Source organism: Rhamphochromis longiceps, linkage group LG2 (assembly GCF_057381845.1).
Source record: "Rhamphochromis longiceps isolate RC_006_pf linkage group LG2, R_longiceps_female_GT1.1, whole genome shotgun sequence".
Taxonomy (NCBI): domain Eukaryota; kingdom Metazoa; phylum Chordata; class Actinopteri; order Cichliformes; family Cichlidae; genus Rhamphochromis; species Rhamphochromis longiceps.
This window is the reverse complement of record NC_140558.1, coordinates 28,241,428-28,385,606: the sequence shown is the minus strand read 5'-3', so window position 1 is coordinate 28,385,606 and position 144,179 is coordinate 28,241,428. Positions and strand designations below refer to the sequence as shown.

General features: G+C 42.0%; 3 protein-coding genes across 8 annotated transcripts; all 3 read right to left on the bottom strand.

Annotated features, from left to right (window-relative positions):
• Positions 1 to 17,551: 17,551 nt before the first annotated feature.
• Positions 17,552 to 18,510, bottom strand: LOC146677364 (uncharacterized). The gene has a single exon (XM_085381764.1). It carries the CDS (start codon positions 18,342 to 18,344, stop codon positions 17,649 to 17,651), a length of 696 nt encoding a protein of 231 aa, XP_085237890.1. The 5' UTR covers positions 18,345 to 18,510; the 3' UTR covers positions 17,552 to 17,648.
• A 13,667-nt stretch (positions 18,511 to 32,177) lies between these two features.
• Positions 32,178 to 89,837, bottom strand: LOC146677363 (transcription factor COE1-like). Of its 5 annotated transcripts, none has more exons than XM_085421257.1 (17): positions 89,706 to 89,837; positions 87,838 to 87,994; positions 86,538 to 86,601; positions 85,775 to 85,830; positions 84,376 to 84,449; positions 82,853 to 82,921; positions 60,069 to 60,150; positions 58,037 to 58,178; positions 55,538 to 55,668; positions 53,445 to 53,571; positions 46,203 to 46,291; positions 42,764 to 42,829; positions 42,022 to 42,184; positions 40,289 to 40,468; positions 38,506 to 38,703; positions 36,405 to 36,473; positions 32,178 to 35,202 (listed from the first exon to the last, which is right to left on the bottom strand). In XM_085421257.1, the coding sequence occupies exons 3-16, from the start codon at positions 86,596 to 86,598 to the stop codon at positions 36,406 to 36,408; spliced, it is 1,506 nt and encodes a 501-aa protein (XP_085277383.1). In that variant the 5' UTR covers positions 86,599 to 86,601; positions 87,838 to 87,994; positions 89,706 to 89,837; the 3' UTR covers positions 32,178 to 35,202; position 36,405. The 5 variants fall into 5 exon arrangements, with proteins under 5 accessions (XP_085277383.1, XP_085277357.1, XP_085277349.1 ...); XM_085421231.1 differs by having other exon boundaries at positions 32,178 to 35,205; positions 88,917 to 89,827; XM_085421223.1 differs by having other exon boundaries at positions 88,917 to 89,827.
• Positions 89,838 to 96,526: 6,689 nt separating this feature from the next.
• Positions 96,527 to 99,372, bottom strand: il12ba (interleukin 12Ba). Of its 2 annotated transcripts, XM_085421278.1 has the most exons (8): positions 99,082 to 99,372; positions 98,502 to 98,586; positions 98,125 to 98,412; positions 97,932 to 98,034; positions 97,430 to 97,659; positions 97,180 to 97,343; positions 96,908 to 97,029; positions 96,527 to 96,664 (listed from the first exon to the last, which is right to left on the bottom strand). In XM_085421278.1, the coding sequence occupies exons 2-8, from the start codon at positions 98,584 to 98,586 to the stop codon at positions 96,613 to 96,615; spliced, it is 1,044 nt and encodes a 347-aa protein (XP_085277404.1). In that variant the 5' UTR covers positions 99,082 to 99,372; the 3' UTR covers positions 96,527 to 96,612. The 2 variants fall into 2 exon arrangements, with proteins under 2 accessions (XP_085277404.1, XP_085277396.1); XM_085421270.1 differs by lacking the exon at positions 96,527 to 96,664 and having other exon boundaries at positions 96,751 to 97,029.
• Positions 99,373 to 144,179: the final 44,807 nt, after the last annotated feature.

Here is a 144,179-nt window from a genome sequence, read left to right as displayed (position 1 = left end):
TAAAACTGGATGTAAGAGATCTTTGAATATATTGTTCAGCATTAGATATTTTATGCTATCACACATCTCCAAAATACAATGTTATACTGTCTAGAGTTACCATTTCTATAACACGTTTTCCTCAGTTTGTTATTTCATAGCAAAATTCTTTGGCTTTGACTTCACACAGCTTCCTGCACTATTGGAATGGGTGCTCTTCTTTGTCCAGATGAACTCCAGCTTCCCCCAAACTATGGGCTGCATCACAGACAGCGGGTCACCACCCCATGTGTTCACCATCCCTCCTCATCTGGCATTCAGGCATGCTACAGTGACCCAGTGATGCTGTGTGACAGGCCAGGCAGGGCACTGGCTGTTTGTGTCAATCCAGATCAATCACTCCCTCTTCTGGACGGACAACGTCATCAACGTGCAGAAAGGTCACGGAGTGTACTCAAACCAGGCCTTATGTGGAGTGCAGGGAGGTCAGCATAGCAAGTGAACACCCTTGAAAGACTGTGTATTATATTTAATAGACACGGTTGGCTCATGAGTTACCCATATATGTATTCCAGAGGGTCATTTTTATTTGGGATGAATTAAATGATTGGCAGTAGTCATTTTATCTGAAACATCTTTTTTTTTCTTGATTCTCCAGTGACTGGGCGTGTGCAAAAAGTGTTAAGCCTCTTTGTCGTATTGATTGATATTCCACGGGGCAAGATAAACCCACTCATGCCCCGCAATCGACAGGGCTTCTATTCTCTAATGATACATGTAAATATGGCCCACTGCTTACACTTCTATAGGAAAGCAGAAAGAAACAACACAATAGCCAAAATACAACCCATTTGAGAAAAAAAAACAAGAAACAGCACTTAACGGCCCAGAATGCACTGCACCCAAGGGAAAAACCTCAATTACTGTTACACGTCCGAAAAAGGAGAACTCTAGGAGAAGTGATTGCTGAGATGGAAATGGCTGTGTGTATGTTTGTGCATGTGTTGAGTGTGTTTTTGTTTGTGTGTGTGTGACTGCGTGTAGGGTGTGGTGGGAAAGGGATGGCTAGAAAGGCACTCAGTAAAAAGATCTTTCAGAAACACTTTGCCTTGGTGACGTTGACACGAGCTGTTGATTGACGTGCACTTCTCGACAGAAACCAGGGCTATCAAACTATCTGGCTCGCATTAGGAATGGCACGGTCCTCGGGGAGGGGCCTAAGTGGTAAATGATGTTGCTCGAGACATTCTCTGTCAACAACTGGTGTGTATTTGCGTTTGTGCGAGTGCTGAGGATGGCAAAGTATTCAATCAAAGCTTTGATTGAAAAAGCCCTGTGTCCTTAAAGATCAGAATCCCGTATGAAGGGGTGAATGTGAGTGTTTGAGAATTTTGTTGTGAAAACAGTGCAATGCTGTGCGGCACAGGGAGGGGAAAAGGTGCTGGCAGAAGACTTAATTGTAAAAGTATAATCTTGAGCATTATTCATGGCTGAGAGGTGATGCCAAAGAAAGCTTTGCACAGTCTCAAAGTTCAAAAAAGAAAGGAAAAAAAACATATTTTGCAAGAATCTGTGTAGACATTCTTTCTTTGGATATGTTAAAAAAAAAAAGAAAAAAAGAAAAAAGAAAGGAAACCCTTTCTTGATATTTCATATTTTGTAACCATGTCTTCTATTCATCATCTTGCTCCTCAGTTGATCATCAATTTGGTCTACTGAGACCAAGTTGTCACTAACGACTTGTGAGTTTTAGGAGATGAAATACTGGGGAAGACAAACACATGGTAATGGTAAAGCAAGCAGCACTAGGGGGCACTCTGACTTTTCTGGTACTGGAGAATGCTTGTGTGTTGCACACGGGTGAGTGTGCTCAGCGCTGTTCAAGTGTGTGCGTGCATATGTGTGTGTGTCAGTCGGTGCAACCACTGGGAGTCAAGGCTGTGTGTTTACATGGCTGAAGTTCCCATGACAAATGTGGTCAGAGCATCATCTTGAACTGGGAATGCGCGCAGAAAAACTTGCACAGCTCTGCCATTATTCTTCCTTCTCAAACATGTGCTTCCAATCTGCCGAAACACTTGGCGCTCTTTTTCTTTTGCTGTTTTACAGTGTCATTATAAAACAATGTTCTTTGTTTTGCACATTAGCAATGAATTAGTGATCCTGCCCATCTCTGTGCCCCGTGGAAGAGTTTCTGATCTGTGGAGTCGCTTGGCTTGGGGCCCGGCTTTCCTCCTGTCACTGCGAGGGTTCTTTTGCTGCTGTTATATTTCAGGCTGTTATTGTTGGCCCTCTTGCAGCCCCGGTAAGATCTTTAGTCCTTTTTCCCAAGCGATATAACCCCCACACACATCACACAGTATCTGACCCCTGTCTGCATGACACATGACAGGTCCACAGTGGTGTTCATGTGTGTGTGTGTGTGTGTGTGTGGGTATGTGAGCAAGGAATGATGGGTATGCGCTTTTATGTGGGTCTTTGCTTTCATGTAAATGTGTTGTAAATATGTGTGCCCTTCATAGATATGTTATGCAAGTGCACAGAGCGTATCTGGCACAGTGTGTAGGTATTGAATATGCTTAAACAATGAGGCCGCTTGTCACATGTTCAAAGTCGTACAGACAACCCGCTGTGATCTCAAGCCACACTCGCAGATGTTCCTAATGGGACGAGAGTAGCATTCGCATTCCTGCGGATAACCAGTCTGTTTATTTTTCTCTCTAAACCGGAGTGGATTGCCACTTTCTCTGGTGAGAAAAAGGATAGAAGATGATAAAAAATAAATAAATACAAGGAGGCTGATGAGAAGGCTCCCACCGCAGTTTAGACCTCCAAAGCCAACTTGTCAGTCCTGCTAAACCAGCATAACCTCAGCAGTGGTGATTTAAGGGTGACAGTAATGCAGGGTGTAATGGAAGTTGATGCCAGTGTGCAATTGTGTGCGAGTTAAAACCGCTGTTGTCTTATTCTCTCTGCAAGAATAAGTGAGCTAGGCGTAATTGTGAGGGGGTTATGTTTATGAGTCAGGGGTGTTAGAGTCGATCGTGTTGCTTTAAACACGGGCAGGAAAGCATTCGCGCACACATACGCACGCAGACACACACAGAGTGAAACCCACACAGGTATGCTCGAGTCCTGAGAGCATCTGCTCCTTTACAGCCAGATTGAATTAGCAATTACAGAGAGTAAAAAACAGAACAAAACATCTGGAGCAGTAAGCAGCAGAGGTTATAAATCTGAGAGGGGAGGTGGGGTGGTGAGGTGTATGAAAATGAGCCAAAGTGAGAGTCTCAAGGACAGTGGCTCTGATTGGGCCATTAACATGCCAGTGGTGTCAAAAAGGACCCGAGGCAATGGGAGAAATGGGACAGAGCAGAGGGCTTTAGAGGGCATAAAGAACACCAGTGAAAGGAGAGGTAGAGCGTGCAGAGGAGAGCAAGAGGCAAGGCCTACTGTAGAGGATTGAGATACAGTAAAGACAGCATATCTGAGGTTGTTTTGCCTCTTGAACCTTTAACCAGGAATCGACTCGGACAAGGAGAGAGGAATCTGTGGAACTGATGGGGGAAGTTGTGGAAAAAACAGACCTAGGGGGAGTTTTGAAAGCTGTGTAAAAGTATAAAAGAATTAAGAAAAGGGGGCTGGAGATCACCCCCTTTTTGCCAAACCATAATTAGACATGTTTGGGCAATGAAAATGTTGGGTGGGTGTTCATAAATGTATTTTAACAATTATATGCAGTTTGGTTTAAGTCCATATAAATGTGGGGTTGGAAAACTGCAGTGCCATTACCACATCTGTTTTTGCTATTATTGGCACAATAAATTACGTAGGCAATTTGTTTGCGCTGTTGTTAGAGTAATAGAATCAAATTATCCCATGTTAGGGAAATGATTATGTACGAAGCGGAACCCATCAGGGATTCACAAGGCAATCAGTGAGGTAAGACAGAGCTGAAATGTTGGCGCTCTGCACATCAACTCTTCCAGGTCCAATACGTCATTTGAAAGCCACAGTACCTGTAGTGCTCGCAGTAAATCTCCTGCACAGCATCAGTCCAGCGGAGCTACGCGAATCAGCGAGATAGAAGGCCAAGTCATAATTGAAGGAGCTTGACACACGTGAAACGAGGAGTGTTTGGGATGAAGGACAATATCAAACGAGCCTTATCAATTCATATGCCGCGGGAGCAGTGTTTACATTCCCTCTCGGTTGGTGAAGCACTGGGTGGATGTTTCAAATAGGTCAAGGTTACAGCGAAAACAAAAGTTAGTCGATTAGCAGTCGAGGTGCAACATTCCTAATTTGTATGCTAATCTGGCGGATCATCATATCATGTAGGTACTGCCTGCGATTCTACATCTGCACGGACTCATTTAATTATCCAAACACAATTCACAAAAGTCATTGGAAACAAACCAAACCAAAATAAAATAATTTGCATATATTTAAAAGAGCAGATAAACTCCCTTGGGGTTGGTTAATATTTCAGAGGCATAATAATAATATGCAAAATCATTCACATTTCATCCAGCACCAAAACAAAGTGGCTTTGTCGATGTAATTAGGGTGTTTTAGAGTTGAATCACCCTGGCAAATGACCATGTTTTTCTCTCTGGGAGACCAGTGTGTGAATGTATCTAAGCCCCCCCCCCCCCCCCCCCCCCCCCTTCCCAAATATATGTGTTTGTGTGCGAGTGTGCGTTTGCACGTTGTATTGTCAACGCTCCTCTGTGCGCACGCAGTCTTAGAAAAGGATTGATTAAAGAGAGAGTGTCTGTCTCAGAGCAGTTAATGAGGTTTAGTCCCATGAGCTGCGAGGTTTGGGTGTGTTTGAGTGCACGCACATGTGTGTTTGCGTGTGCACATGTAGACCTAGTGGAAGACGTTGTTAATTGGCTAAGACTTACTTTCAGCAGGGGGATAGTCAAGGGCACAGTGCCTCCACCTTTGTGGAGTGCCATTTGTAGAACACAATGATACATTCTCTTTCTATATTCGCTTTTTTTTTTTTTTTTGAGGGAGTGATTAGTCAGGAGCATGAAAAATATGATTACAACGAAACCTGGAATTTTTTATGCTTGTATTTCGTTTAAATTTCCAGATTAAAAAAAATCTCTTTAAAAAAAGTAAAGAAAAGAAACTGACAGAAGAAATGATATTTGCTGTTTGATCTGAAGAAGGAAGAAGGAAATTCATTTACTTTACTCTCTGGGGACATGCAGAAGAAGAAGAAAAAGAAGAGGAGAGGAAGAAGGAGAAGAATAAAAGGAAGAAAAAAGAAGCAGAAGAGGACGAAAAAGAAGAAGGAAGAGGCAAATAAAAAATAAATAAAAAATATATAAAAAAGAAAAAAAAACAGACATGGAGAGAGGTAAAGGAAGAGAGATATTCCACAAAGCACAAGATGGATACAATCTCACCTGCTCTGGTCTCCACGCAGACCTGTCCATCTACATGTATATACAGACCTGTATGTTCTTTTGCAGTGCTACACACAGCTCGTCTCAAACAGCAGGAAGCATCTATGCTTTCATGTGGAGCACAGCCCAAAGTAGAGCAAGATCACAATGTGTGTGCATTTCTGTGTATATGTGTGTGCGCATGCATGCATGCACGCATGTGTGTGTGTGTGTGTGTGAAATCCAGGCTTTTCCCCTCTTGGGACCTGCACAAACACACTTCCCATCTTCCCTTTGAGTTCCACATTCAAAGGTTCCACTCGTTCAACTGTCAATCATTCTCTCAGCCAATCAAGGCCCTCGTTCTCAGTCTGTTTATAGATCAAGGGTGGTTTAAGCGTATGTATGTGATGTGACTGGAATTTTTACCATGACTAATACTAATACTGTAAATATTCATTTTTTTTCTGCACATCACCCGTGGTGTCAATCAAAATCAACGCTATTGTGCCTATACTGTGAGGGCACTGAAAGTCTACAACAATGTTTATGACTGCAAGGTCCTGGACCAGGTGTTGGTGCTAGAGTTAGTTTCGAAAATGCATAATGGGATCTGGACCAAAGAAGGAAAAGGTCCTAAAGTTGGATAAATGTAAGAAAATAAGTTCACTGATAGGTTTAGAAAGAAACAGACATTTCTTTTAAAAGTGTGTGTGCATATGCGTGTATTTGTGTTATCAAAAGAGATTCAGCATCGTATAGATGTGTTATAGGGTTATCGCAACCCAGATATGTCACGCCTAATTAAGTGGCTAAGAGTACAGGAAAAAAAGGGGTGAAAAAAACCTACAAATTGCTGTGAAATGTACATTTAGAATAGATCTGTAAGTGTGAGTAGACTGCATCACACAGCATCTGGTCCTCATGCTATAAGAAACTGAGAAGAAAAGAGGATGAGACAAGCAAACAGACGGAGCATCAGGTGACAGCAGGCGTTATCAGACCTCACCTCTGATTACTGTCTATTATGAGGCAACAATAGTTTCCTGTGGGGCATGCTAACGACCTGAGTGTATCAGCAACGTGGGAAATTAACCCAGAGTCTGCTTTATGTCAGGAGGGAAACGGACAAAAGCGGAGTGTGAGAACAAAGAGTCATTCCCATACCTGTTATTTATTGACAGGCAGCTGCCATATGTCCATCTTCACCTACACTGTGTGTGAATGAATGGTGGTTAGGATTGAGATTAAGCCGCCAACAGAGGGCAGCAGAGGGCTTCAGAGCCAACATATCCCTCAGAGGCCAGGCCAAAGAAGCTCTGCTTCATGGTGAATCAGACTGTTTAGATCTGCATGCCATCTCCAAAATGTCCACTAAACAGTCATTTTACATGAAATGCAAATGATTTAGTTAGTATTTGCATGTAAAGCAACGATAAAACCACCTCAGAGCTGCCACGGTGAGATACTTGTTTGTTTTTGTCAACTTTTTTATTTTTTTCCCCAGCTGAAATAAGGTGGGAGTGAGGTTTGAACTGCGGGGCACTGGTAATGGCGGAGCGAGTGTTCTACAGCACGTCTCAGCGAGAAACTAGCTCGATCTATTCACACTACATGCAGAGCCGTGGCCTCCAGGCTTGAGTTCCTGCTTCGGTAATGACTCTGTTCCCCTGTGGAATGTAGAACATTGTCTTTCCTCAAATGAGGGAAGCACACAGTCTCTTTGCACACATGCGCACACACAAACACGCACACAAGCATGCGCTTCAATATGCATGAAACACAAGCTTGTAAACATATACAGGCAAAACAGTGCACACTTGCATGTAAGTATACATAAAAATGCATACTTGCACCCACACATGGCCCCCACCCGCCTGTCTCCCTGTTTCCAGAAACATTGATTGGACCTCTTCTCTCAGGTTTGCTTGTCTCTTCCATGGTCAATCAGCGGGTTTATACACCACATTGTGTGGCAGCCTGTATTGCTCTTTCTCCCTCTTCGTTACCGATCAGAGAAAATCCCACTCTAAGCAGGCGCAATGCACATTCATACAATTTTAATGACTCTTAAATTAACCATCATATTTTTTTTGCTCCACTCCTTCACTGACTAAATCGCTTAATATGCATCAACGCTGGCCTCACTTGTGGGCTTGGCGTGACATTTTTATAATTCCTTAGCACAGGCATTGTGTTTATTTATGAGTGTGTAGGCTTTTTTGGCTGATAAATGGCACAATTAAACAGTGCTCAGACACTCGAGCAGGCGTTTCAGGCTGCTGACAGATTTTTAGTGTCCTCTTCTTTGGCTAACGATGAAAGTAAATAATGTCTTAACGAGGTTGCTGGAGCAGTTGTTTGAGGATTCATTTTATCTTTTACATTCGCTTTGAGCAGGAGTGGTTGAACACAACACAAAAGCAAGGTTCACAGCCTAGATTTTACGCTTTGAACATGATTTAGTAGCTTGTTAACAAATTCATTTACAATTATTACCAAGGTTACAAATGGGAATTGAAATCATTTTTGGATTTTTTAGGACTGTTTTTGGAGTAAGCAGACTGATGACATTATTCATGCCGTCTTCCAGTGACTACAGACCCAACTACTATTTTTGCTGTATTTTTCAGCTTTAAATATCACTTTTCATTTGCATAAATGATAGGACAGCAGGGTCAAATAAGACATACAACAGCAATGTTAAGCTGCAGTACGCCAGGCGCCATGGAACTTGAATCTTCCGACTTCCTGTATGCATTATTCAAGGGCTTCTATTGGCTGCTGTGGGTTTAGTGATGAAAGCAGCCTGACGCAATAGTCGGCAACAGTGTTTTACAGTATTGTTTTACAAACTATTGTAAGGCAGGGTTAGAACAAGGGAGAATATTAGCCAGGCCCTGGGAGGAGGGAAGCTTTATGAGCCCTCTGAGGCTGGTTGGGGAGCGCCTGGGCTCCTGTGCAGTTAAGCAGTAGGCTACAGCTCTACAAGCTGCCCCTACATTTACAGAATGCCCTTGGACGGAGGATGTGTGCGAAAGGAAAAAAGTGTGGGGCATGCATGCTCATGGGCTAATGAGTGCATGTGTTAATGCCTGTGTGTGTTTGTGTGCACATGTGAATGTGCACGGACGAGATGTTGTTGGGTTGAGTCAGTCTCCAGAGGGAAAGAGAAGGACAAATGCTCCTTAAAAATAGCCCCTGGGCAGCTGGTGTACACAGTCTATCAGCAGTCCGTCCCTGGGGCCAAGGAGGGAGGGAGGGGGAGATGGAGAGAGAGAGAGTGAGAAAAAGAGAGAGAGATGGGATAGATGTAAGAGAGAGAGAAGAAATGTGGAAAATAGGGTTGAATATGAGTGGAATGCAAAAAGAGAAAGAAATATTTTTTTATTATATATATATATATAATGGTAAAAAAAATAAACTCTCCACTCAAAAAGGGAAGAAGATAGTAACCCCCCCCCCCCCCCCCAAAAAAAAAAAAACAAAAACAAGAAGTAAAAGTCAAGAAGAAAGAGGAAACACACTGATAGTCAGCAGAAAAGAGAAGGTAAAAGATGAAGAGTGGCTCCCAGTCCTAGTTGTGAATGCTCTAGAGGTCACAGTGGAGGGATAGGGTTTTAGAGAGAGCAGATTTGTCCCCAGACGTCTTTAGTTACTAATATACCAGAGAGTGGTGCGCTAAATCGCTCCCAGTCGGCAGGAATAGAGATCTTTGAGACCCACTGAGACCCTTTATGGAAATAACTCTACCCCATTTGCTCTCAATAACTCGCCGTAGCAGTGTACGTGTGCACGCCGGTAGGTGTGGGTGGTGTGTATTTGAATCGAAGGTGCTCATTGAGCATTTGCGTGCATAATTTTAATGGACATGCACATAATGGATAGATGGTTTTTACAACTGTTCAATCTACTGGGAGCAACAAAGTCATCAAGCCATTAGATATTTATGGCATTGGAATGGATTCTTTTGGCTGCACTGTGTGTGTTTTTTTGTGATCGCAGATATGGCATTAGTGCATACCAGAAAAATTAGATTTAAACCCAGCAATAAGAAAAAGATTCTCAGAAGGAATTTTTGGGAGAATATAGTTTGCAGCATGTAACTGGAAGGGTTCGTGGGTGTATTTTTAACTTTAAATGAGAAATAAAGAGCTGGAAGTCATTCTATAGATGCCTGAAGGATCTCACACTCTCACAGTATCATCAACACACCAATTAGAGCCACAGACTGGGAAAGGATCAATGCGATTCCGAGTGTGTGTGTGTGTGTGTGTGTGGGTGGATGGTGTGTGTGTGTGTGCACAGATAGATGTGTTTCGTTAGTTCCTTCACTGAGCTAATTGAGCTGTTTCTCCTCAACAGTTGGGAGCTCTTAGGCTGCGGACAGATGCCCTTGGGCACAAGGTGTGTGTGTGTGTTTGTATGGGTTTGTGTGGATCTGTGTATTTGCCACAGTGAGCATGTGTTCCATCCTGCCATAGTGATTGCAAAAGTTTGTTGCTGCATGCCAAAATGAAAACTTGTGTGTGATATGTGTGTGTGTGGCATGCAGGCTGTTGGTCTGTCAGTGGCGTATTTAGCGGTCTCCAGGCGTCATTAGTACTCTGACTGTCACATCAGCCAGTCTTAGTTGAGCTCTTTATAAACCTTTGTTTGGAATACTCCGGCCACATGTGCGCCACTGCGACTGATGAGCCCTGAGCGGGTGCTGATGGAGGGTGCATGTGTGTGTGCGTGGAAGCGGGGTGGTGATGGAGCAAAGCCGTCCTGACAGAGATGTTACCCAGCAGTGGGATCCTGTGGCCCCCGCCCCCTCTCTTTGTACACATATACACACAGGAATTCTCACACACACTACCATCACCTACTCAAAAAACCTGGCTTCCAATGCCACCATTAGGGTCATGTTTAACTTGAAAGATAAGGATATACTTTGTTTATTCCAGGAAAAGGACAGTTGACCATTCCTCACATACAGGAAATACGGCTAATATGCAATCCGCACGGGGCAGCAATATTCAGGTTATGCCACAGCAGTGCTGGAAAAGTAATTTTATTTATATGTAATGGGCAAATTAATTTGGTATTTTTTCTATGTTTTTCTGAATATAGACATTTCAAGTTGCAGCACACTTTTAAATGCACTTTTAGATATAATCATAAAAGCATTACATTGAGGCTAACAATCTATTTGAAAATGTTAAAATTCACAAGTCAAAAGCCATCAGCTTCTGCAGGTGGTGCCAGATCCAGCAATTTGAACAACTTTCTGAAACAGACGAGCCCACATCCGTTCTCATGTTACGGAGCAATTGACAGGGTATGAGGAGGCATGAAAGTAAAAGCAAGCATAGTATTTCTCTCTCATTCTTATTTTTCACAACTTACTTTTTGTGTGTGTGTGTGTGTGTGTGTGTCTGCAACTTCGTAAATTGCAGACACAGAGAGAGAGAGACTTCTTCACATCACCCATAACGAGCCACACAAAGTCCCATCTTTGAATGTGGCTGCACGAAATAGGTACATTTTTGGCTCTGAGTGTTGTTGGAAAATACATTATAGTACATCTGAATTAGTTTCAAGAAAACCACATCGTTATTGTTGGCATTATTTTATATATTTTTTTTCTTTTCCATGAAAAGACTTTAATCTGTCTCTCAATACTTTCCATCACAACTTCTCTGCTTTGCCTATGGTTTTCAAAGCAAATTTCTTTCTTTCTAAGAGTTAAGATATTAATTTTTACTGTCATACAGCTGACTAATATATTTTCTTATAAAGCAAACATGGCCACTGTAGCGTTTGCACGAGTTGTCTAAAATGGAGTTAAACAGTGCATTTGTTGAAGACTATTTTCATCTTTGGATAAGGCATCTTTGATCTTTTGTGTTGAGGTGGCTTCTTCTTTGACATATATGGATATGGATAGAGGTTCTTATCCAGAAATATCACCTTTTATTTGTGCCAAGCAGATCCTCTGTTAGTGTGACCAAAAATCTTTGACCTTTATTCATAAATGTCTGTTCTTAGCCTGGATTCTTCATCTCATGTTCTTTTTCAGACAGTAAAAGTTTTCTCCTGGCTTTTGTGCTATGTAAAATAGATTAGTGTAATCTCTGTCTGACTGTAGCCACCTTCACAGTTGCAAAAGTTATCTCCTGTGGCTCCTGTGATGACATGCAGGCTCATTGGGCTTGAAATCTGTGTAGCTTTTTTCCCCATCATTTGATTGTGTATGCCAACTGCATACACATATGTAATAGAATAAATTTTAAAAATCAGCAGAATTGATTGATTGATTGAATCTTTATTTTGAACATGTTGAAAAAGTATAAAAAAAATAGAATTAAAAGAGACAAATGAACAAAGCAAACAAAAGGAAAACGAGCAACCACAACTCCAAATAACGTCCATGTTCAAAAAGGAGCAGGAAGAAGCATAAGCTTATTTAATCCCACCCCTTTTCCACTATCTAGTATCAATAGACTACAGAAATACCTCCTTGCAATCACATTATATGTTATGTGTAATTTTTTTTTTTTTTTTTAAATATATACACATATATGTTTCTATCTATCCATACATACGTATATACACACATACGCACATATACACATTTTCAATAACCCCATTAACACCTCAAGGATACACAGCCTACAATTATATATATATATATATATATATATATATATATATATATATATATATATATATATATATATATATATATATATACTGGAAGAGCATATGGGAGAAGGATGCAACCCATAACGGCAATGCTCAGTGGCTAGAGGATCTGAGGGCAGACCACAGCGACCTCCCTGAACAGGGTCCAGTAACCATCACAGCGGCAGATATCCAAGAAAGGGTCTCCAGTATGAAGAGTTGGACAGCACCAGGGCCCGACATGGTTCACGCCTACTGGCTGAAGAAGCTGACTGCACTCCACGAGCGTCTGGCAGCACAAATGAACCAGCTGCTAGTTAACGAGAGACACCCGGAATGGCTAACCGAAGGTCGGACGGTCCTGATCCCCAAGGACCCCAAGAAGGGACCGGTCCCCTCCAACTACCGACCAATAACCTGCCTCAGTACTACATGGAAGCTCCTGTCAGGCATCATATCGGCTAAGATGAACAGGCACATGGGTCAATACATGAGCGGGACACAGAAAGGAATTGGCAAGAATACCAGAGGCGCAAAACACCAGCTACTGGTAGACAGAACAATCAGCCGAGACTGCAAGACCAGACTGACCAACCTGTGCACTGCCTGGATTGATTACAAGAAGGCCTATGACTCAATGCCCCACAGCTGGATACTGGAATGCCTAGAATTGTACAAGATCAATGGGACCCTAAGAGCCTTCATCAGGAACTCAATGGGGATGTGGCGTACAACACTAGAGGCCAACTCCAAGCCCATAGCACAAGTCACCATCAAGTGCGGGATCTACCAAGGAGATGCTCTGTCCCCACTGCTGTTCTGCATAGGCCTGAACCCCCTCAGTGAGATCATTAACAAGACTGGCTACGGATACCGACTACGGAACGGAGCAGTTGTCAGCCACCTCCTGTACATGGATGACATCAAGCTGTATGCCAAGAGTGAACGAGACATCGATTCACTGATCCACACTACCAGGCTATACAGCAATGACATTGGAATGTCGTTCGGACTGGAGAAGTGTAGCCGGATGGTAACAAAGAGAGGGAAGGTAGTCAGAACTGAGGGGATTGAACTACCAGAAGGCAACATTGCAGACATAGAGGACAGTTACAAGTACATGGGGATCCCGCAGGCGAATGGGAACCATGAAGAGGCCGCTAGAAAAGCTGCAACCACCAAGTACCTGCAGAGGGTCAGGCAAGTCCTGAGGAGTCAGCTGAATGGTAAGAACAAGATCCGGGCCATCAACACGTACGCCCTACCCGTGATCAGGTACCCTGCTGGGGTAATAGGCTGGCCAAAGGAGGAGATAGAAGCCTCTGACATAAAGACAAGAAAGCTCCTTACCATGCATGGAGGGTTTCACCCCAAGTCCAGCACCCTGAGGCTGTACGCTAAGCGGAAGGAAGGGGGCCGGGGACTGGTGAGTGTCAGCACCACAGTCCAGGATGAGACAACGAACATCCAAGAATACATTGGGAAGATGGCCCCAACTGACCGAGTGCTCAGTGAATACCTCAGGCAGCAGAAACCCAAGAAAGAGGAGGGAGACGAGGAACCATCATGGAAGGACAGGCCCCTGCACGGTATGTACCACCGGCAGATAGAGGAGGTGGCTGATATCCAGAAATCCTACCAGTGGCTGGACAAAGCTGGACTGAAAGACAGCACAGAGGCACTAATCATGGCAGCACAAGAACAAGCTCTGAGCACAAGATCCATAGAGGCTGGGGTCTATCACACCAGGCAAGACCCCAGGTGCAGGCTGTGTAAAGATGCCCCAGAGACAATCCAGCACATAACAGCAGGGTGCAAGATGCTAGCAGGCAAGGCATACATGGAACGCCATAACCAAGTGGCCGGCATAGTGTACAGGAACATCTGTGCCGAGTATAACCTGGAAGTCCCGAGGTCAAAATGGGAGATGCCCCCAAGGGTTGTGGAGAATGACCGAGCTAAGATCCTGTGGGACTTCCAGATACAGACGGACAAAATGGTGGTGGCTAACCAACCGGACATAGTGGTGGTAGACAAACAGAAGAAGACGGCTGTAGTGATCGATGTAGCGGTTCCGAATGACAGCAATATCAGGAAGAAGGAACACGAGAAGCTGGAGAAATACCAAGGGCTCAGAGAAGAGCTCGAGAGGATGTGGAGGGTGAAGGTAACGGTGGTCCCCGTGGTAATCGGAGCACTAGGTGCGGTGACTCCCAAGCTAGGCGAGTGGCTCCAGCAGATCCCGGGAATAACATCGGAGATCTCTGTCCAGAAGAGCGCAGTCCTGGGAACAGCTAAGATACTGCGCAGGACCCTCAAGCTCCCAGGCCTCTGGTAGAGGACCCGAGCTTGAAGGATAAACCGCCCGCAGGGGCGTGCTGGGTGTTTATATATACCCATACCAACAAACCCGTGCATGCGCACACACATGAAAATATTAGACAAGAACACCCTATCAAATCTCTACCATTTCCCTGTACCCTGTAAAAACCATATCCTTAAACCGCTTTTTAAACTGCGCCATGCTTGGACATTGCTTCATATCTTTACTTAGTCTGTTCCACAGCTTCACTCCACACACAGAGATGCAAAAACTTTTTAATGTTGTACGGATACGAGGATGTTTTAAATTTAATTCCCCCCTCAAATTGTATCCCCGTTCCCTTTTAGAAAACATTTTTAAAATATTGTCAGGAAGCAGGTTATTTATTGCTTTATATATAATTTGTGCTGTGAGAAAATGAACCAGATCTGTGAATTTTAGAATTTTTGATTTTAAGAATAGTGGATTTGTATGATCTCTGTAACCAGTTTTATGGATTATCCTTATGGCCCTTTTTTGTAATATAAAGATTGATGATAGCGAACATTTGTAAGTATTGCCCCAAACCTCTGCACAGTAATTCAAATACGGTGCAATCAGGGAACAATAGAGAATGTGGAGTGATTTGTGGTCCAGAATGTGTTTTACTTTACTCAAGATTGAGACACTTCTTGAAATTTTGTTATGTATATGATTTATATGAGACTTCCAGTTTAATTTATCATCTATAATCACACCAAGAAACTTATGTTCAAGTACTCTTTCAATTTCCACACCATCTACATGAATCTGCACTTGTGCATTTCTAAGGGAATTCCCAAATAAGATAATTTTAGTTTTACTTAGATTTAGCGATAGTTTGTTCCTGTTAAACCATTTTTTAATTTTGCACATTTCTGAAGTAATTGTATCCAGCAGCTCCTTTAGATTCCCCCCAGAACAAAAAATATTTGTGTCATCTGCAAATAATACTAATTTTAATATATCAGATGCCTTACAAATATCATTTATATAAATAATAAATAATTTTGGACCCAGTACAGAGCCTTGTGGAACACCACAAGCAATGTCCAAGCATGATGAGGAATGGACACCCAGCTTCACAAATTGTTTCCGGTCACTTAAATAATTTTTCACCCATTGCAGTACAACCCCCCTAATCCCATACCGTTCCAGTTTATTAATTAATATGTCATGATTGATTGTGTCAAATGCTTTCTTGAGATCCAGAAATACTCCAGCTGCATACTGTTTCTGATCTATAGCATTCGTAATCTCCTCAATTGATTCGATTAATGCCAGAGATGTTGATCTTTTTGATCTGAATCCATATTGACTGTCAGAGAGTAATTTATATTTATCTAAGAATTTGTCTAATCGTTTATTAAACAGGTTTTCTAGGATTTTGGAGAATTGTGGTAGTAAAGAAACAGGCCTGTAATTTGTGAAGTGGCGTCTATCCCCGGTTTTATACAGCGGCACAACTTTAGCTATTTTCATTTTGTTTGGCACTTTTCCCGTCTGAAATGATAAGTTGCAAATATATGTTAGAGGTCCTACAATTCCTTCAATGACCTTCTTGACGATTTTCATGTCAATATCATTACAATCAGTAGATGTTTTATATTTACACATGTGTACAATGTCAATTATTTCTTTTTCCTCCACTGATGTGAGGAACATTGAGTTAGGGTTCCTATCAATCAGGTTTTCACTACAGTCTACTGATGGCAGTGACTCAGGAATTTGTTCTGCCAGTTTTGGTCCAATATTTACAAAATAATGATTAAAGCTGTTGACCTTATCAGCAGTGTTTTCCATAATATTGCCATTATCGATAAAGTATTGTGGATAACTTTGTTGTCCAGAATTATTTTTAATGATACCGTTTAAAACATCCCATATTCCTTTCATATTATGTTTATTGTTGTTCAATATTTTACTATAATACTCCTTTCTACATACACGTATAATATTGGTCAACTTATTTTTGTATTTTTTATATTTATTTTCAGCATCTTTTGTTCTTTGTTTTAGGTATTCCCTATAGAGTGTATTTTTCTTTTTACATGCATTTTGTAAACCCTTAGTGAGCCATGGTCTATCTGAATATTTGTGCTTTCTGTTGTATTTTATTGTTGGACAGTTTTTATCGTACAACTCCATGAATATTCTTAAAAATATGCCATATGCAATATCAATATCAGCTTCTTTGTACACATTGTCCCAGTCCTGATTTAATAGATCGTTCTTAAATGCAGTCATAGTTTCTTCCGTCCTTACACGTCTGTATCTCAGTTGTTCTTCATGCTGATTTTTCTTATAATTAGTGTCATAAACTGCAAAAACTGGTAGGTGATCACTGATGTCATTAATTAATAATCCGCTCACAATGTTGTTTTCCATATTGTTAGTGAAAATATTGTCAAGTAAGGTGGCACAATGTGGTGTAATTCTGCTAGGCCTGGTTATTTTAGGATGTAAACTCAAACTGTACATAGTGTTTAGGAATTCGTCGGTCATTTTATGCTTTTTTGGATTCAACAGGTCAATATTAAAATCACCACAGATAAACATAACTTTTTGATTTGTTTTAGAGAATATTTCCTCTATGAAGTCATTAAATACTTGAATACTAGAGCCAGGTGTTCTATATATACAGCTAATTATTACATTTTTTTCTTTTTCCTTATAAATTTCAATTGTTATACATTCTAGTAAATTGTCAATTACAGTTGTCATACTTTCTACCACCTTGTAGTTTAGGTTTTTATCCACATACACAGCTACTCCCCCTCCACTCTTGTTCCTTCTATTTACAAAATTCACTTCATATCCCTCCAGTCCAAAGTCCATTCCTTTCTCCGCATTGATCCATGTTTCAGAAATGGCAATAATTCCAAATGGATTTGTCAACTCATTTAGATATTCCTTTATATTGTTGAAGTTGGCATACAGACTTCTGCTATTAAAATGGATTATTGATAATTTATTTTCCGTGTTGATGGTGTGCTTAAACTGTTCATCAGTGAAGTAGCAGCAGTTACAGCTGATGTTGTAGAAGAAATTATTTTCCGGGTCTATATCCTTTTCTAAGTCTAGAACATTATGGTCTGTGTATCGAAATGTTCTCAGTTCCAGATTATCATAAAGAGAATTCCAATGAGTTATGTTGATATTGTTGCCGGATGCAGATGAAGTTCTTTTGGACTGTGCCATGTGTTGTGTTGTGTGTCACGTCACATGTGTATTCATACCTCCAGAGTAAGTTGACCTCAGTATTTGTCCAGCTCTTCCATATTTCTGATGACCAACACTTTGGCTTGTTCCGGTGTTCCATTGAGTTTAATGAATACTTTGCAGTTGGTGGTCCATGTATTTTGAATTTTTCCCTGTTTCTTCAAGTAACGTGCTTTCCTGGCAATGTCCGCATTTCTTTTTATCAGATGTTCGTTCATGAAGACATCGGATCCTTTCAGTTTCTTTCCTTGTTTTAACAGTGCTGTTTTCTGTTTTCTGTTTGCAAATCTCACAATGATGGCTGGTTTGTCACTGTCATTTTTTCGGGGTAGAGGGTGGCAAGCCTCAATGTTGTTATAATCCACTTCCACACCTTTGGACCGTAGAAAGGTAACTACTTGATGCTCCGTGGAGTTGACATCTTCCTCTCCTGGCCCTCCTACATTGTCAGTGGCGACCGCCCGGGCGTATGACCGGGGTTTGATGCGAAGCCCCGTGATGATAACATCGTTCATCCGGGTGTACTGCTCCAAATCCGCCACTCTGTTCTCCAGGTACGCCAGCCGCCGATCCTTCTCGGCGTTCTGGATGCGGAGAGCCTTAACTTCCTCGACCAGGTCCAGGATGGCTTTCTGCTGCAGTTTGACAGTAGAAATCTCCTCTGTCATAAACTCCAGCGACTTCTTAATATCGTCTCCTTCCTCGGCTGACAGAACTTTTTTCGGGCCCATGCTGAGAGACGCTCTTGTAGCTTTGCCGTGACGACCGGCTAGCTAGTTGATGCTAGCGTCCTTCCTCTCACTCACCGCTACGGTTCAAAAACATCAACTTATGAGTTTTCGAGAGGTCGCAAATGACGAGCCACCACAGGTTTAGTGCGCTGATCTTCAAAAAAGTCTCGAAAGTTAGAAAGACGTCCTTTAACCCATTCACCCAGTGAAGCAGTGGGTGAATTTTCGACTTAAATGACACTTTGTACACTTCTTTTGTTCTGACACGAAAACATAGTTCCTTATTTTACCAGTGAAACTGACTAGTCAGAATTAAATCAAAGAAATGTCTGTATTCGTCACAATAAAGAAAAAATGCCACCCAGTCCAACAGTGTGGCCCATTATTGTCTTATTGATCATTTCTGTTTGCGTGGGACAGCGGAATAAACAGTGTTGATTACACAGACCAATACTGTTACTACAGTTCATTGCAATGTGGAATTCAGTAGTGCATCACTTCAGTGTGAAAAGGACTTTAATGAGTGCTTTATTTTTAATACTCAATTGCATTTTGCTGCAACCACTTCTGCACTTTTATCAGCATGCTTTGAAAATGCAGGACTTTAAATTGTGTAGAGCAGAGCATTAAACTGTAGTGCTGCGAGCAATTAAAGGATCTGCCTTCTTGCGATAAAAATGTACGAGACATGTAAGCAGCCGTGGAATCAACAAGTAGCCGATGTTATTTCCACGGAAACTTCTCTGCCGCATAGCTGGTGCTAGTCGTCTCTCCTCACTGCGGCAGCTGCCTGTGATGGTTATCTCTCATTCATTTTTAAACAAACACAAACGCGCACACACGCACACACACGCGTACACGCCCACACCCAACGCACGTTTGCACGGTTGCACACGTTCGCGCACACGAACGCGATTGTTCTTCTTCTCCCTCTTTCTTTTTTCGAGAACACAACTTCCAGCTTAACTTCCAGCAGAAGTGTGCCACTCCCTAGTCCTTCAGCACAAGTCATCACTTTGAGCTGCTCGGGAATACAGTCTAACTTTCTAGTACAAGACTAGTCGTTGAGTTTTTCTCCAGGGAGCACTGCTATATACCTTATACTCACTTTACAGGACTTCCATATCAGTGGAAGGCATCTCTCTGTGAAAGAACTGAGGTAGGAGTTGGGATAAAGCTATTTGATGTTTTGTAGCAAACGTATCTGAGGTAATGGATACTGTGTGAAAGGGTACGGCTGCGTGAGTGAAGTGACAAAGTTAGTTTGGGCCTTACAGATTTTTTTAAAATCCCCCCGGATCGCTCAAACTGCCCTCTTGTACACTCACCGCTCTACTGATTGTGTGTGTTTATGTGTCAGATGATCGGTACCTGGGCTAACAGAGAGGAGTCCCTCCGGTCCTTCTGTGGAGCTTCTTGGGTCTGGTCAGTTAACCTCCATCTCTCTCTTTGATCGCTATGGCTCAGACGACCCTCAGGGAAAACACAGCACACTCAAACCTGGATCAGACTTGTGTTAGCAGAGACGCACACACACACACATATCCACAGCAGACAAGCAGATTGACAGAAGAAAAACTTGTGCATATGCCAATGCATACACCCCCCCTCAACCAAACACACACACATACACTTTGCCGCACAGTCAGACCAAGGGGTAATGCTATACAGCCAGTGTCAGTGAGAGCAGGGTACTTAAGGTGCTATTACACTCCCATTACCTCTACTCTCATGTGCAATCAGAGAGAGGTGATGGCCTGTATTCTGGCAACACACACCCTGTTTCTCCTTCTGACAGCTGTGTGGACAGAAGCCGGAGGCGCTGGGCTGCAGGATCCTAAGTAAGGTAAAGTGAGAAGATTTAATCTGATGGGTGGGTGTCGAATCTAGTAGGTAGGAGAGAAGGAACGCACCGGGTAGCAGCGGGGCTAAAGTGGATAAAGCTGATACTCCGGTTTGCAGATGATCATGACGGATATGCAGAGTTTCATGTGTTTGTGAGTCTCTTGTAATGAAAGGCATGAAAAGAAAACATCTTCAACCCCACCACCCCCACCCGCCCCCATTTTATACCTGTTTTTTGTGCCCTCTCTCTCTATCTTTCTCACACACACACACACACACACACACACACACACACACACACACACACACACACTCACTCACTCACTCACTCACTCACTCACTCACTCACTCACTCACTCACTCTCTCTCTCTCTCTCTCTCTCTCTCTCTCTCAGCTGGCCCCAGATAGTTTTGCTCTTCCCCCAACTCCTCTGGGACCTCTTCTCTGTGTCGTTAATCAGAGCTCCTCAGCTCAGCTTCTCTCTCTCTTTCCCTCTCCTTTTTTCTTTCTTTCCAACCAACACACACACTTGTTCGTGCACAGAGACACACACACATACACGCAGCCTTACAGTCTATCCCCCCACCCCTTCCCCCGTGCATCCTCAGCCCCATCCATCATAAAGCAGCAGTGGGAAGGTGGGGTTGTGTGTAAGTGCAAGTGTGTGAAAGTATGCGCTTCAGGTTGTGCGTGCGTGTGTGTTGGCTCATACGTGTGCACACTATAGGCACACATCTCAGCAAAAATGAATTGAGACTTTACAAGAAGAAAAGCAATTAGGCCAGGGCTTTGCCCTATCATTCACTGGCTAATGTATCAGAAGCTGAGTGAATATTATTAACGGACGGGGAGGGTTAGGCTGTGTGGGTTTTACAGCCAGAAGGTAGGACAAGAAAAGACTAATGATTGTGATGAAGTAACCCTGAGTTGAAGGGTTTTAATCACTCGCAGGCTTTGTGGCTTCACAGTTGACATGCTCTTTATGATAACTGCACAGCTCCCAGCTCCCAGTCTCTGCCATCCACCAAACGCTAGTGGGAAAGAATCAAATGAGCCATTATCGAACACGGGCAAGGCATGGCTGAGTACAATGAAACAAGATTACTCATTCATCAGGACGTGTGACTGAGAGCCGTTGAGATGAGGGAGCATAGAGAAAACAATTCATGAGTTGGAAAAATGGCAAAAAGAAAAAAGTACCATGAACAGAGGACAAAGAGACAAGAGGAGGAAGAGGGCACGGGAGACAAAAAGTGCATATGAAGAGAGAGGGGTGAGTGAGGTGGAGCACTGATGGACAGAGTCAAGAAGGAGCAGGCAGAGGAGTGAGAGTAGGTGAAGGAGCAGCGTTGGGTCAATGATGCATAGAGGCAAACCATTTGCACCTCAGCAGCAACTGAGCAGAGTGCTCTTGACTTCTCTGTGTGTGTGTGTGTGTGTGTGTGTGTGTGTGTGTGTGTGTGTGTGTGTGTGTGTGTGTGTGTGTGTGTGTGTGTGTGTGTGTGTGTGTGTGTGTGTGTGACATGGGTCGGGGGAAACTGGGTTCAGATCTAGGATAGGTCATGCTGTAATGGTGCCTTTTTTAACAGCATTTCTGTTTCACATCTCCACCAACGCTCTTAAATGTCATGCATTTTAAAAAGTCGGGTCTCCGCGGGTCACGCTGACATTGATGTGTGTGCTTTCTTCAAACAGGAACCTTCCTCTCTGTGATTTAAAGCAACATCTTGCGCTCTCTAGTTACGTTTGTTGACATCACTCAGCTCTTAACAGCAAATGTGATATGATAACTCAATCAGGCAAGTCGCTAAATATTGAGATAAGCCCATAGTGACCCTGAAGAAAAAATATGAGGCCAATCTGTTCCAGCTTGTTTCTGTGTTACAGTCACAATTACTGGAGATTACAGCCAAATCACTTCCACATGGACTCGATGAAAACTTTACAATCTCTCCCACAATACACGATGAGGTGACTTTGTTTGGACTTAAACCAATAGAGGAAAGCAGAGAAGGGCTGCAGGAAGTAAAGTGGAGAGAGCCTTAGAGCGCTGATGAGAGGGGGGTGGGGGTGGAGATTTGAGGAATAGGTGGAGGACTTTTGCAAAGAGCTTATTTTTGAACCATCATGCAACCATCAGTTTCTCTCCCAAGAATTTCTGTTCCAAAATCTGTCAAATTGGAAACAAATGTTGCGGGTGAGACCACACGAAGATAAAAAACATTCTTGTTGTTTCACAATCCACCACCAGAAAAAGAGCTGGCTCAGAGGATGAATAAAAGAATGAGCAAGCAAAGTAAAAAAAAAAAAAAAAAAAAATCAAAATCAGCTTCAACATCACAGCAAGCAGAAGAGTGCTCCAAGACATACCCTTTAAAAATATATTTGTATTTAAAAAGAAAACAGAGAGGCACAATGAGGGACTGCACAGAAATTACAGGGGGTCGGATAAGTATCTTTTTGTACTTTGATGGAGACCAAGAGTCATAACTCTAAGGGATGTATGGGATCGTTTTTTTTCTCATTCTACTTACATTTACTGTTTATTTTATCCTTGTCTTGGGAGAGTCTTCAAGAAGATACACATTAAATGGCCCTTGAGTGTATTTAGCCATATGCCATGACTAATCATAATTGTAACAGACATTTTTCATTGCACTCCTAGAACAATATGAGATCCATGATGGTTCAGTATGGAGTGCTAATTGTTTCCAAATATGCAGTGCTCCATATGCTGCATGATCACCATTTTGATTATGTAGCACAAGGGAAGTAGCTGTCAACTAATTTTCAGCCAGTGATGACAAGCAGGGTGCACCCAAATGCACAATTCTACAGACTAGGTTAGAATTTGCAATTTGTATGAAGTAAAAGCACATGGAAAGGGACATGGCTGATCAGTTTCATTTGGCAAGCAAAACCAAAAAGAGCAAGCAGAGGCAAAAACCAGGAGACAAAACAGGGGCAAGTACATGGAAAGATTAGATGATCTCACAGAGGACATGGGGGGAAAAACTTATATACACGGAGAAGACAATTAGATGAAGGTAAAGAACATCAGATGGATGCAAGTACTCCTGGTACTAGAATAAGAGACAAGAATGAGTAACCAAATAAATATAAACAAAATATGCAAGGACAATACACAAAGCAAGCCTTAACTTAAGAATTCTGATGGGTTCTCTCTTATGCCCTTTCCAATAGATACTTACCAGTTTTCAATTTTTTTTGTAGCACTGAGATCAACAAGTTTTTCTACTGCCTGCTTGAGTTTTTCTTTAAAAAACTTCACACATCCTTCTCCGTCATGATTCCTTCCACCTTGTTGAGATTTCCAGTTCCAGATGGACAGAAGCATCCCCACAGCATAATACTCCCACCACCGTGTTCCACGGTGGGGATGGTGTTTTTGGGTTGTACGTCACTCCCTTCTTTTTCCAAACATAAGCAGCAACTCTGTGGCACAAAAAGTTGTAGTTTTGTCTCATCTGACCAGAGGACACAATTCCAGCATCCATAATGATTCTCCGGGTTGTCCTTAGCATACTTCAATCGGCCTGAAAGTGTCTTTTCTGCAAAAGTTAAACTATTTATTAGGGTGCAACCTCTCAGTGCATTGGTGTGCACGCTTCTAGTAATTGCCTTCTTTGAGACAGTTCCCAGCTTGGCTAAGTCATTCACTAGTGCCTTGGCACTTGTTATGGAGTCTTTAGATATATCCTTCACTAGCTTTTGTTCCACAGTCTTTGAAATCTTTCACTTCCTACCTCAGGTTTGAGTGAGGAGTGAGAAGCCACACAGTACAGAATACTGTGTGGCTTCTAACTCCAGTTCTTGACACTCGCTGCGATAACTTTGTACATCCATCTCCTGCTTGGAGAGCATCAACAATTCTTTTTCTGAAGTCTAATCTGATTTCTTGCTTTCTCATGTTACAGCTCAAACTCTTGCTGGAATTTTTACACTGTGTGTAAATTGGAAGATAAACCTCTGTTTTAACATGATTTTACAAGGTATGAGCATTACAAAGTTAAAGCACATCACTGCTCATAGTATGTTTAGGAGTGTTATGTTGAAATTCCCTTGTGCTGTTAAAAAAGCATTTGGAAAGATTTTTGACAGAAACTTTAAATTACATAAGGGGTCTAATAATTCTGTCCCTCTCTATACCTACGAAGAATTCAACCACCAACGGTTTAGTGTTTGATTTAGCTGTGTTAAGGCTAGGAACACCTAATTTAAGACATACGTGAAACGATTTTGGTGAAATATTGTGATAGTGACTTTTCCGGTGTGAAAAAGCCCCCCCCCCAAAAAAAATAAAAATCTACAAGGTGTAATCAAGGGGATCAGTGATGTGTGAAGAGATTTAACTGATAAAGTTACACTACCCAGACAGCAGAGTGATGTAATGCTGAAATATAACTGCTGTGTGGGTAGTGGTAGCCGCTATGAGCAGAAATATGTGCTTACCAATTGAGAAGAGGTCGTTTCTTGTTTGCTTAGCAGTGCTCTATGTTCCAACTGTCTCTGGGTGACCCACACACACAGCGACTCTAGCATTAATGTAGCGTTCTCAGCAGTAAGACATCAGGGTAACGTCACTAATCACTGGTTGTTCTCTGTCTTAATGATCTGACATTAAGTAGCATGAACTTTGTTTTCTCGCTGAAAAGATGTAGCATCGATGTAGCTTACCGCTGCTTTAGCCACGTCCTACTGCACTCCAAGCAATGTTCGTAAGACGCACTTGTATCTCGCCCAAACCGTGGTCTATTGTATGTTTTAAAATGTATCAAGCATTTCTATTTCCTACTAAATAGAATAAAGTGACCCACCAGTGACCACCCGGTCAGCTGGTGGGTAACAGGCATCTCTGAAAACGTTAGAGCACTTATGTGATGTCTTGATGAATCAAGCAGATATTAGAAGTTTACACAGCACCACTCTCGCATGAAAATATCTGAAAAGTTTATTTTGTGACCCAGAAAGAGTAATATTTCAAACTCTGCCACTCTGTGTTCCTCCGCCACTGCCTTGTTTGAGTTTTGGACGAAATGGATTCTGGGATATTGCATTTCGTCATTTCGAGCTGATTGGAGACCAAAACAGCCAATCAGATTTTTCAGTCAGTCTGTGATTGGCTGGTTTTGTGGCACAAATATAACGGTATACATAAAGAGTTGAGCGCGCATGGGCAGAAATGTTGAGAGCGCGAGCAACACATTGCGGGCGAGCGCAAATATAAAAACTGAGCGAGAGGGGCTGCTATTGTGTGTGTGTATGGATAATAGCAAACACTGAAAAACATTTTCTGCATGCAGCAATGAATTTTGTTCACTCATATTCAGCTTTTCTTTGCTCAAAATAAATTTCTCCTCAAAATGCAACACTTACACCTGCAAACTTTTTTTTACGCGCGCTCAGAATAGTGGCACAAAAATAACGCCATAGTTTTTGGCATTACGTTATCCACCTACACTACTCATGCCCCAAACAATCTCCAAGCTACCCCATTGCATCCTGGGTGGGGTCAGAAAAGCGGAGGCAAGCAACGCAGCCTTGACTTCTTGCCAACAAGCAAGCTACATTAGCACTACCGAATCTCTCGCTATGTGGGTCACACAAAGAGGTAGAACATAGGCAAAGCTAAATGACCTCTTCCCAGTGAACAAACACACGTCTCCGCTACATAGTGGCTACCTCAACCCACACAGTATATATATACAGCAAGTTGCTGCGCTGTGCTTTATTCTGTAACGCTGACATTATGGTGATGGAGGGTGCAGTCTGGGTAAGTAAAATACATTTTCTATCTTAAAAAAACAAGTTTTAAAGTTGGTCGTAGTACCTGATACCAGTGCTGTTTGTCCATGTCTCAGGATAACTGTTTGTTTTAATATTTTAGTGGTAGCTGCATTTTTTTCTTTCTTTAAAAAAAGTTTTTATTTTAGAAAACTCTTTCCAACTTTACCAAAGACTGCAACTCCCTGTTTCAAACATTAGACAACTCCATTATTTATTTTGGTGTTTTAAAATCTTGCTCTTTAATCTTTGCTGTCTTTGCTGCAAGGAGAGAAAGTGGTGAAAATAAAAGCTAAGATTGCAAGCTATTTTGTTTTGAATCTAAACGGTCTGTTCATAATAGAGTTTGAGGGGTCATGCAAACTGAGCGAGTTTTCCAGAAGAAAGAGCAAAATGAAAGGGCACTGGGAGATGTTCCCAAAACACGGAAGAAACCAGAGACGACGAGTGAGTGTTAACCGATCTGAATGTAGCCTCAAGGTGCTAGCTAAATCTGGTAAGCAGCCTTCTTTCTACACATCCCCTGATTTTTGATGTTGTCATTTTCACATTTGAGAAGCTTGGGAATTTATCAAAGTTTAAGCAGCTCTGTCAAAAAATACCAAATTATATATATATATATATATATATATATATATATATATATATATATTTTTTTTTTTTTTCCCAACCAATATGTAGAAGTATTCCACAAGACCTCTGAACACACATTAAAAATGGAAAAGCACCATTTTAACTTTTACATATACCTGTTGTAATCATTGCAAATAATGTTGCTATACAATTTCGAGATATTAGAAATAGTTAAGCATTTTTCTCTTACTTGAGAGGAGGATCCAAAAGAAAATTAAAAGTAGCAGCAACAGTGGTGGGCCTGGGCTTTTCACAAAGTGAAACATAAAGATCACCCCTCTCCTGACTCGAGTCGTTTTTGAATTGTCTCAAAGTCAGTGAAAGGAAGGGGGCAATTGTTTAAGTCATTTCTCGTATTCCTCTTTTCCTCCATAACGTGATCTTGTTGAAATGTCCTCTTTGTCCACAGCAGCTCCTTGGTAAAACAATCCACGGTAAAGTCAGAGCGTGTGGTCGTTAACTTCCCCTGGCATAGCAGCCTTGCTTTTATAGGTGGCAAAAGCTACTAATCCTTCAGTCCAGTATTTACTTAGTCCAAGTTATGCTTTCCTGGACCCTAGCTATGCATCTCTCCTGCTCCCTGCTTATATATTCTTGGCCCTTGATGTATTCCTGGCTCAGGAAACAACTTTTAGTGCCCCGCAAGGGCTGAGTGAGAATTGACAGTGTGTGCCAGAGTGAGAGCGAGAGGTAGGGGGCCTGTTTTAGTTCCACTGTGTTTGTAAGGTCACTCAGAGTACATCTGTATGGAGTGGGAACTCACTCGCTTTCACTGTCACAACCACTCACAACAGCCATCTGTAATGCTGTTATGTGGAGCACTGTGTCCCTTTGTCCCTTAAACACGCGCACGCACACACATGCGGCACGCAATCGCGCAAGAGGGCACGCGCGTGTAAGCAGGCACACATTCGAACCCGAGCTCGCACTCTGGCGACGTAGCCTTTCACACGACAACAAATGAACCAGTGCAAACACACATTAACATAATGCTAAGCTGTAATTGCGAGAGCATGTGTTTCTAATGAATAAGTTGTTTTAGGGGTTTTATTCCGCTCAGGCTGTCAAACAATTCGCCCGTGTTTTGAAATATAATTGTGGGGACTGTAAGAGTTTCGAAACCAAACCAAAACATTGCCGCGATCCCGGTTTCTAATGTTTCTAATTTGTTAAAATATGCTGAGTGAATGACAAAAGTAGAAGTCGGACCTGCCAAGAAAAACATATCAGAGGCTGGGCCATGTGGAAATACAGAGACTCTTTTAGAAACATGATCAATGTAACCTTTGTTACAGGAAGGGGAGGGAGAGAGAGAGAGAAGACGTGGAGAGGAGTGTGGGAGGCGAGGAGACAACATACAGAAACAGTAGGTTCACGCTTGTGTACATGTTTATTTATCACCATTGCCACAGTACTGTGCATATAGTTGGGACAAGCTCAGAAATTAAAGTGGACAGTCTCGTTGTGCGTATGTGCCACATACTGATGCGAGCGCTTTCCTGTGGTGAACAGATGATTTTCCGTGTGGACAGGATATGTTAGAAGGTCGTTTTCACAATGCAGAGAGGAAGAAGAGAGAGGAATTTGAGTGTTTACAGATGGAAAGTATATCTTCTACTTCTCATTTATGCTTCTTCAGTTCCAGTCCGAGGAGGAGGAGGGGGAAAGGATGTGTATCCCTCCCTCCTCATCCCACACTTCTTACCCAAAACTAACATACAGCCTGGAAGTGGGCTGAAGAGTGGATGTATAAGTGTGTGTGTTGGTAAAGTGGGGAGAGCAAATTTCATATGGCTGCAGAGCATCTTTTTTTTTCTCTTTTTCCCCCCCTGCTGCTCCCTGCTTCTCTTTCGCTCTCCTCTCCTCCTCACGTATCTGTTCCTCCGAAGAATAACATACAAACCCTCTGTGAAAGGATTCATGGTTTATTAAACCAGAGGTCCTTTTCCTGTTTCAACACTGAGAAGAAAAAATAAATACCACAGTTTGTTTTCTCTCCCTCTAGCTTAGTCCTCTATCTATCTCTCTATCTATTTTCATGCATTTTTCCCCTTCTACCTTCCTGGTTGTGTCCATCAATCTTTAAACTTTGCTTTGAGAATATTTTACCCTGAACTTTCCGTGCTCTGGTGACGTGTCTACTTCTTGTTTCGAGTCTTTTTCATCTCCTGGGCACCAATCAGCCACACGGACCATTAAAGTGGAGTGTGTGACCGCTGAATGGGTCCCACTAGTTTACACCCCGTGTCTGCTCAGTCACTGTGGGTGTGTTACAATGAGGACAGACTAGGATAACTCAGGGTAATGTATTGTCCTGGCCGTGCACCCTGACAGTTCCCCCTGCCAGTGCCTGGTCATTCATTACTGCTAATTTGACATGTTTACGGACCCCCCTCCTAACATTACATACTTAAGGCAATCGACTGACCTTAAATGGAAACACCTACAGCCGCGCGGCGTATCAATACCAGATGAGGATGTTTGTATCTGTGTGCTGGGTGTGTGTGTGTGTGTACCTGTGATGCAGCCAGTGCATCAATACTGAGTTAGCGGTTAATCTCAAGGAGCAGGTAAGTTATGTTTGCAGAGACAGGCTCCAGCATTACCTGAGTAAGTGTCCTTAATGCAGCTAAGAGGTGAACAATTCAGAATAATGCAGGAAGTTTGTGTGTGTTTAAGGTAGGAGGGAAGGGAGGGAGGTGTGTGTTTGAGTGTGTGTGAAGGGAAAGGTGAGAGATTAGACCTCTAAGAGGCCATATCTGTTTTGATTTCAATCACACTCTCTCTAATTTCCCCTCTCTGTTTGTGTTTTTTTACACATTCAGCACTTAAATACAGTGTTTTGTCATTAAACGGCCAATCTTGCGTTCGTCTCTCACTGATACACAACATTAATCACCAATTAGCTTGTCCTGTGACTGGCCACCTCTCTCATTACAATATGATAGAATATAATGGTACTTAATGATGCTTAGGAAACATAATTAAATGAGTGAGCTGTAGAACATGTGGAAGAACCGCGGTGCATCAATCAAAGACGACCCTGTCAATCCAGCGCTCGCCGAATGTGTGCGCCTGGAAAAACAGAGGGGTGTGTGCGGCGTGCCGAAACCGCTGGCCTCTATCATGACCTCATTAGGGAGAAATGAAGGGTGGACGTGTCCCCATCACAAGATACCATTGGTGCTTCAAAGTGTGAATGACATTAACGTGTGACTGTCTATGCGTGTGGGTGAATGTCAGCTGGTCTATCTATCTGACTGCACCGGAACAGATGAGGGGGGTGTACAAAAAAAAAAGGGCCATCTCTCTGAGGTATCTGTTTCTAGCTCTAATTAGCATGTGAATAAATGGAATAAATAATCTATATTATTTATGGATTTGCTTTTATCATTAATCAACATAACAAAAAGCTCGTCTAATGCGCTCGCTGTAGTCGCCACTGTACTGTCAGCTGGAGGGGGGAGAAAGAGGGAGAGGGAAAGCAGGAGGAGGAGGGTGGTGGTGGTGTTGGAGGGGCAAATAGCTTATCTTTTGTTTTGGTTTTTTGGTTTTTTTTTTTTTTTTTCATTTTAGTAGAACAATAAAGATAAGTGTTCTACATGCTTGCTTAACACACACAGTTCGCCGGCCTCCTCCCCTCTTCCCTCTCTGTGTGCCGCCAGTGGTGAAATCCATCTCTCTATCTCTATCTCTCTAACATCCATTACATACCCCAGCCCCTCACCTCCCTACTCATTAGGCCAACGCACAGTAAATTAGCAGCAGCAATTACAGGGAATATAAAGCACGGGCTCTGCTGGGCTCCCTCTGACAGGTACCACACAGATCATAGACAGACACCCACAGTCATCGGGATAATTACTGTGGGAAACGACCACACACCCTCGCAAGCGGGCGCGCAAAACCCGACTGTGAGTACACACTTGTTCGAGGTGTGCTCAAATATGGCAGGCGTGTTCGTGCGCATGCAGGAAGGTGTGCACACGCTCAGTAAGTAAGGCCGGGGATGGCTCTCGCTTCCCGTTGCCTCTCTGCGTCTTTCAATGATGTCCATTGTGACTATTTTCCAACACAGAATATTATTAATATTCATCCCTCCTCTCCTTGTGTTTTGTTCGCTGTCTAAGCCTCGCCTCCATTCTGAATATCCCCCTACACACACACTCACATCCTCTCTCCTTTCCATTTCTTTCCTTTCCTCTTCTTTATCCGAGATCCCCATGGGGACTCCTGTTTTTCTTTCAAATACATCTCTCCGCTCTTCCTCCCTTCATGTGTCCATGCAGGGAGGAGAATGAGAAAAAAGAAGGAGGTGGAGTAGGAGAGCGAGGAATGTGTGCATTAATATATTTCATTAGGGTACTAGTAGCACAGAAGCTCCTGAACAGCACCTCTCTTGATGTGCGAGGGCTCTGCCAGCTCTATCGAGTAGTTCTCCAGGAATAGCGTCTTTAATGTTACGTCTCCAGAGGGCTGAGGTCTGCTGGCTCCACGCTGCCCTCGGCCTCCCACTCCTATTGTCCTCCTCCCACACTGACCAGTCTATCTGGGGCCTGAAAAGCAGCTGGAAATAAAGAGCAAAATGCGTTCACCTTTTGTCTATGTGTATTTATGATTTATGAGTGTGTGCGTGTTTCAGTGTGTGTAGGTGTGTATATGTGCTGCACTGCAAGCTACATTTAGGGGAAGCCGAATCCCTCGGTGCAACGCGGCATTGGTGCTCGGCTTGCTAATCAAAAACATTAGGCTCCAGGATTCATTTTCCTCGGGACTAAGTGTGCAACCTCCATAATTCAATATCCCACCTCTTACTGCTAAATCATGCACGCCGCCACCCACTTTACTGTTTGTCAGCAAACTATCAACTCTGTTATTAGACTTAGTAGAGAGAGGGAAAAAAGACTGTGTGTTGTTATGAACCTTTAGGCAATTAGGGAGGCAAACACACACAAGCGCACGCAGTGTTTACGAGCCCTTATTTCATCAGTACTTCCAGGTTGTCTTGCTTTCCCCCCTCACCGCCCCTTGGTGTTGCGGAAGCCTCCAGTTACCGAGGAGACCCTGGAATACTTTGAGGTCAGCAGAATCCTGGGATCCGCTGTTTTCACGAGCTAATCCAATCGCAGCCTTCTAAATTAGATATGCAAAAAATAAAAAAGAAATTAATTTTCTGCTGATGACCGGGTATGCAAATGATGACTCAATTATGGTGGGCTGGTGCCTTTGCAATTAATAACCTTGGAATCATCATTAACTAATATGTTTAGGAGGAAACTTGTCAGGCTAACCATGTTCACCATGCCATCAGTAATGCATTAATGAATTAGATTCATTAGAGAAAGGAGCCGAGCAGGGGAAAGGATGCAGGCCTGTTTCTGACCTGTGGAATAAGCCGTAGCCGTTCCTCCTCTATTCTTAGTCAGCTGCCTGTCAGCTAATTGGAGAAGGCATTTTCAGTGAAAAAAAAAAAAAGCCCAGAGAAAACCGGTAACATAAAATAAATCAGGAATGAGGCATATTTTGAAATAAAAGGACACCTGACAAAGTCACAGACAAGAGGTAACTTTAATTCAACATTGTGAGATTCCAAAAGTTATCTTACAGCTCAATTTTCATCAAAAACAATAACAATCTATACAGTAGATTTTTTTTCTTCCCTTATATCATAGAGCTGTTCAGTGTATTTGCAGTCAAAGACAAACAGAGGAAAAAATAGACACCAGCTATTTGGTTTGCATCTTCTTCTTTTTTTGTTGTTTGTTACCTAAATACAAAAACTTTGTCACCCATTACTGATACTCATATTTGGGATGGAACTTTTGCTTACAAAGATGCCATTGTATGACAACAGACCTCTGTAGTTCATTTGAAACAGATATGCTGCGGCCCCTCCCGCCCTGGCCCAGACCGGCACAGGCACACAAGTGCCTGAAAAACACTCGTCTGTCAGCAGGCGCCTCTGTTAAAACGGTCCTTTCTACCCCCTTAACAAAACCAGGCTCTAGAAAAGAAAAAGCAGAGAGAGAAAAAGCCCTATTCTCTGTCCAGCAACAGCTTGAAGACACACGGCAGACACGAAAAAAAAGAAAAAAAAAAAGACTACAGAAATGTCTGATGGGCCAAGGAGCTCCCTTTTGTGGTTCATCACATGTTCTTTTTAGTCTTGTTTAGCTTGAAATGAAGCTGTATTGTCCAAAGGCCAATACAGACGGTGAAGGACTGGGGGCTGGGTTGACTGTCGGATACTGGAGTCAGACCTACGACTCTGTGTAGAGATTAAAATTGTGCTGTGGCAGCGCTTGTCTTCACTGTGCGCCCCTCTGTACTACAATAAAAACAGCCATGTGTTGTCGTACTGTTGTGATCCTGTGGTTGATGAGAAATGTCACTATCATGCTGCCAAAATCATTAAAAAAAAGCTACATAATTGCTACAAAAAGTGTTTCTCCGAACGTGCAGGAAGCACAGCTGAGAAAGGCCGCTCCGACTTGTCCTTCAAAGCGTGCCATTGCTGCAGTATTATAGTACATCGGGGTGTGTGTGTGATTGTTGAATTATGGCTCTTTGTATTCTAGTCTGGCTTTACCACCAAACAGAGTGGGTTTGTGCTTTGTCCCCAAGTTCTCATGAATTCCTCTGTGGCAACAGACAATTGTGGTGAGGGTAGAAAAACTGTACACATGATTGAATGAAGAATGGGTTTGCATTGTTAAGGCATCTAGACTGCTGGTAAAGATTACAGTGACAGAAATAAAAGAAAGAGTATATAGATACAGTATGTAAGCAGGCATAAATAACATAGGGAAGAACAGAGGAGGAGGAGGAAGAGGAGGGAGGCAAAAAAGAGGAACACAAAGAAAGAAAAACAGAGCAATTTGTTTGTTCTCTTGGTTTTCCACACACATAAAGAAAGAGTCACTCAAGAGAAGAACCCATGCATATTATCAGTTCAAGAACAGTATCAATCTGAAAGCCTCAGAGTTCAAACAAAAAGATATAGATTTACAGTATATATTAATGTGTGTTTATATTCTTAAAAAATCTACTTCAACGAAATACTCTGAATAGGATGCTACTTTTTTTGCCGTACAATAAACATTTTCATAAGGAAAAAAAAAAGATTTTTTTATTAACTTACAAATAATACAAAAATAGACAATGGCATGTTTTGAATCAACAAACAGAAGCATGGCATACTGATGCAAAACAACATACAAAAAACAAAAAGGAACAAAGATTTTAAAAAAAAGTCACATTTAAATAGTGAGAGACAACAGCAAATAATGAAACGAAACACTGCGAAAAGTGTTCACTTACTGTATTAAACTTACACAACACAACTAAACGAGGGTGAGAGTCAATGTACAAATACAAGGGATAAATACATTATTTATAGGGTATTTTACAGGGATCCCCTTTTTGTATCCAAACCCATGTTTCTCATGTTTAGCAAATGAGATATTGACAAGACGCAGTAAATCTATCTTCTGTACTGAGAAGCTGCCTTAAGACATTTAATGTTTACATTTCAAACTAGAGCTATCGCAAAAAAAAGAGTAAAGAAGTGAAAAAAACCCCAAAATGAACATTTTTTTTATATATACAAAAATATATCACATATATCACGCATTTATTCTAATTTGATATTTGCTAGGCTCCTTCAGTTACAGTGCTGGCTGGACGCACACACATCCTCTGGCTTTTCAAGTCTTCACTAAAAACCTCGTCAGTTTTGGCTAAATTCTCATCGTCACCTTGTCTTCACATGTCAAGCAGAAAAAGCATATTGCAAACAGCTCTATCCTCACAGTTTTATTAAAATTCAAACAAACCAACCAAAATGAGAGAGAGAGAGATTTAAAAAAATAAAATAAAATAAAAGCAAGGCGTGATGTTTAAACAGCTTGGGGCAGTTTTGCTAGACAATTTTTAAGATTTATTGGAAAATTAGCAGCAAAATCAATGGTTGATTTTCTATTTTTTTCTGTGTTGCTGAACTTTTTTTTTCCTTCTCCATTTGGCCACTGTGTCGCTCTGCGGTTTTAGAGAGGCGGAAACGGTAAGGAAAGCTCCTTTGTTTGTGACTGAAGTTATTGTAAACTTCATGGCCAAACCAACACTTCGCTGTTGTTTGTGCGAGTTATGGATTGCAAGGCGGCGTGGGGGCCTCCAGTAATCAAACCCAAACCTTACAGGCATAAACACAAAGATAAATAAATGCTCTTTTCATGAGGTCAGTGTCACACTGTGGGCAAACTATCAGTCTCTATACACTCCATCCAACATGGTGTCAGAGAAGCTACACTATTTCAACCAAGAGGGAAATAACATCACAAAAGGTTCATATTGTCCCCTTTTTCTTTCTCTCCTATCGCCTTCAGATGAAATCCCAATGGAAAGGCCTGAGTTTAACAGAGTCCTGCGTCTTTATCTTGACTTCCTTCACTTTAGCTCTGCAGCATAACAGAGACTCACCAGACTCCGCTACTGTCTTTTTTTCCCTCTCAACATTCCCAAATCTCCAGCTATCCCAGATCCTCTACATGGGTGGAACGATCATCCCGGGAATCGCTGCTTTGTGGGAAAAGAGGGGGAGGTAGAAGGAGTGAATGGGAGATTGAGGGGTAAAGAAAGAGAGAGAAAGGTCAGTCATGTGATTGCTGGGTTTCATCTGTCATCACAACAGTCACATAACAGCAATGTGCTCCAGCATCTGGCGAACAAAGACGACTCTCCCTCATTATCTCTTCATTCCGAGGCCCCAGGAATCAAAACATTTCCCTCCGCCGCTGCCGCTGACTTGGCCGCGCATCGACAACATTGTTCAGCTTCTCACAGGCCTCCTAAACAGCTTCATGCAAGAGCTGCCGCTGTTAATTGTTAACAGCTACATGGTGCAAGCCTATTATGTGCATTATGGAGAATGACTCAAACGAGAGGGTGGGGAGAGTATGAACTGATGTGGAATGACAGAGGTGATGAAAATTAGGCTCAAACATGGAAATGAAATCCATGAGATATACTCACATCTTTACCTCCGTATAGCACCAACTATTGCACCTCCGCCTCCCCACAAGCCACCTCCCCCCATCACTCCTTCCCTCTATCCTGTTTTTTTTTCTTACACAGAAACCATCACAGATATAAATTTTTCATATAACATATTGGCTCCTTATTGATTTCCCCCACTCTTCAATCCACTAATTCCCAGGTTATTTCCTAAGTGTCTCCTACTTGTTGGGATTAACAGAATGGTGTGTGCATGTGTGTGTGTGTGTGTGTGTGTGTGCGCGTGTCAGTGTGATCAGAGCATAGTGGCCATTGGCCCTTAGGTCACAGTGGTCAGAGCTCATCAACGCCGACGAAGGAAGTGAGGAAGTGCTTAGCTTGGGGCTCTGATAAAGATTCCCATCCATCATTTCTCTCTCTCAGGATCTCAGCACCATACAACATCCTGCCCAGACGAACAGACCCCGTGCCGCATTCGATGGAAATGAGAGAACAGAGTGACCCGTGGTGGCATAACGACCTCCCTTCACACCCTCCCCCCGCAGACGCACCAACTAGAGGACGGGCAGGAAGCAGGAAGTGAAAACAGGAAATATAACACATATGGGGTAGCATGATGACTATCTGACAAGTCAAGAGTGACAAATAAAAACAGAAACGAGAAGGAAGGGCAGGGCAGGATGGTGCAAATGAGCGGTCTGGGATAGCGTGGAGTGGAAAGCCAAAACAGAGAAAGAGAAAAATGAAAGCGAGGAGTAACATACTTCAGGAGAAGGCCAGGCCCTGCAGAGAGCTGGCTGATGAGTACTTGCTAGAGTCCACAAAAGACTGATCTACGGTGAGGAAGGAGAGTGGAGGGAGGGCCAAGAAAGGGGGGGAAAAAAGGAGTGGAGGAAGAAAAAGGAAAATCGAAGGAGTAAAAGTGAGACGTTATCATAGGAGGTGAGGAAAAGCAGGATTAAAGCTTGAGGGTGAACAATTCCTAGCAAATATTTTTACTAAAACTTTTTACTGTGCTTAGGGTTGCCAACTCCCTGAAAAATAAATAAGGGACACCTCGTGGCCAGGGCCGGGCGACCCAGTTGTCTTCACCCTTCCCAGTGTGGTGAATTTTCTAGCTCTTTTTTTGTGTGTGAAATTATTTTTTTTAACCATTTGACTTGAAGTTGATTTAAGTAGATGCATATTCTATTCTTTGTGATATGAACACATGTGAAACAAATGATCATTTAGCCATTTATTTTTAGCTCAAAATGACAACATTAACACATAAAACAGGTCTCTTTCTTAAACAGAAGCCTGTCATGCTTAACTTTTGAGAATATAAGTAAATCTTTCTTTAAAAGAACTCTGTCCTGCTTAACTTAAAATAATAGAAAACAATAGAAAGAAAAATATTCTTGTAACAGTGCACATTTAGTGCATTTAGTACAATTGGCTTCAGCTGAGGTATTATTTCAGCTTTTCTAATGCTAATCAGCTGCTCCTGTTTGTAAACCCGCTTGTTCCCATGATTATGCATCATAACTCATCATCATTATTCATCTATGTATTACTTTTATATATTAGTCATCTATTTGTTGTAATCATCTATCCTTGCAGTCGTTTATTACACAAAATAAATTATATTATCACACTTCTGGCCACATAGCGCTGATATTCACTGCACATGCCCATATTAACTTTTTCCAGCCAGGTGTTTTCCTTTTCCCATTCTTCCCTTTCTCTGAGGGGAACAAACATTGCTGCTCTAATGCTGGGCTTACACTGTGCGGTTTTTGGCCCATTTTGAGCCGATTTTTGAGTGATCGGACCGATTTTGGCCTTCATCGTGCGTCGTGTAGTATACGTGGGGTAAAGAGAAGTGATTAACACCTCATGACCAGCTCCCGATCATCAATCGCTCGTGAGGGTCTCACCACAGGCGCTCACACTGCTCACGCGCAAACACGTAAACGTCGGTGAAAAAGACGGAGCAGCACGGCAGTGCAGCGTGTGATCTGGACACAAGCGATGGAGGCACAACTTGTAGAACTTTGGCAAGCTCATCCGAGCCTTTTCGATGTGGCATCACAAAATTATCACGACCACAACAACCGTGAAAATAGTTGGATCTACACTGCTGCTCAATCACAGCTGCCTGATCAATGTTTTTCATTAGCAATTTAGCAAAGTTGATGGTGGTGGTGTGTCTGTGTGAGTGAAAGACAGAGAGAGAGCGCGAGCGACAGATTTTCTGTTATAAACTTCATTTTATGGAGGCACAGTGTGCGCACTCAGGTCCCATCAGAGCATCGGTGAGAGTGTGAGACCCTGCATCGTGACCTACCAACTTCTAACCTCTGCGAGTCAATCGTGCAGTTTGAGCAGGAGCTGAATAACGTGACTGAAAAAAATCGCACAGTGTCTGCCCAGCTTTAGGTGTACTGTCGTCCGAGACTTGCACCGCAGTGTCGGCGTTTGTTTCCCTGTTGGCCATGCTTCTTGTTGTGGTCATCTGTTGTCTTCCGGTATTTTCTCCGCAAGCGACCTTTCCTCGACCAATGAGATGAGCGGTAATCTGAATTGTCATACTCGAATTGTCATAAGTGTGCTGTCAGCTCATTGGTCACAAAGCAGGAGAGGGGCTGGGAATTATGTTTTCAAACAAAGCGTTAATTCCATTAAAAGTTATAGACTACTTTTGATTCTCACTGTATTACGGGACAAAGTGCGTCCCTTATTAGCTCAATACGGGACGTGTACTTTTGTTTCGAAATACGGGACGATTCCGTATTTTAAGGGACGGTTGGCAACCCTAACTGTGCTCATACTGCAAATTTCAAATTCATCAGCAAGTTAGCGTGAGGCTACTTAGCGGCTTACCTTGCAGGCTGTTAGCATTAGCGCTGGTGCACGTGGGAGGAGGGGAATTCTGGGGTCGGACAACGGGGGCAAATGCGCTCTTCTGCTTGACGGCTGCAGACACCATGTTAGCTGGAGAGAAGGAGAAGATGCCAGAGGAGCTGCTGCAGTTGGAGGGCAGGCTGGTCGACGACGCCATCGTCGGGCTGGACGGGACGACTGAGGGAAAGAGAGAGAGATGGGCAGGAGAGGGTGTTTTAGGAAGGGGCGTCATAGGTGTATGTCAGGGAAGAAGGACAGGAAGGGACGACGATGGCAGAAAGGGGGTTAGAGAGAGGGCCGAGGGCAGAGGACAGGCAGATGGGACGAACAGAAGGGGACTGGTCAATGGATGATGGCAGGAGGGGTGACATGTTGTTTTCAGATCAACTGGCTCAGACTTGTTTTGCTACCTGTTGTGCTGTTAAGCAATTATTTGGCAAAGAGATTTTCCATATCTTACACAAAAATGTGTTTAGTTGGAAAATGCTGAAAATGGCCTGAGGTCGTTTTTCCCCCCTTCTGATCAATCTGTTTTGATGACTCATCCTGTGCTCAGGGGATGATAAACATCTCCTCAGCAACTTTAGGTACTGTAACCTGTAATGTGTTTTCAGGGCAACTTACAAACAAAGCTCCCACACATCTACTTTATCACAGATATTTATGCTAGAGGTTTTAACCAACAAGGTTTAAAAAATTAGAATACATAAGCAATATGCTTGCCCACTGGCTCTTTGCATTTTAACTGCACATTAGGCATCATTCACCACCTTAAAAGCACTCTAAACAGTTGTTAACCATATGTCATGTAATTTAAGGGCTAGATGTGGATTTGTACTTTTGGGACATCCCCTCTGGAACGGTGGATTGAAGATTTCAAATGCAAGATAGAGAAACTTTTTGAACATATTCATATCTAAAAGAGCTTCTCAGTGCTTCTGAAATGAAATCAAAAGCTTTGTACAAGATAGCCGTTAGCTGGATTTACTGTGGCCACTGTAATTCACCCTCATGAGAGGCACACACAGCCAAATGACCCAACTCTTCACAATCCAAATCATGTCCTCTGACATCATCCCATCCATCCACTTCTCTCGGGTTTGTCTTTTGTCTGCTAATACACTAAGAGCATTTCCCCCTTCAGTGATTTTACAATCAGCTGAGCCGTATTTCACCTGCCCTGTGATATCTGCCTCTGCCTTTATTGTTGTTATTATCCAACACTTAGCTTTTATGGCTCTTCCTGACAAATCCTTGCAATAAAGTCATAATCCATTTATGAAGGGGCCTAACTAATCAATTAATGAAAATTGGACCTACAAAGGCAGGCCGAGGGGCCATTGATTGAAAGTGTCTGTGTGGGGCCGATGAGCCTGTTAAAATACTTGTTAACACCCAGGAATCAAAGAGCTGAAATGGAATTGCTTCTCTAGCAATTAGTTTATTGATTTAATCAAGAGTCTTTAATGTAGAGGGTGAGTGTGTGTGAGCAGAGGTGGTGTGTGTGTGTGTGTGTGCACGTGTGTGTCGAGGAGGTGTTGGGACGTGCTAGGTGATCTCCTCCCCTGGCCAATAAAGCGGGGATTTGTGTTTGACTCTGCTCTTAAAGAAACAGATGAGCCAGCTGAACTGAAATACTTTCTCCTGTCGTGTCGATTCTTGTTTCCTGCCGTGCTTCTCAGTTCCTCTCAGAGATGTCTTCTGTACAAAATGCTGATCCCCACCCAAACTTTCAGCTCTAGTATGCACTGTATTTACTCACTAGCATAGGGCGAGTTGCCTGCAGATCCATTGAGGAAGTTGGGTGAGGTGCCCAAGGTTGCCATGCCAGAGTTAGCGTAGCCATTCATGCTAGTGGAGACAGAGCTGTAGCTACTCTGCTGGGGAGTAGAGCTGGGGACATAACCATGAGGGGACACACTGCTTGTACTCCTACTGAAACCTAAAGACAGAGAAAGAAAGGGGGATGGAGAGTGTTAGAGGTATAGCAGATGGCAGGCATACCAAAACAAGAAAGCCTACATGCAGCTGCTGCCAAATGCTCCTTTTTTCATACTAATGGACATAGCATTACAAGCCAGAAGAAATGTTTTGCTTTTTCTTAGAAAAATCTTAGACAGCATATGGGAGAGAAAAAAAGCAATGAACAGAGTGGAGGAAGAATGATATGAGAGGGATATAGCCGCACCCCCCCTCCAACGCCTGAAACAAGAGGACTATCACCCTGCTGGCTCCTCTTCAGAATTAGATATATTGATAAGGCAATTAACGGTAAAAGGCCTTGGCGGCTCTCTTGTAATTTACAAAGAATGAAGCTAGTATTTCTGACAGGACCTTTCATGCTTTACAGGGGCAGTGAACAGAAGGAGAACAATGTAAAATGGAAGACTATAAATACACACTGATCAGCTACAACACTAAAACCGCTGACGGGCAAAGTGAAAATCATTGTTTCACTGCAGTGTTTTGCTGTGAAGCCTCGGGTACTGCCATTCATGTGACGTGGTAACGCCCACCTGCACATTGCCCTGCACGACGGTGTGCCCTGCCTGCACATGAATGGTGCCCAATCTGTTCACCCGGCCTTCAAACTCTACAGGATTCAGGAACATCCCTCATACACGGATGCATCACTCCACATCACAAACTGCCAACATCCCAGTACCAGACACTACAGGGCACCCATGGGTCAGAGCTGCTTTGAAGACACAAAGTGAGCCTACACAATATCTATACAATATACAACATGATAACATAGGTGGGGGAAAAATGGCTGGAACTGAACATCTGAAATTTCCACTCTCTAGTGTGGGGATGTCAAAACGGATTTTACTGAGGTGATTCTGGCTCCCGGGCTTTATGTTTGACACCCCTGCTCTAGTGTAACAAAGGCTACTCATCACAAGTATTGTCTCACTTCTTCATCACTCTGCTCCTCCCTGATTAAGTTTACATTTTCATCTAATATGAGGGTGAAACAAACGATAGGTTAAAAATGTTTCCGGATGAAAATGAAGGGCAGAGGAAGCTCATTGGAATTATTGAGATGCATCCAGAGGCTGGTCCATCCACTCTCCTCTGGTTCCCCCGATACATGTGATGAATCACCACTGACTGCACCCACATCTCTCTCTGTCAGACAGGGGCCGACCCCAGTCTAATATACACACCCCTAGGACCCACTCATATTTCTCCATCGTACTCCATCCACGGCTTTCTTTTTCTCCATTCTTCACTCTCTCACCATCTTTCTTTCAAGTTTTCCCCGTTTCTTACTGTCACCTCTCCTCCTCCTGTCCTCCTTTTTCACACTTTCTTATTTGCTCCATGCTCTTAAATCACTATCTCTAAATTTCCCACATGAAAAATAAAATGCCAGTTGCCCCCCCCCCCCCCCCCACCCTGCTGTCATCCCTAAATGGACAACAGCAAATAAACATTTTTTCCTTTTCCCATGACAATAGGCCAGAATTGTTTCCTGGTGTGTTTGCTCACCCTGATTGGCTGTTTGTGCCACCTCTGACCCGGTGAAAGAGTTTACTGCCATCATGCCAGCATGAACAGAGCTGCTGCCAAGACTGGCTAGCTGGTTGTGCCCTCTTGGGACTGTTGTATAGAGGGCCTCCGCGATATCCGCTGCTCGTTTCAGAATCATCTCCTGACGATGAGGAAGGAACAAAAAAAAAAAAAAAGAGTGGTGGTCAGTAACAGAGAAGAAAAGAGAAGAGAAGAGGGAAAATATACCCTTGATGTTGGCTTTGTAGCCTGATAAGAATGCTAGATCTCCACTCAAGATACTGCACATGTAAATCTAGCAGAGCTGAGTGGTTTTTATCAGTTGTCGCTGGGAGTGGTGGGATTGGTTCAGTAAATGGAGGAAAGGCTCATTAAACAGACACATGAGATCTTTAGCCTGCCTCTTCCTCCCTGTTTTGGGTTTCCATTCTTCCTCCTTCAGACTCAAGCCTTAATGCCACTCCTCCTCTTCAACTGCCTTCTGCATTCCCTCTAATCTCATCTCCACCCTCTGCATTGATAAAAAGCTCTAACATAGTCTAGCGTGCATGTTTGTGGGTCCCAGATCTTGCGCGAACACGGCAGGGTGCTACATCGCCAGCAGAGATAAGCGCCTTTGATGCTGCCACTTGGCCCGAACCACAAACAAATAATAATGTCTAATAAGAGATATTGCTGTTTGTGTTTTTGTCTGTGTGTGTGTGTGTAAGAGAGAGTTTACCTGGTTATTGTGAGGCATCCCGTACAAGGCCTCCACCAGATCTGCCGCTCTCTTTAAAATCACCTCCTGCAATCAAGCGCAGACAGAGGAAGGGGGATTGATCACAAGTGTGGCGGCTCAAAGAGTTCAGTCACTTTTATTACATTTCACTCCTTGCATTATGCTGTGAATGCAGAACAGAGAGAGTGTGAGGGAGAGGAAAGGGGTAGACAGAGGAAGGGAGAGGAAGAGAAATGGGCCCATCCCAGCACTTTGTTACTAGCTGGGCAGTTTGGGAGAGCAGAGGGAAGATACTGTTATCTGTGAATAAAACATGAGCCTATATCTCTCTATCAGTCAACTATCTTCCACATCTTCTCACTCTCTCTCTCTCCTCTGTCGCTGATGGATCACGAACCCGCCGCACATGATCACACATCAATCTCATTTAACACAACATATCATCAGGTTGACGGCTATACAACTCTCCTCGTCAGCCGGGACACACCCGTCTCCTGCCCTGTATTAACCCTGGTAATGATCCGAGTGAATAGCCCTGTATCCACTTTGTGTGATAAATGTAGAACATCATTGCTCAGGTGAAAACCGCCGAGTGGAATTTCCCACATCAAACATTTATCCTAACGCAGCTTCTCCGCACTCATTTTCCACCGCTTACAACCCTTTCCCTCCTCTCTCTGTCTCTATTCTTTTTTCCTCCCTGAGTGTGTGAGTGTGTGACTCCAGGCAGTCTTTATATATATATGTGTGTGTGTGTGTGTGTGTGTGTGTGTGTGTGTGTGTGTGTGTGTGTGTGTGTGTGTGTGTGTGTGTGTGTGATGTCGACACCTACAGTCCTACAAAACCCTTTTTAAAAGTTAATGTGCCGGGGCCAGGATATATGCTGGAGGCGCGACAACCAGAAAATTGCAGCCCCCTCCCCTCCAACCTTCTCCTCGTTTCTTTCTCTTCCACTCGCGCACACTCACGCTGTGCGTTATACTCTCCTGAGTGTATCCCTCGCTGTGAACAAGCCCCGGAGCATGTGTGCTCTCTGTTCCGTGACACGCCGCCTTTCAATCAGACCTCATATTGCACACACACGCAAACACACACGAGTGTAACCGCACACGCAGCCATGCACATGTGGAGGCTGTCGAGCACGCCCAGGACATGACGAGAGGGTCAGCAAAGCAATAAAGATTGTAGAGCGCTGTCCGAGGTGCTAAATTCACTCAATAATGGGAGCGCTGCCTCTGTGTTAACCTCCCATTACTAGCACTATCTGGGGGAGGCAGAAAAGGAGGCGAGGGGAGGAGGAGGGTGAGAGCTGGGAAGAGGGGAGACCAGAAAGGAGGCCTGTTTGAGGTGATTGAGAGATGTAGAGGCCCTAGGAAGGTAAGTGGTTCTTTAGTATGTATGCACTGCTCCTCGCTTCCTTCTCTCTGCTTTTCCTCGACGCCCCATGCCTCCCAGGGATTGCTAGATAGTTAGATGGATGGATGAAGGAAAAAGAGAGGAGGAGGAGGAAAAGAAAGCGGGGGAGGAGGGGAAATGAAGGAAGTGCGAGGCATTAGGACATGAACAGATCTGCAGTTGGAGTGTAACGGTGTTCCGGGAGCACTCGTGCAACATCAGTCTCTTTATTTAATTTTTTTTTTGCCCCTCTCTGCACCAGCCATTCTGCTCGTTCTCCTTAGGTCTATTATGTGCGTGCATCTCCTCATTTATAATTCACTCTCCCCTCACCTGAGCCTCCGAACTACTTTCACTTGCCCCCCCCCTTTAATCACTCTCTCATGCTCCTGTGCCCTGTCTGTACCTATCAGTCTCTCGTTAGCGAAGGGATCTGTCCAGTAGCTAAACGCGATTAGGCAGCGCTCCAGAGTCATTCTGATAAACAGATAAATGTGGTTAGCGCCATGCTGCCTCCCTAGCCCTGCTGCTGTAAGGGGAGACCATTTCCTGGGCGCAGGGTCTCTTCCCGTAAAGTCAGGCCCACAGAGACGTCAACAGGAAGGGGAACCTGATCCAGAGCAGAGCCTGGCCTCGTCTGGCAGGGCGGTCACTCATTAGCCAGCCCCAGACCCCCAGCCACACCGCAGCCTTAGCTAAACACCCTGCAGTCTGGCTACCCAGCAGTCCCCGCTCAGTCTGACTGCCTGACTATTCTACAGCACAGTATGGGGCTGTTTTCAGCTGGATCACTGGATCATTATCGCAACATACAGAGATAGAACAGGGGATGGTATATATCCTGCCTATTCTCTGCACGCTGTATGTGTATTGGGGGTGGGGCGGGTTCGTCAAAGTGCCAATATATTGGAATATATTATAGTCCCAGTCAGTTGAATCTAGTTTAAAGACCCACCAAAGAACAGCCACACAGAGGCTTGTGCCAAGGTAGCTTTGAATGGACATTTGTAGCTCAAGAAGTTGCCAGCATATGCCCCTCTCCTGCCCCTCTCTAATGATTGAGGCCAACAGTTGAGAGAGAAGCGTGGTCAACAAACTGTTATTACCTCAATAAAGGCACAAATCAATAGAGCTGAAATGAACAACCAGGCCTGCCAGCTACCGCTGTTCATTTAGAAGTGAAAGAGACACCGCCAAGCGAGGGAGAAAGAGGAGGAGAGGAAAAGAGATGGATGGATACAAAGATATTTGGAGAGATACGGGGGGTTGATAGGCTAAAGACCAGAACTCACCGGGACAACTCTTGTATCCACCAGACATGACACACAGTGAGGACAAGTGATTTCTCTATCTTCCTTCTGCATCTACCTGTGCTCTCCATCTCTGCCTGGTGGTGACTTCCCTCCACTGAGTGTGTGTGTGCGTGCACATGAAGGCATAGAGAAGTCTGTGTGCATTTCTGTGTGTGTGTGTGTGCTGCATTGTGGATAAGTGTGTGTGTTGGAAGTAATAAAGTCCACCCGGGGTTGACTTCGATCCACTGACCCAGCAGGAGGTAAGACTGGACAGCTATGATGGATCACCTAACCTGCTTCTGCCTCTCTCTTCCTCTCTCTCTCCCCTCAACCTCCTTTCCTCTCTCTCTCTCTCTCCCTCTCTTTTCCTCTCTCCATCTATCCCCTTTCCTCTTCCCACTTTGCCAGTCCAAATGACCTTATACTCAGTGGAAGGATGAATAGAGTCGCTTGTGCATTCATTGCACAAATAAAGTGTTTGTTTGAACAGAAAATGACCATGAACATGTGGTTAAATGTTTATGTGCATAGTGCATAGTGTCATGTATGGCCTACTGTCTATAGCGCATGGTTTGTTCCTCTGTCTAAGAGGTCATGCTGTCCTTGTGCCATGTATATCCTACGTACTATGAAACTCAAGAGGTTTTCAATACATCTTTGTACCAGTGTTACCAAGACAGATTCTTGTGAATTTATTGTGCTTGGCAACTAGTGTGAGCAGACACATGAGAGGAGCAGAGGCACTGTACCTTAGGTAATCTCTCTTGATCTCCAGGGTGTCTGGGAATGACCTTCTGTAACCTCTGGAAGCCGTAGTCTATGGTTGGCTCGTTCAGCGCTGAGCAGGAAGTGGAGGGAAGCAGGCAGAGAGAGAAAAAAAACATTTACAGCTTGATCCTTAATGATGAAAACACCTAATGTTCAAAAGCACCAGAGAAGGTACGGCGGGAGAAGCAAGTGACAGCAGACATAACTGAATCCATGAATATTTCAACATTAAACTAACCACGCTGAAAAATGTGGGTTTTCTCTATTAGGTCTGGTGTGTGTCTTTGTTTGCCTGTGATGTAATGAATCTCTCTCTGTCGCCCGCTTTGGTGGTTAATAAAAAGACTGTCAGGAATCAGGGAAAGTGAATGTGTGTGTGTGTCCTGTGGTCTTGCGTTGATCAGCGACTAATATAAGCAATTACAGAGCTTGGTTCCAATATAACAAAGGCTTGATCGCTCCAGGGAACAAGCTAAACACACACATGCGCGCACGCACACACACACACACACACACACACACACACACACACACACACACACACACACACACACACACACACACACAGTCAGATCATCCAGGCAGCAGGGAGAAAGCACTCTCTGCATGCTGTGGTCGTGCTTCGGTAATTGAATATGAGAAGGTTTACCATGAATATTTAAACATTAGAATAAATACAATGAAGATCTGAGGCTTATAGTACAAACACTTCAGAGGAGGATTGTTGGATAAGTGCTCTCTCCACATAATTCATTCCTAATGTACTGTCTCTCCCTCTCCTGTCTTTGCGGGCTGCCTCGGGGAGTCAGGGCACAGTCTTGACAACTTTCCTGCGCTACAGCCTTTAAGACGCTGCTTCCGGACAGAGTTTGAAACAGTAAATGTGCGCTTGTATGGAAGAAAAAGAAAAGGCGCCATTGCACGTGAGAATCGCCTGTATGCGTCTGTGCCGTCCGTCTGTTTCCCCTGTGGGTCGCAGCTTGGACGTTTCCTGGGGGCTGATGCCCTGCTCGCCTCACATCTGAGCAGCCAGGCTGACTAGGCGGCCCCCAGAAAAAAGGCCCCTAGAGGCTATGAGTACAAGCTGTCCTGCTGGACCTCCAGTGACTTCACCACGGCTCCTCCTGAGCCCGCCCGCTCAAACACACGGACCGAAAAAAACAGCGTGCGGGAGCGAGAATGGGTGATGCTCTGTTTTGGCAACACAAATGTATTTGGACAGCTCTCCCAGTGGAGTGTTCCAGCGATCCATAAGAGTGAATGAAAGGAAAGGTGAATAGCTAGAAGCAAAGACAGCAAAGAGATGGAAAAGTCGAAGTAGAGATGCCAGAGGCTGGCTCAGCTTACAGAGAATGACACACATTACAGGGCCAGCTGGTTTGCTGATAAAATAAGCCAAAACAATGAGGCGATCACATGCAACAAATAAAGTATGAATTATTTCCGAGGACAAATATTTGACATTACTTCCCTATTCTCTGATCTCTCTAAAGCTTTAAGGAGGATTTGCCCTGGATTAGGCCTTCAGTCTGAGGAAGGGATTGTTCCGACAACATCCTCTCTTTCGTCTCAGAGGCTTTTGTTTTTATGATGAATTTTTTATCAGTTCCCCACAATGTGCCAAATGAGCCTCGAGTGAACAATAGCATAAAAACCCAAGACATACATAGATACCCCTATTACAAATAAAGAGACAATTTTGGTAATTGAGAGAGGAAGTGATATTGTCTCTGCTCGTTTTCAAGGACCATAAACCAGAAGACGAGTATGTGGGGGACAAAGCCCATCACTAACTATCTGCCTGTGCCTCTTTGGGGATTGTCTTATTTTTTTTATGCCCTTATATCCATGCTCAATATCTCACATTTTACACCAAGAATTAATGCTAGAAGAAGAAAAAAAAAGAAAAAACAACTTTCCAAGTTGGAAAGAGGAGTGGTGCGCTGCTGCCCTCCAGGATTCCAAGCACACTCTCCTATTCAGGTATATTTATAATCCTTAGCTGTCGCTCTCCAGAAGAGCAAATCAAAGCCAGTAAAACATAACTGCCATAAATAAATGAATAGATGAGCAACAGCTCTGGACTGGAGGGATTCACCTAGCAATCACCCACATCAGATCAGATCAATGCTCATGGAAATTTCATGAAGCCTAGAATCCACATCGCTTCATATTTCACTATAATAACCCACAGAGCCGCAGGGGGAGTGTGTACGAAGGGGTGGGTGGGTGGGGGTTTCGGATGGATGTTTGGGGTGCAAAGAGTAGAAGGTCGAGTGGGGAGGGGGGGGGGGGATCAGGGATAATTGAGAGGTCAGAAGAGTGGAGTTGTCCTGGAAACACAGAGCAGGAGGAGGGGAGAACAACAGCCAGCGTCCAGTTGCCCTGTCTTCTTCTCCTTCTGTGTCACAACACTGTGAGTGTGAGGAGGTGAGTGGGTAGTGTACTTGCAGGGTTAGGTAATTGGCTCTGAGGCTTGATGTTAACACCTTAACAGGCCCTCAGACAGCGGGTAAGGAGCTGATCATATCACAACCTTCTGTTTCTCTCTCTCTCCTCCTCGCTCCTTACTCCTTCGTCTCCCCCTTCCCTCGTCTCCCCCCACCCCTGCCCGCACAGCTCCCCCCCGTCCTTCCCTCCCCTCTGCAGTCTCCAGTGCTCAGGTGTGATCTCATAACCGCTGCCTGGCGATCGATGCCGCCAGTGGCAGGGGGTTCAATAGCCCTGAATTACGGCTTCATTTCTGCTCACCCCCACCACGCCCCACCCTCTTCACACACACACACACACACACACACACACACACATGAGAGCTCCCCGTCCCCCCACCTCCAACACCACCTCTCTCAAACATACACGCACAGCACCCCCACCAACTACTCACAATCCAGATCAATACCTTACAATCTAATTTTTATCCATTTTTCCATAAACCCTGAGATTGCGTTTATTTGCAGAATCCGACAAGCTAAATAAAGCAACGCTTGAACATGTCAGGGAGACTAATGCATGGCTGGAAATTCATACACAGAAAACAGATGAGTAGAGCTTTTTGCTCCTAAAGGAGAGGAGAGGCTGAGCCTGAGAGAGGGCTGGAAGGAGGGAAAGAATGTGTGTGTGTGTGTGTGCAGAGAGATTCTACAAATCAATGGAGGTGTGGATACTACTACAACCTAAGCTCTAATTATCTGTTGCAAAAAAAAAAAAGAAGTGCATGTCGACAGTTAACAATACCTGACAGCATGGCTTCTCGCTGGGAGAATGCAAATTCTGAAAAATCCAGATGAAAAGTGTGCGCTTGAATTAAGATATAAGAAAACACGAGAAATCATTTCCTCCGGTGAGCGCCGCTCATTTCGGCGGGGAACAAAATAATCTACATTCGAAATTCATTTACATCATCATCATGGAGCAGATGCTCCCGTAATAAGAACGGAGCATGCTAAAGAGGCAAGACAAGCCACATGGTGCAGAAAATTAATCTCAATCTCAAATAGAGGTGTGAATTTCCTCGCAGTTAAGACTGCGTGCCGTAAACGGGAATGTATGCAGCTATCTCAGCTGGCCTTGTCTCCAGCTGTAGACCAGCCGTTTTAATCAACAGCAGGCATCCCGCCCAGGCTCAATAAAAGACAGCATTCACAAACAGGAGCAAGACAAGTAATTGACCAGCTCGTGGCTGCACCCCACTTTTATTGCCAGATGACTTCGTGCCACATTCGTGCATCTGTGTGATGTGCGAACGTGCTCATGCGTGCGGCGATCCACGTGTGTATATGAATGTAGACTACGTCTGTCTATGTTAATGTTAAGTTTGTTTATGCAGCAACATGTGCGGGAGATTTTCCCGCTGATTATCATGCACGCGTCTCCAAAATTATGATATCAACACAACCAGGATCACATATACTTAGGAATTTAAAGCACTCTGGTGATTTGTAATTAAAGCAGTGCTTCTCAGTGTGCATCACCAGCAGATTTCACCACAGTTCGGGACAGTTTAATTAGAGCTAGCACTAACTTTAAACTGCAGACTCTTGTTTGCAGCACTTACCTGTGTCACACTTTTACAATACAGTGTCTGCACTGTATAAAATGAGAGACAACTGACAGTCCTAAAACTAATTTGGAACACACAGGCAGGCGTGCAGAGACGGAGAGAGATGTCAGCAGCAGCTGGTTTAAATTCTGCTCTTGACTTTTGTCTTTTCTCCCCCCCTCACTGTTCCCGTGCCTCTTTGCCGCAACTGAGTGATGTTTCCTACACACCTAATCTGCACTGAGCGCTGAAAAACTACCCCTAATGTTTGTGCGTGCGCGGATGCGTGTCACCGTGCGCGGTGCCAGCCTTAATGTGAGCCAGCAGAGCCTTTTAATATCAGCAGAAGCTGTAGTGGAAGCACTAAGCAGACAAGGCTGCATACTGAGGAGGGAGGGATTGCCTTTTGAACGACAAGGGTGATTCATCAACTCCCCCAATCTATGGCCGGCATCCTTGTGTCGCACAAACACACACACATGAGTACAGGTACACACACATAGGCCGCACTGGTTGGGTATTATCATTTTATGTTGCATGGCAAAAAGAAAAGAGAGAGCTTCCTTGATGAATGTTACAAAGACAGCAATCTAGTAAAAGGTGATACACAACCAAACATGGAGATGCATTTGTACAGGGGGGGTGGGGGGGTTGACCTGATAATGAGAGAGAGGGAGAGAGAGCAGAGGAAAGTGAGGGAGATTAGGGAAAGCTCTCAGCCCCAAAGGTGGGTAAGGCAGAGGGCAGAGAGAGGAACAGAAGGGGGATAAGGGGATAAAAAGACAGAGGAAGAGCAGGGAATTAAAAAAAAACATTCTTCTATTCTTATCAGTGGATAGCTTAATTGCCTTTGATGAGTCTAATTGGAGCTTTCTGAAGTCTAATGGCACAGGAGTCCTCAGAGACGGCAGAGGACACATTACTGTAATAGCTTCTCTTCGAATTTTCTCTGCACCAAAAGTTCTCGTCTCTTCTTTTTTTTTCATTTTGGTGGTGGCTGGTTCTAGAGTATCGATAATGATGCAGAGAAGGGCGGAGGGGATAAACCTATAGGTAGGGCTATGTGGGTAGGTTTGTGTGTGTGTGTCGGGTATGTTTGCAAAGCAGCAGTAGCAGCAGTATCGGGTATGTGTTGACTTAATTAGGTCTGTGAGCTGCTCGCTTTCCTCTCCTCAGCAGAAGTTGATTAGCAATGCCAGCTGTCCCCAATGTAATTCAGAGCGTGCATGTGTGTGTGATCGCGCATGCACATGTAATATAGGAGTATATGCATGTCTGTGAGTGTGGGGATGTGTTGATGTGTGTGTATGTGCCGGCTGCCAGCTGCCACGCAGCGCTGCCAATCCTCCATGATTAGTACCCACTGGCAACTGGGCTCAAACTGGTGCCAAACAGACCCAGGAGGGCAACATGGCCCATGGTAATCCTCCATCCCTCGCTCCCATCTTTCTCCTCTCTCCTCTTTCTCATCCACCTCTCTCTCTCTCCACTCACATCGATTGCTTTTCTGCTCCAAATGCCCTGCTCATCCTCCCCTTCTTTTTTTTTCTTTTTTCCCGCCGCTAAATGTGAGCAGGTTTCCTCCTCACTGGGAGAAAGTAAAATGACAAAAACCTATATTTGAGACGTACAATTGCCCACGGGGGTGGCTGGAATGAAGTGTGTGAAAAGTAGAACTGGGGTCTGTGCCTCGACACACTTGACTCTGTCACCGCCAGCTCTTGGCACGCGGCACCGTGGCGCATGCGCTCGGCACCCAGCGGATGACCTCTTGCTACCTCTCACCTGTTGAGATTCTTCTATGCGCCTCCACGGAAGCCGAGCATGGAGGGACAGAAAGCGGGGAAAGAATGAATTTGTTCAAAGAAGCCGAGTTTTGAATAAGTGAATGTGACAAGGTGAAAGATTGGAGGACTAGGAAGCGATAGGGCGTTTATGCAAGCGGTTGCCACATGTCTGGCACATTAAAAGGCTGCGTATACACATATGCACACCTACACACACTTATACAAACACACACACGCATAGCTCTATGGGTTTGGCAGAGTGTGGGCTGTTGGACAGCTCTGGCATGGCAAAGGCTGCCCACCCATCTGCCCTGTGTCTTAGTAATGCAGTTACTTGTCAGCGTGCATGTGTGCGCTTGGACTATGTTCACACTTACGTGCAAACAAACACAGGCATCCTATTGCAGTCTTCCCCACAAGAACACAAAACACAGTCATAGCTGTGACGCATAGGAACACACAAGATGCAGGAAACGCTAGCAATGTGACGCACGCGCGCTTTCTCTCAATTGTGATTTTGTCAAATGTTGGTAATTCCAGCCGGGGCTTACGGCCTAAGTCTATCAGTGGTTGAGATTACAGACAGATTTATGTGATTCACAGTCTCCCAGAGGACCTGTGGCCTTGCATTGGTTAATCACAGCTTCACATTCACTCTCTCTGTGCCGCTCTTCTCGCAGCGCCTTTTTCACTCTGCACCAGCGTGCTCTGATGTAACACTCGAGCTATTCATGCCCCTGTGCTGACCATCAAAAAAATAAAGTAAATAAATAAATAAATATCACACACTCCACACGGACCTCTTCCTTTCTGAATCGCGTCTTCGACAGGGTCAATTCTCAATAATCCCACCAATCAAAAGGTTAATCCTCCTCCTGACCTTCACCTGCTTCATAAAAGAGGGCAAATGCTTTTCCTCCTCTGATCAGCAGGCTTTTTCCACTGAATTATTGAGTTCTGTTATTGAATTTTAAGTTGCTTAGCATGCACATTTTTCACCAGAAACAAAACTTTAGGAATACAGATATATATATATATATATATATATATATATATATATATATATATATATATATATATATATATATATATATATGTATATATATATATATATATACATATATGTATATATATATATATAGATATATATATATATACATATATGTATATATATATATATATATATATATATATATATATATATATATATATATATATATATATATATATATATATATGTATATAACAATAAAGTGAGATTTTTATAAAACTTAAAGTCAGCGTGTGAAGATTTTGATGTGCTTATAGCTGTCAATTTCTTCTACATGAGTTGTATGTAGAATTGAGAGAAACTGGGAGAAAAGCCAGCAGATTGGTAAATGTTAGTGTAAAGGTACCTGTGTAGATGAAGCGTCCAGGTGTGCCTTTGCAGAACTGTTTGGATTTGTAGGAGAGTGTGACTTCCACCACCCCGGGGATGTGTCTGGGTGGAGTCTGGACGCGGATGGCATGGGGGGTGATGAGCTACAGGAAAAGTAGAAAGGCCAGGCAGATTAATGTGATGATACTTCATATCTAAACATGTGCACCGGTGGGGGTGGGGGTATTCTCGGCTCATCTCGGACCTTTCCTCTGCAGCTTTGACTTTTTTTCTTTGTATAATCGGCCTGAAAATGATGCGCTTGGCTACGAGCCCTCAGGTGGCCTTGTAGCCTAAGGCAATGTCACTGTGAGGCTTGGGATGGTTATCGGTGCTGACATGGACTCTGTAAGAGGGGTTCAAAAGCAGTTATCTGTTTATGAATAAAACACACTTTTCCTCTGCGTACGCCTATTGAACAATGCGAGTTAATGTATAATGCGCCTGCCCCTGTCTCCGTGTCTGTCAGCTGAAGCTGCCGTTAGTCACATTAAAGCACAATTGTGTCTTAAACAGGCTCACTTAGTGCAGCTGATGAGCCCGCTCGCCACGCACGTGTGTTCACGCTGAAGGGTCTTTGAAGGAAAACGGTAACAAGACAAAACACAGATGAGACCTCGCTGAGTGCTTGTTTCCTGCACGCTGTAGTGAACGAGCACTCAAAACTAGCAGTGCTCAAAAGCTATCACTGCTGCTGCCAGCGCTTTGTGTATGTGCGCATGTATGTGTGCATCTGTGTGTGTGTTGTTCTAGCTGTCCTTTTCATTGCTCACTTAGCTAGGCTTTCATTCTAGCATTGTTTGGCCCCACTCACCTCTCAGCGAGATAATATAGGAGCTTTTTATAGAATTATTCCTTTACTAAAGAGAAAGCTGTTTAGCTGCACTGCTCACTGACCTTCAATTTCACACATAGACTCCATTTACATTTTAGTCATGTAGCAGATGCTCCTTACAAAGGGATTCATACTGTACGATGTGAATATATTTCAAGACGGAAGATAGCAACGTATTAAAAGACAGGAAGAGAGGTGAATAGCAATATGACAGAAGTGAGAGCTGACAGAGAGAAATGCAACAATAGGCTTCTATTGAGATTGTTAAGTATTTCTAATATGCATTTATAGCCCTGCAAACAGTTATTTCTTATAGTATCATTTATTAATCATGACTGCGATTTCAATTAAAAAGCATTTCCAAAAATGCTGGTACTTTGTGTGAAATGCAAACAAAAACAGAATGCTGTGCTTTCCCATTCATTTAAACCCTATAATAATGTAGGAATTGCATAAACATGTGATATGATTTGTTGGAACTAAAAGGATTTACTTTGCTTTGTTGAAAAAAATCTCAAATTTTAGATTTTTTTAACACCAGCAACACGTTTTAGAAAAGTTGGGATAGGGACATGTTTACCAATGTGTTGCATCACCTTTTCTTTTAACAACACGATGCAAGTGTTTGGGAACCGAGTAGTTGTGAAAGCCAAATGTTGTCCTGTTCTCGCTTGATGCAGGACTTCAGATGATCAGCACTGCTGAACATGACTCAACAACGACATATGCTTTGTTCTGTTCAAATAAAGGAAAATCGTTTTTTAAGGGTTCTGGTTTTTATCCGACAACAGCGTCACACACTGATCCATGTTTTCCTCCAGGTGATTTTTATTTATGTATTTGCCCAGCTTTTCCATATGCTGGAAACAACTTAACATGCCTCATTTTCAACATTTGATGTAGTTTTGGTGGAATTTAAATAAGGCTATTTGCAGATGGTTGCTCTCTGTTTAGTAATAGTGATTTCATGCAGTGTGGGTAACAAGGGTTTATCTGATTATATTATTTGTCCATAAAATAATTACAACATTATCAAAAGTGTGATGCTACAGTGTTACAAGTTTTTTTTTGGCACTTTTAAATCACAATTATGTATTTAATCTAATGTAAAAATAATGGTTCCCAAATGAAGCATTTAAAAGACTGTTTGCCCACACTGGCTATATAAGAAGTGTAACAAGCCAATAAAAATAAAACAAACAAAACAACACAAATATGACTAAATTGTGACTAACCTCACTCCAGACCAGCATTGTCCCAAAGATGACCTGTAGGCCGTCAAAGAAGTTGTCCCCGATGATGATGACTGTTGCGCCCCCTGTGGTCCAGCCTTCACTAGGGCTGATGGCTTTGATGCTGGGGGTTGCTGGAAAAAAAAGAAAAAATATATATAACAGATTAACTGCTATCCTAATGAAAGCCTAGAAGGTCTTTTGCTATTGGCAGCATGCATAGTCCTCTCTACTTTCCATCTCTCCCTCTCTTTAACACACATGCGCACACACATACACATATATCACCTATCGCCTCTCTCCCAGGGGTCGGGGGGCGAGTGAGGAATACTAATCAGAGTGATTATATTCGCCCTGTTATTAAACATCACCCCTGCCCCGCGTGTGAGGGTAGCGGCAGTGCACTTGTTTTATGACACGTGGCAAAGCGTGCGGGCGTGTAAATGTCAGGTGTGCTCAGTGTCTGATCAAAGGCCATGCGACCGGGGAACACAGCAGAGCCAACAGTAGCTCTGCCCTCTGAATACACTGCCTTCATTAGCCAAACACTTAGCTCTTGCTCAGCTGCCTGTTTCATATATCTGTGTAGTAGCCAGTGTCTCAGAGCACGACCACATGGACTCCTTCCAGCTTCTGCCCGGTACATTTGTAATGGGTTTTTCTAAGCTCCCAGTGTTTTCCTTCTAAGCATATTCTTCGCATCTTATGGGACAAAGTACGTGGGACCACAACAATAAACAGCATTTTCAATAACTGCCATTCAGTGTGCTTTTTGACCTTATCTCTTGGTGTTATGATTGCTGGGTGTGATTGAAGAAAAGAACAGCATTGGGAAAATACATGTTTATACAAGCTAAATCTCCTCTCCTTAACAGATATGCAGCTTGTCAGACATGCTGTAATTCTGTAAAGCGGCATAATCCACTTTAGACTAGGCTGACTTTTTTCCCTGCAGCCTAGCCTTTGCTCTTTGCCTGACTCCCTGTTCTGTTGATCCTCCCCAACAAGCTGGAATGATATTTAGCCCCCCGATACGCCTGCAGAGATCAGCGTTCACCAAGCAGCAATCTGTGGCCGTAATCATGGCCTAAGATGCCTCCTTTTCACAGCCGCTGATATTATGTGCGCTCGATGTGCATGTGTGTGTTTATGTGTGTATCTGTGTGTGTGTGGATTAACCAGATGGTGGAACGTGAATCCATGTGATAGGATTATACTTTGGGGTGTTCCTCGGTGCCATCTGTTCAACTCTATGCACTGCTCATCTATTACCGCCTGAAATGGGCCCCAAAGTTGCGCATCCTGCACACAAACTGAACCCACACCAGAAAGGGGGTGGGGGGGTGGGGGGAATGGGAAACTACTGTCCTCTTTTTAATGAAAAAAATTATTTCTCTATTCTTTACACTGTTGGGCACTTTCCCCCCATTCTTTCATCACATTTACATTTCTCCCTGTAACCTGTTCTGTTCCTTTTACTCCTCTTGTTCCTCCTTTTTAACTCCCATCACCGGGAAAACTGAAAATCAGAGGGGAAGAAATTCCCAAACAAATCTCTATAACACAAGAAACATCTGTTGGTGTCCTGTGTGGACTCTTCTTTATGTGCAAGATCCAAGCCTCGCTGACGTCTCCAATATGTCTCATCTTTGTGAACTTTTCTAATCATCTGTGAGACCAGTCGCAGGGACAAGTGGTCCACCTTGCCTCTGGAGAATAGTCATTAGAAAGACTTAACCATAACATTCAATCTTAATGCAATCTACTATAGGCCATCATGTAAATCCCCGCTTATTTTTTTGTCATTATCATCCCTGAGGTTGACTTTCCTCAAAGAAAAAAAAATATGTTTCTCTTATTCAATGTCTGGGAAATCGAAATGAGAAAATAACTGGATTAGGGACTTGGGAATCAGTGCAGGCTCCTAAATCATGTGCACATGTCATTATGAAGTATTAAAGGTTTGGGTTTGACTGTGCATGCGGGGGTGTGTATGTATGTGTGTGCAAGGGGCTTTTCAGTATGTGTATGGGTGTGTTTGAAAACCTGAGGGATGGGGAGTGATGGAGGGCTGGAGGATAAAAGCAGGTCTCCGAGGAAATAAAGCCAGTGTTGGCTTTAAGCAGAACAGACCTCATAAGACACATAGTGCTTATGCGAGGCAGAGTAGAAGGCCCAGAGGCAGAGACCTGAGGGGAGCAAGCCACAAGGGAGAGACAAGAGACTCACTAGCTACCACTCACTCCTCTCTTAGCTCGAGTTAGAAACCCTACAAGAGAGGAAAGTGAGAATCCAGGAGGAAACAGGAGAGAGATAAGAAAGAAAGGAGGTTGGAGGGGAGTGGAGTGGGAGACAGAGGAAGGGTTGAGTGTGGAGCCAGACAGGGGGGAAGGGGTTGAGAGAGGGAGGGAGAGGAGTGGAGTCATAGAGAGAGAAATAAAGTGAAGGAGACAAAGAAAGATGGGGAAGAGAGCCGAGGTGTTTTGTTCTCGCTTTAAATACCGTGTTCCAGGTAGGATGGCGTTCCTTCTGACGGGTCCAGCCTCCGAGCTCGGCGCCCGTGTTTTGAGTTATTGTGCACAAACATGTTGTCGGAGACGGCCAGAACGTGACCCTCCACGCTCACCGTAGTCGACACAACCACCTGAGAAAAAGGAAAACCAAAAGAAAGTGAGAAACAAGGTGTTAAAAACAACAACCAGCACCCTGTTGTGGCTGCTTACAAATCTTCAGTAATTGAACGCTGTCGTGATTACGCCGGACAAGCATTAGGAGTTCTTGCAAAATGCTATGTGGATTAACTTACTTTCACACTGAAGTAAACATGTTTATACTTCTTTTGTTATATCTACAATTTACCAAACACTTCATGAAGACTGGTTGATATATTTTCTAGGAATAAATGGGTTTTAACATATGAATCACTATTTTTGTAAAGTATATACATTTATTTTAAACATGTAAAAGAATAAAGCACAACTGACATGTATGAATATTAAAAAACCCAAATATATTAATCATCTGTATATAAGTAAGTCAAGTTTTATGCTTGAACGTGAGTAGGAAGAAGTATAAACTTATATGACCCTACTGCTCCTTCCTGTCTAATGAATGACAGCAATATCTTACTTTCACATGACCTGCCAGTCACCTGCGCTATACATACGTGTACCCTGAGATTCACTCCCACCCACACGCACACACGCTTACACACATTACATAATCTTTAACCTACGTTTAACAAATACTCCTATTTACATTATAATATTTATTCGTATAGTCTCACACGTTCATGGCTTTTAGGACTTGTTTTTTTTATGAACAGTATGTTTTACACTTTTTAAGTTTTACTTCTATTATTTGTTGTCCCAGAGGGGTTAATTTGACATTATTTTGCTTGCTTTACCATATCTGTGGTGCTTGTTTAGTAAAAAAAAAACCCCACTTTGGTCACTTAAGAAAATAGCTGGGAACACACAGTATGTGTTGGTGATGTATTAGCAAACCATAGCCTACATTTGCCTACTTACACATCCTGTAGATGTGGAGCACTCTCCTTTTAGCTATGGTTTGGTCTCCACCAACCTCTGAGAGAAATGGCGTGCTCTTTAGCTGCTAAATACCTCTCTACCTTTGCCAGCAGCTCTCTGCACTGGACACATGACACCAATGATCCGTAATAGAAATTCATAGGAGAATTCCTTGAATGCATATATGGGGGTTGTTCACATCTGGACATCTATTAGCCAGTTTAGATGCACAAATGCACGTGCAAAGTATTTTGTATTTTTATTATAACATGAAGAGTTAAAGTGTAACTTGTTAGGAAAACTTTTAAAAATCGATTCTGATTCACTGGTGATTCTACACATGCAACACTTATGTCCCTTTGCAATTAAAGTTATTGCTATTTCCTCATTCACTTAGAGAGGGGCTTCAAAATAACCACCAAATTTGTTGCCAAGATGGCTGCCAGTGGCGAGCCTTTCTTCCAGAAGGAACAGGAAGTGTGTGCACAGTGGATTCTCAGAGCTTTTTCCCTTAAAGGAGCCAGTGGCTGCCACCAAAAACAAAGCTGTGAGAGCAGTAGGAGTCATCCAAACCTGTAGAGTTGTCAAAGCAAAGAGCAGAAAGATGCTTTGAAGAGCTTTCAAATAGAAAGCTGGGTTTATCATTCCTAACGGGTTCACATCTACTTATCATTTCATGAGGCATTTTGCAGCTTTGTTTGTGGCGTTTTCATATGTGGGTTTAGAACTGAACGTTCTTTTGTTGTGATGCTTTTCTCTGAGTCCTCAGGACATTTGTTTATTAATTCTTTTGTAACTTTCGAACATTTATGCTCTGTGGCTTCTGGACATTTTTACTAGAAAGAGATCTTTTGAATTCTTTCTGTTATTCTTTGAAGGGAAGGAGATTCTGCTGTGGTTGTGTGTGTAGCCTTAAAAGAAAGAAGAAGAAGAAGAAACAGACAGAAGTGTTACTCCTGTCCACTATAAACACTGAGCTAGGCATTCAGACAGTTATGTATCACCTGAAAACGCCTCATGTCTCGAGGGTTCCCTGCATTCTTCAGGCAGTTCTGGTTACACTTCAGGAAGAACTTGAGGAAGAACCTGCACGTGCAAGAGAAACAAACAGCAAGAGAACCGAATGAGCTGTTGCAACAGCACCTGTGAGTCACTGAAACAGTGCGAGCTCCCTTCAATAAAACACACAACACAAATAAAACAAATAAAAGAGCAGTGGCAGACAAGGCTCATACACTATCCCACCATCATCCATCAGTTGTTTATGACAAAGGCACTTTTCTATGTAAAAACAGCTCCGGGATATTGAGTAAGATGCTACCTTGTATATCCATCTCTTGGAGCTGCTGTCACAGCTTGCCATAAACTCACCAGGGCAGACGCAGAACCCCCCCCCCCCCCACCCCCACCCCCCACAGCTGCACAGCCGTGTGACGGAGGTTGTGCTGTAGCTACTCTGCAGCATAGTGTTGTCATTCCTGCCTCTCTCAATCTCAGTGTGAGAGACCACATCAACAGCACCTGCCATGCATTATTAATAGGCTGAGATGGCAAGTATGGCTACCCGCATCAATACTTAATGAAGGAGGGAGGGAGGGGAAGGAGAACGGGGGAGAGAGGGAGGGTCGGAGGAGTAAAGGGGAGAGTTGTGGGGGTGGGCTGAAAAGCAGGAAGGGGGACGGCTGACAATTTATTCCCTAGCCCCACCTCAAGGCTCGAAGCCTGACAACTTCTTCTTTAACTGAACCTACACCACTGTACGTCTCGTCACTCTCCCTTCTGCGCTGTCTGTCTGTCTTAAAAAACAACAACAACAACGAAAACACACAAAAAACACCAAAATCAAATGATCCGCGAAAATAAACAGCGCCGTGTACAAATAAACAGGAACCCTCAAAAGGGGAAAATGAAACTACAACACACGCCACCACCACCACCGACCCCCCCCCCCCCCCCGCCCCCAATCCCCCCCCCCCCCCCCCCCCCGCCTCCCACTTCCCTTTGAGGTAGCTCAAAGAAGTGCTGACAGCTGAAACTGCTTACAATACAGATCTCGACCAGCCAGTGAGAGAATCACTCCTTTGCTCAGCTTTTCTTTCATATGTCTTATTTTCTCCCCTCTGTTCATTTGTTATGGCTAGGATTCTGCACTGGGCAGCGCGTTTGGAGCCAACCGCCTCAGATATAATCATGCACTAGTGAGCGCATCACACACACACGTGCGGGCACACACAGACACACATACAGAAACATGTCAAGAGAAACACTGTAAGTAGCAGCGTGCCTTGGACAATTGCTTCATCTAGGGATACGAAAAAAAAAGAGAGAGAGAAAGGAGCAAAGAAGATAAATGGACAAGCTGGAGTTATGTCTCATTCCAAGGGCCAGCCTACTGCTGTGTGCATTATAAGCATCTGATGTAACACAAGAACTCGTGAATTTATCCCTGACAACTTTTAAATGCGTGACAGCTGGTTAGTGGTAGATGCTCCTTTTGAAGCAAAAGAAGAAGAAGAAAAAAAGACTCTTATATGCTCTCAATAACAAACTGTCTTTCTCTGATGCTCTGTTTTATTCTTTGGCTTTGTTTGTGCTCTGATTTACAGTCTCGCTGGCTCGAGCGGCCAAATCGAAATGAGAAGGGGATGGGAGAAAAAGAGGGGAAAAAACAGAGGAGGCAGAAAGTGAGAGGAGAAACTGATAGAAACATAGACAGAGAGACGAGTAGACAGTATGTGAAATCTGAAAGGAGAGACAGACCACCCTCCTGTATATTTTAGAAGCTGTAGGCCAATATCTCAATAATTCATGAAGCAGAGAGATGGAGTCCCCCCCCCCCTTTTTTTTTACAGTGGCTGTTAGACCCCACAGACTGAGGGTCTCCCAACTTTCTTGTCTCCTCGAGGTCAGGGAGCAGCCTCACAGACAGCTGTGGCCTACCTCCACTTGTCCAACATACTCCACCTTCCTAGCTGCGCCTCCTGTTTAATTCATCGATTCTACGCTTTCTTCAACTGCCCTCCTCCTCCTCCTCTTGCTCCGCTATTCATGACAGATAGATGATGGATAAGTGGAAGGAGAAAAGTTAGGGTCAGCCGAGTCAGAGGTGACCAAATCAGAGGGTTAAATATTAGAGTTTGGAGGAGGGGGTTGGGTTGCTCCTGAAACACAGCGAGAGAAAGTCAGCACGCCTCATATGCTGCTCTATATGTCAGCATGCGGATCTCCCACAACCGCGCATCATCTGATTCATTATTTACATGACTTAAGGTGTCTCGAGTCAGCCGTGTGGAAACATTACAAAACTGCAGCGAGCTGGTTCCTCTGTGCTCCATCTCGTCTCCCAGGGAGAGCCGAGGGGACTGGAATCACCACTGGCACACATTTACATGGATCAACAGAGTGTGGGTGTGTGCTGTAGGAGTGGGGGGTGGATATGCATTAGCAAGGAGATTACCATACGGATTTATGGATAATCTGATTGACAGCTGACCGGTAAATATGGACAGATAGCCTGTAATTCTCTCATTTGCTCGATTCAGCTCCCTATTATACTGTTTTCTTTGCTTTTGATCAATAGGGGACCCATTTGATGTTTAACAATTGTTGCTTCTCACTCTCTCCATGCACATGGCGGCGTGTGAGAGTAGTTTGGTCCAAGAAAATGGGAACACCAAGCAAAATAATCATGGTCACATTACATCTTATCAGGCTCAGGACCTACAGAGTCAGTCCTACCAAAGTCAGTATCTTTAATTCTTTACTTTTTTTTACTATAGGGAGACGTAGGGGAATGTAGTTGTATAAGATTTATAGAAAATAATGAAACGAATAAGCTGAACGCCGAAAAGCACTTGGATAACCTGACAACTTATTTGTGTGTGTGTTTGGGGATTTTGCCTCCTTACTTCTGTATTTATATTCCTCAGGCCAGCATATGATGTTTTTTAAGTCTTACACATAGTAAATGTAAAAATAAAACAGCATCTTCTCTGAAGACATCAATTTTCAGTTGCTTTACACGCACCCTTGTCTCCCGCGCACGGTCGTGCTTCGATTACAGCCTCCCTCTACCTTGTTTGTATTTGAAACTCTTGTGGTTTTCAGCTGTTTTACTGTGCAGACTCCACAGCTACAAATATTACCAGTGCAAATTGCTGCGCCGGCTGGATTAAATGAAATAAAACCATTTTGCTTTCACGTAATTACCCCCCCTCCAAATCTAGAAATGGCTGTGGAAGTGAATTTGTGAAAATAACTGCTTGGCCTCTTGAAGCCTCATGGCATAAATTTGTAAAAGCAGAAAAAAAAAACCCTGAACGAATAAACACACGCAGCCAGTCGGCGTAGTAATTTAATGATCTCACACTTTCATCATATCATAAGGGGCATTATTTGTCACTTTGGAGCAATTAAACACAAACTCACCCTCTGCCCATAAAAAACAAAACAAGGAAAAGCAATTATAACACAACTTTTAAGTAATCCCTGTAGCATCTAAATATTATTACTGTGGTGATAAAGATTGTCTAAGTGATTAGCTAACAGCAATGAAGCCTCCGAGGGACAATGCTGTTATATTTTCTAATAATTTTGCCACATTAGCCACAAATGAGGTAAAGAGTTGTTTTCCTTGTCAAATCTAACACAGATAACTTTGGAACTCTGGGTTTTTTATCTTCCTCCGCAGCTTTGGTTTATTTATCTTTTCCACCTTTTGTTGGACATCTCTCTGCCATTTCTTTCTCCCTCACCCCTCCTCATGCTGCTCTCTCGCTCTCTCTCTCTGTTTTGTTCTGATGCTGATGCGCTGTAAAAATGGCTGCGGGTGATACCATAACTCAGCCCTCTCCTCTCCCTCCATCCATTTCTGCTGTACAGATCATCTCCAGAAGAAAAGCCCCTGTGTCTGGCTCCTAATATGCTTCATGAGGTGTGTAATTCACTGTGCTCCGGAGGGGAGCCATTTGTCTCCGGGGTTAACTAAGTGACACAACAGCACTTCCCCATGCCTGTTACCACCGTGGGACATGTTGAACTAATCTAGGCAGGTAGAAGGATGGAAGTTCCTGCACTTCAGCAATTAAGCATTAAGATTTGCTCAGGAAATCAATCCTAATGAAGTCAGAGGCAGATTCAAATTAAGTGTAAATATTTGTAAGCAAATATAATGTTACAGCACAAAAAAACAAGAAAAAAATATTAAAGGAGCAATAAATAGGCGACCAAACTAAAAGCGAAGTCCGGCGCTCTCACGGAATCAAATATCTTCTTCAACTCCTGTTTTGTATATTTTCTTTTCCTCCCCTCGTGTTTCATTTCTCATTTTCTTTCTTTCCTCTGCAACTCTTTCTTGCACTCTTTCCGCCATGCATCACTGACACTTCAACCGAGAGCCTGACTGGCTTGTTTTTGTGGTGACCTGTCTCCCTGCCTGCAGTATATGTTTAAGCATGGAGGCACACACACGCACGCGCGTGCACACATACACACACTAATTTAGGGAGATTTATGAGGGGGGCCTTGCACCAGGAGCCATGCAGGCTGACCCCAGGGGTGTAGTGCAGAGGAAGGGGGGGTGGCACTGGGTGGAGGAGGCGGCCTGGCTCCACGGGGTTGGGGGGACATTAATAATCCAGAACCAGGTCTGTCTCTGGGCCTGGCCCTCAGTCTCGGACACCAGCCTGTAATAGTCTGCAATGGCCCACTTTAGATAGACAGTGACAGAAACACCTGGTGCAAGATAAAGTGATGTGACTTGACTAAAAAGAGAAAATATTTAACTAAATATGTAAAAAAAATAATACTGAACACAAAAACTTTGAAGTAAATGGACAAAGAGAGGCCATTTTTCTCTGTCTCGTTCCCAAACACGCACACGCACTTCATTCCTTTGGAGTGCTACTCCTCAAAGTAGTGGTGGGCACCTCTATACTGCCCTCATGTCTATCTTAAGTGTCATGATTTATTCAAATAGAACATCTCACTGCGCTGAAAAATTCATTTCGAGCTCACTCCACGCATCGTCCCATCCTCCTCTTTATCTGCTCGATGTGTGTGCACGTCATGCCGGTTGAATTTGCCCTGTCGTTAAATATTTCTCAGAACAAATGGACCCAGGAGGAGGGAGACGACGGGTCAGGGAGCGTGGGGGGATCCACGCTGTGCCTTTGCCGCTTGGGGAGAGGCTCTGCTTGGGGAAAGATCTCTCCTCGCTTCCCCCTGGATCCGGAGCTCAAGTCCCAGCTTGGGGACAGAAGTCCCAGAGACACTTAACCAATTGTGTTTCATCCATTTCATCTGAAAAAGATCATTCAAAATTCAGCTGAGAAGTTGTGCGCCGAGCGCTTTGACACAAGGAAATGAGAGCCTTCCTGATGACGGAGAAAAGAGCGCCCGGTTCGACAACTTGTAGCCGGATAAGATCGCTACCTGTGGGCTGGCTTTACGCCACAACCACCCACAGAAAAATGCAACCAAATAAACATCTGTGCATGTGTGTGTGTATGTGCGTCTGTGTATCAAAGCCATGATGAATAGCAGGCTGTCTAGGTGATGGACAATCTTGGCAGGCGGCACTGATTGAAACACTTCCTCTGTCGGGCCTGGCCCATTAATCTGATGGAGACAGAGACAAAGAGAGAAAGAGAGGCTCCAGGCCCCCAACCACGGGAGTAATGAAGGGTCCTGGTCCCTCTCACCTCACCGCTGTCCTGCCATGCTGGGACGCGTTGCTACGCTGTCCAGCCCAAACCTTGCCCTCGTGGGACTGACCAGTGAATAATGGCCCTGTCATCAGCCTGGGTTGACACCGCCACACAGCCGAAGGGTGTGTGTGACCGCATGCATGCATGCGCACACGTGTGTGTGTGTGCGTGTGTGTGAGACCGGGCCCTTCAGCCTGCTTTGTGTACCTCCCCGTGCAGTCATTTACCTTAACTGTTCTCCCCTCTGCCTTACTTAAAGACTGATGCATTCATATTGAATACTGTTGATTTAAGCACATGTTAAACTTAATGCATAATGCATCGACTATATATAGCTTGATAAAGAGCACTGTGTCAACCCTGGACCGGCCCCATACATTGTGGGGATGAATGTGCTGCTCGCAAAAGTTCTTTCTTTTTGTTCCATTTAAACACCACATTAAATCATAACTGTGACTGTGACTGTACACAGGCTCAAGGTTATGTTTCTAAATGCAGCAGGATCAGAAATCAGAAACATAATTAGTGTGCCGTGTTTGTTCTCGGGTGAAAAGTTGTTTCCTCCAATGGGTCTTGAGGGAGGAATGTGGAAACAGGGAGCGGGGTGAGACCGAGAAAATGCAAGACAGAGAAAGAGTGTGTGACGGAGGGAGACTGATACTGAACACAGATGTGTGTGTGTGTGTGTGTGTGTGTGTGTGTGTGTGTGTGTGCAAATACGTGTGCACGTGTATGTTTTGGCCTTGCATCCTTCTGTGTTTATCAAACATATTACAGCTCCTTCTAGACTCCTCACCTGCACACCCCCAGCCTGCTACATATGGCCCACCAATCACAAAATAAGGAATCATGCATACATTAGCATAGCTAATCGCCTACCCTCTCCATTTAATATGCAAATTTCCTGAAACATTACTGAATGCCGTCTGTTCTAAATGAATAAATTTGAATCGCAATTAGAATAATCCTTTATAATTAATGAAAACTGTCAATTTTGGTTCATAAGTAATTTGATTAAAGTGGTGATGGGACACTTATGAAGTTCACCGGGCTGCAAGGGGTGCGAGCATACATTCACACGTGCGCTCAAACACACGTACATACACACATGCGAAGTATAAGATGACCAATGTTAGGGCTGTGTTATTGATGAAGATGATTAATAAAGTTTTAAGAAGGTGGATGCCACACACAAACACACACACTGAAAGAAGAGCAACTTCTTTCTTTTATCATGGTGGTGATGAAACAACAGATCAATCACGTCTTTCTGCTGCCTGACAGAGAAGGAAAAGTGAGGGAGTGATTGAAGAGGTTTCCTGGCCTTGTGGTGCTGTGTCAGTGGCCTGTCTGTCCGGTGGGAGACACTGATGGACTGTCGAAGCAGAGAGAGAGAGAGAGAGAGAGCTGCACACACACTCTCTCTCACACACACATACATGCCAAGTCATTACAGAGGGCTGAAAAGCTTTCCTTATGTTTCTAACAGTAGGATGGGCTTTTGCCAGTATCAGTACCATGTTACGAAGACCATATAGCTAACGATGAGGGCAATGTGCGTGTTTGTGTGTGTGTGTGTGTGTGTGTGTCTGTCTTCATCAAACCATTCTTCAGCTGAAACTCTTTCATGCTGTCCCGCAAGCAAATAATGATGCCACTTAAATTAGTCTCGACTGTGCTTCCAGTTGTAAGGTACATGGTGAGTACGCTCGTGTTTGTGCACCAACTTGAACGCGGGCGTGCACGCGAGCGTGCTTGCATGGCTTCAGCCCAATAATAATGGTCCAGATAGTGTAGAGCCTCGCAGACTAATTAGCCAAATCACTGAGAAAATAGCAGCCTGCTAATTAATGGGTATTATGGCATTTCAGAAGTCACTACTCTAATTGGGAGGGGAACTGAGCCTCAGATTTCCATACTGCAGTAATACCGACTTTATCCATCGATCTATCTGTCCGTCTGTCTACCTACTTGGCATGCTTGCTTTTAAACACAATCCTCCACGTGCATACAGGAAAAATAATTATCCTGCACGGGCTCAGATTTTCAGATGTACATGTGCACATCATGTGTGTGCACACAGTTGAGTTTTTTCAGTTCTGCTATAACATCAAGGAGGCGATGATGACTACATGGCCCATTTGTGTGACCTCTGACCTTTTTACCTTTTGAATTTATTCTATTAAATATCTGTATATCACTTTGAGAGCAGACGGGGGATTGCTTGATGCAGGCAAAATGGTCAGTAATATAATCCATCTGAATAATTCTCTTTTTTATATTGTGCATGTGAATGTCTCCAGCCGGCCCTCTGATACACATGCACGCATGCATATCCCCTATAGATTCCTTTTAACCCTATCAGACGGTGAGACAATCAAAATAGATTTGCATTCAAATGCCACATGCTCGGTATCAAATATCAAATCAAGCTTGAGTCACTGAGACAGGCAGACAGTCACCTCCTCCCTGCTGCCTCCGCCCTCCCTCCAGCACCTGCTCCTTTCTCCTCTCGGGGTCCCAGGGACTCCCATTCTCCCCCGGATGAGCTCTATCGAGGAGTGACAAGCTGTGGCTAGGGCTTGATTGACAGTCTGTTGATGCTTCTTTTTTTTTCCATCACACACCCTTCTTTCTCTACACACACACACACACACACACACACACACACACACACACACACACACACACACACAATCTCGATTCGCCTCCATCACCTCCCCCTGCTGGTGTACTGGTCTGGGTGTCTGTGATAGCCCCTGGGCTAGTGCCCTGCAGGCTGCACACCACTATACATACAAATCACAGCATGTCAGCCTTGTGAATGGGCCCATTTTGACTTTGTCCTTGTAAAGTCAGGCCCCCCTTGAAGCAGGCTGTATCTGTATCCTGCCTCTTTCTTTACTTTCTCTCTCACTCTTACACGCACACAGGCAGATGCATGATGGAAGTTGCACAAAAAGGAGCGAGCGGGAGCTTAGTGCATGCACGCATAAGCACAGGCATGCACAGAAATGCGCACAGAGTCGGGGAAAGGCACATCTAAATGCGGTGGTAATGGGCGGCACCGCACAGGAGTAGGATATAAATACATCAACAACAACACAACCTCACAGACAGGCCAACACTCCATAACAGCCAAGTCCCGGGGCCTAATCTCACACACTCAGCTAGTACACCTGGTTAATGTTAAGAGGGCAGTTATAGTCAATTACATTCCCATATAATGCATAAACCTCCACCCTGCCAGTGCCAGGAGAATAATTGAAAACAGGCGCAGAATGCAACTGGGCCCAGTCAAAAAGTCAACTTCCCACCCCCCTGACTTTGCTGACTTTGACTAGTGCTATATGTGCTGTCTTCCTATGCCATATTTTGGGGTCCTAGGGGGGCAAATAAGGGGAATAAAGGGGTGGGGTTGCCATTTGGATATGTACAATGAAAGACCAAGAGGATATGGAGTCATATGAGGTAGTGGAGAAGAGGACAAAAGGAGCAGGAAAAGGAAGATGGTGAGGGCTTTGTACCCCAGGTGAGGTCCAGGGAAGGGGCAGTTAGGGTCGCAGTGAGAAGGTGGTGTACGGGTGGTGAAGTTCCATGCGGATGGAGTGGGGGGAGAGTTGAGGAGGGGTGGGGGACAGCGGTTGTAAGTAGGAGTTTGAGACTGACAGGTGACATTACCCTGCGTCATGGCTGGACGGACAGAGGGACAGAGGGCGCGATGGTTATCCAAGCAGAGAAATGTCACTGTCCAGACACCGCTGTGACACGCAGACACACACACACATACACACACACACGAGCACACAAAGATCCAGGACAAAGCAGTCTGGAGTCTTTGAGAGTGAAAAAAAGGCTGGCTACAGTGGGCAAAGATGAAGAGATTACATCCTCTCCATTTAAAAAAGGAGATTAGAAAAAAAAGAGACAAAACGGGAGAAAAGGCTAAGAGTTACTGACTATAATATTACAACGATCATGCATTTATTCCAGTTGTTTGCTTTCTAACACAAACTTCCCTTCCTTTTGTGAAGCTGGTTCTTCACATTTTTTTGTCCCTTTTCAATCTGTTCTCTCTTGTTTTTCATTAAAGCCTAACCTAATTTTTTGGCAAAGCTTATAAAGTGTCCATATTGCTGCTCATTCGACCTCATTGATTTAGTGTTTGGTTAAATATTCACGACTGTGGATGCAATTAACATGCTGTTAATGAATAATTGATCGCATCTTAAGCGGCCATAAAACTCATGCATATTAATTATTGAAACAGGAAATATGGAAAAAAAACAGCCTTTCTTGTTTTGCCTCAATCAAGCTTCTTTCATTTTTTTTAAAGTCAGGAAGGCGTATTGAGAGTGTTTGTGGTAGAGAAGTGCCTCTTAGGAGTGTGTGCTTGCGCCTGTGTGTGTATGGGAAACAGAACGCGCTGTGAACACTATGCAAATGCCTCCCATAAACACAGCTTTAACAGCCCTTATATGCATTTAAGCTGCCTCTGAGTACATCTATTTCGCTCATACATACAGTACATCTCGCATGCATGTGTGTGTGTGTATCTGTATGCTGTGCAGCTCAGTGTGATGTGGATTACGGTGCAGGTTGAATGTTGTGTTGACAGCCTCGGTGTGACAGAGGCAGTAGCTGCCTGTTACAAGAGGTGAGTGTTTACCACGAGCAAACAGAACAAATAAAACCCCAATAAAACAAATCTAGTGAACATGTGAGGCCTTGTCAATGAAACGCCGGAGATCAGTCGACCAGCAGTGAGCTTCCCGCACCCTCAATGTCTCTGATAGTTTGCCATTACAGCCTGATGTTACCCCTGGCGCCTCCCCTTGGATCCCGGTGGGTGGAGAACAGTTGTGTGGAGAGGAAGACGTGGGTGGCAATCAGCCGCCTGGTACGTGGCTCACCTGTGGTCAGGTAAATGGTTGACTCCCTTCCCAGTGAGCATGTGCGCATGAGAGCGAAACTGTGCATTTGTGTGAATTTACACTCAGTTTCGGGGGGTTAAATTCATTAGTTGTACATGCTGCGCTCCGAAACCACTCTAAAATGCCTCGACATGAAAAATACACAGCCGCACACTACAGGAAACACCAATTTACATCAGTGGTTGTTATTTATTTAGCACACAAAAAGCTCTTGGAGGTGTATATGTGAGTGTATGTGTGTGTTACCCCCTCTCTATCTTACGCTCTCTAACTAACTACTTGGCGATGTTGGTGCCTGGGAGCTAAAAAGTGACAAGCCATCAATTGTGTTCCAATATTAACCCCCCTCTCAATGTCTTTATGCCCATCTCCTTCTCTGTGATGTCGGCTTGATCAAAGCAGCAGCACTTTGGTAAAAATAACTGGGGAGAGTGAGATGGAGGACACCACACTGCTCGCAGACTGATGAACGACGGCCAGTCTTGCAGCAAAACAATGTCACGTCCTCTTTTTCTTTGTCTCTCCTCCCCAGTCTACCTCATTATCCCATTCGCTCTCTGTTTCTGTAAGACAAACATGAGGCTCTTCAGTCCCCCTCTTTATGCAGCTGAGCGGCTTGGCGGTATTTCGCGTGTTGTGGAGAGGGTGAAGCGCATGATAAAGCTTTTTATATGACGAGGAACGGGCGGCAGTCACTGACGTTCTTGCTATTCGAAAAGAGAGATTGAAAGACGGGTTGGGTGCAGGATACAAGAAAGAGGCAGACCACCGGTGAGACAGAATGTGATCGAAAGATGCTCCGCGTCTGCGTTTCATCTCATCTTAGCAGGTTCAGCTAGCGGTGAGATTCCTCAAACGTACCTTCACTCATCAGCAATGGGGAATGGGGGAGGGGGTGGAGGGGAGGGGAGGGGAGGGGTGGGGTGGGGTTGGTAGGGAAAGGGACGGAGACAGAAAGAAGAAGAAAAGGGAAAAAGTATAAGCATACACACACACATGCATACAAAGAGAGAGAGTGAGTGAGAAGGAGAAATACGAGGTGGATCTCTGTGTGGCTAATTCTCTGGGTGTGGGAAAGCAGAGCACCTAACACAGGTTGGCCTGGTTTCAGTAATGAGTTTGATTCTTCTCTCTGCCTCCTCAGTCTCACTAGGGACCAAGACTGCATAATAACATCCTTCACACACACACACACACACACACACACACACACACACACACACACACACACACACACACACACACACACACACACACACAGACTCCCTCCCTCTCTCTCTCACTCTCTCTCTCTCTCTCTCACACACACACGCAGCCACAAACAGGTCTATGGGGAGCTAATTATTCTCACCTGTGTTAATTATTGCTGTAAGCCAATCAGTGGACTCTGTGCTAATTAGGCAGTGTTAGGTCTGATTAGTGTTTTGCAGAAGGCCCACTCAAACTGTTATCTACCACACTAGTCCCCTCAGGCGAGACAGGGGAGAGGAGAACAGGTGGATGCTTGCCCTATGTGTATACGAGAGTGTGTGTGTGTCTGTGTGTGCTCATCCTTAATGATAAATAACTGAAGGACATCTTAAATTCACAATAAAAGAAAGTCTTATCAGTTTCTTTTCTTTTTCAAAACCAAACTTCTGTTAAACAAAACAAGGCGTGCCATCAATTCAACTAGTCTCAGCATTCTCGGTTAATTGGCCTTGGTTTGGGTGGGGGTGTCATTTCTTTTATCTGGACAAACAGTTTGCGTACCCTTTTAGTTAATGAGGGCTGATCCAGGATCAGTTCTCTCACTAATGGCTCAGTTTTAGCTAGGTTAACCTCTTGAATTGATCCGTATGTCACACATGCATGACACGGGGAGTGCTGTGTATGAGCGTGTGGTAGAAAAACAGTCTCCAAAAAAAAAAAAAAAAAAGTGAGAGAGAGAGAAAAAAGGGTGTGATAAAGGTATAAATGGAGCAGTGGGTGGATGACCTCTCAGATGAGGAGAATGAAAAGGAGAAAAAGGGAGAAAAGAGGAGAAAGGATGAGAAGAGGAGAGAGAAAAAAGAGGAGGAGGGAAGAAAGAGGGAGAAGGAGGCTGGAGGAAACCTTCCTCTTATGACACGATTGATTTTCTTTCAGAGGCTTGAGCCTGTCACTACTGAACACTTGGTCCCCCAGTCCTCCATGCACACACACACACACACACACACACACACACACACACACACACACACACACACACACACACACACACACACACAGACATGCACTTATGCACAAACTCTGTGCCCTGACCTCCACGTGTGCCTGCTGGTCCATACTGGGTCTAATGACACCGTGGCCTCCCACAGATCAATAGTAAGCTGTCACTCAGCTGGCAAGCACACACATACACGCACACACATGCACGCACACACAACGACGCACACACCTATACACACACACAAAAGCAGCCGGACAGATGCAGACGCACATACACTCATGCAGCTTGGGGTGTGCGTTTGCACATTTGTGTATGCTGGAAGCCATGTTTTCTACAACCTCAGCAAATGCCCTCCTTCCCCCCTTTACCAACACCCCCAAGCCCACCATACACACACACACACACACACACACACACACACACACACACACACTGGACCAAAGCCATATTCTCTCTCCTCAGCTGTTTTCTCACCCTCCTACTCCCTAACACAGAGAGTCTGAGTCCTGATGTAATATTGATGAATGAGTATGGAGGCTGTATAAAAACTGATAGTCCCTGTGATTGTTAAATTATAAATTGTCATCGATTTCCCGTCCCTGCCCACATATGCACACATGCATATGTGTCCACGCAAAAACACACGTATTAAAACAGTCACACAATTGCATTTGCCCATGCAGGGAGGGAAGAAAGAAAGTGCCCCCCACCTCCTCTTGACTTACTACACGTCATTCAACACGATCTCTTCCTGTTTCTTTTCTCCATTCCACCCCCTCCACCACCCCCCTTCATTCTCTCTCTCTTCTCCTCCTCAACAATCTCAAGCACCCATCCGCCTCTCTCCATACACATCTCAAGTGCCACTTAGAAAACCAGACTGGGGTTTGAGCCAAACTCTCCTCTTGGTGGTTCAGTGTTTGTATGGCTCTGTGTGTGCGCATGTATGTGTGTGTGTGTGTGTGAGACTTTTAGTGTCTTGGAGTCAAGAGGAGCGCAGAATAAAGACCTTCATTTCCCTTTAATTTCAGCACAAACTCGATAATTTATGCCTGACTAAAAATCTGTTAAAGCTGCGACGAACTCTGGTTAAAAAACATTTGTTTGTCTCTGTTAAATCACTAATTATAGCCTGGCACAACACGGGGCAGATGCGGGCTAATTCACCATTAGGCCGTTTGGTGTTTATTAAACTTTTATAATGTGATCACTCTGATAACGGCACAATTGTTTCCCTGGGCGTGTGTGATTATAGTGTACCCCTCTGTCCCCTTGTAATGTCTCCCATTGAGCGTGCGTGTGTCCGTGTATATGTGTGAATGAGTGTGTGTGTGTGTACGTGTCTTGGAGCTCGCGGAGCGGTGTTTTCCATTTCTCATTAGAGTGGCACAGACTCCTGCTGCAGGGTCAATGGAGAGGGGGGAGAGAATGGTGTGTGGATGTGTGTGTGTGTATCTGTTTGAAGGGGAGTGGGGTGGTAATGAGTGCAGGAACATAATACTACGGCGTCCATTAATGCTCTGAGGCAGTGACATTAGGCATACTTAACTAATAGAGCCAGTCTCTGCAATTACCCACTGTTATCTCTGCAGCTTTAGAGGGGAACCGGCTTTAATAAATGTTTGTAGTAATGTGATAAATGCCAGGTTTGCTCATTTGTAATCTACACTGCGGGACAAGGGGAAGCGGGTGGATCTAATTGTTTTCCTCCAGATTTGAGAATGAGGTTGAGTTCAGAGAAGTCCTCTGCAGTGGAAGAAGAAGAAGAAGAAAAGTCTTCCCTTTTTCAGAATATATTTCTCCAGGTATACGTCTCCCTCTCTGTTGTCTGTCTATCTGTCTCACTCTCAGCCTCTCAGTGGGGTACTATTACAACCGTCCTCCTGTCAAACAGAGAAAAGCATCCCATACCTGACGCTCACCGTCGCGTCCCTGCCTCTTCTTTTCTCTCTCCTCTTATCTCTCTTTGATCCGGGCCCACATCAGAGGTGCTGGCGTGATCGTGTGTGTAAACATCTTGTCATGCTAACATGGGCGTCATGACAGAAGAGAGATGCGCTTCATTAACGGCACGCTTGTAAGTTTGTCTTTGTGTTTGAACGTGCCTGTGTAGGCTATACGTCTCTTCATAGGTGTGTGCGTGTGAGGGAGCGTGTGTCATATTTACTCAGGTCAATGGAGGAAATACAGACGAATCTGATAAAGTGCTTTTATTTTATCTTTTTCTTTCTTTTTGTAAAAACGTGACCTAATTTAAGTCCTCTTCAGCTCTACAAAACTAAACTTGGCGCCTTATCTGTTTCTCTCGAAGGCTCCTCCAAACTCCTCTCTGAAAAGCTACCTCGACAGAATAACTGTAAATTAACAAGCAAGTAATTGCCTGCTAAGACAAAAAAATATAAAAAATTTTTGCCAGTCACACCTCACACACCCCTTCATTCTTTTGGCAGTAAATCTTGTCTGTTTGTGCGAAGACAATAGCCAGAGGAAGAGGGAGGCAGGGAGGGAGCGGTGTCGCGCGAGGGGAAAAAAGAGAAGGTACAGCAAAGAGAGAGAGAGAGGCAGAAGAGAAAGCGGCACTGTTAATTGTTTTCCAGAGAAAAAGGTTGCAAAGGTCTGTGTGTTTGAACTGAATGTCACCTCATGTAAATCACAGCTCCTGTGTTTGGGGAAGCCAATAACTGGGGGGATAATTAGCGCGCAGTCTCTCCTGCAGCCGAGGAGCAGATCGAGGAGGAACGCGTTTGCCGAGGAAGAAGCGTTCAAAAAGCGAGGAAAATTCCAAGTGTGATTAACCGAAAAGCTTCCAGAGTTAAATCTGGAGTTCTGAGTGGGAGGACCAAAGAGAAAAAGACACATAGGCAGAGGGGCAGACAGACAGGGAGAGAGATGGAAGATAGGGGAGACACATGGATGGAGAAGAGCAGAGGGAGCAACACAGATTGCAGAAGGAGACGCAGAAGCAAAGGAAACAAGTGAACATTTCTCCGAGTGAGGTCAAGCCACTCAGTAAACAAGCAAACAACGATAGAGGCGCGCACATAAGAGAGGGGGGGTGAAGGCGGTGTAAAACAACAAAGTGCCTCAGTCGATTGCCTACGCCTTACTTTGTCTCCCCACATGAGTTACATAAACACAAACAAAGGCCTTTAAATCCAGCTCTGCTTTTTGAGGTGGAACAGTGACATGTGCTTAGGTCTCATTTGTTGTTGATTAATGCAAAGTTAAAAAGAAAAGAATATATTAGGAATGTTAGAATATATCATCCCTTTGATCGAACTGAGCTGTTGACCATAATTGTCTGCACACTGACGTCCACTGCTTTACATTTAATTATGGCAGAGATGCTACTTTGAAGATTTCCTTTTGTCTCTTAACATCGCAGCTCAAATTAGTCAAGCTCAGTGTCACAGAACTCATATATAAGAGCAGATATGAAGAGGTTTAACTGGGAGAGGATGACATAGTAACTAAATAGCCTTTGGTTGCTTTTTCTTCTTCTTCTTTTTATGGTTTTGAAAACGCTGGACCTAAAAGCAAATCTTGCGCAGAATAATCAGAAGATGACTTTTAATATTGTAACTTTGTCGCAGGATCCCAAGGCCGATATCACAGAGCACATCTCCCCCCACCCCCCAATCTCCCACATGGCGTGCAGGTTTTCCTTCCATTGTGACATGTGAAACTGAGAGCACCGCTCGCAGCGCCTGGCCAGCGATCCATTCTTCCTGGACAGATTGATGGAAAACAATCAACAGAATATACATCTTGCTCGGGCACAGCGTGTCACAAGCGCTCATCCTGGACACCTGGACTTACATCCTGGGCAACGGCGCTGAGGTAAAACACCAGAGGAGGGACTACTGGCTGATAGGAAGTGAAACATCAGGAGGGTTGGGGAGGTGTATGGAGCTGGCATGAGACATACTGTCTGTGTCCTCACTTAGCATAAACAATCAGTAAACAATGAATCATCAGTGAGGGCTGCGATCGGGGCAGCTTGAAGCTACACTGCTTGATGACACACTGGCTCAGCCTGCTACGAAAGGATGCCCGAGTATCCTTCACTGAGAGGAGCTGGTGTGTCTATTCAATTAAGAGCAGCAACACGGGCAGCTGTGTATCACATTGGCTGTGAGAGAGCACTTAGTGGGTTGCGCACATCAGAGCACGGGGAAAACAAAGCCTCTCACACACTAACACACACAGCTTTGCACGTCCAAATGTATAGCATCACACTTGGAGGGGCACGCGCACACACATGCTCTTCACGCCTCATTTGAAAAGCAAATTGAGCGCATCTTCTAGGGCGAATCATGGACTAAATCCTGGAAAACGTTACTCTTTCCTCACTTGCAGTACACCACACACACACTCGCACATGAGGTCCTTTGCATGTGCAAATATATCTTCCTTCTATTTCACTCCCGTTCTATCCCTATCTCTCTAACCTGCAATTTCCAACACCAAAAAATGTCTTAAATAGCTCTCAGAGAAGTAGGACGCTACTCATTTGGGTCAGTTCTGGCCAGCCAAACCCCTCCATTCTGGGACAGAACAAACACTGACACAAAGGCAGAGGGAACAGCCAAGGAGAGCAGCCAGGTCAAGCGGGGAATGTCAAGCAGTAATGACAAAGCAGTTTGGAGAGAAAATAGAGCTTACAACGGTGCTATGTGGCTCCGGCCAAAAATCAAACAAAAAAATCCCAAAACCCTGGTGTTGTGAAACTATGAACTTTTCACTGTTATGACATTTGTAAATTATGTTTTATATGGACTAATAAACTGGCTGTTACCTTCATTCAGCAGGGGGGAGAGAATCAGCTTAAATACCTATAAAGTGGGATTGCAGCTCAGTTTTATTTTATTGGGGGAAAGAATTAAGCAAACAAAAACACACAAACACACACATGCCCACAAAAAGCATTAATAAAATAATGTGTTCAACATGTACCTAATTGTTTCCTTTCCACAAAACGAACTTATCCAGGGTTAATTTGATACGAAGTAACTCACCCCCCCAGAACAATTCCCAGGCATAAACTCTGAGAATTGCGTGGTAATTTATCGCAAATAAAAGTGAGACAGCTTTTGGGGGGAGGTTGTAGGTTTGTATGAGAGAGAAAGTGGCAGCGCTGTTTTAGAGGCTCCTCGACCTCCAAACTCCCTGCTGTCAATCAGCGTAGCTGCCCGTACCCTGGGGACATGCTTTCCTCCAATGCAAGGGGGGGGGGGGGGGGGGGGGGGGGGGGGGGGGAAGAACACAAGCAAACAGATGCAAAAAGCTGCAGGTCAGTGTACATCTGTGCATGCTATATTTCTGAACGCCTGTGGATTCCTTGCAACTGGGCATGCGCATGCCTGCATGTGCACTTGGGCTGGAGGCAGCTCAGGCAGCTCTGCAAGGCCGTTAGCACCTGAGGTAGGGGAGTTCTGCTTGCATATCGATGAGCCGGCAACTTCGCCTCTTTGCCCCCGAGCCCCGTTCAAACAACCAGATCCAGCTAAGGGCCAGTACTTTTCAAAGCCTCCCATAGCATCCTGCTTAAGACTGCACAAAAAAGAAAATGCACATTACCCCCCCCCCCCCCCCCCAAAAAATAAAAAATAAAGAAAGAAAGGCAACAAATCAAGCCAAGGCGAGATCATAAAAGTTATGACGGAAACAAAAAAAGTCGCTGGGGAGACAGTGCAAGACAACTTGAACGTGCAAGTGTCACTCCCAGGGTGTTTCTAGTTTCTCTTTCCCTCCTAGAGAAATGCCAAACTACTGATAGGTGGTCAGATGGACAACAGAAAACCAGCTGTGAGAAAAAAAAGGGAAAGAAAAAAAGAATCACAATCTTGCATAAAATAAAACTGACCCAAGATGTGGAAAAGAAAAGCAAATGATAAAGACCTTCAGGTGTCAGCGAGTACAGTGAGAGGATCACTGCGGTGCAAGTGTGAGCCTTCACCTTCTCACTAACACAGTCATGGATATGAAAATGAAACTAAGCTACGGGGACGGAAGGCACTGCCAGTAAACCGCATTAGCATCAAATGCAAATGAGAAGGGGGCTAATGGCTGGACAGGTGCAGACTGGGCCTCTAAATGACACACACACACACACACACACACACACACACACACACACACACACACACACATTTGCAGGCACACGCACACACACACACACAAATGAGATGGATGAATTAAACATGGGTGGGCTCTGCTTGGGGGGCTGGCAGGGCTGACATAAAGTCAATGACATACATTATTCACTAGTGCACGTTAGCCCAGCCAAGGCAACACATGACCTCTCACCCCAGGAAGTGCATCCAAACATAACAACCAAAACAATAAGGGGGTTCCCTGCTTGCAAGAGAGGGACCTGAGATAAACTAGCCATACATGAGCCTGGAAAAATGATGTGTTTAAAAAAACGCTGACCCGATGTTTATTTGTGTTTTATTTTAAGCAAAGGTGTAGACCCGACACAGCTGATAGGTGAACCAAAACCTGGTTCACAAGTGCTAACTACCCACCGTGAAGCTGAGGAGTCAGCCTGTTCCACTGGCTCAGAGAACAGGAAGCTGTCGGCCATGACATCACCCTCCCCGGGAGGAGCACTTCCTGCCCGACATTCTTCACTCAAGACACACACACACTTGTCAGGAAATGGCCTCTATCAAAACACACACTTGCTCCTGGGGAAATAACCAACACTGATGCGGATACACAAGCACAGACACGCATGCGAGGAAATGGGCCACATCAACAGCGGGCTGCAGGAGTGTGTGCAAAGGCAAACACACCAACACACCCTCAAAAAAAGAAAAGAAAAAACAGCAATAAACCTGAAATAACATTGTCTGTACATGTAAACTTGACACCGCTTTGTGCCCGTCCTGGCATTGCAAACGGAAGAGGGATTGCGGGCTACGCATGATAACCAGTGGATTCTTATCGCTGGTCACAGAGTGTTTCTATCCCACCCCTCCAGAGAGGCTCTCCCAGCCTCGGGGACACCCTGCAGCAGGCCTATGGGAGCTGGATGAGCAGGAAAGGGCTACAGGACACAGGTGGTAAGAGGCAGGAGAGGACACATGGTGCTGGAGGGATTGCCATACCCCCTCCACTGCAAATAGGGCTGACACATTTGTCCACAATTATACCAAGTGCATATACTAAAATAGTTCAGTGAGAAGACAAACATAAGACTCAGAGAGAGGGAGGGAGAGAAAAAAAGCTTTACATGGGTGAGAGGGAAATGTGTTTGTGATTTGGGGCCCATCAGGGCACGTGATAGAGCGATCATACACTGTGGCTGAATAAGATTAACCCCATGCTAACCGAGAGTGATGGGGAGAAGTGGAAGTGGAGGTTTAGGGGTTAAGGGCTCCCCCTCATATTATCCTGCTTCTGTAAGAGGCTAAAGTGGACCACACATGTTTCCCTGGGGAGCAGAAGCACAGGAGCATCACACCTTTCAGATGCTTCTCCCGCCCAGTGTCAAGCACAGACTCAATGTGTCATGTCAAGGTCTGACTGAATTTCCAAGAACTCGCTGCTACTGAGGTTAAATACATAAAATATGGCACGAGTTGCTTTCTTCTTCTTCTTCTTCTCCTTCCTCAGCGCTGATCCACATCAGACAGCAGAGAGAGAGATGACAACGCGAGCCACGATAGTCCTAAATCAAAACAGCCAAGAAAGCGGTACAGATTGGCGTCGCGTTAAAGCGACTCCTGCCTAAACAAATACGCTTCTTAACAAAGCATCTGAAGCATATTGCTCCTCGTAGATGCTTTAAAGCCCAAACAAATTCTCTTTTCAACAGAGGGGGTGGGTGGGGATGAGATAAAGAAAGGGCTGAGACTCTCCCGGTGAGCGAGTACAGTACCCAAAAGCGTTGCCAATCCACACTGTACCAGATTTGTTCTCCTAACAATCAAATAAGTTTCTCATTAGCTGACTTTATTTTTCCTCATTCCCGTGGTTTTGCTGCAGTGGCCTGTTTCTCCAATCTTAACGAGAGAGAGCTAATTAGGCAATCAGACCCATTACTCTTCCAGAAGAGTTAGAGCTAGCCCAGCTAATTAGGGCTGTAAAATCTAATCATCTCTGAGAAACAGCAGAGGGCTAACGAGCCCTTATTTAACGAACTAAATAACTTCAAGGGTGGAGAGGGGCTGCTGATGGTATTTCTTTATGAATTTGAAGGAGGGGAGCTCATGGTAATTGAGTCAGTTTCAGCCTCACAGTTGTTTGTTTGTTTATGAATCCCTGATTATTACAATTGCCAAGAATATATTGGTACTAAATGAGCAAACGTATAAACCCTCCTCTGCTTAATCCCCTTTGCCCCCCCCCCCCCCCTCTTTTAAAAACTAGCTACCCCCCCAACCTTTCCTAACTGCTCTCCTCTCACCTGACCTATTTTGCTGTCCAGAAAGAGTGCTCGCTGGAGAGGAAAACAGAGATATTGCTGTTGTTTTCTCTCCCCCTGTTCTAATTTGTTGTTCGTTAATGCTGCCCTCACACCTGAGCCATCAGGCGTCGGGGGAATACCGCCAGCGAGCGACCACAACACATGCTCAGTGTTGGAAAAGCTGTTGGCAGGAGGATCAGGCCGCTTCACTTAAGGCTGGTCGTGCTCAAACCGCGGCAAACCCAAAGAAAAAGTTTTCACATGGCGTCCGTGAAGACGGAGCAACGGAGCGTGCAGATGAGAAATTCAACAAGTATGCACACATGAAAAACAAAAATCAGAAATATGGCACAGAGTGATGGGCAGGCGTGTTGTCTGAGGCCACGTGGTGGGGTGCAGCTGTCTCAGGGAGCGCTGAGGTGAGGCCTTCTGCTTCAGTGGAGCGGAACAAGGGTGGCGCATGCACACACACAAACTTGAACACACATAAATATATATATTTATATATATATATATATGTACACACACACTCGCACAGGTAAAAAAGTAGCTTTCCACAGAGCAGCAGTGAGAACGGGACAGCTGTGTTCATCAGATAGCACAGGTCACTGCCTCATTAACACTCACACAAATACACTCAAATGTGACAAATTCAAATCAGACATCAGATAGACTACAATCTGCCTCATTTTACCCAATGACGCAGTGGCTAGGACATAGTTGAATATCAGAAAATACATTCCAAATTCCTTCATGGAAAGTCTCTTCAGCTCTCTTTAAGTCCTGATCAGAACCGCCTTAAATCTGCACGAACGAGAACAGCTCGAGTACGAGCAAAATACCTTCCCTCGTCCTCCCGCGTGCCACACGCACACACATGGCAGAGGCCGGACAGTAAATCTCTCTGACTATAAATCCTGCAAGCTGCTGCATCAGTCAGAGGTAGTTTATGACAGCAGAAGAAAGGCAAAAGACTGTGAGTGTGTAAAAAAAACAACCCAGCTAACAATAGCCATCCACGAGTGAGATTTATACACAGAAATACACACACCAGAGCGTAGTAGCTGTAACCCTAACTGCTCATCAGCTAAGTCATCAGCACGACCACACAAACGCTGTTTGACCACACTTGAAGCAGAGCTCGACTGCTCCGTGATTGCTCCTCCACTTCACGCACGCAAACACACTAACACAAACATACAGCTGGAATATAATTTACTGCCGTTTCACACTTTCTGCTTACACAGAAAATTATGGCTGCTCAAAAAACCCCAGAAAACAACCTGTGGCTGCTTTATTAGGCCTGCAGGTTGCAATTTCTCAGCCAAATCACATGTCAAAGACTCCTTCCAACTGCTTTCTTTCGCTAAAAATTGAAATGGCTTCTCGTCATGCTTTGTATGTTCTGCCATTATTTACTGCTCCTGTACTTGGCCCACAGCGCTTGTTTCACACACCCCTCCACAGTTATACCTGCTGCACTTGTGTTTGCGGTGACAGCGCATCATCGTGCCGGGGTCAAAGGGCAAAGTTTGCTTACCTGTCGATGATGACAGGGTCTGATGGGGTCTCGTTCCTGTTGCCACAACTCTTCTTATCGCAGCATCGACTGCAGGGGATGGGGATGAGACAAAAAAAAGGATGGGGGGTTAGTCACCTGGATGCAAACAGCAGCGAGAGCAAGATAAGGTGCAGCATTAAGGGGAGAAGAAAGCAGATGAGCATATAGGAGAGGGATGTGGGAGTAAAGGGGGCGTGAGACTTTTGTGGAGTTCAAGAGGAAGCATGGGTTGGATTTCTGTTTAGCTTGTCAAGGTAAGACTGGGGCTTTTGCACTACAGTAGGCGAGATCAGCCGGGCGATTTTTAGGCAAAGTTTGGAGGAGAACGGGAAAAGCGGCGAGCTTGAATGGGACTGGATAAAAACTTGAATTAGCCTCCAGGGCTCAGGTTAGCTCCATTTCTGTCAGACATCACAAAACCAGACATCTTATGTTCTCTATTTTTCCTCAGTGCTCGTCCCCTCCCTCTATCCCGCCTCTCTCCCTCTCTCTCTCGCTTGTTCTTTCTCTCTCTCAGAAGTGGGTCACAGAGTGGTCCCACTGGACCTGGAGAGTAGTGCATGCCGGGTAGAAGGGGGTTGCATACTGATGTGACGAGTCCTTTCTGAATCATTTGACTGCACCGCTATGTAACAGCGTGTTGTGTGTCGTCGACACCCCCCCTTCTGTATTCCCCCCCAAAAAGTATCATTGCGTCTACCTTTCTCTCTCTTGTCTGCTCACCTGAGCCTTTGCATGTCTGTGTGTACCTGTGTCTGACTACATGTGTGCATCTACTGTATCTGTGTGTGTGTGTGGGAGGAGATGAAGAAAGACATCGAAGCAAGTGAGAGAAGGCTGGAGAGAGACTGACCCTCCCCCTGCTTTCTCAAGTCCCCCAGGACAAGAGGACTGGAGAGCCAGATCAGATTTCTGATCTCGACCGTTTCCTGCAGCATATGAAAACAAGTGGTCTAAATTGCCTTGTGTGATAACCAGGAAGTGTCTACACTTTGCCACTAGCCATTTTTCTCCATGCAACTCTTACATGTTCTTCTAGATGGCTGGTTTTGTAAGAGACAATCGCACGCTGTGTGATGCCTTTATTGATTGTGAATGCATGCAACGAGACTGTGAGAGTCCTCCCAGCTTACTACTTTTGACTGAGTGTGTGTGTGTCTTTATTTTATGTGTAATTTGAGTCTGTCTCCCTCTGCACATAGCTCACTGTCAGGACACAGCAAACTGCATGTATTACACAAACTGAGGAGGATGGGTTTGAGTAATGAGCTTTTCCTTGTCCTAATTAGCTGAACATGAGAGGGATGCACACGCGCACATACACACCGACACATACACGCACAACAGAAATAGGCCAGGGCCCGTCTCCCCAACCCACTTTGAGGAAAATGATAAGATTTCTATTGCAATTTAGCAGCGCTCCTCATGTCCTTGCCCCCTCTTTACACCAACAAAGACATCTTCGGAGTGAGAAATGTGGTATAAAATGCTTTGCGTTTTACCTGCACATGATCTCATGGGTCAGCAGCACCCGACACATCTCTGGATTTTTGTCCTGGCCCTCATAAACAATGGCCTAAAGAAAGGGGAGGGGGAAAGATAACAGAAAGTTAAAATGATTGTAGTTTACATTTTTTCAGTGGTGTATTAAGAGAAAAAAAAAAGTCAAACTACGATGCAGGGGGCAAGTAAAAAACAGAAAGATGTGTGTGCATGTGTGTGTGTCTTTCATCTGGGAGTAGTGTTTGTCTATCTGGCAAATCTGTGTATCGTGGGAATCCAGTCCTCCTGAACAGGAACTCTCTGTTCTGACAGAGACAGTAAGAGCAAAATTGTTGGTGTGTGTGTACTACTGCTCGTGCATATGTGTTTGTGCATGCACGTATGTTTATACGTGGTGTACAGTGAGCAGTTGGACTGCCAGACTGGAGTATAGTGCACCATCTGGTCCATACAGCACAGCGTCCAAAAATCTAGTCTGGTTACCCCTCCAACCCCACTCAACATGCTCTCCAGGGCTGTGATCGCCCTGCACACACACACACAAACACAATCTCACACACACTCACACACGCGTGCGGGCGCCGATAAACATGCAAACACACACGCTCTCGCACAAACAACATCTCCTCCTACTCTTTTCAATCTCAGACAAACTCTCTTCAAGCCTAATGGCACCAGAGGAAGAATTGGCAAAACAAAAGACCTGATATCAAAACAGCGCTGAAGAGGCTCACTTTCTTCGTTGTCTAATTCATCCGAGCGGTGAAATCCCTCAGTAGTGCGCCAGCCCACATGAGCTGCTCTGTATTTCTTTGTGCGATTGAATTGGCAATAACACACTCTGGGATAGTTTGTTCTGTTTCACATTGAGGAAATGAGGGTCAAGGTCCTCAAAGAGTGAGCTGGCATGCATCACTGTCTCTCTCAAACACTAACACATCGCCACGACCGAGAGATTCACACACTCACAATCACACACACACACACACACACACACACACACACACACATTCATGTGAACACACACTTATATATTGCCTGTTAAAAACACACACACACACACACACACACACACACACACACACACACACACACACACACACACACACACACTAGCTGCTGTGCAGAGGTAGAATATGAGGACACATGTCCTCTACTTTTCTGGGCCTCTGTAAATGTATTCCACAGGTAAGACAGGTCGTTTATCAAGCAGGCTGTGCTGTGCTGAAGTTGAGGGTCCCAGACACAGGCATGCATTGGGGGGGGGGGGGGCAAGAGGAGGGGGTTGGTGGCTGGGTTTGGGTGGCTGGGTGGGGGCAACAGTCAGATCAACAGAGCCAGCAAACCATTGTAGAGTTCATTTTTTGTTGTTTTTTAGTCTAAGGAAGCACGTCTTACCTGTTTAGTCATAGAGTCAATGAGACGAACATACAAGTCCTGCTCCGTCCTGATCCCTGCACACACACACGTTAAAAAGTCAAAGCGTTTACGGGCTGGGGAATCTCTCTGAGCACAAAATGTATTCTTTCTGGTTTCCCCTGCGAGCCACTTCATGGAAACGATGAGTCTAAACTGTTAATAATGACTTTCAGTATTTGTTGCACGCTGTCAGTTTGGTTGGAACTTGAAAATTCAATTTGCTGTCTTTACTGTGTTGATTTTATCTGCATAAATATTTAGTATCAACTTAAGACTGAAAATAAGCACAGCAGGAGTCTACTAAAACATAATCAATACAACTTAATTGTTCAACGAAGGAAGGAAGACTTTTAAAAAAAAAAAAGTTTAAAAGGAAGACGTTTTATTTTGCAGCTTGGAGTTTTTTACTCCTAAAGAGAAATACACTGCGTTTATTGGTAGAAGCAAATGAAACAGCAATAAATAAATACATAAATAATACAAATAATAATTAAAAAACATGCTTTTGTTTTTTCATTTATGAGTAATAATGCAATAATTTAAAAATATCTGAAGTTATCATCTTTCATGTTGCCTGAAAGCTAATAAATCCATAGAAGAAAACTATAAAACCTCTAAACCGAAGCTCAACCAAGTGACCACCTAAAACATTTATTTCCAGAGTTTTCTCACTTGCGTTTGACGTTTCATTGACACGCTGCTTCTGTTATTGCTCCATAAAAATTATGGAAACCAAACTCACCGTTACTGTAGAGGAGCTGAAGTCTATAATGGATCCCATTGTTGGTCTTTTCCCCCGTCATTTCCTATGAAAATTAAACCAGACCCGGTAAAAGCAAGCAGACAAGCGAGCCACCTCGTCCTGGTACTTCGACTGCATGTCTACAACTTGATATATCTATATATATATATATATATATATATATATATATATATATATATATATATATATATATATATATATATATATATATATATATATATAACTTCATATCTACAGTGAAATTAAGTTTTCATTTCTCTCTCACCTCTTCGTATCGAGTTTGCAGAGAAGAGTTAGAAAAAGAAAAAAAAAAGGAATCCGTAACTTTTAATGAGGCTATTTGACAAAGAATAAGAGACCCAACTTCTTCATAATTAATTGTTTTTTTGTTTTTTGTTTTTTTAAAACACTGTTTTTTAAATTTGTTTTTAAGCTTTGTAACCTAAACTATTCTACCGTTCTCCCACAGCTTCATTTTATTTTATTTCCTATTTTTAAAATGATACAACTTCCTACACATTTATTATCTCCCCCCAACACGACAACGCGCAATGTGTAACGTCTTCTTATTGGGCAGCACAAAAACATTTGACTATAATTAATTATAAAGAAGTCGTTGTTAAATGCTAATAAATGCAGCACTTATTAATAAGTAAAACATTTTCCTATATCGATGTGACTTCAAAGACTAATATTGAAAGTTCCCTTTTTAAAGAAAATTTAAAAAAACATGTGAAAATGAAGAAGCTTGTCAGGAGAGCACCTGCAGGAATGGGCTGCATGCTGTGCTGAGCTGTCACAGAATATAAAAGTCAATATGGTTCTCGGTAGATGAGCGCAAAAGTTGCTGTAAATATGTGTAATATTCATTATTTTGCAGCTATGAAGAAAGTCAGAGTAATGACAAATATAATCAGAAGTCTGAAAGTATTATATTTTTTTAGGAACCCACGTCTAAAAATCACATCAGGAAAGCCTTCGGGAGTAATAATCCCTGCTGTGTGCGTTTGGTAATTTATCACTTTGACTATATTGTCAGGCGTCAGTCGATGCTTCGCTGCAATTTAAACATTGTACTCTTTCCTTTGAATATTTTATTACAGGCAGTGAGACGATGAAAATAAATAATAAGGCATATATATATATATATATATATATATATATATATATATATATATATATATATATATATATATATATATATATATATATATATATATATATGTGTGTGTGTGTGTGTGTGTGTGTGTGTGTTTGTATATTTAATTTGCAAACTCACCTTTTCCTTCTCTACAAAGTCGACGAAAGTGGTTCTCTCTATTTCCACAGGCTGACCCTGTCTGTCGTACAAAGCCAGGACGAAGTGGAAGAAGTTGGACTTGCGGAGGTTGGAGGGCGGCTGTTTCTCGAAGTGTGCCCGAGCGAGACCCACTCCGCTGCGGACACAAGCACAGACCAACTAGCATCCAAAACGACGGGCATTGAAAAAATATATATACATAAAAATAAAAAAAAAGAATAAAATGAAGAAAATAGAATCACAGCACGACAGAAACCTGCCCTCAGATTCAACCTCATCGCTGGCAAAATTCGTCTCTGTGCAGTTGAATAAAAAAGCTGCAGTTTCATCAACAATAATTACAGAAATATGGCTAAATGTTAAAGCGTAAAGTTAAATTGCTTCGACGTACTATTTAATATTAACGTCATAATTTGGACACATCAGTTGCTCTCTCGATGGTAGGCCTGTCGTCCATGTTAGCGTCATTACTTTCTACTGCAGCTTTAATGAAATCAAATTCACTTTCTTTTATTTTGTGGGAAAACTGCGAAATTGTAGACCTGAAAAATATAATTCTATATGCACATAAGCTACTCGGTTTTATCACAACAAAATCACAACTACTACTAATAATATGAATAATAAAGGAGGAGTAAACAACAAAGTGAGCTGAAAAGTCTAAGCAAAACTCAGCGCTCACTTTTTCAAACTAAAGTTATGCTGAGGGAACATTTAAACCCCGCTCGCCCTGGAGTTTTAGTCACTGTTACAGCCCCTTCTTCCTGAAATCCGTTAAATAAAAAACTTCGAGGCACATACAATATTTTAGTAAGTCGGACTTTGAGCTAAAAAAAAGAAAAAAGAAAGAGAAAAATGAGGGGAAAAGGGCTTGAAATGCCTGGAGGGGGAGCGGTGATTATCCCACAACTGCGTCCTCTGGGGACTCGTGCTGCCCCAAGTGATGCAGCCGCTCTCCCGTCTTTAACACCGCAGATCTGAGCGGCTTTTCTCCCCCCCCATATCCCCGGTCTCCACGCCCCGCAGTCAGCGCACCGCCAAGGCCGCCTTGGGCTCACCTCTGGGCGGCTGTGTTGGCGTCCAGCACCCCGGCGCCCTGCATCCATGTCCGAACCGCGTTCATCCCGGCCACCATGGGCTCTTCTTTCATACTACTCCCACTCCTCTGGATGCTCTCGTGGATGCCAAACATCAAAACGCACCTTCACACTGTCTCTATCTCTCACTCACTCTCTCCCCCCTCTCTCTCTCCTCCTCTCCTCGGCTCCCTCCTTTCACTCTCTCTCTTCTTCTTCTTCTTTTCCCCTCCTGCCTCCCCCCCTCTTGCTTGTCTGTTTGATCGCGCTGTCAGAACGAGCAAAGTAGCGTGGTCTGTTTCACTCGGCGTTTAGTTGCGGCGTGTTTCTCAAAGTAAACAAAAGATGCGACATGTGGAAGGGAAAAAAAGAAAGAAAGAATAAAGGGAGGCCGGGAGCTGTCAGCATCCGAGGTTAGCTGCACCTCGTGTCAGCGACTCCAGAAGGAAAACGGAGTGGGGAAGCAGCAGCTGTGTGAAGATGAACAGCGTGAGAAACGATGAAAGAGGGGGGAAGCGCAGGATGAGAGGCTGCACTGAGTTGGCGACAGTCCCCGGGATCAAGGTGCAGCTGACATAAACGCGAGCAAAAATGTCAGTTTCCCCCTCTTTCTCTCTCTTTTCTTTTTTTTCTTTGCAAACAAACAGTCCAAAGAGAAAACGAAAAACGAGGAGATGAAAACGCGTTTCGCTTTCCTTAGCTCCGTTTCCTTATTTACAAAGTCTTCCCCTCCTCTCTCTCTCAGCTCAGATGAATGAAACGGAAGATTACGCGCAATTAAGCGGCAGTCCCGGGCAGCAGCGGCTCAACTCCTCCTCATCTCCCGCTCGGGTGATTTGCGCTCTTTTTCCTTCCCTGAGGAATCACTTTGGACCATCTCTGGGATGCCAAACAGGAGAGAGGACTAGTAGGTGAAGGAGGCGTGGTCTGCACGCAAAGGGGAGGACTAGTAGGTGAAGGAGGCGTGGTCTGCACGCCTCAAACATAGTTAATAACGCGGACAATCATCTGTCCACCAACCCGACCACCACGTTGCCCGCCCGCCTGCCTTCTGTCCCCGCCTCGCTCCGCGCACTGTCCCGCCCCAGCCACTTAGCCTGAAGCTTTGCGCGCGCTCTCCCTCTCTCTCTGTGCGTGCGTGATGTGTGCGTGTTAAATCTTTTTTGTGTTTAGTGTTTAGAGCTGACAGTTAATATGTTCATGGCAATCAAACACCAGCTCCAGGGAGGAAGTTAGTTTGATCCATATAGTTTTCCGTCTGTGAGCAAAGAGAAGAGCAAGAGAAACTGCACGCCACGAAATATCCCCGCATCCATCTGCAAAAAGCCCAAACAGATTCTGATTAAATGTTCTAATGAGGATCATATACAAACATTTTTTTTCGTTTTTGTCTCGTTATTATGTGACAAAGCATGCACTAGTGGAGTGAAACAATCCGAGAAGCACTCACCATCTGCGCGCAGATTTATGCGTATATGTCTCAGATTAATTCAACATCAAACAACCAAAAAACCAATATTTTAATTGTCCACATTCTGCACGCGTGTGCTGTGGAGAAAAAGGACTTTATTCAAACATTTATTTGTATTTTTTTTTTTAACTGAAGCTCCGTCTTGTTGTTTTCACACGAGATTCGGAATCAACTGCACGGAGAAGTCCAAGTGTTCATTCAGAGTATCAACTCCGGCAGATTATGGGCTTAACAAAGTTTCAGCGCACCAAAGGAAAAAAAGAAAAAAGAAAAAACAGAGCCTGGCAGCCGCTGCGCACAATTTTGTGTTACAGCCCGGTGGTTTGAAATTAGCTTTGATTAGATGCATTACATAAATCTTGCGGGACTAAATGCTGAATCCAACATAAATATGAGGATTACAGCTAAACTGTTCTGCGTCCTGCTGCCCAAAAAGAAATTTGCAGTCACTCAAAAGCAACTGCTCACAAACAATAACAGCACAAAAAAAGAGATGAAGAAAAAAAGTGTGACAAAAAATTTGCATGGTTGCTCACGGAGCCATGAAACTGCGCGGTGAGCCCACATGCATGAAGACCGGACGAACAAATCCAGCAGCTCTAGCAGGAAATGAGGATGCTGCTGCAGCTCTCCCCACTTTGCTCGCCAGTCCTGGTTTTCCTCCGATCATTAGAGTCATTTCTAAATTATCAAATTGAATTGTCCGGGGGAGGCATCTGCTCACTAAGTACTGTTTGCTTAATTATAATGAAATGGAAAGGATGAAAGAGTCGTTTGGTTTTGTTGTTTTTATCAGGAGGCTATATCTGAAAATTAAGATTTTATCAAAAAACGGCTCAAATGAAAGAGTCTGACACGTTGATGCTGGCGGTTGCGGGCTCAGGGAAAAAAGCTCACGTATAATTAAAACAAAATACAGACTATTTGGAATTATGAGGTTATATATTTTGGCACTCTAATAACCCCAAACAAGTTTTACTTTGTTTTTAACTATTACTTTTTGAGTGACCTTTCGGCATAATAAGCGACCAGCAAACCGCCGAGAAATGCCATAAACGGTCAAGGTTAGACACCAAACCCGCGGCAATCATCTCATCATTTTCTGTAGCTGTTTATTTATGTCTCCTGCTGTGGGAGGAGAAATATGAGCACCCTACCACGTGAGTACACGACACAATAAATAGTAATAAAAAGTCTCTCACGATTTTTTTTTTTTTTTGCGCACACACACACACACACACACACACACACACACACACACACACACACACACACACACACACACACACACACACACACACACAAGTTCATATCTATCCTTCAGCACATTTGTTTGATTGTGGCTCCCTCAAAGTGATCTGTCTGCCTTGGTCGGCATGCAGGCCCGCGCGAACACCGGAGGCCTCCGGGGTGGCGTATATTTATATCCCCAAACACCAACGCACACGGTTACCCCAAATATCACTGTCCCAGTATCCAAAAACAGGCATGTCAGTCTGGGCCCCGATCTCCCAGCCATGCTAATACCGCGATTTACTAACTCCTTGGCACCCGGACGTAAGGTTTGCAAAATATCTCAGGTCCTTACTCGCAAACAGGAATGCGCACGCCATTTAAATGATGTAAAGGTGCGTCTGCATATGTGTGTGCGTATAGGACACTTGACGAGGACTCATGTTCAAGTGTCCACATATGGGAAGGCTATTAAAATTCCCTGCGTGATTTAGACGTTTTGAAGTAACTGATGAGAAAGGAGTTGTAGGCGCTGCAGTCCGTCTCTTGTACAGCCAGATGTTCCTGTAAATCAAAAAGGTTGGGCTGATGATAATAATGGCCTGATTGAACGGAAGACTCGTAAAAATCACTAGTTGTAAAATCAGGGCATATGCTTATGAGAGCGGAGCGTATGTCTTACAATATGCTCTCCAGTCGACATAAAGTGGACAAATATAGGTGTTTGCCTTTTAAAACGTGTCAAGGCACCAGTAGACTCGATCCATTTTAATATCAGCATAAAACATGAAAGGAAAAAACAAGTATAATTGTTGTTCCTAAAGTGCTTTTATAGCGTCAGCAAATATTGACTAGAAATTTAATAAACTGCTGTGATGAAAAATGAGTGCTGTACATTTTTCAGTCCTTTAGGCTACATATCTCTAGCAATCCCCAGTCTCGTTTCATTTCAGGTCAAGACCTATGAAAAGCACACGTATCAGGTGCAATGTTGCCATCTAGTGGGGTAAAAAAGACATCACACGACGCAAGAGGGCCATCAAGTCTCAGCAGCACTTGCATAGCATGTCCATGTGGCTGCATTTCTGTACCATGATTGTCATAGTCAGGAAATGAGTGGATAAGGTCAGTAAGACGGCAGCGATGAATGAAAGCAATTCTAATCTAATCTAATCTAATCTAATCCCGTTGTGTATTTAAACCAAGTGTTTAAAAGTTAAACTGTTCAAAATATAGAAAGAAACAATATTTTTATGTGCACACAATATACACTCAGTGTACCAAAACATGACCTTGGCCTTGAAATATCACCCCCCCCCCCCCCCCTCCCCCAATTGCTATTGATGGGCTCAGTAAGGATGACCTTGTCTTATAGAAGTCATAATCATTCCTCATTTTGCTTATAGAAACCCATTTCCGTGGATATGTTGGCCACAGTGTAAACCCCACAGAGACAATTTAAGCAATTTTTAATTTTTTTTAAAGACTAGGCGTAAGTGACACATCACATCACACATCACATGTATACACATAAATACATGTATATAAAAATGTCAAAAGTAGAACTAAGTGGAAGCAAAGAACAGTGACTCTGTAGTGGGTATCAGGCTGTGCCCTTCATGTTTTCCGACAGGTGAGACAATTATTTAAACTGCATATAAATCAAACTCTACCAGCTCTGCACAAGAATCCATCCATACACTGAAACTGAGACAGAAACTATCTTTACTTGGTTTAGAAGAAACTGTAAGAAACTGACTATGTCAGAACCAAGTATTCTATTTGTCTTTAGTCACAACCAACAGTATTGTATTTACTGTACTGACAGCTGTGAAACATACAAATTGATGTCATTCATGCCCTTTGACCTACATTAATCAGAGACACACTGTATGCTGTTCCAGTCAGACCACGTGGCTAATGTAACACATGATGCATTCAGCATTGTGGTTAGATTGGAGCTGAGGTCATGTTCGCTGCAAATGTTATAATTCCTCACAGACGTCTCCTTTAAATTACACCTACTATAAACTAAAGCTGAAAACACAAGATTGTTTCGATGATATATTGAAGTCCAGTGTGCAGATTTGATATTTTGTTCTTTATGCAAGTCAATTAAAATCTTTGGTTTGTGGTCTGACTAGATTAGAAAGATGTCAGTGGTAAGATGTCAGCGTTAGCGTGGGTAAATCACAATTAGCCTTTGTTTTTAATAATTTTCTGATGGTTTACATCAATCAAAGAATAACTAATGGATTAACTGCCAGTAAAAGTGTTATTGCAACCAGTGAGGATCTAATTTAATCACTTATCAAAAGATCATGTCATAGCATTCATAAAGTCTCATTTGACCTCAGAGGCCTATCTACTATAACCCTAAGATACCGATTTAGTGTTTTTAAAGAAGCTTTTTAAAGAAGATTTCCACTTTTAAAAATGAAAAATTTAAGATAAATCATAGTATTCTTTTACTTTTTCATAAGCATAAAAGTTGAAACATTTCTCAAAAATGTAACAAATACTCTCTGTCACATGCAGACAACTAAAACGTAGATCAGGACTGTCATATCTTTTTTTTTTGTTTGGTATTTCGCCCCGAAAGTCATTATGTCACTTAACCTCTTCTGCTTTTTTAAGATGGGGGAAGTGAACAGAGCAGCCACCACAGCTTCGCGACAGCTACCATGGCCTCGCGACAAACAACCATAACCTACAGACCAATGCACACAAGAGTCGCTTATGATTCACTAGGTCTGATGTTGTTTATTTGGACTTTTCTTGCATGTGACATGGAAATTTGGTCCTAAATAATACTTCATTAACAATTAGACTGGAGTTTCAGGTTGTTAGGACCCTTTACACACACACACACACACACACACACACACACACACACACACACACACACACACACACACACACACACACCAGTAAACATTAATTTAGTGAACTGCTGAACTGAACTTTTTAGAGCCACAAGACACTAAAGTGTGTTTGCGTGCCCTTTTCATTGTATAACGGGGATTAAATAAGCTAAAAGCTATTTTTTTAACATCAACATTTGACATACAAACATATTTAAATAGTGTTTGAGAATAATATTTTTTATCAATATATTTGCCAAGAAAGTCCTAGTGGGCATCAGTGACTGGGTACTGGTATTGCAAACTATTATAACTGCATAAGATAGTTTCATAGGAGAGGTTATAACTACAGGTGAACATTACACAGTATTAAACACAGAATTCTTTATAGCTATATTGCTTTGGAAAAGTCTTGAACCATCTCTCATTTCTTTCTATTTTGCTTGGAAAATGGGAAGTAGTTTCAACAATTTATTCAGACATTTGGACACATAAATGGAAACACAGCATATCGGGCAATAATGTATTTTGTGGAATTCTAACGAGCTTGATATTTGGTATGGACACCTTTATTCTTCAACACAGCCTGAACTCTCTTAGGCAACCTTTTATGTCATTGAAGTAGTTTTTAGGAAGAGTTCTCCATGCTTCTTGAAGGACATTCAAAGATCTTTATTGGATGTTGGCTGCCTTTTATGCTGTTTGTCCAGTTTATCTTACACTGTTTCAATAAATTTGAGATCCAGGCTCTGAGGAGGCCAATCCATGACTGATAGTGCGCCACTGCATGCTTTTCAGTTCAATACTTGTGTAATTTGGCATACCTCAGCCTTTTACTCCTTGTTTCTCTTCATTAAGAATGACTTTTTGGCAGTCACCCTTCCACTGAGACCATTTCCGATGAGTCTCATTTGAAACTTAAGGACCACATGCATGTCCCCCCCCCCCCCCCTTTTCTTAAGGACATGGCTTTCAGATACTGCTCATCTACTGTGGATTATTCTTTTTTCAGGCCTGGCACTGTTTTTGTCCTCAACTATATAAAAAAAGTGTGTAGGGTAAACATTACTGCCACCAGCGCTAGGCTGTTAACCAGTCATGCTTGTAGCGATGTGCCAATGTCACTGTGAAGAAGAGTTACTGGCAAAGGAAAATGCCAGATTGTGTTGACTAATAGTTTTAATCACATTGACAATTCCTTTGTTTAAAGGTCACTGCCGAGCTGTTTGACTAAGCTTACATTATCACATGTGCGCTTCCTCTTATAGGGGTGTTCGAAACCAAGCATGCTGAGGAACTCTGAGCTCAGTTTTGATATTACTGTATTTAGCTAAGGGAAAATGCTGCTCTACTAATATATCAATACTGGCAGAAATTGTTTATATATTGACCTTACAGAAAAGTATTGTCCTTTAGAGAATCCCATGGAAAAGTCAGAGCTGCCAGCTAGTTCAGTATAAAGCAGATGCGTGATGATTTAATCTGAAATTATAATTTTGTAATATAACCATGGAGAAGGCAATTGATAGAAAAAAAAAAAAAAAGAAAGCAAACATGACACACACAAAAAAAAAAAAAAAAAAAAAAAAAAAAAATTTGTGTCCTTGCAAGAAGCACATATAGGAAACCACAGGTGCCAGATCTTGACTAATAACAATTGTTTTAATGAAACTTCTGTTTTTTGTCCCAGAGCAAAGAGGAGTTTCTACCAAAAACTACACTCTCACCTAACTGGTTAGGGAAAGGACAGAAATTCTGTGCACCTGATTTCCATCTACATGTGTTATTCAAACATTGTTCTCTGCAAAATGGGGTTTAATATTACATCACTGACCTTTCTGAAAGCTGATAGGAAAACAGTGCTACAGTCATTTCTTGAATGACTTCTATAGTGTCTCCTGATTATGTCTGAAATCTGGGTGATGTGTTAATTTGATTGGTAGCTTATATTTGGTTTCACCAATATTATGCAACAGACAGGTGACAAAAAGTCCAAGCTTAGCAAAACTCAACTTTATTTACTTGCACAATTAGAAATTACAAAAAAAATAAATAAATAAAAAAAATTATTCTGTAAAATAAATATATAAAGCGCCACGATTCTCCTCTTTTATATTCGTTTGTTCAGGTGCTTGTTCCTCTTCTTCCTGTGGTTCCTCAGCCTGTAAACAGAAAAGAAATAAAAGAATCATTTGGCACTGTGACAGACTGAAGTTTAAGGCTCAAAAACACACCACAGCCATCGGTGAGTTATGTAAAAAGTGGAAATGACAAGGCCAAGAGACAACACGCAGTCGGCACTCTGACATGTGATCACAACCTATGGGGAAAAACGTGTGGCTTGCAAGATTTACAAAAGAAACGGATGCCGAGTGTCCCATGTTACAGTACTGAGTGGCACCAACCTTTTATGGCTCCACTCGCTCCATTGTGAGAAAGAGAAAGCATCTTTTGCTCTGACGCACACAGCCTTAGCCCTTTGCTTCACTTTGAACTGAAAAGTGTCTGTAGAGTGGAGTGTCAAAGCCTGAAATTAAAAAAAAACAAACAAAAAAAACCCCCAACGCATTTATACATGTACCCTTCATGCACTGTATCATATCAATTAACACATATGGTGTATCATTATATTCATTTCTTCCTCTGGAAATATTTACAGTCTGTAAATGGCACTTACTTGATAGTTGTTGCAAGGGTTGTCACAGCTCTCACAACCATCCTTGAGCTGTGCAATCTGGAAGGTGAGAGGGAAGTAGGAGTAGGGGCTGCTCCAGGAGCTCGGGTAACTCCACTGTATCACTGTGGTGTTGACTTGAGCAATCTCCACCTTGTCAGGTTTCACTGTTTAAGACGGAAGCAAAACACCAGAGTAAGACCAAAACAATGAAAAGCCATAAAAGAGGAAGCTTCCTCCAAAGAATTCTCACCAATCTCTGACAAGTAAAAGCGCTGAAAATATTCCTCCAACAGAAAGTGCTGGCTCAACACGAACACAGTGACGCAGATCTGCTTGCTCTCCTCGGCGTAAGGGCAATGCTGTTTGTCCAGGCAGGAGATCCTGTTGTCGCTCAAGGTACAGCTGAAGTTGCCGTAACCTGAGGAGCACGTCCACTGGCCGCTGGTATCGACAGAGCACTTTGCGTTGCTGTCAGGAACACTGTAGAAATGCATGTTTTTTTTACTTTTCTAGTCAAGTGGTTGTACAAGATTCTCATGGACAAACATTTGCAGCTGTATTATTATTATCATATCTTTTTTAAACATGGAATACGGTTCCCTGTACATGACCTTTAAAAATCACAAACATGTTTCCTTTCATAACTGGGCGTTTATGGATGTCTTTCTGCAATCTCAGCTCCTACATGATGACTTATTGTTGTTATTGGTGAGCAGAACCGAAAGTGTTTCAGCAGTACAACGTGCGCTTACCGATGAGCTTTGATAAATGCTACTCTGCCACTGCGGCTGCTGTGCCAGGTCCAGGAGCAGTAGAACTCGCCGCTGTAATTTTGAGCCGTGCACTTGAGATAATCTAACAAGACGATTCAGAGAGCACAAGACAAATACTTTAAAATGTATCCAGTTTTCTCAGCTGTATAATTTGTGTCAAATTTGCACACACCTTCGTCAGTTTTCACTAGTATCTTCCGCCTTTTGCTCTTATCTTCTTTGATGAGAACAATAGTATGATTGAGAAGAGATCCATCCTCACTGTGGCAGGTGTAGTTGCCCCCCCCTAAGCTTTCCTCTAGCTGCACTCGATATGAGTTTCCCCTCTGAGCTTGATCTATTCCATTCTTCTTCCAAAAGATTTCTTGGCTCTGGTTGGCACTCCCAATGAGCTCCTCTGGCGACTCCATACACAACAGGTTCTGCTCAGCCAAAGTGCCATCCACCTCCAAAACCAGAACTATCGGGAGACAGATTCACATTCAAGGGATTGAAAAGAATCAATCATTTAAACTTAGGGTGACAGATTCTCCCAACTATCAAACTTACTGTTGGGCAACAGAGTCCAGTGCTTTGGATTCTGGTAACTGATTTGGAAAACTGCACAGATGATGCTGAAAGCAAACCACTTCATCTGAGTGAAAAAAAAGACAGAACAGGGAGGTAATCATGAAAAATCAATAAAAATTGGAAGAAGAGGGCACAAAGGAAGTCAGTAAAAATGCAATAAAAGTAGTACAGGCTCTTGGATGCACATGCTTAAAGACATTACACCTGTATTTACAAATGGCAGTAAAGCTGCACTTGTAATAACCCACTGCAATAGCAGAAATGCACTGCCATCAACTCTGATCAGTGTCCAACTGCCTGAATAAATAAATAATAAGATTAGATAAATAAAGTCATAACACACTCTGTGGAAAGAGAAGTTGATATTAACGGCAGCATTTGTGATGCTAAAAGGAATCAGTCAACTCAAAGAGCTTAAATATTAAACAAGCCACACCTACTTCTATAATACTTGTGCAATTTATAACCACTCTTATTTTGTATTATTACGTCATTATTTAACATTAACCTTTTTTGTTTTTAAGATATATATCAACAGATTTGTAAAGAACAACCTTACCTTGTCAGTACCTTCCACGCTTAACGAAGATCCTGTTATTTTGGGTGCCTTTTATCGCTGATGGCCAAATTTCCCCTCGTCGTGCTGATGGAGGGGAAAAAGTCCAGAGGAAATTCGCTTTCCCTGCGTCCAAATAAACAAACCTATATACCCATTCATTACTCACTCCCAGTCGTGTCTCATTGAACAAAGCAGTAACAGGTACGATGCACCTTAAACATCAATCAGTGTGAATGTGTCGGTAGTTGTAAGCGTGTGTAACCTTTATTTATTATCATCTTGTCTTTGCTGGCACCGTTAATCGTAGCTCCTGCTCGTTTGCTGCTCGCGAAAGTTTCACTTTCAGTTTTGGCGCCTCATCTGCGGCATTAAAACACTTCCCAGCACCCCCCGCTTGACCTTTTTTTTTTTTATAATAAAACCAAATTTGAACCCTAACTTTTTCACTTTTTAAAAACAAAACCAAAAAACCCCCTCCTTAGTCACATACAAATACACAATTGTAATATTTTCCCTCAAAAAAACCGAAGTTTTATTAGCTAATCTATGAATTAACGCAAGCAGAAGTACATAAGCTGCATGATGACAAAATGTCATTGTCACAGGGAGCCTGTGATCTCCAATCATCCCGCAGTGCCTTTAATCTAACTGCTGTATATTTCGCAAACAGACTATTTTAAAATCCATGGAAAAAGTTGCATAGTATTTTAAGATTTGTGTCTACTTTGTTTCTCACCTCCCCTCCAGACTACACCTGACCTCCAGCTAGCAAAAGCCATTTCTGGCCTCCTTTTATGGTAAAGTTCCTGGGAGGGAATGTGCCAAGTGTAGGATGAAGGAGGGGTGGCATTTGGTGAGGTTAAAGAATCTGTTGGTTTTAAACATTTGCAGAATTGAGGCATTTTCTAAAAATATTTTTGCTAATGTTCCAACTGTTAACTTATCATCATTATATTTGAATGACAGATTGAGCGTTATTAATTTATTTAATCCTTAAGTGGTATTTAACTGCTATTTCAACGAGTGGGAGGCCACTCTCTTGGAGGGGCAGTATGGTAGGTCATGATGTAGGTGGCCCATAGTGTCAGAGGCCCTTGTTAAAGGGGGTTTGCCCATGAAGTACAATGCTGTTTCAATTTTGTTAGGATGATCTTTAAATGGAAATGTTATCTTTTTCCTTTAAACTTTTCTAATTTATTTTGCTTTAGTTGGCTGCACTGTATATATAACAATGTGAAAGAACTAATAAAAAGACCTCATTATCAACCTTCTGAACAACTTTTTTCTGCCTCCACCCTAACAGTCGTCTTATGTCACCTTGACGACAAATACAAAAGTTAGGTTTATAGGGGGAAGAAAAAGCTGCTCTCATGTCTGACAAATACTCATCCTAAAGTGGGCTTCTGTTCTCCCTCATGTTTGTGTCCTCCCTTGCAGTCTGTTCTTGTGTCAAAGATGTGATTTTCCTGGGTTTGTTATTCATGTTATTTTTGTGCTTTAGTTTACTTTAATAAAACCACCTAATAGTTTATTCCTCGTGTTTTGGGTCCTGCATTTGCAAGACACACAGCCACTGTGACACTATGCCAGTTTTAAAGAAATGCATTGAAAGTATTATTATTTTAAATATTGAAGCTGTGATAAGGGAAAAAGACTGAATGAACTCAAATGTGGGACTTAGAATATAAGTTAAGTTTATTTACAAGCAGGAAATGTGCAAAACTCTTTGTTTAGTGCAAGCTTAGCTCCACAAAACAACAATCTAATGAAGATAATTGCTGTCACCAAACTCTCTCCCAAAGTACACCAGGATTTCTTGTACAGGAGTTGGAAGATGGACAAAAACAAAGCCAAATGTTCAGACAGGAGCTGATTATGGGGTGTTAGTTCAGCAATCATGTCCTGAATGAAAGTCTTCCCTCCTTTTGAGCAGAGGCAGTGTAATTTGAAGATGACGCACAAGTGTGCTTAGTAATGCCATACAAATGGTGGGAATCCCAAAATGACTGGAGTCCTCTCCCATGTCTCCTGACATCCATGATCCTTCTTACAATAGACAGGCCCACTTTCAATGAGGTCAGAAGGCAACAGGAACTCAATCTCCTATGTAAGAGAAGCAAAATCAGAGGATGAAAACTGACAGGTCTGGTCTTATATTCTAGGATCAGGATCTGTAAGTGATAACTAAGTTAAAAAGGGTAAAGAACAGAGTCCACCCAGTTTGCCAGACATTGAGGTGTTTGGCTGCTTTGAGGTAGGTGAGGTTTTTATGATCTGTCCAAAGAATGAAAGGATGCTCAGTGCCCACCAACCTGTGTATCCACTTTTCCAGGGCCAGTTCAGTTTCCCGATAAAGAGCTGTTGGTCACAGACATCACAGTTATGTTCTGCTGGGGAGAAACAATGAGAAAAGGAAATTTGGATGCGGTGATGAGGTGAAACGAGTGTAAGGAAGGTGATAAAAGTTAGCAAAACTTATTGGAGCTGTTTCTGGGTGGACTGATCGGGCCAGTCGACTACTGCCTGCACCTTGGCCAGGTCAGTGTTGATTCAATGATGTCAATGATGTGGCGTAGGAAAGAAACGGGATAAACATAAAATTCACATTTCTTTCCCTTAATAAAGAATTTGTTCTGAAGGATTTTTGGTGGACCTAACAGAGCTATTGTAAACAAAACAATTTAAGTAGAATTGGAAGACTGTAGGTGTGTTATTGAGGCCACATGGCATTACTGGAAACTTGAAACTGAGCTAGGTGAATGTCGAAAGCAGCCTTCCAGTTCACTCTTTGATTGGGACAAAGTGATAGGTGTTGTACAGGTCAGGTTTTAGTGAACACGGTAGCAACAGGTTGAAAGGAAGGACAATATAGGGTGTGGGGGTGAGATGGGTTAGGCCAAGTTGCATGGGTTGGCCTCATTCATTGTCTTATTTGCGGCATAGCATAGTTTGCTTCTCTGTGGAAACTCCACCAGAGCTGGGAACTCTCCAATGCAATGCTCCCTGAGAATTGTGACCCATGGGCACCAATACTCCCATATGTGATCATCAATCGTGATACACATCAAAATAAGTAATTCCAAAGAGGCAGAGAGTTCTTATGATGCAAACTCAGTCCCCATATTGTGTCATAAACCATGCAAAAATCCAATCTGAAAGGATTTTCCTCACATCTGAGGTAAGGCTGCTATTTAACATGGTTAAACATCCTGCTTCAACTGCAAGAATCTAAAAATCAGTGGATCAATCTGCAAAACTTCTCTTATCTTGGTGAAGTGAAAACAGTCTATGCCTTGTTGAAAAAACTTCTGAACTTGGAAAGAAAATCCACATATGACAGGTCAGGGTGAGAATTTAGGACCACCTGTGCCCACTGCAGCATGCGTTCTTGTAATAGTTCTACAAGAAAATGCGAGCTTAGCACTGTCAGATGAATAGGCATGGCTCTGCTACCTAAATGCCAGAAAACACTGAGTGAAGACGCCACCACTTTTCTCCAACTCACCAGAGAAGACTTGTCGTAAGCTGAGGTGGAGAAACAGTAGCAACAGAGGAAGAACTGGGATTTGATTGGGGTGAAACTGGGTTAGACATTGGTGAACTCGGCCTTTGGAGCATGGCATCCTGTTATCCAGAGATGTGTTGCAGTATTTGTTCATGTCTTTCCAATTGAGCTTCATGTTGAACAAAAGAACGTTGGACAACTGAATCCATTTCTGTGGCCCGATCGTTCTGTCAGGGGCATGGACTCTTAGAGAAAAGTTCAGTTTACTTACAAGCAGGAAATGTGCAACAATATCTGCGTTTAGTGCTTGCTTGGGTCCACAAAAAAACAACAGTCATGCAAACAGGTCTTCCCTCTGTTTAAGTAGAGTCAGAGGAAACAGACATAATGTTTCTCTTGATCACACTGTGATGTCTTGCACTTAGATGTGCTTATGAAGTGTTTTCATATTATAAAAAGACTAAGAGCTCAGTCACCAGTTATCTAGAATATAGGTGACTAGAACAGCCATCAGTGCCATTGGTTTAAATGACAGGTACCTGGTTTGTTACAGTGAGCCTTTGAGAATTCTTCCTGGGAAGTGTGGTTTCAATGTAAGTGAATAGGGCTAAAATTCAAAGCACTTTTTCTGTGCAATAAAGCATCAGAGCTTCCACAGTGGTCCCCTTACATTCATATACAGGACCGTAATACACTAAGGAGCATTTTTATTAAGTTATCAAAGTTGGCCTATCCAGGATTAATTTTAAGTATAGTTTGGAACATGTCATGGCTCAGAACAGATTTCCTCTATCATGTCTAAGGTTACAGTAGAAACATATAAAGAAGGAACCTCTTTCTGTCATGTGAACTTATATTGGCCAATACTGGTTCTTTTTGGATAAAAAAATTCAAAACAGTACAAGAAGTGAACAATAAGGGAATCTGGTTACATTCTTCCTCTGCAAAACAATAATGAACATTAAACATATTTTGAATGGCTGTTGCTACTGCCAGGCTAATTCCTGCAATTTACAGCCTCATCATCAGTACTTCCAAATTCCCCTTCCTTTGGCCACACTATTTCCTCATACCAAGTGAATCGAACTGCAACTTTGTATTCTCTGCTGTTAACGTGTCTGTACCCTCTTGTCTTTAAATTTGTCAGATAATTGTACTGTATTATTAATGTGGCTAAACAGCTAAAACTTAATCTACATTAAACCTAGCTGAAGTAAATGGTAAGAAAAATAGAACCAGCAATTTTGAACCACTAAGCAAATAGTTTTTAAATAGCTTCTTCATATAGTAAACTGCATGCCAAAAATCAGATGCACTAATCCTTTTAACCTTGTGTAACCACAGTCCAATTCAGCAAGCAATATTAGGGTTATTTATTTATTTATTGCAGTAATCAAAGATAAGTAACTTATTTTAGATTTGATTTCTATGTTCTGAAATAACTGTGCATGCTGACGTTTTTCTGAAACCAGCAGCATGCATGTTTTAGCACACTGAGACCAAGCTACAAAAACGATCCACTTGCCTGAACCTGATGGCGTCATAGTTTTAGCACAGGATGGAGCATAGGTCATCATTTTGGAGGCCCAAGCAAACCATGGCACACCTGGATCACAAAATGATTTTCAACGGTCCACAAGCCTTCTTACTCAAATCACTTTGATTTCTATTTCCTTGGAAACAAGGAATAATTTGGATCCATTTCCCCCTTGAGATGTAATTTTTCAATGATGGTCCATATATGGATAGGCGTTGGTGCTTCTTGGCACTTTCAGGCATCAGGGGAGGCATCTACTGTACTCACATTTCTTCCCAAGGCCTCAGACAAAAATACTTAGGTAGCCTCAAGCACTGTGTCGCTGACATTCATATTATTAAACCCAGTCCTTGCACATTCCCATTGAAGACATGATTCGTCATTTGCTCTCAGCTGTAGTTGTTTTGGATCATACTTGTAGCTGGAATATTTTTGACATGACAGGCTGCTCTGCTATGTGCATGTATGTCAGGTGACAAAACATTTGATGTTTGTGCATTCCGATGGTGAAAGAGTTGAACCACAGCAACTTTTCAGTAAGAAGCAATTGTGTATGTAGATTTATTTTTTAACAAATGTAATGCAACAAAAGCGAAATACACTAAATCTGGAGAACCTATTCATTAGTATTTCCAGGACCAAACACTACATTAGCTCACCATTTATTGTTATGTCACTGTGATGTCATGACTTGCTAACCTGTTGGGCATGCCCAACCTGTTTTCCTAATAGGTTAGGTATCCCACTTCTATGCGAGGCTTATTTGTGGTACAGAAATTTCTCTCAGACGTCACAGAGAGCAGTCAAGTAATGACATAATATCTATTGTAACAAAATCTTCAAATGGAAACTGAAACAAATTAAAAGACACTTCCTGGTTTCAGGGGGAAACCAGGGAGTCAGAATGAAACCGGGTAGCTGGGGATTAAAAAAGAGGAGAACAAAAAAATGAACAGCCCCCAACACACATGCACACACATGCACATTCACTCACACACACATACACACACACACACAGTATTAGTTTTAAAACAACTACCTTCTTTCTTTAGCAATTGAGAAGTTGGACTTGTCCAAATTGTGATTTACCCATCTCTTGGTCTGTGACCTGTGTAAATCAGGTCCTGAAGAATAACAGTTTTATTGTACTTGATGGGGTTTCAATAGCTCTCCCTGTACTTTCCTGTGGAGAATCTGTACATTCTTGCTTTGTTTACATTCATCATAGCCATCATGATTTGTTTAGTCTAAGGGACCCAGCCGCTGACTGACTTGACAAAACGAAACCCCAATCAGAGAAAATAGGCAGCAACCTAATTCAAACATTTCTATGGAAACAAGTCTACAGTTTCAGTAGCTGTAACTGCAGACATTGTATGATGGCATTATTAAGATGTTCTGTTCACATAGTGTATGGCTGTAAGACATGTTGGCTTAGTGAGATTTCATTACAGCTAAATCAGGAAAAAATGCCGCCTGATCATTTCCTAATCTGGAACAATGGGAGCTTGACAGCTTTATGATGTTGTAAATGTTTCCTGAAGACAGCATTTACAACATCTTTACAATATTCACTTCTCTAACCCATTCATCTAACTCGTAAACAGCCAACACAACAATCACAGCATGAATGTGATGACAAGGGTTAGTGACGTATGTTATTGGGCAGGGAAGGCCTGCGTGACTGAAAATTCAGTGGTTTCAATGGTTTGGCAGACAGAATAGCCCAGGTTGAACAGCCTCATCTTTGTGTAACCTTCTGTTTAGTGTCAGGGAGAAACGTGCAGACAATAACTGTTGGTGGTTGAATTTACTTTAAAAAGTTCTCTTTTGTGTATGATATACAAAGAATTCTGAAATCAAACCGACAGGGTTAAAAAAAAATCATCTCGGTCAATGAAATTTTTTTTGTGTGTGTAGTTTAGTGAGAAAATCTGCCAAAGAAAATCTGCCAGAGAATAATCTGCGATGGGTGTGATTCATATAGAGAAACTGCATTAAACTATTTTTTTTTACTGTGGCTTCTATTCTTCTGTAAATGTTAAAAGAGGAATCTGGTTATAAACTTACCATAAAAATAACCCTTTTTGTGTACTATTTATTTGCAACCACTAGATGTCCCCAGAGGGCCACAGGCGTTCAGCCTCCAAATTTAAACTTGTTTAAGAAGTTAAAGCAACCTAACATTCAGAAAGGCCACATATTAAATCTCTGTGGTTTGATCAGTTATGCCCTCAATACAATGCAAGCAACATTAGTCCATCACTAATACTGTGGCTCAACGTTTTTCCACCATGGATTGGGATTTAATTGAGTAAGACTGGTGTTCTTGCTCAAATCTCATAACTTGCGCTGCAGCTGTTAAGAATTACACATCTGGGAGAGACTCTCTGTATAAGCCTGTGATCTGTGGCTGTGTGCTGGAATGTGGCCTCAGCCCATAACAGCTGGAATGAAATCAGTGCAATGATCTCATTTGCGAGGGATGGAAAGTAGGAAAACAAAGGGGGAAAGGAGAAGACCGTAATGACCTAATCTGTGTGGTAGAGAAACGCGAGGAACAGAGTGGACAGACGTATAGAGAAGCCACCTTATTTAAACCGCTTTCTTTTTGCCCAGAGTTCTTTGTATTTCTGAGTACAAACAACTGCCTTGGTGGCGATCAATTCGTTTAGGTACGTTTTCTGGAAATGAAAGCAAATTTTCTATTTTTCTATTAGTAGGAAGATGGATCCGTGCACACATTCATGGGGTCAAGGAGCTCAGTGACTGAAAATGTCAAGTTGCTCTTTAAAACAGAAAAACACTCATTACCAAAATTGTAGCAGTTAGAAAAGGTCAAACTTTAAAATGAAGACATTCCAACACGGAGATAGTATTAAAGTGATTAAAGACAGCAAGCTTACTTTAATCTCTCAAACTGTACCGTACTTGACTCTTTGCATCCTGTTCACTCCTACTGTTGTTTGATCCTGAGGATATACAAAAGGTCAAATTTTTTTAACGTGTCAAGTATCTACATAACCTTTAGTGGGCCATTACGCTGTACCAGAGGTATGTCGTCATGTATTTGGATTGTCCATCATCTGCATGAACAGTGAGGCCAAAGAAAAACTACCTTTAGATTACGGAAAAAAGTGAAGTGTGAATGGAGCATGTGCTGATGTTTCTGACGATGTATCCAGGCTACCTTGTACCAGTAGTAATTGGTATAACTGGGATTGATGGACTGTTCAAACACCCCTTTATTAAGATTTTTGTAGTTTTACCCCACTCTTTGTGACATTGTGATCCTCCTTCATAGATCTTCTCAGATCTGTTATCATCCACTGCTTGCGGTAAAAATCATTTCCGCTTCTGTTTTAATATCCGTGTTGACAAAACTCCCACTCATTTGCCACAGAGTTTCTAAACATATTTAATTAATCTGTTTTACAACACCACATGTTCTTCAGTCTACACTTAATCACAGGCATATTTTGGACCAAGCATTTACCAAGGGCATGTGTATTGGCCTCATAAATTTTGTTGACTTCTGCATATCTGATCACTGTTTTTATTTGATAGTAATTTCCAAAGGGTAAACAAGGGTTTCAAAATATGCTTGCGCTTTTGAAAGCATGGAAGTGGGTTGAAATTTTAACCTAATTTTGGTAGCAACAGCATACTAAGTGTTTTCAGCTTAGTTTCTGCATCCACTTTAGATTCGGTTGCACATTTTAAAGTGTAGGATACTCTGGGCACTCTGGATCAATTATGACATTTGCACTCATAGAAAAGAATGACGAGTGAAACTGAGGTGGGGGAAGATTAGGCTTTAGGCACATTATTAATGTCAATTTGTTTGTTTTTTTATATAATAAGTGCTGTGAAACTTCAGCTTCATACATCATAGTAGTTTTCAAGATATATATTCTTTGAAAACTGATCTGTTGACCTAGTTTCATTTTCATTGAAAACTGAGGCAATGTTTGAACATGAATATCCTGAAGACTATTAAAGATAAAGCCTGAAATCTTCACTGGTTTTTCTTATCATAAAAAAAAGTTCAACAGTCATGTAAATGACCATAATTGAGCAATGTTAATAAAAAACAACTACAGATAATTTCTGAATGGTATAAAGTTGATTTATAAAATGAAGATGGTACCTAATTATAACCTAGAAAATAATTTTGTTTAATTAATATGTGAATATTTTTCCTTTTCGAAACCTACGTAACTCCATCTAAAACAATTTGCATTTTTGATAACTTTTGATGTATCCATTCCAAATTACAGAATCTGGTTCGGTTTGATGATATAAAAAAAGACCAGGGAAATTTTCAGGCTTTTATCTTTAATAATCTCTGAGAACATTCAATGTGCCAAACTAAGGGACTGAAAGTGCCATTGATGGACCAGTTAAAAAAAACATCTTTATGTTCTGACATACAATTTTTATGCAACTTGGAGATGGTCAAGCAGAAAGTTTGGTTAATTTGACATGAAATGACCCAAGTGAGAAGTGCAAACTTCAGTGCATGCTTCATCCCTGTTTTAATTCAGACTTATTAACACAGTTTTGCACTCTTTTGTTTTTACACTAAAGTCTTTCAAATCGTTCATGTTTCAATCAGTGTAAGCTATCTGTTGAGGAATATTCAAAATATTTTTTAATATATTGAGTTTTAAACCAGTCTCCTTAAATGAGCCCAAACACCCCTTAAGCCCTGTGAAGGCTTGCCATATTTTTGTGTGAAGTAATGGATAATTAACGGTTCTTTATCCTTTGGCTGTGTCCCAAGATTTTTCAAGACTGTGTAATCACTCATTCAAGAAACTGGCCTCGAGCCATCTGAATGTAACAACTCATAGTTATAAAACTTTTTTTTATCAGACTTTAGTCATGTTATAGACAGCAGCTGCAAAGTGTTTTTGTCCTTATATGACAATATAAAAGTTGTGTTTTTTTCCACTCATGAGTCCACGCTACCTCTCACTGATTTCTGGAGTTCCTCAGGGTTTATGGTAAGGACTCATTTTATTTTAACCCTATATGGCACCACTTTACACTTTATACCACCAAATTACATTAAACCGACAGGTAAAAGTTATATTTATATCTATAATAATGCATCTTCTTATGTTATTATTGTCAAAAAATGACAATGAATATGTGCCCCCTAGTATTTCTTTCCCTGCCCCTTATTATTTGATGTTAATCAAAGAAAAAAACACTAAGAAGGTTGCCATGTCATGTTGCTACCATGTCTCCAACCTCATATCCAAACAATGTGTTTTAGTGACACATAACTTTCATTCTTGCTTTTATTTCTTCATTGCTGGGCTGTTATAATAGCTATTATTTCATTTCTGTTTTTTAGAATCCCTATTGTAGCAAAAAAACATCAACCAAGAAAAGTGAATATCAAATTTCAGTTTTTGCTAGAGGTTTCTTCCTGTTAATAGGGAGTTTTTCCTTCCCACTGTCACCAAGTGCTTGCTCATAGCTGGGTCATCTCTCTGTATTATTGGGGTCTTTACCCTAATACTAGGGTAAAAGGGCAGGGTATTTACCTTATAATATAAAGGGCCTTGAGGCAATCGCTGTTGTGATTTTGCGCTGTATAAATAAAACTGGACAGAATTTAATTGAATGGCCCTAGACCTGCTCAAGATTCATTTCAGTCCTGATTTAAATATTAGACTAAAACAATTAAAGCCATAGGATCTTTAACAAATGTGCTGTTATTTTTCTATGAGTGTACAGTCCCAGATCATCAGGCAGGAATCTGTTGAAGGTCCTCAACTTACCAGGGGTGTCGAACTCCAGGCCTCGAGGGCCGGTGTCCTGCAGGTTTTAGATCTCACCCTGGGTCAACACACCTGAATCAAATGGTTAGTTCATTAGCAGGCATCTGGAGAACTTCAAGACATGTTGAGGAGGTAATTTAGCCATTTGAATCAGCTGTGTTGGATCAAGGACACATCTAAAACCTGCAGGACACTGGCCCTCGAGGCCTGGAGTTCGACACCTGTGACTTAGACTAAAAGACTGCAAAAAGATGCACACCCTGATTTCACAAATTGGTTCACTGACAAAAAACATTCTCTGAATCCACAATGCAATCAGAAAACTTTTGACTCAATAAGTTTTACTTATTTTAAAGGGGAATAAACGCCAACACCCCTCCCTTCACCACAGTTAATAAAAGTTCAGAGAGTTCATCTTTTGGTACAGATGAAACTGTATTAATGAAACGAACGTTCCACGGTCGTACAATCTCTATAGTCCTCTCTCAGGAAAATGGGTTGTGCTGCACCGTTTATCACCTTCTCTCAGAAGAACACAGTCAGTGAGGGGTAGCCTGCTGGAGAGCAGGGGTAGGTGGGGGATTTTCTCGACATTGTATCACCTTTTGCCAGACTGCATATAAACCATCTCTTTAAACACAACAGTAAGTCACTTTATTAAAGTTTTGGATGGATTTTGACATAAAAAACTTGTTAGAGAATAAAATGTCTATCAAATAGCCCTATGGTTTGGTTTTACAAAGAGGCCTTTTGTGTGTTTTCTTTTCTTTTTTTCTTTTTTAGTCCTAAGATTCAAGCAATGATTATCTCAACAGACAAGAGAGGAGGAAGGGGACAATCAATTTGAAGAATACAGTAATTCCACAAAATGTTTGGGACATTGATTTTTTTCCCCATTGTGTATTTTTTGAAGCAAGACATAATTATGGGGAACATCACATTGACATCTTTGTCACAAAGGCAGGAGGAAGAGGTGTTCATTATCCCAAGATTGATATCTTATAAAATACTTAATTGATATTTCTGAATTGCCACGAGGAACCGGCCAGGAAATGAAATGGCTCCTTCCTCCCGTTTCACACAATAGTGTTAATTCAAATTTGGAGGATTTTAATATTTCTAGAAAATCATATGTCGGGTTGAAACAATTAGAGCTGCATTCTGAAATGGTGACACTTGGATTATTCCAATACTGCCAAGACTTTATAGGCAGTTTCTACAAAGACTCCCTATACTGGAACATACAGGATTAATTTAAGTGTATCACGCAAGGCTATTTAATTTCAACTTTAAATGTCTTTTATTCCCAGGGAGGATGGCTTTTCCTTTCTAAGAGCTCATGGTGTGTGGGACAGAGCTTTGGCCTTTTTTTGCCTGAATCTGTGGGTGGTACTGTAGGATTAAAAGGAGCTGCTGGCTCACGCACAAGATGTTGTTGTTTTTGTCTGACAACTTTATCAGGCTGTCTCATGAGGTCATTTACTGTCTGTGTTTGTGTGTTCGCATAAAGTGCGCACTCTTAAAATCAGCTAGGATAAATAAGTGTAATCACTTCCCCTTTCTGTGTGTTTTCCAGTATCTGCCCGTATCAGAGACATCATCTGCACAAAAGGACTTGCCAAATCTGCTCCGAATGATTCAACCTTTGACCCAGCAAAGAATGAATATCTCTTTTTCATTTTTCCCCCAATTCATATTTCTTGTAATGAATCTAATTCTTTCTATCTTGGCATCCTAATAGTGGCACAGGACAAACGTCTGAACTCTTCTCGGGGATCCTGGCATTCTGCCTGGGAGCATTTCTAGTCAGAAGTAAAGCCAAAGAAATCGGAGACAAAAAGGGCTAAGTCGTCCGGCTGTGTGTACTGTAGAACCTCCCAACCATAGCAACGTCAAATGTTTTTTTGCCTGTCCGGTCATGCTAATGAAAGGATGACAAAGAGACAAAGGGAGCTTGAATGACCTGTCATTTCTTTAGTGGCCCCAACACTTAAGAGATTTCCATTTGAAGCCTATGACAAGGGTGATGTTACTATAGAGATAACCTTTTCTGCAGCTTCACTTTTATTTGTTTACGAATCCATAAGCATTTATATAGACATGGGGAAAAATACATTTTCTTCAAATATTTTTAAACCTGCAAAATACTAAACATGGCTTTAATTGCATGCCCAAACAAAGTTCTTCCTGTTACTGGCCACCACAGTGCATCATCCATTTCCAGCTCTTCCTGTCCTCTGCATCTTCCTCTGCCACACCTACCATCTGCATGTGCTCTCTCACCACATCCATAAACCACCTCTTTGAGCTTCTTCCTAAGAGGGAACAAGGGAAGGCCATCTTCAACGACCTGCCTCTGTGCTCTTCTTCACTTCTCTTCCACATGCCCTGATTGGCTTGGATAGTTGACCCCAAGTATTTAAAAACCCATCCGCCTTGGCCATCCTAACTATTCCACTGTCCTCCCTCTCATCCATGCTGAGATCACTATGCCATTTGCAGACATCATAGTCCAAGGAGTTGTTCGCCTGATCTCATCTGTTGTCTGATCAAGTAAGAATAATATACATAAATGGAAGAGTTTAGAAATGTTTTGAGTGAAAACATAGTGCATGTTGCATTCAGCTGCCATTTTTGGTTGAAGGACTACAGAAGGAAGACAGAAAAGTGCTGACATATTGTTGGGCCTTGTTGAGCCTTACAAATTTAGCTTTGTATTTATTTTTGACCAAAAAAAGCTCTGGCTGATGTATATTTGTGTCTATGATTGTAATTGGGTTTGAAAGAAGGTGTGCTAGTTAAACATCAACCTTCAGAAATATAAACAGGAATGACTCTTCCGTGAAATGTTGTGTGTTATTCCTGTCATTCAGAGGTGTTGAGTGATACTGAGCAGCTTCCTTGTACAGGCAGTTGTGTATGACAGACAGAAAGTACTCGTACATTCTCTGGTCTGAGGCATTTGTTTGTCTGTACATTTGATTAAAGGTGGTACGTCATATCTCAGAAGCATTAAAGGGTAATTTTGGATCAAAGAGGGTGATTCACAATTAGTGGTAGTGCAGCTAACAGCGGTCCAATGTAATGGTCTATTTTGGTCTGGTTACATTGTATTATCTGGGCTGCACAAGCTGATATGTGGAGAAGTAGACCTGTGATGCTGTGCCAGTGGAATGTCAAATGTCCAACAAGGCAGCCTCTTCAAGCGCAGTCATGCCAAAACTTTGCTTTCTCTTTCGTCACTCAATGAACAGCTTGAGCAAGTGTGAGAAAGACGTTCAGGAAATGGAGAAGCTGGTGGATCACGTCCAACCGTCAAACTGCCTTCCAGGAACGTAAGAAAATAATAACATAGTTACTTCAGTGACTAACTGCACCTGACATGTTTACATGTATAGTTTACTCGTCTGATTTGCAATGTACTCTAGAAAAAATACTTAGATAAAGTACAGATCAGAATCAGAATCAGAATCGTGTTTATTGGCCAAGTATATGTGCAGACACATACAGGGAATTTGGTTCCGGTAGATGGTGGCTCTCAAGCACAGCAATGTAAATCACACACACACACACACACCACACACACACACACATCTCTATATATACACATTACACATACATACACAAAGCTGTGTAAACCAACTATAAATAACGAATCTAAACTTATATACATAAAATACAGAAATGAATGAGGTGGAATGAATACTACAAAATCTACATAAGGTGCAGTTGCAGTCTGGCAGTGGGAGCAGTGTGACAGGTCAACTGTTAAGAAGGGAGATGGCGAGGGGAAAGAAACTGTTCCTATGTCGGGTGGTCCTGGTCTGCAGGCTTCTGTACCGTCTGCCAGAGGGCAGCAGATTAAAAAGTCTGTGTGCAGGGTGTGAGGGGTCTGTGATGATTTTCCCTGCCCGTTTCCTGGTTCTTGAGAGGTACAGATCCTGGATGGAGGGCAGGGGGGTGCCGATGATCCTTTCTGCTGCCTGTACAGTCCGCTGCAGTCTGCTCCTGTCCTGTTTAGTGGCTGCTCCATACCAGACTGTGATGGAGGAGCACAGGACAGACTCAATGACCGCAGTGTAGAACTGGATCAGCAGCTCCTGTGGGAGACTGTACTTCCCCAGTTGTCTCAGGAAGTACATCCTCTGGTGGGTCTTTTTGAGGATGGAGTTGATGTTGGTCTCCCACTTCAGGTCCTGGGAGATGGTTGTACCCAGGAACTTGAAGGTCTTCACAGTTGACACAGGGCTGTCTGATATGGTGAGGGGGAGCAGAGTTGAGGGATGTCTCCTGAAGTCCACTGTCATCTCTACAGTCTTAAGAGTGTTCAGCTCCAGATTGTGCTGACTGAGTACCAGCCGCTCAACTTCTTGCCGGTATGCAGACTCATCACCATCTTGAATGAGGCCAATGACAGTGGTGTCATCTGCAAACTTTAGGAGTTTGACAGCCGAGTTCTTGGAGGTGCAGTCGTTAGTGTAGAGGGAGAACAGTAGTGGTGAGAGGACACATCCTTGAGGGGCACCAATACTGAGGGACCGGGTTTCAGAGGTGATCTCCCCCAGCTTCACTTGTTGCTTTCTGTCTGTCAGGAAGCTGGTGATCCACTGACAGGTAACTGGTGACACGCTGAGCTGGGAGAGTTTGGAGGAAAGAAGTTCAGGCACAATGGTGTTAAAAGCCGAACTAAAGTCCACAAACAGGACCCTGGCATAAGTTCCCGGGCGGTCAAGGTGTTGCAGGATGTAATGCAGCCCCATGTTCACTGCATCATCCACCGACCTGTTTGCCCGGTAGGCAAACTGCAGAGGGTCCAGCTGGTGGCTGGACTAGAATAGATCTAGGAATAGATCAATAGTGGAGATAAAAATGCAAAAACTTGGTGCATGTTTAAAAAAAAAAAACTACAAACAACATGCAACAAGAGATCAGCTCAATAGTCAAGTAAGCATTTCTGATTTGTATATGCTTACATTCTCAAACCAAAGATTACAGGCTATAGTATCACATGTAATTCCACAATAGGTACAAGTGAGAAACAAACAAAAAAGTTTGTGATTATTGGGGTTTATGTCAGCACTATGCCAGTGGATACAGAGGTTTCTTGTGTGATGTCACGCACATGATGCTCAAGAGTTGTCTACCATATTGGATTTGATACAACCACCAGTTAAAAGGCAAAAATGGAAAAAAATGTTGGGTGTCGCTAAGAGGTGCTGCACCATCAGCTACTATCATAGCAGACTGCCACAGTCAACTGTAATTTTCATGGAATGCACCAACTTGTATGCAAACTCTCACCAACAACCTTCTAGGCATTAGTGAAACTGTGCCCCATAAACCGGAAACTGAGAACATCTGCCTTCAAAGTTAAAGTTAAGCTCAAAAGGCACAACGTTTACTTTGAAGACAAGATTTCTCAGTATCTGGTTTATGTGCCACATGTCTGCTATTGTGGATCTGTGGCAATATAAGAGGCAGCACGTTGGCAGCACTTTTACTACAACCAGACACATTGGTGTCTTACATGAAAACTACAGGTGACCATGACAGCTACACACCGACGCAATCACAAACTGGTTTTTGGTGTAGCACCCATTAGCAACAGCTAGCAATTTTTTCCCCTGCAACCGATGTTTGTATCACATCCAATATGGCGGATAACTCACAAGCAACGTGTGCACATGTGTGTACACATCTGTACCAATGGCATGGCACTGAGAGGAACATTAGAACTAAGTACACAGGGTTGGATGGAACTCAAGAACATAGCAGAACTTAGCACAATTATGAAAGATAAGGGAGAATGTCCATTTGATATACTCTGTGGCTGAATATAATGAAAACATTAAAAAAAGAAGGAAAAAAAAACTACATGACAAGTGTGTGTGTGTGTGTTTGTTTACTTGACCTGGTTATAGATAGAAGAAGATTTGTCATAAATAAACATTAAGTTAATGACCTTTTTAACTCAACTGGAATGCACAAGATGTGGATAATCTAGTAGCCTTCATAATACAGCAACATTGTGGAATTAGATTAAGTACATTTTGTGCGTGCAAACACACGCACAAAACTCATCTGAATTTGGGAATAATGTGGAGGGTGAAAAAGTAAATATTTCATTGTAATGAGATGTTTTTCCCCGCAATTAGGACGTTTAAGTCAAGTGAAAACAAAGAAAAAATGTTCCCATGGTCATAACTCATGCAAGTTCTGGTGAACTTATTTTCTTCCCTTACGTAACTCTGCTGTTTGCTGTTTCAGTCGATTTCCATGTCATTTCTTTCTTTCTTTTTTTCTTACCGCTTCCCTGTCCTTTTTAAACTTTTTTTTTTCAATTTACCACCATTCATCGGTGCAAGTAACTTCACACAGAGCTAGAATATCTTGGGAAACTTGTAACACACACTCTGGTGACTGGTAGAATTCTGCAGTGGGTTCTAATGATGTTTTGTCTCAGCTCAATGCACTCATCGGCATTCCCTAGAGAAAGAACAGCTGCACTTATACCCTTAAGTACACACATGCTACGAGTGTGTAGTGGTGGCTACAACGCAGCATCAGAGGTACAAATGTGTCTCTGTGTGATTAATTCCAGATGAGCAATCATTTTTAAATGTATGTAAGACTAAACTGGTTTCTAGTGTTCTATAAGCTACACAGCCACATTGTCTTCGCAAACACATGACCTAGTTTTGTTTTTGGATCTGTATCAAAACCTGTTTGGGAGCACAACTGGTCCGCAGGTGTTTACATCCAGGTTCTGGGAATTTAATGGACAGGGTGTGAGACAGTCTGGATAATTAAATGCTTAAATATCAGCTCACGGTTCGGAAAGAGTTACATACCAGGTCTGGCAGAGCGCTTGCTGGTATGGTGTAGTGTTTTATGTCAAAGTCACAGTTTCTACACCTGCACAGTGACAAGGGACTATGCTTAGATGTCGCCATCTGTGCTTGACAGCTAATGTCCTTGCAGACCAGCAGCCCATGATCTATAGCAGTGCTGACAGCACATATTTAATGGGTAATGAACTGTGGATTTATGTACTGTATTATGTAGCCTCAGCCCTATTCCTGTTGTGTAGTCCTACACACTGTAGCTGTTGCTGTTTTACAGGTTAATGTCAAGCTCAAACCAACCATCCAATCTTCTTGCCATTAAAAAGGTGTCACAGTGCTCTCTAGTGTGAGAGGTATGCTATAAAGGAAATTCAACACAACCAGGTTTCTTTGCGTTTTTCTTGCTTTTTCTTTACAAAATCTAAAACCCCAGCCAGTGATAATGGGTATCATGACAGTTGTTATCTGCTTGCTGTTAAACCAGTCTTCCTGCTTTGGGCTCTGTGCATGCTCACGTAAAAAAAGGAGTCATGTGGCTCTTCTGACAGCACTGTCAGTGAATATAAAATGGTAATAAAAACCTATAAAGAAGAACATAAAAGCAGTTGAAATTCCAGGAATGTAAAAGAGAATTTGCAGCCGATTAGAATCAAGAATAAAAACATATTTATATATTTTCACCATCAGCAACTGAACACATGCAATTTACAGCTGCAATGTCACATACTGCTTGCACTCACGTGACTTCTTTGGGTGGTTTTGCTTAACAAATTGCATGAATAATATTTATTTGTGGAGCAGAATCTGTATTGCACTTAAAACCATGTGCAATACAGATTCAATAAAGGAACCAGAGAAAAATGCTACTTTCTTTCTAATTTTAAACTAAAACTCTGAACAAAACCTGGTTTTGATGAGCTGTGTGCTCAGCATAAGTAACCACGAAGCTTTTTTTCCCTGACACAACTAAACTGACTTTTAGCTCGTTATGGCTCAGTAATCCATTAATCTGGCGTTGTAGTACGCCCCCGTGATCTAGTGCCTTCACCCACCGATGTTTTCATTCTAGGATGTAAAGCTTCACTTATTATGTGGGTGTTGATTCTTATTTTACATTATTTTCTTCTCATTCCTACCACTCTTACCTTTCAGTAGTTTTCATATGTGTTTTACTGGAACAGAGTTTCTTCAGTTCCCTCAGCTGTTCCCTTGCCACTGTTTTCATGTTAGTGAGAAGTCTTTTCTCTTCTGTAGGCCAGTTTCTTTTATCTCCTGTATTAGTTTTACTTCCTGTCTGCTTTCCTTTGATTCCCTGACTCTTTTCACCTGTTGTTACTTTCACCTGCGTCTCATCTCCGAGCCGTTTGTCCTCCCTTGGAGTCAGCCCTTAGAGTGTTTGTAGCTTGTCTCTCCTCTCCTGCTTTGTCAAGATGTCTGTTCATGTTCCCTGATGTGTAGCCCCGATTTCTCTTTGTGCCCTTGTTTTGCCTGGCTTCTCTTGTGGATTTTAGTTTTACTTTGCATTTTTGGACATATTTGTGGACTTTTTGTACCAGCCTAAATAAAGCTCTGTTTTTCCATTTCATTCCATTATTTCTGTGTCTTGCATTTGAGGCCTCAGCTCAGCAAAATCAAAATGCATCCTAAAGAAAAACCTATGACTCAAGCATCCTAAATCTATCAGTGGAGGATGTTATTATTATTTATTTTTATTTTTTGCAATGTCTCGAACACACTAAAAAGGCCTTTTATTACTTGTTCAAACCTATTCCGGGTGCTTGGACATGGCATTTTTGGTCATAATCATTCAATTTATCTTTTTTACCTTTAAGAACAGTGTCAACCTGACCAATCTCATGGGGATAGAAATGTTTTATTTTGATTACCGAGAACAACATTGTAACATTTTGCATTTGATTTATAACCATTACCTCTATGGAGACAAGTGGACCAAGTCATAAAAAAGCCCTCCACAGCAAAACAGAGCAACCACTTGCAACCACTAGAGTTGTGCTTTCTTTCAATTTGATGCTAATCTGTACACAGCAAAATCCTCACAAAGAAAAAATGTGAAAATTTACATAATAAAATGATTAAAAATATATGTTTTTTTTAAAAATTGGGACTCAGAATGAATACTTGTTGCTTGTTTTGATGTTTTTCCCGTTTTCATTTGCTTCCTATTACTGGAAGGATTATTGCTGCTGTGCTCCCTGACTATTGTCTGGCGAGAGGACACAAAACAGCCTTTTTTCCCAACCAGGACTTAAAATGCAGGTGAAAATAAGTTTTCATCATCCTTTTGTGTGCATGTCACATTTTTAAGATGACAAAACCACATCTTTTGATGTGAGAATTAACTGTGGTCTACAGAGGCTGTTCATTCATTATATTTTCTTCACCCAGCACACAATCTAAACCAGCTTGAACAAGGCCCACAACATTAACAAGACCTACACAGAACAGCCACAAACATTAAAGCAGCCTTCCAGTCATTGTGTGTAACTGATAGATGGAGGTTAAACATCCATTCTTTTGACACTGATTTCACAAAGAAAGAAAATTGTATAAAAGTCTATCAGAAAATGATTCTACTCCAACCATGAATTTTGACCTCGGAAGATTCGCTTTAATGAACTTCAAGTCTTATTTCAGCCAATGTGTTTGTTTTGTATATTATTGACATCATTAGTGTCCAAAAGGAGGATAAAGCAGGTTGTGCTTTACGGCTAACCTGTCGTTCTGTAGTGTTTTCAGGCTGTGCCAAAGTATCGGGATCCTTCTTGTGTTCCTCCAAAGCACTTCTTGTAGCTTAGCAGGCCACATTGCTATGGAGGGTGGTACAAAACCATAACATCAACATAAATAAAAACCATTGCAGTGCATTGTAACAAGATGATCAATGCTATTCTTCTGATTGTAAAATGTGTATAGGTTTTAGTCACGCACCAGATGTCCTACAACTGGTATCACCACCAAGTCGAGTAAGAGTAAGGGTCTGTTTTTAAGAATCCTTGATGTTACACAGTCTGCTTTCATTTCTGTTTAGTTTGCCTGGTTTTATAGGGGTTTTTGCGAGTTTTAGTTTTCTTATATACAAAACGTTCTAAGTGGGTACATCTGCAATCTTGCTGCTATAGCAACCGCTGTCAGGAAGAGGCCAACATCCTGTATAATCTGTGTTTAAAAAAACACAATAAAACATCAGACAAACTCTGGAGTAATTTACCATAATATTTGCAGCAGCCCCACCTCGCACACAGTTTCTTATCTCTGTGTGCCGTAAGTCACAAAGAATATTAGTAGCAAAAGCATCATCCAAAGCCAGAAATACTGGACTTAACATTTGGCTTCTTCTTCTTTTTTTTTCTTTTTTTAAAAAAAAGGTTCAAAACCTGTTAAGAATGAACATCTTCCAGTTCATTGGTTATAATTAGATGGTTTGTGGGAATAAAAAAGATGAAGAAAAAAGAAGAAAAAAGGAGGTCCTGGAACATCCTGCCTCTTTGTTCTTGTTCTCACTCACAGGTTCTTTGGGATTCAGTTCTGCTCTTGCTAAATATTCCCATTTATATGCAGGTGAGTGATCAGGTGCATGCCAGTCTATTATGCCTTTGATTCGTATTTCGTAAACAACACGTCAGAGATGATGGCGAAGATGGAGCGCAATCAGATTCTATAATTATATCCACTCTCCTCCGGAACACAACACTAATATAAGAGATTGTGCTAATGCATCTTTTAGTTAAATTCTGAATTAAAAAGATACATTATTCATCACTCCCAATCTTGGAACAGAACCTGGGTAGAAAACCCAAAGCCTATCATGCATTGGTTAATAGCAGCCATTTGTCTGTGCTTCAGATAAACTGATAACTCAGTGCCCCTCTTTTATATGTATAACCGGAAAATTAAAAGGAAAAAAAAAACAGCAACAAAAAAACAAAGCAAAAATCATTTTGGAGACAAATAAACCAGGTCTCTGAATTGTTAGACGATAAATAGTGCGCCTTCAAAACAACTTTCCCAGTTTAAAACTAGCACTGAAGATAAGCAAGTGCTCTTAAAAAATTTCCAGGCATAATCTTAGGAACAATTATGTGTAAAACAACACAAGTAAAGTTATCTAAACTATACAGTGCAATCACTGATGTTAAAAAGTTGTGTGCAAGCTGAATAACGACACAAATGGCAAGTTAATTACAGGGTTTAGAGTAAAGAGGGCAGATGTCATTAGCTAAGCTAGCACGATGGGCACATGGAATGAAGGCACATACAAAAAGAACCTCTGTTATGAAAGACATGTTTAGTTATTCTCTGTCTGCCCATTTAATCAGGGGTGATGTTTTAGTATAAACAGTGTACATGGACAAGCTTAAAATATTTATTCCTTACCGCCTTTGGTGAAGTATTTAGCTCTTAACTGATGCAGTATAATAAATGTGTATTTGCATATGTAATAAATCCAAGATTTGTGTTTATTAACTGGCATCAAATATGAGAAAACCCATTAGTGAACAGTGTAAGTGAGCTTAGACTGGAAAAGTGAGGCTTCTTTCTGAAACCTTTTGTCAAAACGAGTGTGGAATGTGGAAAAGTTTCTAATTTTGTTCAAGTCCCAGCTTTGATATAAACTTTGATGGGGTTAACATCAAATAAACAGTTTATTTAGCCGTGTTAGTGTCATGGCACAAGTAGAGTACTGTACTTTTGAGAGGTTTAAAATGTTTTCATCGGCATGCCGATACTTTCTCTACTTCAAACTAACACATATTTTCTCTATTATACTCTCTGCTTTACAACACAAAGCACCTTGATGTGACCGGCTCCTGTCGCATTCTACTGTCTCCCTCATCCACGTACGCTTATGTCTCATAGAAGTACACTATGGCCAGTCATGCTAATTTTACTATGTCGTTGCTACAAAACAAGTTCAAGAGCAAAGCCAAATGATTTTATGATTTAACAACTTTTGCCCTGATGATCTTGAGTCATAATCTATTAATGAATAGGCTGGAATCTGCTGGTAAAGTTAACACTGCATGTCCTGTCCTCAAGCAAGACTGGAAAGTTCATCAAAGTGATCCTCGTTTCGGTCCACTGTTATCACAGCTGGCTTTATTTAAAATTACAGACAGGCACAAAGTGCATGTAAGGGCTTCGATTGCTATCTACTGTATTATATGTGGACAATAAGAGTAACACTTCATAATTATTTCAGTACAATCGAGCAATGTTTTTTTCTGTAGGTGGTACTGCTTTATGAAATGTTACTATTACTCCTACCTACCAGTACTTACAATTCATCAGCTAGATAGGGGCATGGGTTGGGTGATAAGGTCCTATTTTTCATGCTTAGTCAGGGCTCTAATGACGTCTCTTCTGTGTGTGTTATGCAATTATTTTAAGTGGCACTAGACTGCACAAAAAATGTATAAATCCAGACGTAAACCAGGCTTTTACAGAAAAATTAGTACGCCAGTGACTAAACATTTAACTTTCCAAAAGCTGCAAATCCTCTCAGCAACATTTCCTGTCTTCATTTTATCCATTTTCCTAGTGTGTGCTGTCTGACTTTGGTTTACATCACAAGAAATGTAAGTGTTTGTTTTATTATTATAGTTGCAGCAGCGTCTGTATTCTTACAAGACACTCTGGTTTTTCTGTTGGATTTTTTTTCGGTATTACTTCTCAAATACAACAGGGCTCTAAAGGAGTGTGAATACTATTCCTCAAGAAAAAATGTTCTTTAATTTGTTGTTTTGATTATGGTGTTAGAAAGTATTAGCTAGCACAGTGGTTCCCAAAGTGGTGGTGGGGGGGGGGGGCGCCCCAGAGCCATTGTGAGGGGGCAATAAAAAAAAGGAAAGCCAAATATGTTTCCAAACCAACTTCTTTCCAAGCGAAAGACTACAAAATGTGATGAAACATATCTTCCCTTTGGCTTCACCTGCACAAGTGCCAAGGTAGGTATCCCCAGGAGAATTTGTTTTCCCTGCGTGGGGAGCACGCGCTGGGCTGTGCAAATTACGGACAAACAGTATCCCACATTCTTGATTTTACTTCACAAACACTGAAATTTTGGCGATGTTACCTCTTTATGCAGTCAAGTTACAGTGAGATACAAATAATAACTGTTTGGGAAACAAACAGTATCCCACAGGTTTTTTTTTTATGTTTTTGAACCCATTTTGCACAGAGAGGCATTTTTTGAAAAATATATTGATAGCGATGTTGAATATTATTACACAGGAAAAAGACAACTACAGTACACGTAAAATTATTACACTGACGCCTCTGCCTTTCTAAATGGAGAGACAGTAACTACGTGTGAATATGTAAGCGTGTAAAACCTGCAGATAGTAAATTTAACAGCAGGAGTATTTTGTCTTCAAATTACTTTGTTTTCAAAAATCTCCACCCCAGCAGGAGTTTTTAAAATCCCCGTTTTCGGTTATCCAAAACGCCATTTATTGTGGACGAAAGGTCCAAACGCATAGAAAACGCTGGGTTTTCAAAAATACTCGTGTACGTAAAAGAGTTAGTGGTTTATTTTGTTGCTACCTGTAATTTATTGCAGTTTACTTTTATTTGTTTAATTATTCACTAAATGTTTGAGGAGTGAAATAAACTGCAATAGAGTTTGAAAACAAAGAATGGTGAAGATTTTCTTGTAAAACAAAGGGGGGCCTAGCGAAAAAAGTTTGGGAACCACTGAGCTAGCATGTCTAAAATATACCAGGTTGAGATGTGTCGACTATGAAGGCTATAGCATATGATCCACATTGTTTTCATGCTCTAGCCATTCAGTGACCAATCAATGTAAGCGTAACAGAGAAGAGACAATGTCTGTGATGCTGTATAAACTAAAAACATCTGTCAGGAAATTATACACCAAGTCTAGTCAGTACATTTGTTCTTAGTGTTGTGGAAATACAAAAAAAATAAAACAGTGTTAGTTTCAAAATGTCAGAGGTTGTGCTAACTTTGTTTTTTTTAACCACTGACTGGGAATGCAACCTAATGATCTCAATAATTTGTTTTTTTCCTCCTCTCACTTCCAACTGGTCACAGCAGATCGCTGAGACTGGTTCTGCTGGAGATTACTTCCTTTTAAAAGGGAGCTTTTCCTTCCCACTGTTGCCAAGTGTTTGCTCATTGTTGGGGATTTCTCTATTACTGTAGGTTCTGTACCTTACGAAATAAATCATGCTGAGGTGACTGCTTTTGTGATTTTCTATTATATGAATAATTGTTGAATAGAATAAATGTTTAAAGATGTAGCCCAGACATTGTTTATTTTAATTAAAAAATAAAACAACAACAGAGGAACTTCTTGATTTAGAAAGATGCAATTCTGAATTATTTAGACACTAGTAATGCCTGCCATTTTGTGTTTCTTTACATAAATATATAAATAACATAACAGCTGTTACAAGCTATTTTGGATGTGCTACCTCTTTATAGTACATATAAAGAGAGCAATAATAAATAATAGCACAGCATACATTATAGTAACACAGTTACAGTACATCACCATCTGTACTTACTTTCAATGCAGTCAAACACTGGAGGCTGCTGCTTTAATTCTGACATATTGTGGTTCAGATGTGGTGGCTATCAAGGCTATGACATATAATCCACATTGTTTTCATGCTCTAACTTTTCAGTGACCAATCAATAAAAGCGTAACAGAGAACAGAAAATGTCTGTGATACTATATAAACTAAAAACACATGTTTGGTAATTATACACCAAATCTAGGCACTACAGTTGCTCTTAGATTTTTGGAAATATGAAAAAAGGTTTCTTCCTGTTGAAAATGATTCCCCCCCCCCCCCCCTTGCCAAGAGCTTGCACATAGGGAGTCATCTGATTATAAAGTAAGGAACCTAAAAAATGGAAAGAAAACTCCAACAATATAACACAACTTGAGGCGTAAATAAAAGACACAACATAAAGAGAACATAGTCTATTTGGTAGCACCATTTGAGTACATCACCGGCTATACTTACTATGAACTTATTTAGGTAAATGTCATTGTTAAAGGATTAGTACTTTGATAATATGATCATGCACTGAAAAAAACCCTATTAACAAGTGGTTTATAACTGACTTTAAAAGGTTACACTGGGCTAATATACACGATAATAAGCCCCTATTTAATGCTGCATGTATTATAATATAAATATCTTGTAAAAATGCAAAAGAAGAAGCCAGTGCTTATCACAAAAAATAAATACGTAAATAAAGCAAAAGCAAATTTACACTAAAAATATATCAGCATTAAAAGAAGGGTAAAATAACCATTGTTCAGTATTATTTTACTTTTGTGTGGGGTTCTTACTTTATTCTTTTATATAATTTTTGAAAAATTGAATTAAGTTATTCACACTCTTATTGTTTGCCATTTTGTATTTCTTTAAATACCCATCTAAATAACATTATTTGCTTAATAAGATATTTCAAATGTGCTATCTCTTTATAGCACATATAAACAGAAGCACACAATAAAATATATTTCATAATAGTCAGACAGCTCAAGTACATCACCTCCTGTACTATCAATGCACAGTCAGGCACAGGTTATTGAGGTAAAAGCTATACTTAAACGATTAGTACTATAAAAATATGATGATGCAGAAAAAACATTAATTAGTGGTTTATAATGACCTTAAACGGGCCAAATGGTGCAATAAAGCACTGGTTAATGGTTAATATCTGTGCTGTAATTCTAAGTATGTCAGTGATAGCTATCTTTTTATGTATATGTTGTTGTTTCTAAAAGAAGGCTGATGCTACTCTTCACAGAATTTGTTTTATGGTGTTACTCTCTGATTAAAAAAAAAAAGAAATAGTACAATAAAATAAATAATTTACTGTGAAAATATACAAATATTGAAAGAAGAACATCTAAAATTAACTCTAAGACATATTTTCTAACTTCTGTGAAGAGTTCTTACTTCAACTGGAGTCAAATGTTATGTTGATTTTATGGTTTGTGAAGTTTTGTTTAAAGGGGGAAAAAGTCACTGACTGATGATTTTAACCACTCATTTAGAAACTCAGTAGGTGTTTCCGTCTTTGGGTCAAAAGGGATTATATTAAAGATTTTGTATCGAAAATAACAAAAAGCGCGTTCCCAGTTGATATAATGTGTCAGTGTGAGCACTAAGTCTCAGGATCTGAGTTCTCTGTCAGAAACATATTTTGGCAGCATATCAAAGCTGGGGAAAACTGCATGACTTAAAGACAGAAAACAAGGTCTTTAACTATATTCTTACTTTAGGCCAATTATCCAACCAGTTTCGGCACCACTGCTAAACTGCCCCTCACAGGCAGCTCCTTCACGCAAAGCCGGCTGCCACACGAAACCTCCAGACCTGTCTCACCAGGTTGCGGAAGCTCCATCAAACAGCCACAGCAGGTTGTGGTTGTTTGATTGTTGCTACAGTTTGATCTCGCTGTTTTCAGTATTGACAAACGGTTAATATGATTGAAGTTAGTTTTTCGCTTCCATCAACATACCTGCAGCATCAAACAACAAAACCCACCTATGGCTCTTATAAAGAAAGGGTTGGATGAAATGTTATAGGACACCAATTAATAACCATCCATCCATCCATTCGCTTCCGCTTATCCTTTTCAGGGTCGCTGGAGCCTATCCCAGCTGTCATATGGCGAGAGGCGGGGTACACCCTGGACAGGTCGCCAGTCTGTCGCAGGGCCCAATTAATAACTTCTAATAAATTATGTTCCACATTGAAAAATGACTGATTGGGATGTAAAAGCAAATGAACAGACAGGTGAGCTGTTCCTAAGGTGCAGATTAAAAATTCACTGATTAAAGTGTATGGATACATTTCCATGGTGCAGTAAGCAGCTTCTATAAAAATCAAAATATAAGATAAGATAAGATAAGATAACCTTTATTAGTCCCACACGTGGGAAATTTGTTTTGTCACAGCAGGAGTGGACAGTGCAAAAGTTATGAGGCAAAAATTAGAATACAATAAGAATAAATACAGTACACAACTGTACAGAATAGAATAAAATAAAATACTATATACAGTAGAATAAAATAAAATAAATATACAATAAGATAAAAATAGAATACAAATACAAATACTATATACAACTGAGTAAAAATACAACGATGACAGAAAGGATTATTGCACTTAGTATTACTGCATATGTATGGATGTGTGTGCTTGATCAGTTAAAGTCTTTATTATGGAGTCTGACAGCAGTGGGGAGGAAAGACCTGCGAAATCTCTCCGTCCCACACCGTGGGTGCCGCAGTCTCCCACTGAAGGAGCTGCTCAGTGCTGTCACAGTCTGCTGCATGGGGTGGGAGATGTTGTCCATCAGGGATGACAGCTTAGCCGCCGTTCTCCTGTCACTCACCACCTCCACTGGGTCCAGAGGGCATCCTAGAACAGAGCTGGCCCTTCGGATCACCCTGTTCAGTCTCTTCCTGTCCCCAGCAGAGATGCTGCCGCCCCAGCAGACCACGCCATAAAAGATAGCAGAAGCCACAACAGAGTCATAGAAGGTCTTCAGGAGTGGGCCCTCCACTCCAAACGACCTGAGTCTCCGCAGCAGGTACAGCCTTTGTGCCTTATAGCTGCCAAATGAAAAAAACTCTAACCTCACGCATTAGATGTCAGTTGATGTAATGTCAAATCTTGAACACAGTACAAGGAATTCTGTTCCTAAGCTTGTTTTTTTTTTTTTTTTGTAAAATGTCAAGGTTAGATACTGTAGGCCAACTGCAATCCTTTACTTATTGCAGTGCCACTATCTGTTTGCCTTATATGATGACATTAAAAAAATACAAAAAAATATAGTCTGCACTTATAACATCAAAACATGTTACTGTCATTATTTTAACCTGTGTAACTCAACTGACAGATGGAAGACTTCAGGGCAGAACGACCCAGTTTAAAGCCCTGATCAGAATGAGCCAAACAGAGGCCTGTACCAGAAAGCAAGTTCAGCATATCCTGGGTTTGAAGCTACTTTGTGGGAAATATAAGAAAAGGTTAAGCACATAAAACAGACTGAAAGAGAGGTAAAGCACTGTAGAGTAATATAGCATGAAGCGTCAGCTTTAAGTGCTTTGGTCAGTAAAACTGGAAAAGTGCGGCTACATTAATGAAGTTTAGCCGGTTGGAAGCCAGGAAAGAACGCTGGTGTTGGACCAAAAAGTGATCATCTGCCAAAAAGTGATTGCTGGTATTTAAACTGTTGTAAATGACTTGTTGACCTATAATCTGCCAAACACATCTCTCATGCATGATATGAAGCCATTTGGAAACCAGAAAGAACATTTCCATCACAAGGTAGAATCTGCAATCAGCTTTTGGCAGAGGGATTTTTTAGATCCTTGTAAAATGTCCCATTGAGATTAAAAATCTCCTTATAACACAGACCAGGCCAAAAAAGGAGCAGACATTGCAACAAACACAAAATACCAGCTGTATAAATATATTTGAAGTGGCAAAGAAGGGCAAGATCGATAATAATGTAGAGTAGAGAGTAGGGACAATAAAGCAGTCATAAGATAGCTGACAAAACAGATCATTTCTGCATTTTATGTATAAATGCTGTTGACTACAACTTATTAAGAAAACAGGGCTATAAGCATAAAGATCATTGATGTGATCCAATACTTTGGTACTATATCTTCATGGAGCTGTTTTTATAGTGTATATACTATTTATTATTGCTACTACTACTCTGACACAGTGTCAGTGTTACTTTTAATGTTTTTTAACTTAATTTTTTACTTTTCTTTGTTTATTACTGTTGTATATATGTTTTTTTTTCTCTTTGATCTCATAGTACAAAGCCCTTACTAGACACTGCTGGCACTTTTTATTGTGTTTTTGCTGTTTATTGTACACAGTACTATTTTTAAAATTGATCATGTTTGTGGGATCAACAAAGTATTGATCTATCTACAGTATCTCGGACACTGAAAATACATTCAGGAACATCAAGAATAACCTTTTGGCAGATGATCACTTATCAATTTTGAAACTGGAAAAGGAAAGAAAACATGAAGTCTCAAGGAAATCACTCAATGCAGGGCAAGAGAGGGCATGAGGAGGAACACAAAGGCCTGATTAGCCAGCCTGAGACAGGTTGCACAGCCCCCCAAAAAAATCAGTGCAGGTGAAGACTTTTAGGGTGGGGCTGACAAGAATAAAGGTGGGGAAAACAGAAAGCAAAACCAAAGCAAGAAACAACAGAAAACTAACCTTCAAAGTGAAACAGGAAGTAACCAAAAGACAAAGACATAAAAATATGATAAACAAGACTCCAAAAATCAGAGATACAAAAGCCTAGGACCCTGGAGTATATGGGATACACATAGAAATCCTGAGTAGTATAATTACAAGGAAACAAACATTCTTTTCTTCTTGCACACCTGTAAGACATTTAGTGGATTTCAGTTTGTTTGCAGGAGGAGGAAAATGGTGGAGTGGTCTACAGCCTTTAAGGAGTAAATATATAGAGACACTTTACTCTTATTTTTACTGCACATAATGACAAGAGCATGACAGTAAAGTGTAAACTCAAGGACAGAAACAATCACATTATACTGCTAACACAACTTCAGCTCTTTGCAATCATGTGCACAGAAACCATGCTAACACAAAACTAACCAAGAACACACAGTGATGATAAACCTGTGTCAGCCCCAGCCCAGTACTCAGACCTGTAACAAAGGCAGTGATGAGCAATCATGCTTGCAGCCTCCATTTCTACCTGTTCACAGTCGCTGTGAAGTCTTTAGTGTGGTTTCATCATTGTGTTGTGCTGTCAGCTTAGTGATTTGTCTTAGTGTGTGGAAATGTAGCCTGAGGTTGATATTGTTAACTGGTAAGCATGAGAAAATGTGATTCAGTTCATTTATTGGAGTAATGAGGTGGTAATGTAATGATTAGTGTATCACATTACTTTCAAATAATTAGGTAAAGTGCTGTGTTACTTTTAAGGACATTAACGAGTATTTGTTAATACTGAGTAATGACCCCAACACTGGTTAAAAGAAGAAATCTTTATTTCACATTTTAGCATAAAGAAAGAATAAAAAAGTAGACATGTTTGATCAATAAGGGCCTGTGAGAGATAGCCAAAGATTAGCTTATAAATGCTACACAAACTGTAACTCAGAGGTTTTAAATGTGTTTAGCAGTGATGACACAGTGAGATACGAGATCAGTAGATTTTTATCTCCTCTAGTCGAGTGAGGTAGTGATGTGTTTTGATGTGGAACTCTTTCAAGTCGCACCCCACACCAAGTTCTTGGCCTTAATCTCCGCATGGGTCTGATTGGCTTGAGTTGGAGGACCGAGGCTGCGTATGTACTCACAAGGTAGCCAATGTTCTGTGTCTGCTCCCAAAATAGGGCATCTGCTAATTGCCACTCTACTGGGATATGACTTGAAAATGAAAATCATTATTGCCTTTGATTACAGTTTGGGTAGAAAAAAGAAGTCCACTAACTGGTTGTGCAGCTTACAGAGTGGTGTTTCAATAATAATAATAAACATCAAAACATTTCAGAAGCAGTTAGCAACCAGGAAGATGAGATATATTGTGCTCCTAATGGCACCATTTAAAAAAAAAAAATTCCTTATTTTTAAGAAATGCTATGTTCTTTTCAAGCCTTTCACTGAGTGTCTTCTCTGCCCGGGAAGCCTTTAATTGTGGCTCTTTTGTCGTTTTGCTTTTAGGTTTTCTACTAAGTAAAGGATGACAAGGCCAGATCGTGTCTTTTCCTAACCCTTTGCTCTCTGTGTGCATTTATGTGGGCATAGCAACCAGGCAGAACAGCAATAAAGGTGAGTGAAAAAGAGCGGAGTGAGTCATCCTCATCCACAACTGAATTCACAAATCAATTGAAAGGGGGGAAAAAGGGGATGTAGGGGATGCTTTTTACTACCAAATCAAGCTAAATCCCAAACCGGTCCAAACACACTCATTTAGGACACTTTCCATATGTAATGAGCGGATATAGTGCTTCTAATGTGCACGTGAGAGAATGCAAATGTACTGTAAGCAAGCGTTGATATGATGTTTGCACTGTGGCAATAATGATGCCTTCAGGAAAAATAGAATTGCAAAAGGCTGGTTGCCATCATTAAAGATTAAAGTTAAGACTTTATGACTCATATCTGTACAAATGAACACATCTATTAGTGTAACTTGCTCTAAGTTTTAATGTCGATGCTGTTCTCATTTGGCGAACTCCTTGGCTCAGGTTGTTAGTGAAAGAGAAGTTGTATAATAGAAATGTGAGCAATTTAAGGCTGCCTTGACACCTGCGGGAAGAAAGAGTATGTGGTAAAAGAGCATCTCGGTAACACAATTACCAGAGCACTCTCCAGTTAAAGAGTGTTGCTCAGGCACATGTTCACTTGGCTTCGTTACATTCAGCTTTCCAGTGCAACCTTACCTTTAAATTCAGAGTTGTAAGTTAGAGCTGCAGCTGCCTCTTTTCCTTTTGAATGTTTAAAGTAATTTAAATTTCCCCGGGTTTCAGAAATGATATACACTGTGCATGCTAAGCCCCAACACATGGCCTACATACGGCTGCCACGTGCGCAGATAGTAGAATTTTTTGGAGGTGTCAGGTATGGAAATCTGTGTTGTACTACTTCACAGATTGGTTTCCGACTACAGGAGCCACTCAGCAGACCAGCCAGACCTGTTGACACCTTTCTATTGGTTCCTGTTGGCTCGTGCTAGGTCATAAATACTGGAAGAGGTGGTGACTGACAGATATATTTTTGCCAGTTTAAACACTGATAAAACTGCTAAAGACAGGGTACTTTTGTTGTGGAAAAGCACATTAAAAAACTCCATATGCTTGAGAAAACTGAGTAAAATAGCACCTCGAAGAAAAATGAGCAGTAAAAATGTGATATTGACATGCTGAAGAGACAAACAAACTAGGCCCTGTGACATTGCTTTGCCACACACTGCTAAACTTTGCTTTTCCTTTTTTCCCCTCCAGGACTTTTCGATTTTTTATTCCATAGCTTTCCTTTTTTCTTTTTTTTTTGCTTTTGTTGTCAGTTGATGAATAAGACCCTTGAGTGAGTGAATAGCTTTTAGAAATCTCTAGCAGACGGCCTAGCTCTTAACTCCTTTTTTTTCACCATTATTCTAAACCTGACGTGGTCAACCTGAAATGCACCAACACTAGCATAAATGTTACATTTTACAACAACTTTTGCTTTTATTTATAGGAAAAGTACAACATTAAACGTTTTTAATGCAAAGTATTGTAAAACAAGATCTCCATAACCTGAGTATCGTATGCCCACACTTAAAACTAAGTGATTGTAATTTCTCAAGTTCTGCCATGTGATAAGAAATAGCTTATGGTATAAATAGTCTCCCTCTGGCCCAGAATAATTTTGGCCCCGTGCTGTCCTGGTCTGAACTGCCAGCTATCAGGAACACTCAGGCGTACACGGTTTCATTTGGTGGAAATGCATATGGTGTCTGCTTGTAACTAAGAGGTATCATGTGCCCTATGGAACAGGGAGATAAAGTGCTATACGCGGCACAAATGCAGGCATAAGACACAGAGATGCCGACACCTGACCAGGACCCAAGTACACCTTCATGCGCACACCTGTATGTTGTGACCCCCCCAAAAAAACCAAAACAACTGTGACACAGTTCAGTCAGCGCCTTAAATGCAGCACCTTGCATCACATGTGAAATCCTCCCCTGAGCACCGCCATCTATCAGAAAAATATAAATTTTTGTTTGATGCAGTTCTTGGAAGGATCCACGATTAAGTCATGTGGCAACAGCGTAGGTCATGGTTGCAAACAAGCTTCCACTGACTTTATACAGAGAGAAAGCTAACCAAGACGTCAAGTGTTCTATCATATTTGATGTTTGATTTTTTAAATTTTTATTTTTTATTTTTGCATGACCTTAATTCGCCTGTAAAATTTGCAACTCCTGAAGCACCAGTCAACAGTTAGCATTGAAACACCGCCTGTGCTGTATCTGGTCATTAACTGTTTTGCGTCAGCTGGCCTTGTACTAGGAAAGAACTGAGCTAAATCCACACAAATTCCTGCACACAAGGAATTCCCCTTCCTTTTTAAATAGTCAGTAGGACACATCACATCCAATCTGCTTGTAGGGAATGAACAAACTGCATTTGCCCCCTGCATCTCTGTTCCTCACTCATTCTTTCACTTAACAGTGTTTCTTTCTGTTCACAGCTTGAGAACTTTCTGAGACCAAAGAGGTCTGTTCATTGCTCAGTCAGACTCACTATCCATGAATTCCCTGAACAAAGCTTATTTAAAAGCCCTGGGACCAGAAGGAAGATTCAAACTTCCCATCCGTTTGACTGCATCTTTTTAAATGCTTGTCATGCCTCACACTAGCTGCTTGGCACATAGTTGTCATCAGTAGTTCATCCCCTGGTTAGGCTGCAGCAGCAGTGTAACTTTTTAGCTGTATTTAGACTTTTATGTCAGTCTCTCACTCTCTGCATTCAGCATAGAAACACCAGTGTGATTCTGAGCCACAGCAGTAAATCAGCATAACCAAACTGAACTAGGAGAGCAGAGTTATTCAGTACTTTGATCAGACTCTAATCAGTTGCAGACCTTGTACTTTTGGCATCATGTAGGCTGACAGATATGACCTGTGCTCACTTACTGTGCATTTATGACTGGGAGCCATGTTTCTTTTCATTCCTGTTCAAGGTTTCTGTGTTCCTGTAATGATGAGCGACCACTGGAAACCAGTGTCACAGAGGGACCTGGCAAGGTATTGAGCGGCCAGTTGAACACTTCCACTAACAGCCAAGGCGGCTGTGATAATTATATCTCCTGCGGGGCAATCTGGAAAGGTCATTTCCATCTGCTGAAAGGCTTGTGGGTGGGCTTCCTCTTGGCCCTTGTGGAAAAATGGTTTGGGGAGAGAGTGGCAGACATTAACCCTTTAAGACCTACCATAGAACCAAGTTCGCCAGAGCTTATATTATATTTTTACATGCTGTGGAGCCATTTTTGGGAGCATTTCAAGTTGCTATACATCAATACAACCATTATAGCCCAAACTTTAATAATATGTCTGCATTAGGTGCATAGTAATTACATAAATTGCAAAAAAGTGCAATAAACTACAAAAAAATTGAAAATCGTTTTTGTTTTTTTAACATATATTTCTAGTTAGAGAAATTTAAGAGGCTTATCCCTCAAAACTGTAAATACAAAAAAGTTACACAAACTAGTTTCCCACCACAGGAAATTTATTTTGAGTGTCTTCATAGTTTTATTTTTGAAATACACCAATTTTTATATACTGCAGGAAAAACGAAAATAAATATTATAGTGCAAATTTGCAAAATAACAGCATATGCATCAAAATAAACTATTTCCAGCAGTGCAATATGAGTCTTAAGCATCCCAGAAACGACACAGAAAGTCATAAAGTCAAACATAACTTTTTAAAACACATAACAAGTAAAACACAAGCTCATAAGGCCCCGATCGTAAAAAACTACATTTCCGCAAAATGACGTCACTTCCGGTTTCGGGCAGGTCATGCGGTCATGTGATAGTTCGAGCTGATGGACGTAGGAAGTGTTACAAACAGCTGATGGATCGGCGAAGCGTGTTTCTGGAATATCATGTTTTTGTTGCTGCAAGTGATTTTTATGCAGTTTTTGCAAAGCTATATGTGGAAGGAAACTGTGACCTAGGACAAGCTGATGGCATAAGATGTAAGTACAACTCCTCCAGTTTCATATGCAAAAAAAATTATTGCGCTAGCTTACTTGGTTGCAGAGCTACCGGGATTTAAAAATAGTTACGCAAAACAGAGCGTGCCCGCTCCGATCGGCTGTAAAGGGTTAAGGAAAGACTCTGATGTACACCTAATATTTCTACACTGAGTAATCAGCTATAGTGAGATTGGGGTATTTAAGGCATTTCTGGAGATCTGTTATTACACAATAGGCTTTTAGATTTATTCAGTTGACTTAAGGAACCTGTTAGGCTCATTTTCATCTGGTAATCCACTAGAATGCCTTTACTTGAATCAAAGAACAACAGACAGTGAATGTCTTAAAAACAAACTGTTTCAGCTTATGTCTATTTAGAGTTCCCTTGTTAAACGCTCAGTTACTTCTGATTGGTTAAACTTGGCTGATTGATTGTAAGGACCACCTCCTCTACCTCCTGCCACTGCGGGAGATCCAAAGGAAAAACCTGTTAAACTGAAAGTACTATAAGTGAAAAGTCTCTTCTTAAAAAGTCTTCCTTTGATGCACACATGTCATTCCTGTATCTGTTAGCAATCCATCTGTTTATATATGTTTATTCCACTGGATCGATCAGTGAAATAAATGTCTACATTACATGTCACACAAGCTTATGTAATGCCTTTAGCCTACTGTTACGGCATAATATTTTTTACCTATATAACAACAGGTAAAAGTTACAATTATATAAAACAAACCACAAGCGTTCCACTCTGGTTGCATTTTGTGACCTTAGTCATTTGAAAATATTATCCTATGTTGTCATAAAAACAAAATACAAAGTTATGAAGTCCTTACCAAAAGCTGTGTTCCATTTTGATGCGATGTAGTAAGAGCTGCTAAAATCAGGGAACTGAAAAACCTGTTTTTGTGTACATGTTTTAAATCAATACCCACATAACTACTGTTTCTAGTAATTGTCAGAGTATCACTATAATAGTAGGACAGATTTGGTGTCATTCTACAATACATCAAGACTGAAACAGCTGCTGTAAGGAAATGGGTCTTTGTCAAGGGTGAGTTGATAACGCCCACAGCACAGAGTGAATGCACTGTGTATGTAACCATGTAACTGCAGTAGTAACACTGCAAGCTTTTAATTGCAGTTTTGCCCTGTTATTCAAACTTCACTATCACTTTACTGATAATGAGGTTTAAATCACTGATAGTGACTTAAACAATAAACTTTATGTAATAATTAGTAGATATTGAAACTAATACGCCCAATAGGATGAGTACGTTATGCAACACATCCTGTTCTGTCATGGCTAACAGGCCAAATATAAGAAAATGTCACCTGATGAATCTGTAAGAATCCATTTCATAACAATTAAGAAATTTACCACGAAACAAGCCACACCTTGTTTAAACATCTTAAAATGCTTTAACTTAAATAATAATTGATTGTTTTGTGTTTGGTTTTTGGTTTTAAACATAACATAATAATACTAGGTATACACTTCATAACTGCACATTTCCAACCCCAAAATTGTTAGTGTCACTGCACACTTTTTACAACTTTTCTAAGGGCAATAATAAACCCTTATATGTTGACTGTCCTATGGAGGAAGGTTCAGGTGCTATTAATCTTCACGTGTATTGACCAAGCGTTTCCTGCATCATTGTGAATCTCTGTGCTGTGGCATTTGGTGTTCAACTAGTGAAAAGGTTAACGATATATAAAACTAATTGTACTGTACTTGAGGAGGCTATGGCATTTGATCGGCTGTTTTTCTGATCCCCCAACACAATTAGTATTTTTGATTCATAAAGTTGACTTGAAAATACCAAGAATGACTTATATGGGCAGATAATGAAATGTCAGGATATGCTGAAAATCCTTGAGCACCGCAGCCACACCTACATGACACCCTCTAACCTTAGATGTTCGACACAACACCTTACCATGTATTTCTCATTCACCCATATGAACACACACACCAATGGTAGCAGAGCTACCATGCAAGGTACTTGCTTAACATCAGGGGTAATAGCTCCTTGAGGCAACTCTTGCTGTGAATCTGTGCTATATATATATATAAAATTAAATTGGAATTGAATTAACTTGGGTATCAGTGTCTTGCCTGAGAACACGTAGACATGGGGAGGGGCTGAGCATCTTGACAACTAATGTGGAAATTAGTGCACAGCTTTGACTTCAGCCACAGCCAGCACAGGGAGATGCTCATTACATAAAAAAAACGTGTGTTGCCTGTTTTTGCGTTAAAAAAAGAAAACTGATTATGTCCTCCACTTGAATTAATCATGTTTACTGGCAGTTTAATTTTCTTCCTCCAGCGTTGTTCTCTTACTTGCTTCCTCTCAAGTGTGACATTGTCTACACAATAGCTCCTCTTGTAATTAAATATATCCGACGCAATGCTACGCAGAGTGGATAATTGATTATAATCAGCTGTTTTAGGTTTCCAATGAACTAGGAAGAGCTTTGTTTGCCTCGGTACATCTTGGAATTCTAATCATTCAGTCAGGGACTATAAAACCTGTAGGAGCAACACAACTTCTGACCCTTGCCGTCAAGGAAATAGGGTCAACAGGGTGAACACATTACAAGTTCACAATAGCACATTGTATTCTTGCCCTTTGAATTTCTGACCCTGGGAGATTTAAACGTTATCACTGATACATGTTCCCCCTTTGGCCGAAGCATACCATATGGGTTGAGTTTTTTGTACTTTTGCAAAAAATAAACCACTTAACAAATGTAAAAAAAAAGAAGAAGCTGAAATGCAAAAATGAACAAATACAAATATATCACAAATGATAAGTCTATTGTTGGTTGCAGGCACATGCAGTCCACACACAAAGTGAAATTGTCAGGAACAAACGCTTTACAAAATGATGTGATAGCTTGAAATGTCACTTTGTAACACATGTTGGATACCACTTTTTCATAATCACTCCATGTTTATGAAGTAGTGGTTCTATTAGTTGACTCCCACCTTAGGAAGGTGTGGTTCAGGCCTTCCAGTCACCATTATGCTGGTATCTGGAATATGGTTTATGTTATGACATCCGGCTGTTTTTCACATATGTTCATGCATTATATGGATATGGTTACTGTTGACCATATAGTCATAAAACTCATTTAACACTTTCACAAACACTTTCATTCAGTGGTGAAGGAGAGCATATGTCGTATTTTACCTTCCTGATAATATTGTATACAAATTGAGGTTACAGTGAATGTGCAAAATACACAGCATAATTTACAAATGATGTACACATTCATATTTCTACTGCCTGATGTGTCATGAGTTTGGGCTGGAGGTAAAAAGCTTGACCAGAAAGATAAAGCCTAACAGGATGAGAATCCCTCTGAAGTTTGGTCAGGAGAGCAGCAGTGATGGCAAATTCTTGAAAATTTGCCATCACCACATGCTTTACATTGAAAGGTAGACCCTATAAGAATACATGCAGAGAAAAGCCTAACAGTTATGACTCCATATGAGCAAGCACTTTGATGACAGTGGGATGGAAAAACTCCCTTTTAGCAGGAAGAAACCTCCAGCAGAACCAGGCTCAGGGAGTGGTGGCCATCTGCTGCAACCGGTTGGGGTGAGGAGAGGAAGACAGTACAAGAACATGTTGTGGAAGAGAGCCAGAGAATAATAACAGGTAATCATTCAATGCAGAGAGGTCTATTAACACGTAATGAGTGAGAAAGATAACTGAAGAAGAAATACTCACTGCATCATGGGAATCCCCCTGAAGTCTACATCTATTGCAGCATAACCAAGGGAGGATTCAGGGTCACCTGGTCCAATTATTAATTCATGTACTAACCAAGACTTGGAAGAAAGAGACCAAATGTTTATTAATCCACATTTCACTGTGTTACTCTTGGGTGCAGATGTAGATGCTGTAGAACTATTGTTCTTTTTATGTGTTTTTTTTTTTTTTTGTTTGTTTGTTTTTGCACAGAGGCATGTAAGACTGCAACTCTGCTTCCTGGTCCCAACTCTTGATAGTCATGTTTTGGGTGGGTTTAATAAATTGGGCCAGTTTTCTAGAAATGAGAGCTGTTCCATCCAAAGTGGGATGGATGCCTTCTCTCCTAACAAGACCAGGTTTCTGCCATAAAGGTGACCAAAGTTGATCTGTTATCTATAAAGCCCACATTGTTTTTTTAGACACCACTCAGACAGCCTGCAATTTAAGGAGAACATGAGGCTTAACATGTCACTCCTGGTCCATTTGGGAGGGGACCAGAGAAAACTTTCAGACAGACAAAAGACAGGACAGAAACATTCCCGAAGGAAGATGAGGGATGAATAGAAGGCAGAAAATCAAAGCAGCTGGACTCCAACTGAATCAAGTGAGGAGCCATTAAACAACTCTGATATCTTGTCAACTTACTCAGGAAAAGGTGAACAGCCTATGTAAAGAGTCAGGAATATAGGCATATGGGTGCCATCGGTAGACACAGATTAAGTTAGCATTGTGTCTGTAAACTGAAACTAAAATACTGTAGACTCACTACAGTCTTACAGTTGGCCAATAGAGAAAGAAGGTTGGGCTTGCTGACCACCACAGGTGCAGAGTGGTGTCAAAGTCCCAAGCTAATGTGGATACTGGAGCATGATTGTGAGAGACAAGGGTGTCAATTTCCACCTCCCTCTGGCAAAAACATGCTGTCTAACTCCTCACAAAGGTGTTTTCACTGAAATCAAAGTCCCTGAAATAAAAAGGCAAACTGACCAGGAATTTGCCAATTGGGCCTTTGCTGTACTGTTAGAAATTAGGGTAAAGTTTAAAAAATTGACCCACATGCTGATACAAAAGAGACAATCGGGCTGGAAAAGTAACAAAACTGAGGACACAAGAAAATCCAAAAGAAATGATCCAACTAAGAGAATCCAAAAACGTAAACATAATGAAGTCCAAAAAGGTAATGAACTAAAAACCATAACTCAGGGAAGACAGGCAGACTGTGAGACATGAGAAAGTCTCACAGTCTTCAAAAATAGAGAACAGGACATGGACGACTTGACAAACTGACAAAGGGATAAAACACACAAATTAAATACTCACATGGAAGAGTGGGGTAACAAGGAAGAAGTAAACACAATCAGGCCAGAGCAGGCAATAACAAGGGCAGGAAAAGCAAAAACACGCATGAAGTAAAAACACATGTCAAGCAAAGTAAATAACCTTCAGAGTACGAAAGGAAGCAAGTAAAAGACAGACATGGAACACACACATACACAGGAAGATGTGGAATAGGAGGCACAAAAGGCATTGAGAGAAGGCAAAAAAGAAGTCTTTCATTACTTTCCTTCCTTTTTCTCAAATTCTCATGTGTGAAGATAATTGTTTTAGCGTTTACGGTAACTTACACAAACACATCTGACTGTTATTGTTCATAAATCTTAAAGAATACCTGCTCATTTGTAAAACAGCTCTTGCAGTCATCTAATGTTTGATTAACGGCAACGCTATAACCAATGAGCGAAAAGGCTCAACTATCGCAGGCAGTTTTTGTAATGAGGAGAGATGAGTTTTGTAACAGAAGAAGGGAGGACAAAATGCCAAGCCATCACAAGCACATATTTGTATTAAAGCTGTGTCTCATAGAGCAGCATTGATCACGTCAACACGGTGTGACCATAAGGCTTCTCTATTCCTCACAAGACCAGGCTGAACTTTAGTCCTGATCTCTTCAAACCAAGGTCAGACAGATCAAACAATGTGTAAAACAAGTCAAAACAGAGCAATGTGTAATTAGTTTCTCAGTTTGTTTGGCCTTGCCCATAGTAACTGCACATTTATCTTCATGCAAATTAGTTTCTCATTGTAATACCAAAATATAGAGGGCACACATCTCCCCTGGCAACAGTAGTGGTTACTTGAAGAGCCGGGATTTGAAGCCCAAGTAGAACACGTTGCCTTTAAATAAAAGTGCTGTAGCAACTGCATAACTCTTATAGTGCACATACATTCCAGTACATGTGGCTGAACAGCCTTTAAGCAATCTCTCCTGACGCTTCTCCAACAGAACTGGTTTACCTTTTGTCCTTTATCTATCTGTCCCTTTATGAGTGGGTTTGCAACACTACAAATGCCTCAGAGAAGAAACTACATGAAAGTGCGCACCATTACCATCAAATTGCCTATCTCGTCCAGAAGAGCTGGCTTTTCAACTCAACTTTGAGTGCCTTGGAACACGCTCCAGGACAGTTATAAAACCAGTTACCTTTCATCATCATTAGAAAGTATCGTGATTAGTCATTCTTTTGGGGACAAATAAACCTAAGGCACCTAAGGCCAAGTTGCATACACACATTACAGTGTGTGCCTGTCGTTCATTAGGCAGTACATTTTATGAGTCCTGTTTGTTAGGTATTTTTCCACTGTCATCTCACACTATTGCAAATAATTGGGTGTTATTTAGGACAAGATTGGCTGTGACATGATGTAAAGGACTATTGATATTTTCATGTGATATATTTCCAGGAAATTAGTCTCATGCAAACAAACCCATGCACCAAAACTGAAATGGTTGAGGGTTTTGATGTAGAACTTTTACAAAAGAAGAAATTACCTCATTTTAAATCACCTCTCAAACACGACCCTGCATGAGGTCCAGTAGTAATAATTCAACCACTGTAGAAAATTATATCTGTTGGGCACATTGCATCTGGAATGAAGTAAACATGCACACCAGTTTTGCTGCCTTCTTTACTCTTCATGAGCATGGTCAACAAGACCACAGCTCTTTTTGCTTGATATATACACGAAGACATTTTAAAACCCTGTCTAAGGTTCTTATAAATGCATTGCTCCAATGCCATTCTCCTCACCAGAGCTAACATTAGTAGCTAACTGTGATCCTTGGGGAGGATTTACAACATTTGTCTTGGCAGATGCATGCCCATGTGTTAATATTTACAACTCCTAGCCACGTGACTGTTGTGCATCACTTTCCAGCTAAATGAGGTTTCCAATTACCAAGGATACTGGCTACAGTTAGAGTTTGCCTCTGAGTGTACTCTGTCTCTCCCCAAACAAGGAAAATGCTGTGGTCACTGGGCAAGAAGATGAGATTCTATGACAGAGGGGGAAAAATCTGAATAAAATCAAATCAATAAAACGATTAAATAAGATCTGAAGTGGTACGACAGTTCTTCAGCTCTTTCTCCAAAGAATAATGAACAAACATCGCTTTGTCTGTCTGCTCATACCTAACATGAGGATTAAGTCTCTTCAATCATCTCTCCCCATCTGTCTCTGTATTTTTGACATGCACAAATGTGGCACCACCCCGGAGTCCAAATCCACCTCAGTTCCAAGATCTTCATTTCTGTTTTCTAATGCCAGGGCACATCAGACTGACTAGTTTCCTGTTCAGAGAGTAAACAGTCAGGGAAAATTGTAAGGTTGGAGAGATAAATAACTGAGACTTATACAAAGGAATCGATGACACAGTTTATCAATACTGAAGTGGCGATGTTCTCCCTTCAAAAGAAGACACTGAAGAAATGATTCTGACGATAATAAAGCATGAACTTTTTATTCCATTCTTGTTTTTGAGGACTTGTTTCCTCCAACTTGTGGGAAAGCTATAAATTTCTGCAAATCGTGGGATGTATGCTCAGACACATTTTTGTTTTGAATACAGAATCAGCCTTGTTAACATGTGCATTTATAAGGCCCTGTGTCCATTTAGTTTTGCCAGATGTCCTTGTGTAACACTTTAAATTATCATCAGCCATGCAGACCCAGTTCTCTCTTTGACTGGGGTTGTGACAGTGAAAGTCACATAATGAGTATAATAATAAGCGTGACAGGTATAACAAGTGAGTGTTTTAAATGCTACATGAGTATGGTATTAAATATTGTTGACCTTGCTGCAATTTATTACACATTCAATGAGCTCATTAATGACTTAAACACATTAATGAATTAAGCATGGCTCAGTTTAATAATGACTATCTGGATGATGTCTGGGGAATGCTCTTTGTTCCCAATAAAAATCTCATCAAAAAACTCATACACACTGTGTTATTTATGACAGAACCAACTTTTGAATTTCGATTCACAATGTTCAGCAAAACATGTCTGACTGACACCAGCCGAGATATACCAGCAAGTCACTGGCCTCATTCGTTTCTCTTCATTGGTTACGCAACTTAAATTTGCTTCTTCCTCTGATAAGTGTTGAGCGCTGTGTTTTCTGGCAGCAGAAAAGAGGAACCAGAAGTGAAGGTAATACAGAAAGGACACCTCCCTCTGGTATGGTTTACCAAGCTAAGATTAGCAGTCAATACTTCCTTTCTTACCCTTTAGAAAGAAGAAATGTTCAAGTACTGTTTTCTTTTTGGGAGAAAAGAAATCAATACTACAGTCTCCTTTACCAGGCATAATAAAAAAAAAAAAATAGTGAACATAGTGTCATAGGTAAGATCACACTGTACACTACACTGAACTTTGATATGAGGTGTTATGTATTTAGTAAAAGCAATATGTTGTTTAGTGGTACTACTTTGAGTTGTAAAGTAGAGAACACCAAGTGTGGTGAATGTGCGCATTGATATGCATGTGTCCTTCCACAACATCTTTAATAATGTAAGTTACTTTCCACAAAAAGGTGTTGTTGCTTAAGTGGCTAAGTTATAAGAGAGAACATAACATGAGGGTTAAAGAAAAAAATAAAGGATTGCAGGACTGCAAATGATGACTATCAAAGCAGCAGCTCAACACACCATGTTTTGGCATGAGTGGCTGTACTTACAAGCATGAACACTACTTGTCTGCTTAAAGAAGAAGCTCCGTTTTTTGCAAATTGCATTGCATTTGATCTAGTTTACATTTTCATGAACTGTAAGCCTGCATGGTGAGTCTGTGGGTGATCTTTGCACTAGCTGTAATGTTTCAGCTATCTTATAAAATGCAAAGTGTTCTGTATCCACAGGGTTAAATTTTAAACGACTTTGGTTTATGATACCAGCACGCCAGATACGAATGGTGTAACTGAAAAGATTAAGGACATTTCCACCATTCTGAGCTAATGCTAATTATCTCATTTCTATCTGTACTAGCAGACACTCTGGCCACACTACCGCTCATTATCACAAATTATCATTGGTCTTATCAGCAATTATATTGAAGTAACTCAGTGCATTCACACAGGCAGAAATGGTCAAAAGGACCTGCTGAATTTCACATCAAGGATCAGAATGGGGAAGAAAAGGAGATTTAGGTGACTTTAAACGTGACATTGTTTTTGGTGCCAGATGTGCTCGTCTGACTATTAAAAACACACAACCATCTCTAGGTTTTACAGAGTGTGGTCTGAAAAAGAGAACATATCCAGTGAGTGGCAGTTCTCTGGGCAAAAATGCTTTTTTGATGTCAGAGATCAGAGAAGAATGATCAGCCTGGTTCTAACTTATAAGAGGGCAACAGTAACTCAAGTAAAGAACGGTTACAAACAAGGTATACAGAAGACTATCTCTGAATACATCGCTTGTCAACTTTTGAAGCAGCACACCACAGTAAATGCCACAGCCTACCTGAGCATTGTTGCTGACTGTGGTCATCCCTTTTTGACCAAGTGTACTCATCTTCTGATGGCTGT

What these genes read in the sequence shown, in the direction of transcription:
- LOC146677364 (XM_085381764.1), bottom strand. Translation starts at nt 18,344, where the DNA reads ATGGGCCCGAAAAAAGTTCTGTCAGCCGAGGAAGGAGACGATATTAAG.
- LOC146677363 (XM_085421231.1), bottom strand. Translation starts at nt 89,050, where the DNA reads ATGTTTGGCATCCACGAGAGCATCCAGAGGAGTGGGAGTAGTATGAAA. An exon ending in ACCCATGAGATCATGTGCAG is followed by an intron (nt 82,922 to 84,375) that starts GTAAAACGCAAA and finishes CATCCCCTGCAG; the next exon opens with TCGATGCTGCGATAAGAAGA. An exon ending in TAATGCTAACAGCCTGCAAG is followed by an intron (nt 36,474 to 38,505) that starts GTAAGCCGCTAA and finishes TCCTCACCGTAG; the next exon opens with ATCAGTCTTTTGTGGACTCT.
- il12ba (XM_085421270.1), bottom strand. Translation starts at nt 98,586, where the DNA reads ATGAAGTGGTTTGCTTTCAGCATCATCTGTGCAGTTTTCCAAATCAGT. An exon ending in GCATTTATCAAAGCTCATCG is followed by an intron (nt 97,660 to 97,931) that starts GTAAGCGCACGT and finishes GCATTTCTACAG; the next exon opens with TGTTCCTGACAGCAACGCAA. An exon ending in CTTTTACTTGTCAGAGATTG is followed by an intron (nt 97,344 to 97,429) that starts GTGAGAATTCTT and finishes CGTCTTAAACAG; the next exon opens with TGAAACCTGACAAGGTGGAG.